Raw genomic sequence first — 102,105 nt, 5'->3', positions numbered from 1 at the left:
TTGGAAATAATTTTTGCAGCAATTTTGGATTTAGGCACATAGTGCAATGTTTACAAAAGGAAGGAACTATAACAATTCTATCGGTCAAATCATTTGTTTGGCAGTTGACAACAACATTTGTACTTGGTCTCCAACTTTAGTACTAAACAATTTAGCCAATTCGGACAATGGAAAAGGCATTGGCGAACAGATTATCATTACAGAAATTCATAAAATTAAAACAAAATGTATATTATATGCTATCATCTCCCCCCATGAAACGATATCATAGTAGTTTAGCTAGATCCTGAGTAGAGTTTATAAAAAAACAGATTTAGCGGTTAACCCACAATTGCTACATTTTTAGAATTTTTTCATAATAATTTTATCTAATTTAAGGATCTCTCGTGATCTAATTAGGTCCAACAGCATTTTTGGCACAGAATAGCGACCCTATAATTCTGAAAGGGCATGTTGAGTAGAGCATTTTTGTAGAATAAACTTGTAGTCCAGCTGGTCTGAATTTTTTTTTACAGTGGGTCAAAGTTTTCATTTTTTGATCGAAAGGAGCAGTATACTAACTGAAAAAAATGTTATTTATGTTTATTTATTTATTTTTTTTAAATTTGTTCCATCTTTTTTTAGTTTTTTAGATATGTCGGGCATACGGTGGTTCGAAATTGTTTTTTACAATATTACCAATATTTTCGATAAAATTTCGAATACTATAAAAATAACATGTTAACAGTTATGTCGTCCCTATAAAAAGTTACACGCATCCAAAGTTGGAACATGTATAAATGGCCGTATTTTTTACGTTTTTTCAAAAAACACATTTTGCATGGAATATATAAAAAAAACGTTAAAATTTTTCAAAAGGGAGCAAGGTTTGTGGAGCTCCTGATGAACAAATATAAGCTTTTTGTATAAATAGTTGGTATTGTTGAAAACCATAGGACTTGAAGATTAACAGTTTAGTGAAATGAAATAATTTTGTGAATTTTTCGGACTTCATTTACCTTAGAAACTAAAAAATTTAAATATTGGGATTTTCCGTGAACAAAAATATATAATTTTAATTAATGTAAAATTTTAACGGTTAAAGATATTATAACAAAATTTGGAAATAGTGTAGATCCGAATGTCCTTAAAGCAATGGAATTATAATCTTTAACACTTTTTATTTTCAAATACCAAAATTCCTAATACGGGGAAAATGTGTTCCAAAAACTGAGTTTTTTAGAAAATAACCTACGGCGACGTTATTTACTGTATGATAGTAAAATAACTTTGTTCGTGTTTAAATAAGATATAGGGCTATACATGCATGGAGCTTTTTCGAGGATCGGTGCTTTGCCTTTTTAGAATTTTTTGCTCAAACCAAAAATTTTTTTTTTAATTGGAAAAGTTGGATAAGTCCGGAGGGACTAGGTCCACTTAAGTGTGCCAAGTTTTACTTTCTACGCTTTTGCATTAGGTTTTCTTTTCGAATCATGTACAAATTTTAGATAGTCCCGAAGAAAATTTTTTTCTACAAAAGAAAATATATAGGGACTTTTTTGGGAAAAAACGTAAAAAATACGGCCATTTTTACATGTACAAACTTTGGATGCGTGTAACTTTTTATAGGGACGACATGACTGTTAGGAAGTTCCATTTATAGTATTCGAAATTTTATCGCGAATATTGTGATATTTTAAAAAAACAATTTCGAACCACCATAGGCCCGACATATCTAAAAAACTAAAAAAAGATCGAACAAAATTAAAAAAAAGTAAATAAATAAACGTAAAAAACTCTTGACCTAATCTACATAAGTATATATTAGGGTATTCGAATTATTCGATTTTTCTCTTGTTCGAATAAAACGAATAATTCGAATAAGAGATTTTAACTTGTTCGAATAATTCGATCACACGTTTCAAATTAATCGAATTATTCGAATAATTTAAATTTTTTTAAAAAAGTAAAGAATGAAGTTTTGATGTCGGTTTTTTAATATTTTATTGTTAAAGAAAAACAAAAAACGTTAAAGTTAACAATTCAAGTATTGATAATGTTAAAAATCATTCGAAAACAAAGTCCATCATTAAATTTTCATCAGAAATATTCTGATCAGATTAACTCCTTTAGTTTCCGTTTTGGAGCTATGCTTTATACAATATAAACGTATTAAGAACTTTGTTATGTCATTCATTAATTCGGGTTTTAAATTGAGTAGCTAATTCTTTAGTAAATTAATTATTCACTATTTCTAAATTATTTATAACAAATTGTATTATATATGAAGCTCTATCAACGTTGCCGAATCTTTGCTTAATAAAGTGGTCTTGGGGAATTACACAATAAAGGGAATTTGTCCAAAGTTTGAAGTTTGATATCTTGTCAGTGAACGTGGCTAATTTGAAGTCAGACAGTGCATGATGACGCATTTACAAATACGCAAAATGTTTATTACCATGTTAGACAAAAATGTTCAACGATGTTCAAAATCATGTATAAGACGAACTCCATGCTTTTCTTGCAACAAAACGTTAGTTTGCAATATTTGTGTTTATCATTCGATTTATTAAATATTTTGCAACTCTTACGTACGCGGTTAATAACATCACTTATATACATATATTTTAAGATCATGGACTTCATCTATTTCAATGTAATCATTATAAATGTCATCCTCAATATCACTTTCGACGACCGTTTCAAAATCACATTCTCCATCACATTCAACTCCACTTTAATCTAACTTAAAATTTTGATTATTAATTGCGATTCTTCTAATATTTCGCCAGCTAAATAACAAATATTTTATTCCGTACCTTTTATTATCATTGGTTCAAGTCCTAAGTTAAAAATTTTTAAAGATTTGTTTTTAGAATTGTAACATTTTGCAGTAATATTTATATATTTATAGAAGGCGCTATCGGAACACTCATCTACAGTGATCGAAAATCCCTTTGTCTTTAGTTATTTGTCGAATTTCAGAAACAATACAATTTTTGTGAGTCATTATTACTTATTTAAATTTGAAATTATGAAAAATGTTAAGCAATTTAATAAATTTAAATATATATGAACATTTATTCGTTTTATTCGATTATTCTACATAAAATTGTTCGAATTATTCGTTATTCGAAAATAGCCATTTTTAAATTGTTCGAATAATTATTCGTAAGAAATTATTCGATTAATCGAACGATCATTAGTCGAATGAATTCCCTAGTATATATATTTTTATAGATCTTTTCCAGGACTATTTATATTTTACATATCAGTTCATTCGGATTATAAATAGATTTTAGGCGATTCGGATTATAAATAGATTTTTGGCGATTTTTTTAAAAAATGTGAGACCCAAGGTGTCGTGAAATTTTGATAATTAAGCTTAAGGTGCTTTATCTACATCTTTGGTATCTTTGGTGACCCCCACTAAAATTTTCCGGCAAAAATTTTCGTCGAATATTTTAATCCTTAAATATCCTTTTTGAAAGGACTTTTTTCATAAGGAGAGGAGCTAGAGGGTTAAGATCTTCTACAAAAATGATCCCCATAAAATTCCACAATATAACTCTGACAATAAGAATTCTCTTAGACATTAACTTACAACATTTTTCTCAGTTAGTATACTGCTCCCTTCGATCAAAAAATGAAAACTTTGAACCACTGTAAAAAAAAATTCCGACCAGGTGGACTATATGTTTATTCTACAAAAATTATCTACTCAACATGCTCAAAAAGTCTCAATTTGTTGGACAGTGTTATTAATGGAATTTGAAATGAAGAAGTTATTTAACAACCCGGATCAATAATGCATCTAATACGGTAGTTGAATTCACTCCGATGATTCGCGTAGTCTGGAATATATCTGAAAAATAGGTGTACACGGAATCCATATTTTCCATGTACTTCTCGAATTTTTTTTTAGGGGAGAAAAATTCCTCACAATTTATATCACACACTTTTTTAGTTTGAAGTGTATAGCTTGACAGCTTATTTTAAGATAAGGTCCTTGCAGCCTCATAGTATCAGAAAGCATCCACTTGGAGGATTCTTCAATTAAAGGATTATATGATCACATCCTTTTTCAGATCTTCAACAGACTACTTTAAATACAGCAATAAACATTTATTGTATTGGCGGTATCTTAAATCCGTCAGACAGAATCATATTCATCATATAAATAAATACGGTTGTGATTTAATGTGCACAGTGGGAAAATTTTTGTAATCAAAACTGGTTTTGTTTGAGGAACCTAACCTTTTTTTATGAGTAATTTTCGAAAGTGGACTATGACCAAGTGTGGACCGATCACCACCAAATTAGATGGAGTGGTTTATTTATATATGAAACTTATTTCTGCTGAACTTTATGTCGACACCATAATTTTTAATGATTGTCCAATTGAGCCTACTATACTCAAGATATAGAGAATATGATTCGCTTGAGTGGATACGATCGTTTATAAAACCCAAGCAGAAGGATTCTGATCACTCCTAAACAAATTTGTTAAAAGTGGATATGTATAGAAGAAGAAAGAATGGATCATAAGATATTTATGGTCATTAAAGTGATTTTCGGAGGTGGGCCGTATGTGGGAGTTATGGTTCCTATAAAACTTATTTGTGGAGGAATTTGTGTGGACACCAGACATTTATGACAAAACCATCCTATATCGGGAGGACATTTGTATGGGAGCTGGTTGTAATTTTCGGTTTTGGGGAGGGGGGTTCATATTCCCCCCTTCTCTGGATCCGCGCCTGCCCCTGCCACTCATGGTGAAGGATATAAAAATAGGTTTACTACAATATAAATAAGTCTATTCGCTAATTGTTAGAGGAAACTTAAGTTATCGGTAATTAAAACTAATTCCTCTCTACAGAAAGAATGACTCAAATACCATTTACTTTTATATTTAATACAAAATCCTACAAACTTAAACACACCATGGGTCCACTAACCGCCTAAAAACCACTAAATATGCAACATTTTTGTCACCATAACTTAAAATCATTTCTCAAAAGTTTTTCTTTCATCTTTTTCTAAGCATCTTTCATTTGCGTCACTGTGTTGTTTTAACCTTAAACATTTTGTAGAAAATGTTGCAAAGGCAACACTTCATCTTCGGCTTCTTCAACAATTTAAATTGTTGTTGTAAGTTTTTTGTACGCTATACAACTACTAGTAGACAACTTAGATGCACGCAAGTTGTTGTTGCTGCTGCTGTTACCTCAACATAAATTCTCTATACAGAAATATTAGAGAATGTTGGCAAAATAAAAAAAGCAAAGGAAAGAAAAGAAAAAAAACATTACAAAATGCAACAGAAGTAAAAAAAAACGTAAGCAACATGTTGGAATGTTGTTGCAACAACTAAAGAAATGTTTAAATGATTTTTTCGTAATGACAAACATAAACGTTTTTTTTTTTATTTGGTCCATTTGTACAATTATTGCATGTAGCTAAACAACAAATTATGATTATGTTTATATTTAATAGATGTTATAAATTAAAAAACTTATGTCATTTACTACCTCAATTTAGTTTTCAAAAAAATAAAATAAAAAATTAAAACTAAATATAGTTCAACGTGTGTAAATATGTATGTTTAAGACTAAATGAATGATATGATTTGTTATCAGTTTCCACATAAGCTTTAAATAGCACAGCAGGCTTTAGTTGAGGAGAAACTCTTTTTTTAGTTTTTTTTTTGCTGTTTTTGGAATAAAAGACAATGACAATCATATTTTTTAAAAAAAACTGTCAGTTAAATAATTGTAATATTTTACATACGGTTTCAAGGTGCGTGAATGTCACTAGTAAGGCAAATATTGATAAAGTTTGGTTTAAATAAAATATTTGTGCATTAAAAGAAATAAATGAAAAACTCTCTTTATAAAAATCGTTTAAGTAAAAAAATTAAGGGGAGATGATAAATGGACAAAGTTGGGCAAAAGGTACTTTTTGGGAAATACAAGACTGGATGGAGTCTTTAATAAAGCGAACGAAGCGTAAAATTTTGATAACAAAATATGAATTCTTGACATTATATTTTCAGAATTCAATTATATTTGTTAGATTTCGAAGTTCGCATTAGTTTGGTTTTTATATAGGTTTACAGTTAATATTTATACCCTACACCACCATAGTGGGGAGGAGATATTTGGGTTAGTACTGATGTTTTTAACGTGCAAAAATATTGTCCTAACACCTTAAAGTATATCAATCTGCTCAGGATCACTTTCTGAGTGAAAATTTGGCACAAACTTTTATATTGCCCCAGAGACTAAGCCTATTGAATTTGGTTGGAATCGGTTCACTATTTCTCCTAGACCCCATACAGCTGCCATATCTGAAAATAGTTAAGCTTTCATAAATATCTTAATTATAAAACTATCCAAACCAAATTCTTCACAAATAAATGTTATATAAGCTGAACTCGTACTACCAAATTTTGTATCAATCGGTCCACTATGTTCCATAGCTCCCATGTAAGCACCATTAATGTGCATAAATATCTTAAATATGCCAGTATCCAAATAAAATTAAACACAAATATGTTTCATATATATGCAAATCATCCAACGACGATCGGCCCATATTTAGTCATAGCTCCCATATAAAGCCAACTTTCATATCAAAAGAAAACTGTTTGTAATCATATACTCGGTGTAGGGTATTGCCCGACTATACTTTCTTAAGCTATGTTTCCGCATACACCGTAATGGGCACCTAAAACGAAATTCCATACATTTGCATCGTTTAAGAAATCGGAAACGAAAATTGGGAATGAAACGGCACCGATCAGTAACAAAAAACCTGTCATTTGGGGCCGGAACGAAAACAACTTCAAGTAGGTTGTTTTCGGTGCTGTAGGAACGAAATTATTTTTTTTATTTAAAATTTAAAGAAAATCAAAATGAATAAAAAAAATAAATTTTCTTTATTGGAAGAGGAAAAAATAACAGATTTTGTCAAAAAATAAGGAAATTCTATTTAATGTGCGACATCCAAAATTAAAAAATAATTTCGTTTCTGTTTTATGCCGCAACACACCCAACTGAAACGAAAACAATTCAGAAACGAGACGGTGACGAACACCCACGTTATTTAGTTTAAGTTTTCGTTATCGGCGCCGATTACGGTGTATGCGCAATCCCAGCTTTACTTGTTCTACCCTTCACCTTCGTGAGAAGGGTATATATAAGTTTATCATTCCGTTTATAATATCCACAATATAATTTTCCGACCCTATAAAGTATATTTATTCTGGATCCTTATAGATAGCGGAGTAAGCTATGTCCGTCTGTCTGTCTGTTGAAATTAACTTTCCGAAGCCTCCAAATAACTTACATACACGATTCATACATCAATATCTCCGGAATTCTTCCGCCTCGGTTTTTATTTAAAATCGAAAAAACCAAGATAACCTCGATTTTTGACCTTTTTTTGACCTATATTTGGATTACTAATGCCCGTAATTTCAACAAATAGATATCTACCAGTGCTTACTTACCTATGGAGTACAAATATTTGGTAATTTTTACCCGTAGATATTGATTTGAAATTAATATTATGGTACCTTTTAGGTAAATTTATCTGCTGGGTATTTTACACCGTAGATATCTATTTCTTGAAATTACGGGTATAAGTCATTAATATAGACAATATGGATATCTAATGATTGATATTTCAAAGACCTTTGCAACGACCATAGTAAGTTGGGCCTACAATGGGTCAAAATCGGAAAAAATATTTTTAACCCGATTTTTTTTTTTTACCAAAAGTTTTTTTTCGCTAAATATTCAAAACAAAATTGAAAAAACAAAAAAAAAGTTTTAAAAATTTAAAAAACAAAATTAAAATTTTTTACAAAAAATTTAAAAAAACAACTTTGAAAAAAATTTTGTTTACCTAAAATAATTAAAAAAATTTATTTTGAAGTATAATTTGGTGAAGGGAATATAAGATTCGGCACAGCCGACTTGTTTTTTAATAGATTCGTGTAAAATACCAAAGTAAATCTGTTAATATCTTCAGAACTGTTTGTCAGATTTTATAATTTTTTATGTCATTATAAAGCTCTCATTTAAAGGTTTTTTTCCGTTTATCATAAAAACTGCATATGGCTTAAAAAATAGTATTTAGTTGAAGGATATCTCATAAAAGTTATCTTACATTTTCCAAAGATATTCCTTAAATATGAGACATTGCTCGATGAAAAACATATATAAAATTTAGAATGGGACCATGGGGGGGTTCTCGAGATAATTGAAAGTTAGGAATATGTGTGTGAAGATTTTTATAACTAATCGTCAAATTTTTATACACTGAGTCTTACATTAATCGCAAACGTTTTGAATTTGCTGCTTGAGTAGCTCCCAACGATTTTGCAATCTCTTGTTTAGTTTGACAACAATCTTAATGGAGTAATGCCTCCAATTCTTGCTCTTCAAAATTGTTTGGCTGACCCGGGCGATCTTTGTTTTTCGTGTCAAAATCATCCCTTCTAAACCGTAAAAACCATATCTCGCACTTTGAAAGCGATGGAACATAAGATTTGCTGAGCAATCGGTGTGCTTCAGCGGCACTTTTTGTCAAATTAAAGAAGTAAGGCAAAACTTCCCGCATATGGCGCTTTGTTGGTATAAAATTCGACATTTTCGAAGCAAAAACAACTTTGTTATTTACCCTAAAATGTTTAATAACTAGTGAGAATATATGACAGATATGTACCCTTCAAAATTGCATATAAGTTATTAAAAACAAAAACTGTTATTGCAAATCCTCCATTTTTAAGACGTACAGTATTCCTGGGGGACATTTGTATGGGGGCTAGATGAAATCATGGATCGTTTCGTGTTTTCAATACATAGCAAGATCGCCTTAGAATCTTATTAGAACCCAGAATATATATACTTTTTGGTTCTACTACCAGTATTTCTACCTTTTTGAATTGTGCGTATGGCAGAGAAACATTGCTTTTAATTTTAAGTAAAAATCACCATGGATGGATAAAGTGTTCAACAACACCAGCAAATGATGAAATTGTATGGGCCCTAGAGCAGTTGGAAACTTACCATCATTTTCATTTAAAAATCTTCTGCAGAGATGTGTCCCAATTATGGATGAATGGGTATGATCGTGCGATTTGACCTCGTTATACTTTTTCTTGTGAGGTTTCCTTAAGGTCTATGCGAATAAGGCACAAACTACAGCGGCCATCAAAGCAATCAAGATAATACGATATTTTAACTAAATCTCGATCACAGTTCCAATCTGATTCTCGTGTGTGTTATTAACCACACAATGACTTATAATTTAGAAAATGATACCATCTTTTAGATTCTTTTTTTCAAGGACAATTTTTGGTTTCATTATTATGTGTTTAAAAGAAGGAAAATATATTGAAACTAGAATACATAAGATGTAAGGCTAAGGAGGGTTATATTCAGGCCACCACCTCAAATTTAACATTTCTACAAAGAATAGTTTGAAAATATCCCAAAAGTACCAATTTAAGTGCCATTTTTAACAACCCCTCTTCGTATAACTGGAAATTGTTTCCGATATTTTCTCAACAGAAATAAACCAAAAAAAAAATTGCGTGCCACAAATTTATATAGTGTATGTATTTTGAAAGAAAGAAGAAACAGAGAACTTACAAAAAACGTGCTACATACTCATGCTGTTGCATTAAGTATCTTTACGTTTTTTTCTGGGTTTTGTTGGTTTATGGAGTTTTTCTTAAAACCGTGGCAAATACAGCAACAAACACACAGTTGCACACTCATCTAGCGAACGTGCAGTTTTGGTTACTTTTAGTTGCCAGCTTTTTGCATTTTTTGTTTGCTGTTACTGTTGTTGTTTTTATTGTTAATATAGAGTGTATTTAGTTGTTGTTATTGGCCTGGTCGTCAGTTTAGTGCAGTTTGTGTGCTGGCTTGGCTGGCTGTGTGCAACAAAAAGGCCTGTGGAATGTGGTAAGAGTAGTTGTTGTTGTTGGTTTTGTTGCAGTTGTCTGCATTTTAGTTTTACGTTTACAACAAAAGAGCTTTTGTCGTAAAGATTTTTTCTTCGTTTTTTATTCCATTTTTTTGTTGTTGTTGTTGTGTTGTTGTTGTATTTTTGTTTACAAAAGCATGCCAAAGAGTTGCAAGAAGAAAAAAAAAGCAGCAACATTTTAAATAAATACAAACCAGTTAATAAAATAAATGCAAAGACAACAATAACTACAACAATCGCTCTTGTTATAGTTGTTTAAATAAGCCAAAACAACTAAAACAACAACAATAATAATAAAAAAACCAAAAATAAAAAACAAAAACTACAACATTAATAACAATATCGCAACTCAGTTTAAGTCAATGCAATTTCATGCCTGCAAACGAAGGTGCAAAGAAAATACCAAAAAATTAATTTTTATGTAAGAGTTATTATTGCAATAATTTATAGCTTTAACTATATTTAGGGTTTTATTGCATTGTCTTTTATTTTTCCTTTATTATTATTGTTTTTATTGTTTATTAAAGTGTAATTAATAACTTTTGTTTTTTTCTTCTTTTCTTTATAGATTTAAAGTGAAAATCAACTTCAAAATAATTTAGTGAAACAAATATTTGTTCATCAACAAAATAAGTTATAATTTTTGGTAACAAAACATACGTGGCTAACTATTGTTTAAAAGTTAAACGTTTTTTTTTCAAAGGGATTACATGGATTTTCTTTATTTGCTGTAGCTGCTGCATTATGTAAATGTAAGTAAGAATTTAAAATTTTAAACTAATATAATTTAAAAAATATGGTTGCACAATTTCATAATTTTTACAAGATTTTTAAAAATATTATAGTCACAGTAATTATTTATATGATTGTGGTAACCATAATATGGTAAAGTTAAGAAAAAATATAGTTGTACATGGTTACTGTAACTATTCAACAGTTTTTTAACAATATTATAGTCACAGTAATTATTTATTCACCAATATGTTAATAAAGTATTATTATTTTGCAACGCTTAAGTTTTAGTAATATAGTTGTGTCAAAGGTACGAATTTTCTTAAATAAAGTAGAAACAGATTTATCCATTTATTGTAAAATTCTCAATTTTAACTCTCTTTAAATCTTCTCGGTAAGCAAACTGATTTCACAATTTACTAAAACTAAGAATTGATGTCAGCTTTGAATTAGATTAATTTACGAATGACCAATATTGCACTAATCCCAACACGAACTGGTTAAATGATTTCTGAATATGATATGATCTAAAATGCTATTATTTTTGTATTCTGATCGAAATATAGATAAAGCGAAGTTTAAGATTCTCAACTTTATTCCAAAAAATATCGTCAAAATAGAATGAAAACTAGCTAGAAAATAGACAAATTTAAAAAAGTAATACCCACCATCAATATGTAGGTATTTTTTATTTATTTACAATAAAAACAAGTAAGAAAGTATAGTCGGTCAAGCCCGACCATCTAATACCCTACACTAAGTTAAAGAGCAAACACATTTTTCTTTCAAAATTTCAATAATTTATATTTTTGAGTGATTTTCGGAAGTGGGCTTTATATGAGGGCTATGACTAATTATGGACCGAGCACCAATTAGGTAGTGTGATTTATGTCTATATAAAAGTTAACTATGTTGAATTTTGTGAGTATACCATCATTTTTAAGCGATTTATGCACGTTAAAGTGATTTTCGGAAGCTGGTCTATATGGGAGCTATGACTAATTATGGACCGATCATAACAAAATTTTGTGACATGAATTCTGTATACATAAAACTTATTTGGAGCGCAATTTGTGGAGATACATTTATAAATTCAACATTTATGACCGATAAAGTCCAATTTCGGAAGGACATTTGTATGGGGGCTAGGTGAAATAATGGACAGATTTCAGCCAGTTTCAATAGACTTCATCCTTGGGACGAAAAAATAATATGTACCAAATTTTATCGAAATATCTTCAAAATTGCGACCTGTACTCTGAGCACAAGGTTTACATAGCCGACCAGCCAGCCTGCCAGACAGACGGACGGACATTGTTTAATCGACTCAGAAAGCGATTCTAAGTCGATCGGTATACTGTAAGGTGGGTGTTACAAACATCTGCACAAACGCATTATACCCTCCCCACTATGGTGGTGTAGGGTATAAAAATTTTAGTTATAGGTTTAGAGCCAATTATGAACCGATATTCACAAATGTTAGTAGAAAGAGGGGCCTTGTATGAGGACTAGGGACAAATGTTGCTTGATTTTCGACATACTTTACAGTTTAATTTCAGTTTACTTATGACAGTTCAAACAGTATTCCGGGGTGATATTTGTATGGGGGCTAGGTTAAATCATGGTCCGATATTGCCCATTTTCAATACCAAACAAACCTTGCAAAGATACAGTATTTGTCGAATTTCAGCCTAAAGAATTTCTTTTCGTTAGGGCACTATAGTGTTTTCGATAGACAGACGGACGGACATAGCTAGATCATCTTAGAATCTTATTAGGTCTGCAATAAATATTGCGATGTGTTGCAAAGGGATTGAAAAATTGAGCGATAAATATAAAAAGGAAAATGATTTTAATCTGCTGAATTTACCAAACAACTGCTAAATTTGTATGACTTTTCTCATTATGTCAAAAGTCTGTGATTTAACGTTAAATTGTATAAAATTATGAATTTATTTTTTTTTAAATTTTTGTTAAGCAAATTTTAAACATTTTATAAAATATGTATATCGAGCCCTTAGCGCCAAATATATCGTAAGCGACAAAACACAAATTTACAGGAGAAGGTTTTTTTGATTATTTTGTAATTTATACATACATAAAATTACAAAATTTCGTTCAACCTATTTGTCTATTTCTCCAAAAAAATTTATAACTTTTGACAATTAAAAATTCATAGAATACATTATTGAAAAATATGACAATAAATGTTTTTTATTAAATTTATGTATAGTTACAATTTTTTCGAATTGAAATTAAATTTTTATTTGTGAATAGTTTTTAATGGAATTTCACAGTTATGTAGATTTTTCTATTTAAAATGGAAAAGTAAAAAGGAATTTTGAAATTTATTATCAACTATCCCGCAATTGCCAAAAAAGTGTTGAAAAATTTAAAAAATTGGAATTTTTAGTTTTTTTTTTGGCTATAATATCCATATCCTATAAAAAATAGGCGTTTTTTTAATGGACCTGGTCCCCTCGGTAACAACCATTTTTAATTTTTTTTCATTTAAAATATTTTATGAAAACTTAGCTTTTAAAAGGTATAAATTCCTATACATTATATAGTACATTAGACATTTTTTGCAATAACTTAAAAAGAAAAAAAGTTATTTTTTCTAAAAATCGCCTTTTTAAATTTTTTTTAATTCAAATGCATATAAATTTGGAATTAGTCATTATTTTTAAATAATTCTTTTTCTATTTGATACAAACTTATGTTGTTAGTTCAATATAGGAAAACTGGAGAAAATCGGGAAATATTTAGATCCGCTGTTATCAAAGAACTGGAGTAGGGCTGGCAAAAATGTTGAAAACTTAATTATCAAATGCGAATATCTCCTAAGCTATAAGAGATAATTGCTATGGAGGTGTTGGAGGTGTTTTTTAGTGCTCGACGAGTAGATTCTACTTGTCCTCTAGTGGGTCCATGAGGTCCAAATTCAAAACTTAAACTCAACAGCTCTTCTTCTTTGTGCATGTGAAATTTCACATAAATCGGACTAAACGTTTAGAAGTTACTGATTTATTTCCCTCTGTCTTTTTTTATACCACTGTGCAACGTTAATCCTTAAACCGTGAAAAACAAATTTTTCAATATTTTAGATTTTTAAGGGAAACCTTATAAATATTATAGTTAACCCGGTGCACATCGGGCTCAGTCGTAGTAAAACAAAAATAAACTGAAACATAAACCTATAGGCGGTTCGACAAATGGTGGTCCAAATGGAAAATGAATGGAATCTTTATTCAAACCATCACTTTATTAATTAATTGAATCATAAACGTGTCTATAAGTCGGTATTTAGTGGACCAAATGGAAAAAGAACGATTTTGTTATTATACAGAATTAAAAAAGTACCAATAGAACAAAGAAAAATTACTATTAAGTCTCCTTTGGTGAATTCTGATTCACTCATGATAACATATTCCCAATTTCATGTTTATTGGTTCATTGTAGTAGAAAAATCGATTAGGTCCTCCTCTCAAGTCTGTATTAATTTTCCCAAAGAAACCATTTGTTTTAAAAAAGTACCAAACTGTTTTCCCAGGATTTGGCCTAATCTAGCAATTCGAGTTCCAAATAAGAACACGTTAGTTAATTTTTGTATGACTGCAGGAACCAATCTTTAAAATTGTATTAAAATTCTATTCATAATTTCGGATAAAATGTATTTTCATCGGTTTTACTCCTTTTTGGTACTTTTTTGAACAAATTGATATGATACAAATGTTATTCAAATAAATTTTAGTAACATAGTGGCAGCTCTTAACATGTCTATGACAATTTATTGAAAAACTTATTTTATAAAAAAGTACCAAAAATAAGTACATTTTTTACCCCTTCGAATTTTTAAAAAAGTACCAAATTCATATTTGGTATTTTTTGATACTGCGATTTTAAATTTATATTTTTATTGGTGTAAGGGTGCAAAAAAAAGTACCAAATCATAGTTTTTACCCATTTTCTGCCCTAAAGGGTTCGATTCGTTAAAAAGTTTTGAATCAAAATATATGCAAAACTTGGTTTGGACTTATCACTATACATATTTTGAGTCAATAACATTTAAATGCATATATCCAGCAATATACAGAAACCAAAAATGCAAAAAATCCGTAACCGTATAATATTGGTGATGGGTACATAAGATCTGGCGCAGCATTCTTGTTGGATTTTTTCAAATTAGCGAAGTTATGATTAGTAAAAGTTTGGTAAAAATCCTAAACCAGATTTGATAGGCAAGTTGTCAGCCTATTTTGTGTATATGTATGTATAATTATAATAAATATCTTTGCATAATATTATATCAATACTGATTTAGCAGACATCTATCCCTTGATAAGCCTTCATAATCCGTAAAATTAATTATATGATCAACGTTACCTCACATATGTCACATATAACATTCAATTAGCATTTTCTATATAAAAAAAATACCTTATATGTCAATTTACTTCAATGAAATTCCTTCAATTTGTCACTTTCAATTACCAGATCAGTCAAGGTTTTAAATTCCTGTTGAAACTTCTATTATTTTGCTAAAAAAAAAAGAGTGCAATTAACAGTGATCGATTAATTGTTATTCAATTACAAATCATGTCTGTGTTAAAAGTCTTAAGTTTTCAGTTTTAATTTAATACTGCTGCTTAATTAAGCATTACTCAAGACTGAGTACCTTTTGCAGTAAAATAAAATAAATTTTACAGTAGAAGTATGTATAATTAATTTAAAATTTATTTAACCTAGAGTATTGTGTGGTTAATTTTAATCTGGCACCCATCATTTTAATGGTGATGCATTAAAATATACATATTTGAACACTTCTTTAAATTTGAATTGTTGTATTTTATCAGAGCTGTAAATGAATCATTCTTTTTATATCCTTCACCGTTTGCAATTTCTACATTTTTCATTTGCGACCCCACAAAGTATATATATTCTGGATCGTTATAGATAGCAAAGTCGATATAGCCATGTCCATCTGCATATTTAAATCAACTTTCCGTAGCCCGCAAATAACTTACATACATGATTAATACATCAATATATCGAGAATTCTACCGGCTCGTTGGGATAAAATCGGCCCACAAATGGCTGAGATATAAAGAAGAAATCGGGACAACCACGATTTTTGGCCTATTATTTATGTATATCTGGATTACTAAGTCATAAATATAGACAATATTGATATGTAATGACAGATATTTCAAAGTCCACTGCAACGATGTATATAAGGCTATAGTAAGTAGGTCCTACAATGGTTCATAATCGGGAAAAAATATTTTTTAACCCGGATTTTTTTTCATCGAACAAATTTTTTAATTTAAATTATTTTCCAAAAAAAAAAAAATTAAATTTAAATTTAAAGAAAATTTGGAAAAAAAACTATTTAAAAAAATTTAAAAAATAGTTTCGAAAGAAAAAAATTTACCTAAAAATATTTAGAAAAAATTATTTTAAATTATAATTTGGTGAAGGGTATATAAGATTCGGCACAGCCGAATATAGCTCTCTTACTAGTTTGATTTTAAATCGTTACGAATTAGCAAAATTTTGAATTAATCCTTTTCACAACAGAAAAGATGAATTCAAATGAATTTGTAGAAATGAGTTGCAATTCGTTTCCAATTGAAATGAATTGCAATTCGTTTCCAATTCAAATGAATTTGTTAAAGTGTATTGCAATTCATTTCCAATTCGTTTGAATTGAAATGATTTTGAATTCATGCAAATGAATTAGAACAATGATGTTGCAATCAATCAAATTCAAGAGCAGATCTAGGGGGAATGAAAATGGAAATTTCTTCTACCAAACAAGAACAAACAGCAAAAATTTTATGGCAAAGTTGCTAGAATCTTTAAAATTCGATTGAAAAATTTAAAAAAAAAAATTTCCACAATACACAAATATGAGATTATTTAAACAAAAAATATAGCAAATAAACAAAATTTTCCTATTTTGATGGGATTTTCGCCGATTCCTAATAATTTAATTCCTATTCTGCCGCTACCTGACAATTCCAGTACAAAGTGGGGCAGAATCAAAATTTCTAAACGGCTGGTCCGATCGGGATAAAATTTAACGTGGGCGTAGCCAAAATGGGCCATACAAATGATACAGGGGCGGCGCTATGGTGGCTCAAAGTAGGATACCTTCGACATGTAAAATTTTTAAACACGTGAAATTTTTTTGTTTCCTATCCAATTTCAAAGATTTTTATAGTTTTGGAAAGCGCTCGGCTATGTCTTGAAAAAACATGCATGCGTGTGCTATTTATCTCTTATACTTTTCGAGTGATAGGCATTTCAAAATTTAAATTTTAAAATTTTGCCATACCTTGGTCCGCTTTTTTAAAAATGTGGGTTGCACTTTTGTACCGAATGCACACGAATTTTTTTATTAGTTAGGCAACTAAATTACGAATAACATACAAACGATTTCAGAGCAATATCGATTATAGGTCCAAAAATAATCGATTTTCAATTTAAATATTCAAAAAAATAGTTGATTTTTGCTGTTTTTTGGGCGAAAAAGTGACTTAACTCTTTTTTAATTAAAATAAAACTTTCTTTAAGAATATATAACAATTTTACGTTTTTCTGAAAGATATTTACGGAGAACGTTTTAATATAAATAATATGTCCTATTCTTAGAATATGTCGCCCCCACGCACTTCGAAATTTGACCTATTTTTATCAAAAATTCAACTTTGGGCCACATGTTCTAAAATCCCAAAACCGGTAACAGAAAACAAAAAACAGCTTTGGAAACCTTGATATGTTCCCTGTTTATCGCCAAAGTATTTTCCCAGCCCCAAAAAAAATGTAGGCAAAATTTTAAAAAATACCATTTTTGAGATTTTCGCTCCAATTTTTAGGAATTTCGGGATTGCCTTTCACCTTTTGACAAGTTTTTGTAAACCTTGTTATTTAGAATCACAAACATAAAAAACGTTACAAATTTCATTGAGTTTCGTTAATAAAAAAAAGATTTTATTACATACTAGCTGATCCGGTGCGCTTCGCCACACCAATTAGATGAAAGAAATAGTACTATTAAGTCTCCCATTGTGAATCTAATTGTAAATGTCTAATTTCATATTTATGGGTCCATTATTATAGAAAATGGGTCCATTATTATAGAAAGCCCCTTGTGGATTCCCACCCACTCGAGCTCATGTAAGCTATTTTTCATGTTTCTAGGTTCATTGGTGATGAAATTACAAATAGTACCATTCGAATAAAGAAAAAGTACCAAAAAGTCTCCCACTGGAATTCTCACTCATTTAGGACCATATATGCTTAATTTCATATTTCTAAGTCCATTGTTATAGAAATTTCAAAAACGTACCATTAGAAGAATAAAAAAGTACCTATAGTTCAGTTCTCACATTTTGGTACCTAAATATTATCCCCTATTCCTAACACTAACTTCACTCAGGTACATATCAGCTAACTTTAATGTCGATAAGTGAAATAATTTAAAATATTAAAAATGTACCATTAGGAGAAAAGTGCCAATTTCCCTTTTCCTCCTTGAACATCCCACAAGTTTGAAATTTAAAAATATTCCATTTTGCAAAAATTGTTTATGCTACAGACATGTCTCCAACGATTAAAATCTGTGTTAATGTGTCCAAGAATAAATATGTTTTTAAAAAAGTACCAAACTGTTTACCCGGATTTTTCTCAATATACACCACGGCACTCGAGTTCCAAATAACAACCTGTTAGTTAATGTTTCTATGAATCCAGGAACCAATGTTACAAAAATTATCAAAATTGTCTTAATAATTTGCAATAAAATGTATTTTCCCGATTTTATCCCCTTTTTGGTACCTTTTTTTATCTCCATTGCGGTGGTAAAATTTTATTAAAAAAAATTTCTGTATCGTGGTGGGAGGTTATAGTAAAATATTAGTATGTCTATGTCAAATTATAGAAAAACATATTTTATGAAAAAGTACCAAAAATAAACACAATTTTTATCCCTTAAGGGTTCGAATTTCCAAAAAGTACCAAACTTGTATTTTTTATTTTTTGATAAGTAAAGAATACGATTTAAATTTTGTTTCTATGTTTATTGGTTTAAAAGATACATAGGGTGCCAAAAAAGTACCAAAATACAGTTTTACTCGTTTTCTCCCCTAAAAGGTTCGAATTTCGAAAAAGTACGAAACACCTGTCAGCTTATTTTTTAAATGGAGTAACATGCAATTTTAAGTTTTTTTGTATCTTTATTAGTTTTGAAGATATAAGGTTACCGAATTTACCTTTTTTTACCCACTAAACGTTCGAATTTCCAAAAATCCCTTCTTAGTGGATCGTTTTGGGTAGGGAGGAACCCACAGATAAAATTTCATGATTCTAGCTTCAGTCAGTCAGTCAGTCAGTAACGTTACTCTTTTATATACATATATAGATTACATATTCATTGAGTTTCTAAAACTAAAATTTATATCAAAATTAGATTCAAAAATATGCCACACAAAACGACAGTGTTGCTTACTGTAGATTTTCTTACAAAATCAATTCAATCCAGGTGTATTGGAAATGAATTGCAATTCACTTTGACAAATTCATTTGAATTGGAAACGAATTTAAATTCATCTGAATTGACTAAAATTTTAATTTATTTGAATTTACTCAAATTTCATTCAATTAATTTTTTTTTTTTTTGTGAAATGAATTAATTAAAAATTTTGCTAATTCAGTAAATGAATGATTCGCGAATTAATTCAAAAATGAATGATACATTTACAGCTCTGACTTTTATAAACAAAAATTCTGCTGAGTCTTTTTTCCAATTTCAAAATAATAAAGTCTTTGACCTTTTCTACTAAAGTTCCATCAAAATCAGCAAATCAATCACTCTGTAAAGGTGATCATAAACAAATAATATTGGCGAGTCATGAAAAATATTAATTAAACTTCAAATTTTTGAAAGTATAATTTTTGATTACCATGAGTAGAGTTTATGACAAAAATGATTTCACTCTCAGTTTTAAAAACTGCACTCCAGTATGTACTACGTATGTGTTTTAAATCTTTCGTTTTGCATATTTTTGCAATAAAGGTTTTGCATGTAGTAAACATGATAATAAATAAAATCGAACAAAAAAAATAAAATAATAATGGAAAAAATATTTGATCTATACATCATGGCATTAAGATTGATGTTAAAATTAACTTTGAAATATGAGCTAAAACTAAGGTTAGCAACTTATGATTTATGGCAATAAAAATGCAACAAAAACCAAAAAAACAAAAACATTTATAACAATAATAAAAATGTAGAACAAAACAGTAGCCAACCCACACAAAATGCTTACAAAAAACAAAATCATATAAGATTATCTCTAACAAAGATCTTATAAGAAAATTGAGATACACGAAAAGAAAAACAATAAAAACTTTGTATACATTTTGTTTGATCATGCAAAAACAAAACTCTAATAAAAATTGAAAGTTTGTTGGTGTATTTAAACAGTTTTATACATTTATATAGATAGATATTGTTTAAACTTCAACTTTTGTACTTGATTGAATTGTTGACGGTGGTGTGGTTGCTGTCCTGCTTCTTATACAAATTTTGAGGTTTTATTTTATTTTCATTTCATTGAAATCATGTTTGTTCAAAATCAAAAGCACGTCATACACGCCCACTGAGTTAATTTTGCAATTAGCTAACGCCAGATGACGCCAATGTTAGAAACCTTAAATGAATTTATTTTGTATTTTTTTTTCTTTCATTATTTAGAAAAGCTTTACATTAAAACTCATATTTATTTTATTTCTTTATGCAGTTTCTTTATTTTTATTTTTTGTAACTGCTGCTTGAATAACAGACAACTGCAAAAATAAAGCAACAACTATGAGAGAGAGCGAAAAAAAATATTTCAAACGGGCGCTAAATGAAATTGACACTTCGTTTTACAAAGTTAAACCATAAAATGCCGCGCAACTTTACATTGCATTCACACATAGACAGATATTTTCACATATACATTAAATTGTTAGCAGCAGATTTGAAAAGGAATTGATTCATTGAACGCTAAATGATTTCATTAGAAAAATAGTGTTTTTTTGATAGAAAATAAAATATTATAAACAAAATTTCACACCCTTCACAGTTTTATTCCGTTTTCAGTTTTTGCACATTTCTAAAAAAACTGAAAATCTAAAATTATATCCAAAATCATTTAAGGTGCTCCAATACGAAATTGAGCTGGTTTGCGGGTTCACTTCCCGCCAGACAAGTGAAAAGCAGCTTGTGCTTTTTTTAAAGAAAAATAATTTAATGATTTTATAATGAAAAAAGTGCCCTAAAATTCCCGCTAGATTTGAATTTGCAACCTTTCGTGCCAAAAAAAAAAACAGTTTGACAGCTGACAGTTTCAGGTTAGTATAAATGGAACATTGCACGAGAGAACAAGAAGTTTTCATTGCTGAGCAATATTTAAATATTAATATTAAATATTAAGAGATGAAGCGCATTTTTTCTGTTAATCATCAAAATTATCGCTATTTTCTTTTAATTTTTCTTATTCTTTTAAAATAAAAATATTGTTTCAAAAAAACGCACCTTTAACAAATCCCTAATTTTTGAAGAAAATTTCTAGTTTTTAATCAAAAATATTAATTTCACCAAAAAAAAAATCATATTTTACAAAAAATCCCTAATCTACTTATATATAAAAATGAAATGAAAAAAATAATCAGCCAAATCGCTCCAGCCGTTCTCACATCATGCCATTACATACATGGACAATGGCATGATGTGAGAACGGCTGGAGCGATTTGGCTGATTATTTTTTTATTCGATTCGAAATTTTCAGGAGATGGTTTGTAAAAGAAAAAAAAATTAACAAATTACGGCTACAACCGGCTTTTTGAGTCCAGTCAACTGTAATAAAAAAGCCCCTAAAGTATGCAGTACAAATTTAGATATTTTATTTGCAAATAAATAAGAACAGCCAGGATTGGAGAAACTTGACGAACTAACATTTACCTACCGGGCGAAGCCGTTGCGGTCAACTAGTTTAATATAAAATAGCCAATTAAAATTCGCTATTTAAAAAAAAATCAAATTTTGACAAAAAAATACAATTTCATAATAAATCGCTTACTTCACAAAAGCGCCAATTTAAAAATATCTAATTTTACATTAAAAATACAAATTTTAAAATTTCGCCAAAAACATTCACTAAATTGTTCCTGGGTTATTTCCCAAAAAAAATGTTGTTTCACAAAAAAAAACGAATTTTACAAAAATCATCAATTTAATAAAAAATTACCAAATTAAAAATATAAAAAAGCAATTTTGCATAAAAATGCAATTTAATAATAAATCGGTTATTCGAAGAAAAATAAATAGGTTATTTTACAAAAAAATCAACGATTTTACAAAGATTTCAATTTATCAGCTAATTGCTAACTACTAATTTTGAAACACAAAAAATTATTGCTTATTTTACAGAAAAAAAATTATTTAAGGCTCAAATTTTGCAAAAAAAAATATAAGAAATCGTTAATTTAAATAGCTAATTTAACAAAAAACAAATCGCTAGTTTACAAAAACCATTAATTTAAAAATTTTCCAAAAAAAATTTAAAAAAAAATCGCTAATTACACAAAAAATTTACAAAAAAGTCTGATATTGCAATAAATAAGATGTATATGTCAAGGGCAGGCGCCAATCCATGTGAAATAGGAATTCCCCACCTTAAAACCGAAAAGTTTTCATATAAAAAAGGAGAAAAAAGTAAAATGTAAAACAAATTTTAATTTCCCCACCCCCACAAATGTTGACCTTGATATATAAGTTTGTTATTCAGTTTGTAATTTTTACATTTTTTATTTTCAACCATTCATAGTATATATGTATATTCTGGATCGTTATAGAGAGTAGAGTCCACATGTCCCCCAAATAACTTTCACTCATGATGGATACATCAATATATCCGCTATAGACCCGGTTCGGTCGAGAAAATCGGCCAACAAATGTCTGAGATATAAGGAAAAAACAGGACAACCTGGATTTTTGATCTATATCTTTATTACTAAGTCATTAATATAGACAATATGGATATCTTTGCAACGACGTATATAATGCCACAGTAATTCAGACCAACAATGGAAAGACCAAAATCGGGAAAAATATGTTTTAACCCGAAATTTTTTTTTATCAAAACAAATTTTGAAAAAGAAATTAAAAAATATGTTTTTGTCATAAAATTTTTTTCCCTAATTTAAAAAAATAAATTTTTTTAAAATTAAAAAAAAAAATTTTTAAGTTTTACAAAATATTTCAAATTTTTATTTCAAAGTATAATTTGATGTAGGGTATTTATGATTCGTCACAGCCATGTTTTCTTTTTTCAAAAAAACATTAATTTCCCAAAAAACGCTCATTCATAAAATCGAATTACACTGTGCGACAAAAATAAAAAATACGGTGAGAAATTAAAAATCAGTTGATATTCAAATAATTTACTGTCATGTAAGAGCATAATGGTATTCTTATTTCACTCTTTTTTTATATCACTGTATTATTAATATCTAATGAGAAAATTCTGAAATCTCATTATTTCATGAGACATTTCTTGATAGTGCGATTTAACAGCATTGGAATTCTTATTATAAAGTTATTTGAAGCCAAAGCCTACAATCATACGTACATTGATGGACGCAAAGTTGTTATGGAATATTTCCAAAAAAAAGTACCTATGAGCCAGTACAGTGAGACCTCGATTTTTCGTAATGGTCGGGACCGGGAGCATTCTGGATAATCAATATTAACGGTTAATTGAGTACCAATTTTGAGTAGTTTTTTATACATATAGTTTGTGAATACTATGTCGCTTTTTTCTTTATTTTTGAGTGGAATATTTTAGCCTTACATTCACTGTTAATCCAGAAAATGGAGTTCCTTTAAATCGTTCCTTCCGGAACCATTCATATACTACAAAATCTACTTTTAGTTCTTCAGCAGTCTTTAAAGTTGTTCGGTTTCGTAGGCCAATAACATAATCACTTTGTTTTTTATAATGTCTAACACTAACAATCCGCACTTCTCAAATTTCTAAATTAAACACGTGTAAATATGTATAATGCCGGATAATAGAGGTAATTAAGGTAAATCGATTCAAAAATATTTTCTTTTTCTTTCACGAATAATTGATTTTGCCGGTTAATCGAATCACGGATAATCGAGGCCTCACTGTATCTTATGTGTTTTTTTATTAAATTCAAATAACCATTCATTAATAAGAAACTATCTCACAATAACTACATCTTTCAAACCTTGGATTTTCGCAACCCCAAAAACGGCTAAAATATCAGAACTTTCGTGAAAATTCTATATTTTAGCAAAAACAAGTAAATTTTTACCAAAAAATCCTAGTTTCTACAAAAAAGGAATTTAAAAATAATTGTTTAAAAAAAAAGAATATTTTACCAAAAACACGCTAATTTAATTAATCTAAATTTTAAGTACAATTGTTGGAAAATTTGTCATATTCGACATTTTAGGCTTCCGGTGAAATTTGTACATGAGATCGTTTATAAAATATCCAAATGATGATAGGACGAAGGAAACTGATTGTCATTAGTATTGAAAAGCCCTGTACATTTTCGTATTATATAATACATACTATTAATATGATAATTGTAATGAAAAAAGTTCCATAATGCCATCAGTTGAATAATACACCTTTGAATGTGTAAAATTTCCAACTGTTTAAATATTTTCTCTAACACATCCGTTCTAATGTCTCAAATATTATTTAAATTCCCCAACAAAAAAAAAAGTGTTAAGAGACAACAACATTTTTAAACTTTTAAAGGAATTCACTCTTTAAAGGTTTCACAACAATTCACATTGTTGCTGGTGCTGCCACTGTTAAAAAAAATGTTTTTGTAGTTGGTGGTATTGTTGTTGTTGTTGTTATTTTCATATGCCATTCTTTGGTTATAGACATGCAAACATTTATTTATTTATTTTTTTTTTTGCTGCAAAAATATGCAGACAACAGTCACCAACAACAACCCACATATGTCAGGTTAAGAGTTGAAATTAAGTATTTGTTAACTTGTTTGTTGTATTTGTTGTATTTCAGTTTCGTTTTAAGGCTGCTGCTGTTGCTGCTTCAAACAGTAGCAGTTTATACATTCAATACAAATACAGACAGACATTTTTTTCTATACCCAGCTGTTCTAGGAGACTATAGAGAACTTAGTGACAACTAGTTACATAACTAGCTACGTAACTAGTTATTTTAACACCAGCATTTTCCAAGCAAAGGTCAATTGACGCTTTGGGATTGAAAAAGAGACTGTCAGATTGCTGGTCCAAGTAGTCAACGCATTGTTTTCACATACCGGTTACATATAGTAAGCTACCTTACTAACTCCCTAACTGGTTACTTGATCAGTTATATAACTAATTACTTTAATATGCACTGGTGCTAATTGAACTGAAATAGTCAGTTGAAAAGACATCTCATAGACAGTACAATAACCTGTTGCTTGAAAACAAACCTTAATCTGACAACTCTCCAATAGATTGAATAACTATTTTCTAAAGTGCAGTACAAAATTAATGTTAAAATGGCTACACTTTAGATTACTTAGAGACATTTAAGTGACAATTGACTTCACGATTGGTTACCTGGGATGTACAAAGTAATCAATTGACTTATCTCTGCACTACAAAGAGCACATACGTGACAAATGACCCAAACTATATAAATTTGAGTCTGCCAAGAGGTCAGACATTAGTCATAATTACTTTCTATAAGGGATACATTGACTACTTCCATAACTGCTGGGTACATACACTCACACACATAAGTAAACTCTCACATAGCTTAACATTTACTCGTGTTTGAAATGACAGTAACGTTTTATTTTTTTTTTTTGAGTTTTTTCTTATAAATATGCATAGAAATTGTTTAAGTATTGTAGTTTTACTTAATTATTATTATTATTTAATACAAAAAAAATGCAACAAAAATAAAAACTAACCTTTATTTAGCACTTGAGTGCAAGCAAGTATCTTGTTTATATTCTACTCCATGTGATTTTGCCATAAATATATATTTTTTTTTGCAAAAGTGTTTAATAGAATGTGGCGCCAGAAGGTAAATGTTTTACCTCAAACTCTCTTAATGTATCAAGTTGGCATACAAATGTATTTAGTTGGAATAAAATAATTTTTTGTTAAATAAGTTTCTTCTTTTCAAAATACTTTGATTGAAAGCGTTTTAAGGATAACAAAGGGAACAATGGCGAAATGTTAATTTTATTACGAAAATTCTTAAAACAAAGTTATGGAATGTTTAAAAATGCGGCACAAAGAAAACAGCTTAAGCTACGTTACCGTAATCGGCACCGAAAACGAAATTCCATACATTTGCACCGAAAAAAAGTTCGTTTCAGAAATCGGCAACAAAAATTGGGAACGAAAACAAGTAAAAGAGCTATATTCGGCTGTGCCGAATCTTATATACCCATCACCAAATTATACTTTAAAATTAATTTTTTTAAATATTTTTTGTTTTTAATTTTTTTAAAAAAAAGTTTTTTCTAAATTTTTTTTAAATTTTTTTTTTTGGAAAAAAAATTTATGACCGATTTTGCTGATTTTAAATAGCAAACTTCTCGAAAGCATGTCTGACAGAATTATGGAAGATTTGGATCCCGAAGATATCTGGGGTCTTCAGAAAATTGATTTCAACAGACAGACAGACGGACATGGCTTAATCGACTCCGCTATCTTTAAGGATCCAGAATATATATACGGTCGGAAATGAAAAATGTAGAAATTACAAACGGAATGACAAACTTATATGTATATACCCTTCTCACGAAGGTGAAGGGTATAAAAATAAATTTTCTTTATTGGAAGTGGAAAAGATAATAGATTTTGGCACTTAATGTGCGACATCCAAAATTAAAAAATAATTTCGTTTCTGTTTTATGCCGCAACGCACCCAACTGAAACGAAAACAATTCAGAAACGAGACGGTGACGAACACCAACGTTTTTCAGTTTTCGTTATCGGCGCCGATTAGCTTTAGTAATAGCAAACGAATTTGTTTCCAATCAAATGAATCAGTTGCACACATAGAATTTTTCGGTTCTAGCAACAGAAAATTAGTGGATAAAAAAAGAATTTCGGTTGAAGCAACTAAACTTTTGTTACCACTTCTAAAATTATGTTGTCACAACTGTAAAATTTGGTCATTAGATTGGCAACAAATTCGATTGCTACTACGAATCTCTGTGTAGACTTAACTTTGAATGGGGACACATTAGGGGAAGAGGATCATGTAAAGAGATAAGCTATAATATTATCATGTAAAGAGATAAGCTATAATATTAAAGATTCGGCGATTATTGAAGCCTAAATGATTGTGAGCTTATTGGTATAATCATTTTACTTCAAATAATCACATAAATGAAATCCAGTAGTGTTAAATGTCATGATCTAAGGGGCTAATTCTGATTACTTAAACGAGAGAGTACACAACCAGGAAATGACTTATGCAGTAAATAAATTGTCTTACTAAACTGTCATTCAATGAAGTTAGAATTGACTCTGTTATCATTTCACAATATTGAAAACCAGTTACATTCACTGATGGATACTTTTCCGATGCATTAGTTTTTTGACAATCCCTTTGTAACTGGACGTTACAAAAGATTGTACAAATTAGCTAGTCATAGCCAATAAGTTATAGTTAGCCGATGACAGCTGAAGAGTTTATCTCCGACGCATTTTTTGGTTTTTTTCGTGGAGAATTGCGGAAAAAAGTTTTATCAAATTCAGAAATCAATTACCGGAAAAATTAACAATTTATTATGATAATCAAACGTGAAATTATCTTTGATACTAATGAAACCTTTCAGGATTTTAGAATTTATTTTATGTAAGTTTGTCAAGCAAATGAAAAAAATATTTCTATGATTTTGGTGTTCTCACGAAATCATCGCCAAAGATTTGCACATCGACCATTCGACATCTGTTTCAGAATATTTTTGGTAACCATGAAACTCTGTTCTTGACAAAGTGCATTCTGGTTGTCCAATTTTGGGACATATTCTTGAGCATTGCTGGCTGTATGTCTAACTAATAACATGAACAATGTTGGCCACCACGACATCAATTGTTGCTGGTTTAACAGCATAAACCAGTGATTTTATGCGGCCTCAAAAGAAATAATTGAGAGGTGTCAAATTTGCACGACCTTGACAGGTCAATTTCTCGAAATCAAGATATCGCAAAATTTGGATTTAAATAAATCGATAACTCGGCGCCATCCTGTTGAAACCACATCTGGCTTGGATCAATGTCATCCATATTTTCAAGCAATAACTCATTGATCATGGTGCGTTAACGATCTCCATTGACCGTAACGTCAGCTCCAGCTCCATTTTTGATGAAATAAGGGTCTTTTGTAAAAAAGGTTTTAAAAATAATTAACTTATTTACTGAAAAACATTAATATTGTCTTATATTCTACTTAAATCACGATAAAAATAGTGCAATTTTAACAGTAGTACAGAGTTTAAAAACATTCATTAATTATTTTTATTTCCAAACCATTATTCTAAAGTGGCTGATGGTACAAAATACAAGAATCACGCTCTATTTATTATAAAAAATGCACCCAGTTGGAAAATTATGTAGTCATTATTCCATGTGAAACATTTTTATGCGTTGAAATGACATAACATGACAATGAATTTGAGTTGTCATAGGAACTATGGAAAACAGTTCGTTTTAGTCATTACAAAACAAAAGCGGTGCATAAAATATTTCAGTATAGAGAGGATCAATATCAAAGCTTCTAGTAATTGGACCGACCTTTCAAAACTCTTAAAAAAATACGAAATGATAAAGAATGTCTCGTACACTCTTCTGCAATATTTCAAATTGGACACTCATTTATTGGTTGCTCATCTTTTGAGGCCAAGAACGTATACCAGAGAGAACGTTATGCATCGATCGAAACAAATAGTAGTCGGACGGGGCACGGTCTGAACTATAAAGCGGGTGATGCAAATCATCCCAACCACTTCATTCTAAATACTTTTGAATAGGTATTGCAACATGTGCCCAAGCGCTGTCATGATGGAATGGTTTCATGCTCGCTTCAAACAAATCAGCTGCATTCGGTATAGGTTTCCTGTGATGGTCGGGTTAAATTTCTGCAGCTCATAATAGATATAACTCATTTGCTCCCACCAAATACTGTGAATTACTTTAGCTCCATGGATAATGTCGATTCGGCTAATTGGCAGAATCCAGTTTTCATTGAAAGTAATGATTTTGTGCAAAAATTATTTTCTTTTATAGAGTTCAAGCATCATTTCTGACTTTTAAAATCCTCTTTCAAGCTCTCTAGGCTTCAATTCGTATGGTACCAAATTTGTTCTATAGTCTCCATGTTGAACCAAACAGATTGGCTGATGAAGATTCGTCTAAGATTTATCCTTGATAGATCATCCAAGCATAATGGGAATGGGATTCCGAGAATGCGTTCCCTCAGTTTTGTCAGAGCTGGCTATTGGCCTAAAGGTGAAACAGAGTCTCCTCCTCTTCTTCATTATGACAGTTTCTATAGTAGTCGTTGTACCGTAGAACCAGTCTTCTAGCATGTGTCCCAATTATACAGTGTTCTGTAATAAAGGAGATAATTTGCTTACGACGAAATACCATAAGTAGATTCGCCCTGCAGGCATTATGTACGGTCAAGTTGACCTAGTTGCAGCACAGGAATGTTCATTGGTCCACCTGTTTTGTGCAGTCTCATATAGTTTCTGCTGTACAGTCATCTTGCATTTAACAAGGGAAACACCGGAAAACTGGGGTCGATCGAAGTGCCCAAGTTCCTTACCAGTCCACGAACATCCAGCATTCAGTCTCACAGTAGAGTTGAAAGTCATTTGTATCACCATCAAATCAACTGATAACCAGTTTAAAATAGTAAAAAGTGCCTTAGAGGAGGTAGACTTTATAGAGCCTTTAATCAGTATCGGGATAGTCCTTAGAACTGGCTCAATGGCCTTCCGGTGAGTACCATTATCCAAGGCTTGTCACCACACCAGTACTCCATAAAACAAGATGGGTGTAACAACTGTTTTGAAGATCTATTTGTTACCCTTCGGGCCTTATTAGTCCTGTTCTGAATGTTTAGATTCCAGGATAATCTTTTATCTAGAATGATGCCAGGGTACTTCTCATTATCTCTGATCTCAAGACTGATTCCATTCAGTCTAGGTGGTATGAAGTTATCGATCTTGTACCTTCTAGTGATGAGAAACAATTCCGTCCACTCGAATCACTCCATTCACTCAGTGTACATAATTCCGATTCCATATAACTAAATATTGTATCCAGAAATTAACCAGATATTAATACCTAAACATCATCAGCATACGAGACTGTTTAGATCCTTCTGCTATCCAGCTTGAGTCACAGAGTATTCATAGCCATATTCCACAAAAGTGGTGATATTACACTCCCTACGGTGTTCCACGATTGTCCACTTTTGAAACACTATTGCCTAAGGTAACATATATGACTCTATATCCGAACATCTTTCCGGCGTAGACATAGATCAATTCCAAGTTTGTCCATCGTAGATAGGATGACATCGAGCCTGACAATAATTAACTTAGAATAAATGACAGATAAGTTATTAAAAACAAACAAGTAAGAAAGTATGGTCGGTCAAGCCCGACCATATAATACCCTACACCAAGTAAATGAGTAAAAATATTTTTCTTTTAAAATATCAATAATTTATATTCGTGAGTGATTTTCGGAATTGTGCCTTATATGGGAGCTATGATCAGTTATGGGCCGATCACCATGAAATTAGGTGGTGTGATTTATGTCTATATTAAAGTCAACTATGTTCTATTTTGTGTGTATACCAAAATTTTTAAGCGATTTACGCACGTTAAAGTTATTTTCGGAAGCGGATCTATATGGGAGCTATGACTAATTATGGACCGATCGTAACAAAATTTGCTGACATGAATTTTGTATATATAAAACTTATTTGGAGCGAAATTTTTTTGTGTAGATACATATATAAATTAAACATTTATGACCGATAAAGTCCAATTTGGAGAGGACATTTGTATGGGGGCTAGGTGAAATAATGGACGGATTTCAGCCAGTTTCAATAGGCTTCGTCCTTGGGCCGAAAAAATTATATGTACCAAATTTTATCGAAATATCTTCAAAATTGCGATCTGTACTCTGCGCACAAGGTTTACATGGACAGCCAACCAGCCAGACGGACGGACGGACATCGTTTAATCGATTCAGAAAGTGATTCTAAGTCGATCAGTATACTTTAAGGTGGGTGTTAGACCAATATTTTTGGGCGTTACAAACATCTGCACAAACGCATTATACCCTCCCCACTATGATGGTGTAGGGTATTAAAATGTAATACATGGAATAACTTGTTAAATTAATTTTAAAGTACAATTTCCTGCTGGGTACTAGGGGCCTGAAACAAAAGACTTGATACACCAACTTTATTATATATTCATACACTGACTTCCATTATTAATTAACAGAAAACCAGAAATCCATTACAAACTTAAATTCTAGATTTATTTAATAAGATTTTGTCATTCACAATCAAGAAAGTCATTATAACGACCATGACCAACAATTATTCATTTAATTGTTGTAATATTGTCTACCACTACTATTTCTATTTATTTCCATTGTGTTAATTGAAAATCTAACCATTTGATTACACATCTTAAGTACTTGTCAACAGTTAGAAACAATTAATGCCAAATGTTTTAAACCAATTCTAAAACCCCTCTCATTGGAATTATTGTATAAAAACAATTATACCTACTCATGCATTTAAATATTTATATTCGAACATGTTGTTTAAATCTGTTTATTTAACATGTGAACTCCAACTTCAAAAATAAAAAATCTTGTTCAATTCTAGTGTTTATTATACTTTATTTAGCTGTTTTTTTAATGTTTTATAGCTGGTTTTAGAATCTATTTACGTTTTTTTAAAGCCAATTAAATTCAGTTTTTTTTCTGTCTTAATGTTTAAGGCATTTTATTTTATTTGTTAAATACTAAAAATCAACCATTAGACAAGTTTAAGTATTCTTTTTTATTTATTATACCATAGTTATAATGTAAACAGTACTTGTACATTTAAAAAGTTAATTTAAACATATAATTAGTTATTTTAAACAAAATAAAAAAAAACCAAGATTATGACATTTTTTCTTAGGTTTTTGAAAGATGTTGTAGGTGGTATTAAGTATATTATTTATTTATTTATTTAAACACAACTGGGAGTGTCATGTTAAATGTTAAATGAGCTATGGTATTAATGGATGAATTGTTAAGCTCATAAGAAAATAAAATAATTTGAATAATATTTATGTATGTTTAAAAAAAAGAACTACAACTTTTTGTATAATTTAAATTTTTATTTAAATTTAACATCAGTTTTGGTTCGAGAAAGTATACTAAGTGGTGAATAATTTATTTTAGATTGATATTATGACACATGATTTTGAATTAATTATAAATACACATCGTTAATTCACACGATAATGATTTGAATATGATATTGATACCTAAAACTGTTTCATATTTTTACCACACAACGAGCATATTTTAAATAAAATCAAAAACAATAGAATAAAATCTTAGGCTACAACTGGATGAGAAAGTTCGTGTGAGTAATCTTAGACAGCTCCGCAGTTAAGCAAATAGTCAATGTATTGGCAGTAATTGTCAGACTTAGTTGTTTCCAATGTATATATATTTTGTAGTGCAGAGAGAAGACAATTAGTTATTTTTTACCTCCCATGTAATCTAGCGAGAAGACGATTGTTACTTAAGTGTCTCTAAGTAATCTAGAGAATAGTCACTTTAAACGTTTATTTTGTACTGCACTTTAGAATGTAGTTATTTTATACACCAGAAGTAATCTATTGGAGAGTTTTGGGAGATTTGTTTACAACCTATCGGTTATTGGACTGTTTATGATATCACTTTTTAACCATTTGAAGTCAATTAATACCCGCACGTGTTAAAATAATTAGCTATGTAGCTGGTAAAGCAACCAGTTAGGAAGCTAGTAACTTAATTGACTCTATGTAGCTGGTCTGTGAATCAAATGTGTTGAATAACTAGTCACGAAGCTAGTTATGTAACTATTTTCACCTAAATGACAGGTAAAATCGGGACACTCTCCTAGAACTGCTGGGAGCTGTCAAACAAAACTGAAGTCATGAGAATGTATTTGTTAAAGACCATATATTTTATTATTGCATTGCCAGTATAAATATGTGTATATCAGATTTATTCAATTAGTGATAAAAAAAAACATACATATGTAGGGGCCTTACTCTGAACCATGTTTGGAGTTTTGAAGTTAGTTTCAGATTTATATATTCAAATTTGATATGTGTGATTTGTTACCAAAATCCTTTTTTTTTCATTTAATAGAGCCTAGTACTGTCATGTGATATTTTAATAATTACTGTATTAAGTATTTCCCTGAGATCTCCCTTCTTCAGCTTTTAGCGACTTCTTGCAACTGTTTATAAACTTCAAAGACCTTCAACTAACATAGATCTAGTTGTATTGCACTGAAAGAAATTTTAGAACAAATTCCATTCCTGAGAATCAACATATTTAGAATCTTCTAGCATCTTCCCGGAGAAACAATTAAGTAAACTGTTTATAGTATTGATATCTACTCCTTCTGAGCTTTATTGTTATGAGCTTTTCAACAAACAATTATTTTTAACAAAGAAAGCTTCTTCCAAAAAAAGTGTTTTTCCCTTAATTTTCTGCAGACAAAAGCTTTTCTTATAACATAAAGCTTTTTAAGCCTTACTTTTTGACAATAGTAGTGAAAATAGTTTCATAACAAAGTTTTTTTTAATAATATTTTTTAAACAAAATTATTAAAACATTTCAATTACTCTATTTTTAATATTTTTTACAAAAATCTTTTTTGCAAAAAAAAATGATTTTCAAATATATAGATCTCTCACATAAAAGTTTTTTTTATCAAAAATATATTAACTGGAAAAAAGGGAATTCATAATAAAAAAAATGTATTTTTCTCAAAGAAAGCTTTTTCTCTTTATTTTAAAAATTGGTTTATAAAAATCTTTTTTGCTAAAAAAAATTTTATTTTCAATAATAAAGCTCACATTTTTTTATCAAAAATATATTTTCTTTAAAAAAAGAATTCTTTACGTATTTCAATTAAAAGTCTATTTTGACCAAAGAAATCTTCTCAAAAAATCTTTCTTTCCGATAATTTTCTTCAGACAAATGATATTTTTAAAGTTTTTTAAAATTTTGATTATAATTTTTTTTTCCTTTTTTCACCAAAAAAGGTTCAAAACACGTATCTTTATAAAAACGATTTGTTACAAAGAGATTTTTCTGAAAATCGGGTTTTGAATTAAAAAAGCTTTTTTCATTAAAAATTTGTTTCTTTTTAAAATATTTATGATAAAACCTTGTTTAGCATTTTTAATAAAAAAAAGCTTTTTTACAACTGCTTTTTAAGTATATAAATTGATATTTTTCTAGAAGTTTTTTTTTGAAAATTCTATTTTTTTTAATAAAAATTGTTTTCACATAAAAGCTTTTCACATCCAAAAAGTGGTTCTTATTAATAAAGCTTTCGTTACAAAAACACCAATCATTTATTTAAATTAAAAGTTTATTTTTCGTTTTGCTCATAATTTACTGTTGACAAAAGCTTTTTTGATAAAATATTAGTTTTTATTGTAAGATCTGTTTTACCATTTTCAGTAAAAAAGTTTATTTTAACGCTTTTAACAAACAAAAATTGTTAAAAGCGTTCTTCAATAAAACATATTTTGATTAACGAATTATGCTTAAAATTAATCATGGGTGGTTCTTAAGTAAGACAACACAGTCTATCACATTTCAACCCCACCTCGTTATCATTGCAGTTTTCCAAACTTAAGAAGCCACTTCAAACATTTTACTTTTCTTACACAATTTTTGGCATGATAAAACTATCCAAAGGAAACTGAAAGTGTTACCATGTGTTTTCTATTAATTTTTTTTTTCCATTGTACAAAATTTTTACCTGGTTACTTGTGTTGTTTTGCATCCAACTGTCACAACTGCTTTACATATGGCCTGCATATGTTTTTATGACTAATTTTTTCGGTTTATCTACCAGAAAAAAATAAATTTTTTGAAACACAAGATGAAAATTATTATGAGTAATAATAAAAATATGTTTAACTGCGAATTTATTGGTTTTTTAATGTTTTTTTCTTTGTTCGCTTTTAACAGCCACTTACAATTAAGTAGCGCGTTTTTTTGCATTTGGAGGAAATTATGTCTTTAAAAATGTTTAAGTGTTTATGATTTTATTAAGACAATTATAATTTTAAATTGTTGCCATATGTTTTTGTTATATTTTTTTGTAGTGCCCTGCAGAGAAATGATTGATATAATGGGTTAAGTCATAGAAAATGTTACATATGGTGGATAAATATATGAAGAGAAAGAGTTCATGTTGTGCTTATTTTGTGCTGAGTTTTATACATTAATTATCTTATTAAATCAAAAATTCATTTTACCCAAGAAAATTTATAGAACTTGTTCAAAATAAACTGAATAAATGACAGCCAATTCGACAGATGTAGCTATCAACTGTCAAAGTTCGGAAGTCCCCTTAAAAAAACTTCTAAAGTTTCTATAAAATGCAAATAGTGTAAATTTTACCTTTATATGTATTTAAAATTCTAAGAACCCGCAGAATTTCATTTTCTGTCATGAATTCCAAATTTGATCAGATTTCCCATACCTTTGCTTTTAAAGCCAAAACAAATTCGAAATTTAGCCAAAAAATATTAACGGTTGCTAGTAATATTTACAGTTACTTGCTATTAATACCCAAAGTTAAAACAAGAAACAAAAATTAACTTTATATTTAGGTCAATTCATAAACAAGTCTTACAAAACAAAAGATTTTAAAGATGTTTACATATCTGTGTTATTTGATATAAAGCAGGGATTAAAATTCTTAATACAACTGAAAACCTACAATAATAATATTTAACAAAACTATCAGTTAAACCAAGATTTAAAAAATTGAAAAAGATCGACTTTAAATTAAAACTTTAAAAGAAACACCTGACAAGTCTTAAAATTGAAAATAAGATTTAAATATTTAATTTAAACCATCTTAAACCTAAATCCCTCTTAAATCTTATCTTACAAATTCCAAATCTTTAATTAAATCGCTTAAACTTGGAAAGGTTGTATTTCCTAAGCGGATTAAATTCCCCCTCAAAAGTAAATAAATTTCTTAAAGCATTTTAGTAATGATCTAATTATAAACAAATGAATGAAACCACAAATTTAAAACATCAATAAATATTTTTAAATAAGTAATAAAACTAAAATGTTTATAAGTTATTTAGAGCAAAACAAAAGACAAAGACATCAAAATTTATTTATAACCACCTTTGTTTTAAATCGATAAATAACATCTTTTAACCACAAATCCCTTAAGTTTAAGAAACCAATCTCAAATTAACATATTAAATAAAATGTTTAAAATTTTATAAAAAAAACTCTAACTCTGTTTGTTAGAAAATAAGCAAAAGAGTTTAAGTAAAAGATTTCCTTAGATAAAACTGCCTTTTTATCTTTAATGAGTCTTAAATGAGCAGTTTTTAAGAGCAATGTTAAATGTCTCTAAATTAGATCAATAAATAATCTATAGTTTTCATTTTAAATGTTCAATTTAAATTCGTTTAACTAATTTTTATTGTTTATTTTATAAGTTTTATTGGAACTGTAACATGGGTGTAGATTTGAAACATTAAATTCCACTTTAATTACTTATTTAGGCTATTTACTTAAATAAATGAACTGGTTTTAGTTTAAGATACATTTCAAGAGTTTTAAACAGCAACAATTTATTAAATATGTATCTGATTTGAAGATTTGTGTGAATCCAATTGCCTCTACTGGTAGTAAGTTTTTGTTATTTTATATTTCCGCAACATGGAAAGTATTTTCAGAGACTCTTTTATATAGAAAAGAGTCTGTCGGAGACACATTTCTATAAGAAAATGTCTTTCAGAGACGCTTTCCTATAAAAAAGTGTCTTTGAGGGACACATTTTCTATAGAAAAGTGTCTTTGAGGGACACATTTTCTATAGAAAAGTGTCTTTGAGGGACACATTTTCTATAGAAAAGTGTCTTTGAGGGACACATTTTCTATAGAAAAGTGTCTTTGAGGGACACATTTTCTATAGAAAAGTGTCTTTGAGGGACACATTTTCTATAGAAAAGTGTCTTTGAGGGACACATTTTCTATAGAAAAGTGTCTTTGAGGGACACATTTTCTATAGAAAAGTGTCTTTGAGGGACACATTTTCTATAGAAAAGTGTCTTTGAGGGACACATTTTCTATAGAAAAGTGTCTTTGAGGGACACATTTTCTATAGAAAAGTGTCTTTGAGGGACACATTTTCTATAGAAAAGTGTCTTTGAGGGACACATTTTCTATAGAAAAGTGTCTTTGAGGGACACATTTTCTATAGAAAAGTGTCTTTGAGGGACACATTTTCTATAGAAACGTGTCTTTGAGGGACACATTTTCTATAGAAAAGTGTCTTTGAGGGACACATTTTCTATAGAAAAGTGTCTTTGAGGGACACATTTTCTATAGAAAAGTGTCTTTCAGCGACACATTTTCTATAGAAAAGTGTCTTTGAGGGACACATTTTCTATAGAAAAGTGTCTTTGAGAGACACATTTCTATAGAAAAGTGTATTTGAGAGACACATTTCTATAGAAAAGTGTCTTTGAGGGACACATTTCTATAGAAAAGTGTCTTTGAGGGACACATTTCTATAGAAAAGTGTCTTTGAGGGACACATTTCTATAGAAAAGTGTCTTTGAGGGACACATTTCTATAGAAAAGTGTCTTTGAGGGACACATTTCTATAGAAAAGTGTCTTTGAGGGACACATTTCTATAGAAAAGTGTCTTTGAGGGACACATTTCTATAGAAAAGTGTCTTTGAGGGACACATTTCTATAGAAAAGTGTCTTTGAGGGACACAATTCTATAGAAAAGTGTCTTTGAGAGACACATTTCTATAGAAAAGTGTCTTTGAGAGACACATTTCTATAGAAAAGTGTCTTTGAGGGACACATTTCTATAGAAAAGTGTCTTTGAGGGACACATTTCTATAGAAAAGTGTCTTTGAGGGACACATTTCTATAGAAAAGTGTCTTTGAGGGACACATTTCTATAGAAAAGTGTCTTTGAGGGACACATTTCTATAGAAAAGTGTCTTTGAGGGACACATTTCTGTAGAAAAGTGTCTTTGAGGGACACATTTCTGTAGAAAAGTGTCTTTGAGGGACACATTTCTATAGAAAAGTGTCTTTGAGGGACACATTTCTATAGAAAAGTGTCTTTGAGGGACACATTTTCTATAGAAAAGTGTCTTTCAGCGTCACATTTTCTATAGAAAAGTGTCTTTCAGCGACACATTTTCTATAGAAAAGTGTCTTTCAGCGACACATTTTCTATAGAAAAGTGTCTTTCAGCGACACATTTTCTATAGAAAAGTGTCTTTGAGGGACACATTTTCTATAGAAAAGTGTCTTTGAGGGACACATTTTCTATAGAAAAGTGTCTTTCAGCGTCACATTTTCTATAGAAAAGTGTCTTTCAGCGACACATTTTCTATAGAAAAGTGTCTTTCAGCGACACATTTTCTATAGAAAAGTGTCTTTCAGCGACACATTTTCTATAGAAAAGTGTCTTTCAGCGACACATTTTCTATAGAAAAGTGTCTTTGAGGGACACATTTCTATAGAAAAGTGTCTTTGAGGGACACAATTCTATAGAAAAGTGTCTTTGAGAGACACATTTCTATAGAAAAGTGTCTTTGAGAGACACATTTCTATAGAAAAGTGTCTTTGAGGGACACATTTCTATAGAAAAGTGTCTTTGAGGGACACATTTCTATAGAAAAGTGTCTTTGAGGGACACATTTCTATAGAAAAGTGTCTTTGAGGGACACATTTCTATAGAAAAGTGTCTTTGAGGGACACATTTCTATAGAAAAGTGTCTTTGAGGGACACATTTCTGTAGAAAAGTGTCTTTGAGGGACACATTTCTGTAGAAAAGTGTCTTTGAGGGACACATTTCTATAGAAAAGTGTCTTTGAGGGACACATTTCTATAGAAAAGTGTCTTTGAGGGACACATTTCTATAGAAAAGTGTCTTTGAGGGACACATTTCTATAGAAAAGTGTCTTTGAGGGACACATTTCTATAGAAAAGTGTCTTTGAGGGACACATTTCTGTAGAAAAGTGTCTTTGAGGGACACATTTCTGTAGAAAAGTGTCTTTGAGGGACACATTTCTATAGAAAAGTGTCTTTGAGGGACACATTTCTATAGAAAAGTGTCTTTGAGGGACACATTTCTATAGAAAAGTGTCTTTGAGGGACACATTTCTATAGAAAAGTGTCTTTGAGGGACACATTTCTATAGAAAAGTGTCTTTGAGGGACACATTTCTGTAGAAAAGTGTCTTTGAGGGACACATTTCTGTAGAAAAGTGTCTTTGAGGGACACATTTCTATAGAAAAGTGTCTTTGAGGGACACATTTCTATAGAAAAGTGTCTTTGAGGGACACATTTCTATAGAAAAGTGTCTTTGAGGGACACATTTCTATAGAAAAGTGTCTGTGAGGGACACATTTCTATAGAAAAGTGTCTTTGAGGGACACATTTCTATAGAAAAGTGTCTTTGAGGGACACATTTCTATAGAAAAGTGTCTTTGAGGGACACATTTCTATAGAAAAGTGTCTTTGAGGGACACATTTCTGTAGAAAAGTGTCTTTGAGGGACACATTTCTGTAGAAAAGTGTCTTTCACAGACACATTTTCTATAGAAAAGTCTTGTCTTTCACAGACACATTTTCTATAGAAAAGTCTTGTCTTTCACAGACACATTTTCTAAAGAAAAGTCTTGTCTTTCACAGACACATTTTCTATAGAATAGTCTTGTCTTTCACAGACACATTTTCTATAGAAAAGTCTTGTCTTTCACAGACACATTTTCTATAGAAAAGTCTTGTCTTTCACAGACACATTTTCTATAGAAAAGTCTTGTCTTTCACAGACACATTTTCTATAGAAAAGTCTTGTCTTTCACAGACACATTTTCTATAGAATAGTCTTGTCTTTCACAGACTCATTTTCTATAGAAAAGTCTTGTCTTTCACCGACACATTTTCTATAGAAAAGTGTGTCTTTCACCGACACATTTTCTATAGAAAAGTGTGTCTTTCACCGACACATTTTCTATAGAAAAGTGTGTCTTTCACCGACACATTTTCTATAGAAAAGTGTGTCTTTCACCGACACATTTTCTATAGAAAAGTGTGTCTTTCACCGACACATTTTCTACAGAAAAGTGTGTCTTTCACCGACACATTTTCTATAGAAAAGTGTGTCTTTCACCGACACATTTTCTATAGAAAAGTGTGTCTTTCACCGACACATTTTCTATAGAAAAGTGTGTCTTTCACCGACACATTTTCTATAGAAAAGTGTGTCTTTCACCGACACATTTTCTATAGAAAAGTGTGTCTTTCACCGACACATTTTCTATAGAAAAGTCTTGTCTTTCACAGACACATTTTCTATAGAAAAGTCTTGTCTTTCACAGACATATTTTCTATAGAAAAGTCTTGTCTTTCACAGACACATTTTCTATAGAAAAGTCTTGTCTTTCACAGACACATTTTCTATAGAAAAGTCTTGTCTTTCACAGACACATTTTCTATGGAAAAGTCTTGTCTTTCACAGACACATTTTCTATAGAAAAGTCTTGTCTTTCACAGACACATTTTCTATAGAAAAGTCTTGTCTTTCACAGACACATTTTCTATATAGAAAAGTCTTGTCTTTCACAGACACATTTTGTATATAGAAAAGTCTTGTCTTTCACAGACACATTTTCTATATAGAAAAGTCTTGTCTTTCACAGACACATTTTCTATATAGAAAAGTCTTGTCTTTCACAGACACATTTTCTATATAGAAAAGTCTTGTCTTTCACAGACATATTTTCTATATAGAAAAGTCTTGTCTTTCACAGACACATTTTCGATAGAAAAGTTTTGTCTTTCACAGACACATTTTCTATAGAAAACTGTCTTTCAGAGACACATTTCTTTCAGAGATACATTTCTATAGAAAACTGTTTTTCAAAAACACATTTCTAGAGCAAACTGTCTTTTAGAGACACACTTCTATAGAAAATTGTCTTCCATGAACACATTTTTCTATAGAAAAGAGTCTGTCACACGCTAAATTGCCGACTATTATAACCTCAACAAATAGTTCATGTATTATGAGTATTTTTCTCCTAAATTTACCATTGTGCTAGGAGTTTTGAAATCGAATACATTCTAGACATAGATTAACCTGATTCTTTATATTCCTTCTGCCTTTATGTATTTTTTAGCATTATTAAATCATACCGCTAGGACATTAGGATGTCCCTATCTACCCATTTTTTAAAATATTTTTCGTCAAAAAATTTTGTTTGTATTTCTCTTCATTTGGCATCATAAATACCTATAATTCCAACTTCACTTAGTATTTAAATCTATAAATAAACCGAATTTATAAATTATTCTAAACAACATTTTTGACATTCTTTCATTGGTTTTTTAGCATGAATTGAAAATTAACCCTGAACTAAACATAACAAACTCATAAAACTAATAACTCCAGTATAAATAACCTTTTAACAAAAGCAAAAACCCCACTGTTTATTAATAATTTTTAATAAAAGAAAATAAATTTTGTGTTTAAATAACAAACTTCATTCTTTTAGTCTATAAATTATTTATAAAATGAGTGAAATGTTGATATAAAAAACACCCGCGAAGAGACAAACACTTCAATCGTAAATTAACAATTTTAACCAACAAAAAAAATTGTTTTTTTTTGGTTTAAATTTAATTATATAAGTCAGCATTTTATCAGAAACAAATTAAATTAGTTCAAATTTGAATACACGAAATTTTACACCGCTTTAAATAAAACATTTAGCGTGGGTTGGTGTTAATGATTTTCTATGTTTTTTTTTCTCTTCTCTAACATTTTCTGTTTTTGGGAGGGATTTAGTGGGCAGGTTGTGTGTGAGTGTGTTTTTATCAAGATTAAATGATAAAATTTTAGTTTCTTTGAATTATTCAATAAAAATTTTTTGTGGAACATTCTCATACAAATAATTTAAATCTGATATTACTCCACTGAATAAAATAATAGCAGTTAATCAAGACAGTAATTATCACTAATGTCTGATCACATGGCTAACTCCAATTGTTAGATTTTGAGCTATTTGACAGGTATGCGTTCTTTGTAGTGCAGAAAGAAGTCAATTGGTTACTTTATACATCCCAGGTAACCTAACGTGAAGTCAATTGTCACTTTAGTGTCTCTAAGTAACCAAGAGTGTAGTTAGTTTAAACGTTTAATTTGGTCTACACTTCAGAAATTAGTTATTTTACCCACCAGAAGTAATCTATTGGAGGGGTTTCGAAGGATGTTTTGTAGTGCAGAATGATGTCAACTGGTTACTTTATACATCCCAGGTAACCTAGCCTGAAGTCAATTGTTACTTTACTGTCTCTTAGTAACCTAGAGTGTAGTCACTTTAAACGTTGATTTTGTTAGGTACTTTAGATAGAAACCGGTTATTGTAGAGTCTATTAGATGTATTTTTAAGTGACAATTGAGGCAAATTATCACCCGTATTTATTAAAATAACTAGTTACGTAGCCAGTTAAGTAGCTAGTAAGGCAATTGACTTTATTTAACCGGTATATGAATCCAATACGCTTACTACTTCAGACCATCTATTAGATAGTCTATTTGTAATTTATATACGGTCCTAAGCATGGAGTCATGCTTAGCACACACACTTGTTAAAATAACTACACACTTAGCTATTTATGTAACTAGTGGTCACCCTAAATTATAGATAAAATCGCTGGTTCCGGATGGACAACCAGAACTACTGGATAGCTAATCAATAGTTGCGAGTATTGTTAAGGATGCTGTGAAGTGGTTTGGATACATGTGATTAAAATTAGATTATAATTGAGTTCCATACAAAATAATAGCTTTCCATCGCTCCACGAAATCCTGGTGCTGCATTATCACAATCGTAATCAAATCAGCGTTTGTATCGAATTTAAGATATTTTTTATTTAAGATATTAATAATGTCACATTATTTCTGGTGGTTTTGGAATTTTTTAGTTACAGTATTGAAGTAGAGGAGAATATTAAGAGTAATAAAATTATAGAAGTAGAAATGCAGAGTCAAGGTACTAGTTTGCTAACAATTTTATTAAATAACTTTTTAAAGTACTGAATATTTTCTTAATTTTAAACAATATCATTTCCAATATTATACATTTTGTAAATACATACGCCAATTAGTCTCTTAACACTGTATTGTTAACTCTTTTATTATTTTCTATATATTTATTCTGTCATTTTCAAATAAAATTTTGATTTAAATAGTCACATTGTGCTTCATATGTTGCCTAAAAAGCCACATTTACATTACAATAGACTCAACAATTTTATACAAAGTCTTAAACCTGTAGATTTCAAATAGAAACAATCACTGAAATAAAAACGAACAAAAAAAAACTGTCTAAAAGCAATATTTATTTTACCTTATTAAGTTAAGCTTACGCCATACAAATTGGCATTTCGTTATGAAAAAAACAAAGAAAAAAATTTAAAAAACAATAAATATAAATTGGAGGTGGTAAGATGACACTTTATAATGAGCTACATTTTGGTGGAAAAGTGTTATTCTCTTCTAAAGAAAAGGTAAATTGTTGACATCAAAATAAGTTCCTTTTAGTTCCTTCATGGGCATACAGCTTTCTAATATGTAAATCTCAACATTATTTTAACCTTAACTTCCAGAAGTCATATTTTTACGGCGATCACAAATATTGGCTTCATTATATGTTTCTTTGAGTTCCTTCTCGTGCCTTTCTGACAGTTTTCTTAACTGAATTTCAGTACTAACTTCCCGCAATTGAAATTCAACTAACTAAGGTCATCCAAAATATTACAGGTACTTAAATCTAGTATAAGCTATATGCTGACAAGTTTTTTATACAGTAGTTTTCTATTCATTGTTACATTTACTTACTTTTACATTCATTTACATCGCTATAAATATTAACTAACCTTGGCAGAAAAATTTCTGTATCGATATCGGGTTTACTTTGACAGCGGTCATGTTCTGGATCAAGACAGATGGAACCAAGTCTACAGCTGGGGTGGTGGTAGCTTTTACATTCACCATCTGGGGGTCCGCTTGAAACTGCAAGATCAATGCAGCGTTATCCATAATGAGATTTTAAAGACTCGGTACACTGGCTAAGGTACAGCAAGATATGCGGTGAAAATATCTGGATATGTAGCAACAGTAAACCAGCTATTAAATCTGTCTCTGGTATCTAAATGACATCAAGATTGGTTTATTGCAATTTTGGGTGTCTCTGAATAAGATAACATTCTAACCTGGAGCTATTTCGGGTAAAAGGTTATACCAGCCTCGTCAGCAAAACTAGAATATCGAATGTTTGGTTGGTTTTCTGCTTTCATGCTGTAAATTCATAATTGTCCTGCTCAAACCAGATGGTCTACTTTGACAAGACTCTGAATCTTACCCTATGCAACTATCATAAGGTAAGGTTTCCAGACAGCCGCGAAGTGAAGGAAAGAAGAGCTGCTCACTTGGGTCCAAGCAATAGATCCCTTTGTGTTACCTGAAAGTAGAAAGTCAGAAAAAGAGGGACAGATAGAAATGAAAAGAGAGAAGGGGATGATTGAAAAGTTAAGAAAAATATGTCCGAAGAAAGAGAGAGCGATGAGATTTTTAAATTCGTACCAGTGAGTTGGCGGTTATTAGGCCACTCTAAGGAGATCCTCATGTCTGGTCTTTTAAACCAATTATAAAGGCATTAGTGCTCTCTAGTCTGATATTCGGGAGCTCAGAAAGACTATCCCAGAAACCTTAAGTGTAGATCTAATGCCGGACAGTGACAAAGAAGATGAAAAATGGTATCATCCTCCTCCTCGTTTGGCAACTTCTGCACAAGTTGTTGTAGGGTACACCAAGTCTCCTCGCTTGGTTGCCAAAAGTGCAGTGTCCGGTAATGGGCGCCACTACACCACTCAATTGTCAACGTGTCAAGCCAAGAAGATATGTTATTCGACCACGATTCAGTCGGGGCAATATCGTTCAGGTTATAGTGCATGTGGGTTCACAACCCCATATTGTCTGAGCGAGCTCATAGTAGAAGTAACTAATGTGAAGCTTGCATTTGAATAAAGGAATCCCACATAGGAAATCTATGTCTCCGCCAATGCGCCTTTTGTCCGTCATTGCGCCTTTGTTCGCCAAATCAGCAACGCAGTTGCCCTTATTATCTCCGTGGCCCAGTACCCACTTGAGTTCGACTGTCTCGCCATCCTGTTTAAGGATGTCCGGCATTCCTGGAACAAATTAGATGTTGTGTTATAGATTTTATTGCGGCCTGACTGTCAGTATATCCCAGTACGAATATCCCTGCCTGATATCTTGTTATAACTGAGCCAGTTAGCCGCCCTTTTGATGGCTGACATTTCAGCCTGTATAATATTACATTCATTCAGCCTGTATCACATTACAATTCGATGGTACAGATTTTTTATTTCAGCTAGACTTAATATATGCCCTTGAATGATCATGATTGCCTAACCAATGTGGAGTTAAAGCCAAAAATAAAAATTGAGTTTCATTTGAAAACCAGTTTTAAGGAACTTTACGGAACCAATACCGCTTTGACAGAATGGTTCTAAATCAATTTTTAATTCAATGATTTGGCTTCTACTTAAGTCTTCTTCAATTGAACAAGTTTCGAGAAGCATTTGAAGAAGTTTTGTAATTTAATTGAGGTGATACTCACTTATCGATTCTTGTATTCGATTTTAATCATCATGAATTTATATTGGAAAGGATCCGAAATGAAATCGATTGACTAAAACTTATTTATTAATATAATGCATTACAAAAACGTAACAACTAAAATACCAAAATCTAATGTTTGATAGATGATGATGAATAACTTAAGAAATAATGAAAAAAAGCTAAAATTAACATATTTTTCATAACTTATCGCAAAACCTCTGCTGTAATGGCCATGATTTCCTTTCGAATGTTTGTTTTTAGTTGGAGAATGGATCTTGCTGTGTTAACATACACTCGTTCTTTCAAATATAACCAAAGAAAGCCGTCAGGAGCTGGGAAATCCAGTGAACGTGGAGGCCAGTTAAAATCGCTTGTGCGCGAAATAATGCGTTCGCCGTATATGTCCCTTACCAAAGCTATTGAGACACCTGCAGTATGTGCTATGACTTCATCTTGTTGAAACCACAAGTTTATATGGTTATCCACAGTTTGCCTAACACAATTTTCCAACATCGTCCGATATGCACCTTTGACAGAGACTGAAACATCAATATAATTTTCAACAAAATATGGGCCAATTATGCTTTCGGATGATACACCGCACTAAACAATATACTTAAGTGGGAGTAATTGTCACTGATGAACTGCTATTGGATTCTCCGTATCCTAAATCCTGCAGTTTTGCTTGTTGACATAGCCATTTAATAGGAAAAAAGCTTCATCCCTCATTATAAAATAGTGAATAAATTCTGGATTTTCCTCTGTTTTTTCACGGAAACGAATGACATAGTCAGTATGTCGTCCTCAATTCTTTAACAAGTTGAATTTTATGTGGGAACAAGTTTAATGTACTAAAAATTCTCTGTAGCGACTACCATGATAGACCAAGTTGTGTCGAACGTCTCCTTGATGATAAACCCACCCAGTACTTGAAACTATCTGAAAAAAATACTTTTTTTTTAAATTTTCGCCAATAAAAGTTTACATAAATGTATGTAAATTGGCTGATTTAAGTGAACAGAGCTCCATTCAGCCTTATCCAATCATCACGTCAAAAAAATCAAGAGAAAGCCAGATTTGTGGAACCTTCTTATATTTTATTTTAAACTAGATGACCGCCCGGTAGCTACACACAGTTACTAAAGTATACATACGATCGACTTTTTGCGCCTTTTTTAAAAGTCTATATATATATTTAAAAATACAAGGCCTGACTCATTCGTTCACTCACTCATTCACTGCTTCATCAGTCATGAGTGAGTGAGTCAGGCCTTGTATTTTTAAATATATAGATTTTTTAAAAAAGGCCCAAAAAGTAAATCCTACGTATATTTTAGTAACTGTGTGTTTTTACTAATGTTAGTTCTACAAGTTTCTCTTATTAAGGAAAGTGAGAAGTGAAAAGAAGGCAATATATTAAAAATTAAAATTTTCGAATTTTATTATTTAGTGAATAACCAATTATTTGGTCTAATTTTTTGATTTTTGTTTGCTCATAATTGGGTAAGATTTAGACCGAGTTTGCTGATTTCCAATATATTGATAGGTATTATATGGCTTTGAAACGCTAATTTCATCAGACAAGTGCATATAAAAGATCTCAATAAGGCTCCAGAATATACTTTTAAGAGATACAAATGCATAGTTTGGAAATTACAAATGGACAAACGAAATGACAACCCTGTATATACTCCTACTCATGGTGCAGGGTATAAAAATCTAGCAAATCTAGCTGTGAAATACATGTTTCATTTCATTATTTAGTTGTTTCTTTTTTCTTCATTTCCTTACATACTTAAGATCTAATAAATTAATAAAAAACTAAAACATTTGCACATTCATATTTTTATTTACATATGAGTTTAATAATAAGTGTACATAAGTGTAGGTAAATATTTTAAATCAAATATTCAAATACACATATACAATCTTATAAAAAAAATGTTACCATACCAAGTATTGAAAAAACAAATCATTTGCTTTAAAATGATTTATGATTGTTAGGTTTTTTCTCTCTTTCCTTTTCCAACTCAGATAATATTTAAAAATGTTAATAGTTTTTTCTAAGCCTCTTTCTATTTATGGCTCTACATGTTTTCAAAACTTCATCAACAAGTCTTTAAATTCAACAAAAAAAAAAAAAAACACCAGCAACCAAACAAATTCAAAAACCAACATTAATAAGTGTGAGAGTTATTTAATTTTAATGTAAACTATTTTTTATGTGTGTATTTATCGTGTCTAGTTTTGGTTTAATTTTAATTAATTTTAATTAATTTTTTTTTTATTTTCCTAATTTGTTGGTTTTTTGTAGTATTGTTTTATTTAAATCACATTAATTTATTAGCATTATTAAGAGCTGCAAAGGCTTGAAAAAGAAAAATGTTATTTAAATTGAAACCAATAAAATTTTGAAATTTATTAATCAATTGTGGATTATGTCCGTAAATGAAAACCTATTAATTTATTAAAAAGTAATTAGTTTTAGATTTGTGGTTGGCCTTAATATGGAAAAAGAAGATAAAAAAGTAAATCAATCAATAACAGATTTGTTTAAAATAAATTATATATAAGGAAAGTATAAAAAACAAGTAAGAAAGTATGGTCGGTCAAGCCCGACCATATAATACCCTACACCAAGTAAATGAGTAAACATATTTTTCTTTTAAAATATCAATAATTTATATTCATGAGTGATTTTCGGAAGTGGGCCTTATATGGGAGCTATGACCAATTATGGACCGATCACCTTGAAATTAGGTCGTGTGATTTATGTCTATATTAAATTTAACTATGTTGAATTTTGTGTGTATACCAACATTTTTAAGCGATTTATGCACGTTAAAGTGATTTTCGGAAGCGGGTCTATATGGGAGCTATGACTAATTATGGACCGATCGTAACACAATTTGGTGACATGAATTTTGTATATATAAAACTTATTTGGAGCGAAATTTGTGTAGATACATAGATAAATTAAACATTTATGACCGATAAAGTCCAATTTCGAGGGGACTTTGTATGGGGGCTAGGTGAAATAATGGACCGATTTCAGCCAATTTCAATAGGCTTGGTCCTTGGGTCGAAAAAGTAATATGTACCAAATTTGATCGAAATATCTTCAAAATTGCGACCTGTACTCTGCGCACAAGGTTTACATGGACAGCCAGCCAGCCAGCCAGCCAGCCAGCCAGCCAACCAGACGGACGGACGGACGGACGGACGGACATCGTTTAATCGACTCAGAAAGTGATTCTAAGTCGATCGGTATACTTTAAGGTGGGTGTTAGACTAATATTTTTGGGCGTTACAAACATCTGCACAAACGCATAATACCCTCCCCACTATGGTGGTGTAGGGTATAAAAACATAAAAAATTATATAAACATATAGAGAATATTATTTATTACAATTTTCAACTTTGTTGCCATTTTTATAAAATTCTTTCACAAAAAACTTTAACATTTATAAGTTTATTGCTATGATGTATTTCAAATTTTATTTTCAAAACCTTTAACTATGCATAGTTTTATTAGTAAACATTTTATGATAAATAAAAACCGTTACAAATGTGTTTGATATCAACGATAGTGGGAGTCTGCATGAATAATGAACTGCCAAAACGAAAGAGTTAAGCGCTAAACTTGATATTTATTATTGGCAAATCATAAAGTGTGTCTCTTAACTCTTTTGTTTTGTTTAAGCTCTGCCACGTTTTTTAAGTAAATCTGTTACATAAATAAGCAAGTAAGATCAAGCCCGACCTTATAATACCCTACACTGAGTATATGAGCAAAAACAGTTTTATTTTAAAATTTCCATAATTTATTTTCGGAAGTGGTCCTTATAAATAATGGACCGATATCAGTGAGTTTCAATAGGCTTTGTTCTTGGGTCAAATTTTATTGAAATATAAATATTTCCTTCGGTGGTATAACACTAAAACGGCACCGAAGTAAAATAATTAAATAAAGGTTGTTGGCTTGACTAAGGCGCCATCTCACCACCAGAGGCGCTGCAACCTGCACTAATAACAAACATACCGCTCAATTGCAGAGTTGTCAATTAAAAGCTTTTCTCCTCCTTTCAACACCTTTTCCTCTACACTCTATCCCCTTTCCAAAGAAAGTAACAAATTTAATATAGGCATATTAATTGCCTGAGTGTTACTTCTCTTTTTTTAAAAAAAAAAAATAAATAAACCTATATTAAGGTAACGATATGTCTTTCGAAACTTATTTTTGAATAGAATCAATGAAATATCAGAAGTACCTCAACTGCTTCTCGAAATATGCTCCAAACATCTGGGTATAAAACACCAACGAAAGCTCAATAGAAGAAGACTTAAGTAGAAGTGGTTTCGTAAGTAAAATTCTACTGAAAAATCATTGAATAAGACACAAAATCGCTCTGTCTTAGGGTAATTGTAACCGTAACGCTTCCTAAAAATGGTTGTGAAATTATATTTTTTATCTTTTATATCAATAGATATCTAGGTCATCCCAGATTGTGATTTTCTTCGCTAAGGTCTTCGAAAGCCTTTTGCTCTGCAGTGTCTACATTTTTCGATTTCAAAATTTGTATGTCGGAATAAATATCTTGCTTCTTCCGGTATCGCTACACTACAGATGCAGTGTCGCTTACAGCCCTTCGTTCTTAGCTCCAGTTGCAATTCAGAGACCCAATTTTGGTCTTCTTCATGGAGCTTAACCTGTGATTCCATAGAACACTACTGTCTTAGGGATAGGAATAGATTTTGGTATCACGCGGAAAAGCTTGGTGGAGTAGTCAATTTCTATTGGTATCGTGTGCAGCTCCATATGCATTTTGCTGTGCTCATTCTTTACAGAACACAAGTTTGTACGTACGAAGCTGCAACTAGGTAATGGTCCTCCGAAGCAAGTATACATCTAACATAATGGAAGCATGTCATCACAGTATGATCGATTAGGTTCGTTGTTGTTCTATCAGGTGAGAGACACATTGACATGTTTAAATCTGACAACGAAGTCGATTAGTCTCATTCCATTATCATAAGTGTTGTCATAGAGGCTAAATTCACCGACCGCCTACCAGAGACCTGCGCCAAACGGCTGTAAGCCGGCTGAGCCGCCGATAAATTTTCAAAGCCGCCGAATTTTTGTTCGGCTTAAGTCGGCTTGAACATAGCCGCCATTTATGATTAAAGTTCCTTAGCAATTTCATACAATTTTCAGAATTTCATTTTTTAAATTTTTAATTATTTAAAATTTGAGTTGTTACTCTTTAGTCGGATGACAGCCGGCTAGCCGCCGCCGTGAAATTTATTCGGCGCAGGTCTCTGCGTTTTTTTTCTTTTTTCTTATTCTTGTTGTTTGCCTTAATTATGTGATCAAATGTTCTTGGTATTAAAAAAGTTACCAAAAGAAAAATATTATCAATTTTAGTTTTTTTTTCAACCAAAGGTACGTTTCTAATAGTTACATCTCAATTTACTGCAACTTTTTCTATTTGTATCAATAAATTTCATCAGTTTTAAAGATGCCCAAGGGAACTTGTTTGTCCGATCAAGAAAAGATTAAAATTAAATTTTTTCATGACCAAGGATGCTCCAATAGAGAAATTGGACGTAAAATCGATCGTTCGGAAAGTGTGGTGCGAAATTTCTTGAAGAAAGATCAAAATTATGGAGTTCGCAAACCTACAAATGGAAATACAAAACTAACAAGAAGACAACTTAATCTAATAAAACAAGAAGCAACCCGCAACAAATTGAATTCCACACAAATAAAGAATAAATTGAATCTTCCAGTGACTTCCAAACACGTTGCACATATTTTACGAAACGATGAAAACATAAAATGGAAAAAGACGAAATGTAAACCAATGCTAAAAAAGCACCATAAAGAAAATCGTCTAAAATTCGAAAGAAAATATATGAAATGGACAGATGAGTGGAAAAAAGTAATTTTCTCTGACGAAAAAGAATTAATTTAGAGCGTCCTGACACATACTCATGCTAATGGTACGATTTGAGATCAAACGATGTTCGGATGTCTGCAGTTGGCAAGTTGAAAATATGTTTTGTTCCGACAAAAATGAATAGTGCGATTTATAACGAACTGTTGGAAGATGCTCTTCTCTCATTTATGGATGAAAAAATGGATGAAGATTTCATATTCCAACAAGATAATGCTGCAATCCATGTTTCTAAGCAATCGAAATCTTGGTTTAATGAACATAGCATTTCTCTGTTGGACTGGCCGGCTTGTAGTCCGGACTTAAACCCAATGGAGAACTTGTGGGGATACATGGCGCGTAAAGTTTATGCAAATAATGCCCAGACTGTGACAGAGCTGAAACTAAAAATTAAATAAGTCTGGGAGGAAATTGATTCTAATCTGCTTAAAAAATTAGTGGAATCAATGCCAGACCGTATTTTTGAAACAATCCATAACAAAGGATCATCCACACATTATTAATAATGCTACAGTGGCCCATAAATTAAAGTGCGTTTATAGGAAAATACCCTTAAAAATGGCTGTTAATCGCGAAAATTAAGTAAAAAGAAATAAATAAAGTACAAATGAATTTTTTTTGTAAACAATATTTTAAGTGAGGTCTTAACTAATTTAATAGACAAATTTGTAGCCCCCTAAATATGTTCTTGTTTAATTTTTAAAATTTTTTTAAAAAAAAGTAGTGTGCGTTTATAGGAATATGTACCAGTGTATAAGTATAGTGACATACAATTGACCATGTGAAAAACATGACAGTAACAGTCCGGCAGGTTCCAATGAATTAAAAAATTCAGTAGGAAAATTAACGGCTTGTTTTTCGTTCATTACTGTGTCAATCGGGTTCAACTAGTTGTACAATGTTGCACCTTTTTAACCGCCAGCTACTTGGTTTTTTGAACGATATAAAAATTAGGTATGTACCAGACATATTGCTGGAATGTATTCCAAATCATTTGCTTCAGAGTTCACCACTGTGAATTAAAATTTTTAGAATGTTGTTATCATAGAGAAACATAGAGCGGAAACTAGAAAAAAACTCAAACAAAAAAATTACTCAAAATATTGTTTTTGTTTTCACATAGTTTTTTCTACTAATACATTCTCACCACTTAGGTTTTTGACAACTGAGATAGGTCTTTGACAGGAGAGTTTCCGCTCTATGTCTATTCTCTATGGTTGTTAAGCAAAGAAATAAAAATTGTCATTGTTTGAAAGTTGGGAATGAAAGAAAATCATTTTTGTTGTCATTAGGCATAGTGTAAAAATTTGAATTTGCCACGCCCCTCCGCCCACAGACTGAAAATCAAAAATCTGACTTTACAGTTACAGTACTCACATTTTTCCTGAGCAAAATGTATTTCAAAAAAATATCTCATTTCATGCATCTACACGCAGATAAAAAATATAATTGGACATTTAAATAGTGTTACAAGATTTTTAACAATATTATAGTCACAGTAACCATTTACATAATTGTGGTAACCATAATATGGTTAATTTACGATTCACATGATTGTATCAACCATATATATGGTTACAGTAAACAAATATATGTTTGTGGCAACCATATTTATGATGAATAATTTTATCATAATATGTTGTTCTCAGATTATGATAAGCCTTAAGAGCAACATAATATGATAAGTTCTTCATCATATGAATGGTTGTCACAAACATATATTTGTTTACTGTAATCATATATATGATTGATACAATCATGTTAATCGTAAGTTAACCATATTATGGTTACCACAATCATGTAAATGGTTACTGTAACTATAATATAGTTAAAAAAAACTTGTAACAATATTGAAATGGTTACAGTAACCATGGCCAACTATATTTTTTCTCTGCGTGTACAAAGCTTGTAAAATTAGTAGCTTTGTTCCTTCACTAGGAAGAGAAAATGATAAGAAAGTAAGCGTTTAGGAAGGAAGTAGAACTGTATATGAATGTGAGGAATTAGACTTAAATATTTCGAATTTCCTTTTAACATTTTCAAGTTTAACAAGTAGATTACTTAAGTACGAGTAAAGTTATTGTTTGTTTAAATATTTCAAAATAATTATGTACTTTAAAGTAAACTTTTGTAACTTAATACAATGTTTATAATTACTTTTATTAGTTTGTTCAAATAATCAAGAGGCAATTAAACTTCTGAAGCATTTTAAATCGGCCAACAATTATTTTTTTAAAGAGTTTTAATTACTTTAGCCAAAAAAAACGCCAACTTCTATATAAATAATTTTAGATAAAAACCTTAGCAATGTTTAAAACAAGATGATTTATATTGTTTTCACCCTTACACTATTCAGACATTTCTATAAAATGTTTAAAGCTTTTAAAGTGCTCGACATTCTTTGAGACAAAAGGAAATAAAACAAAAATAAATTTAAGTATACAAAATATATAGAATTTATGTGATGTTAAAACGTTTTATGGTTTTAACTTTATCTGTTTAACTTTTGTTTTTTTTTATTTTTGTTTTTACTTTAGCATTGGTATGCTTTTTATAAAATTCACTTTTTTTTGCCGGTTGTTTCTTGTGTCTTTAACACACAGTTGCGCAAAAACATTTGTCATTTTGACCACTTTGCATTCCTTTAGGACTTTTCGGCGTTAAAGCTGCTTGTATTGACATTTTATAGGAGGTTTAGTTGTCTTACTTGTCTTCATTTTTTAGCCACCATGAAGTATTTTTATTGATTTTTATGCATTTTTATATGTTTTATATAAAAAAATAATGGAAAACTGCTTATTTAAAATTGAAATAAAAATGGTTTGAAGTATTTCGTAAATGTTGTTCTTAAATAGTTTAACTAAAAGCTAAATTTCTTTTGAGATATAACAGTTAATGGTTTTTGAATTGAATTTAAATGAGTGGAAAAGCATACATATGTCATTTCCATATAAGAAAACAAAAGACTTAAATAACAAACTAACATTTTTAAATATTCTATATTTTATTGATCTAGAACTAACTATAATTTTCATACACATCTCATAATTTATCACCTTAAGAAATAAACAAAATAATGAACTAGTAATGCAACAAAGTAACCAATGCCTTAACTCATAATTTATTAAACCACAGACTCATGTATACATTTCTAAATAAACAATTGAAATTGATCTGGTTTTACTATTACCCACAGGTAATCTGATCTGATCTCAGCTTTAAGTTTATTTTTATTGTACTAACATTAATATGCACTGTTTTAGGTAGTTTTGTTGATTTAATTAATTAAAAACAACAGAAACTGTAACAATTTCAACAGCTCTTAAAATACTTAGGTTTTGTATACAAATTATTAACATTAAATAAAAAAAGTGTTACTGTAGCTCTTTATAAGTATAATCTCTAATGAAAAAACAAAAAAAAAGTTTACTTTAATTTGTAAAATAAACATTTGAATATAAAAATGTACAAGTACTAGTACTCTTTGGTGTTATAATGAACAATTGATTACCGCATTCTTTCAGGAAGTCCCAGACAACAGCAGTAACATCAATAACAAAACTATTCAATTAGGGTGGTTCATGGAAATAATATCTATTTTTTTAAGAGCAACTTGAAAATAAAGTTTTTTATTACCAACTGTGACTTTAAACTAAAGAATCTGCTGTCTTTAAATTGAAGATACTGGTCAGAGAATTGCGCCGACTAAATTTCATGGCGGCGGCAGCTGACTCCGATCTCCAATAGAGATCGGTGTCGGCAGGTAGCCGGCTGTAAGCCGACTAAAGAATATCTACTCAAATTCTGAAAATTTTATGAAATTACTAACGCACTTTTATCATAAACGGGGGCTATTTTAAGCCGACTTAAGCCAAAAAAAAATTCAGAGCCGGCGACTTTGGAAATTTATCGGCAGCCCAGCTCAGCCAGCTTACAGCCGTTCGGCACAGGTCTCTGATACTGGAGTCTTTATATTGGGTGTATGACTTCACTACAGATTGTATATCCTTTCAACACGGTTTTTGTCTTATAGATATGTAATTTTGAAGGCTACATATCTGTCGTACATTCCCATTTAGTTTAGTTTGGAAAGGCTGTGTACTTCCTCACGGAGAACATAAAGTCCATTGTGATTCCCTTCAAGAGTCAGATTAAAAGAAAAAGTATGCCATTCCTGAAAAAGGAAAGGAGAAAGAAAAAGAAAAATTCAAATCGGCATAAAGAGGGATAAGTGGTTACAGATTTGAATACAGATTTGATAAAACCTAGTATGTTATTCAATTTACAGCCAACAACATTCCCAAGTTCATACAGAAATCTATTACCCAGCCATTTAAATCTATGACTCTGTAGTCTGGGGCAGTTGCACATAATAATGTAATCAACTTTCTACAACTCCTCTACATCCCCACACACCCTACAAAAATGCTGTGTTGTATTATCCCATCTACATATAAGGGCCCCATTTGAGCAGTGATCGGTTATCACTCCTACTAGAATTCTGAGACTACAGCTATCCAACTCAATTTGAGTTTTGGTAGCCTTTGCATTAAGTTTTGGCCAAAAGGCCTTGAACCATAGACAACAACTAGATAGGTAACTGAGAGCAAACAACCTAAGTCTGCTGTCAAAAACCTAATTCATGAGAATGTATTGCATGTATTTTGTTATTGTATCACCTGTATGTGTGAAAAGAGAGTAAGTTTTGCATATATATGACTCCCTCCTTCCGTTCTATGTGTTTATTCTATGCCTTGGACACTTGACAGTGCCCTGGTATGAAAACTACATTAACCTCTCTCCACCCCATTGACGGATATCTCCTACATAGACACCAGTTTTGGTTGACTTTGCATCCAGTTTTTGTCCAAAAGGGCTTGGACACTTGACAATCCGTCGTAGTATTCCAGGATTGGTTGGTGGAGTCATGGAATCTTTCAAATATTAGCCTTTAGTAGTGAGGTCTCAAAGGTCTTACTCCCAGTTCCCTAGTACCAAGGTCCAGATCTGAGCCATGTCTGGCCATTTCCCGGTATGTTACAGTGCCCTGGTATGAAAACTACCTTATACTCTCCCCACCTCCTAGACGGATATCTTCTACTTAGACAACTCTTAAAGATATCAGCCAAAAGAAATAGTACCAGTTTTGGTTGCCTTTGCATCTAGTTTTGGCCAAAAGGCTTTGGACACTTGACAATCCGTCCTACTATTCCAGCATTGGTTGGTGGAGTCATGGAATCTTTCAAATAAAAGCCAGTAGTAGTGACAAATACTTACTCTCCGTTCCCTAGTACCATGGTCCAGATCTGTTATACTGCCCTGGTATAAAAACATCCTTATCCTCTCTCAACCCCCTAGGTGGATATCTTCTACTGCGACAACTCTTAAAGATATTTCGCCAAAAGAAATAGTACAATCTCCGGGATAGTATACAGCATAGCTGGAAATACATCGTCCAGATCCGGTGATTTATATGAATCAAAAATGTTAACCTAGTTGCTCTCTAGTAACTATTTCCCCAATTTGTTTAAAGTTATGATTAATACACTCAGGCATAATGTCTATCTGGTCGTCGTCCCTATACAACCAGGAAAGTTTGCTTCTCTAAGAAAAGAGCGTGTATCCAAGCTGGATTCCTTCCATGAGTAGACCTTTGAATACAATCTATGACTTCAGTTCACCGAAACCTGGTCAACTCATTGACGTTACAACGGATTCATAGTACAACTTCCATGAATTCCGTTTCGCTCTCTTAAAATCTGTCCCAATCAGCTTGCAATCTTGTGAGCCCTGTTAAAAAATTTTCTAACCATCAACCTTTGAACGAGAAGTTCCTTGGTCTACCATTTATGCTGCTTACGCCTGTCTGTAAATTTCATTGGGCAGGATAGCTCGTAGCTCTCCCTGAGTAAGTGCACGTAAATGGTAACAGTTCACTTAGTTATTGAGCATTATAGAGTAAACAACAATGTTTTTTTTCCTTCGAAAATGTAGTTTAAAAAAGTTCCGCTGAACAAACCGATTACCCACCGAAGCTTATGGAAAATGTGTACCATCGGTCAGCTAAAAAAACTTTGAAGACCAAGAATTGGAATCATTACTCCATGAAGATTGTTGTCAAACTCAACAAGAGCTTGCAAAATCATTGGGAGCTACTCAAGCAGCATTTTCAAAAAGTTTGCGAGCAGCTCGATGCATCCAAAAGAAGGCAAATTGGGTACCATACGAATTTATGCCGTGAGACCTTGAAAGACGATGTTGTATGTCCGAATTGATGTTTGAATGCTATAAAAGAATGTAATTTTTGCAGCGAATCATCACTTGCGATTAGGGTTTTTATCCTGGGAATTCCCGGTACAAATTTCCCGGGAATTTTGGCAATTTTTCACTACTCAATTGCCGGGATTTTTAGTCGGGAATCCCGGGAATTAAAAACTGACCAAAAAATAGTGAAAAGTTTTTGCTTATATCTTGGCAATAATAGACCGCTTATTATTATTATTTATATGGGGTTTTTCGTATGAAAAAGATAATTAATTATTTATAGAATTTATTTCTTATTGAATCATTCTAATTTCTTTAAATTTCTTCTTCAAATCCATAACAAAAAAACTTAAAAAATTTATAAAATGATTAAATTATTCCTCAATTAAAATCTAGCACAAAAATGTTTAAGAAAATTTTTTCAATTAATTTTGGAAATGATTTGATTTAACAAAAATTTAATCATTCAAAGTTTGAACAAATTCTGTTATTAATTAACTTTAAAATTAATTCAGTTTAAACAAAGGGTTTGGAATGAATCTAAAAAAAATAATAATAGAAAGAGATTTATGGAATGAAAGGCTGGCATTTTTTAATTACGGATTAAGATTTTAGTTAATTAAGCTCAAATTTTATTAATTAATTCGAAGATCTGATATTTAATAATTATAACACTAAGTTTTTATATGAAATTTGGCTATAATATTCCTAATTTACAGTATCATTATATATTTCGGGAATAGCTGGTTACCCGGGAATATAGAAAAACATTTCCCGATTCCCGGGAATCAAAAAAGGTAGGGAAATTAAAAACCCTACTTGCGATGAAAAATGGATCCATTACGATAACCTGAAGTGTAAGAGATCGCCAAATATTCATGGAGCTAAGGTAACACTCTGTATTTGGTGGGAGCAAAGGGTCTTATTTATACTGAGCTGCTTTCTGGCCAGACCGTCACATGTAACCTTTACCGAACGCAACTGATTCGTTTGAAGCGATAATTGGCCGAAAGGCTCCAAGAATATGCGACGTTCAGCCACATTATGCAATACCTGTTAAAAAAATTTAGAATGAAGTGGTTGGGAAGTTATAATCCAGACTTTGCGCCGTCCGACTACTATTTGGTTCCATCGCTGCAGAAAACTCTCTCTGGGATACTCTTGACTTTGAAACAGAGTATTCGATACTGGCTATATTCGTTCCTGGCCTCAAAAAGTGAGCAGTTCTGTTGGTTTGGAAAAAGTACGAAATGTGCCTTCATATTTAAAAATACGATTTCCAATGATATCCAATTTGTATATTGAATCTTCGAAATTAATATAAATATGTTCAAGGTGGCCACTTACACAAGTGTCTTTTATGAACTTCCCTACTATTTCACACAATTTAAGTAAAGCGTAAAGCTAAAATATGTATCTTTTTTTAAGTTCGTTGTATACAATTTTTTTCTTCTTTAGCTTAACACGTACCGGCCAGCTCAATCTTTTAGTTTATGTGTGTTTGTGTGGTTAGTTAAACAAAATATTTATTCTTTTGTCGATACAATATGAATGACACTTGATTTTTTTCCCTGATTTCTTTAAGATACACAAATACTTGAAGCTAAAAAAAAATATCAAAACACAAATACACAAGCAAAGTATTAAATAAAACTAAGGTGCGATTGTTTAGCCTCGCCCATTAATAAGATACAAAATATGAATAAAAAAAAAACAGTGTTCGAGTACATGCTATAAATACATATATTTATGATGACTACTTAGCAGATATTTAAAGAATGACTTGGTTAAATGGCAATAATTATAAGTTGTTATAGACTTAAATATACATTTCATAGCTACTCCTTTGTAATTTTCAGTTACCCTTTACTGTATGCAAAGATATTTTAGGTAAGCTAGGCATATAAAATTGAAATTTTTCCAAAATCCTTTAAAGAAAACATTAATTAACAGCTCTGCTGTTAACTCAACACACATGCACTTGGAAATATTTTAAAAATATTTTGCATACCTTACTGTTGGTTAGCAGCCCCCAATCAAACAACCTTCCATACAGGTATGTGGAACATGTGAGTGAGTACTCCCGTACATAAACATTTCATTAGAGAGATGAAAATAATGATTTTCAAGTTTATTTTTTAATAATCCAGCTCAAAACAGTGAAGATACAGCAACAAAAACGAAATGTCAAGTCTTTTTTTTATGAATTGACTGATAAAACTGAAAATTAATTTTCAAAACTCAATATGAACCTGTATTTACATATAGCACATACTTCAAAGAATTGGGTTACTTTCAAATTAACCATGGATCTTGTATTACACAAACACACATTTAAATTTTATAAAAAACATGCATACATATGTATATGTTTAAAAATTTTTATGTATATCAATGTGGCAAGACCAACAAAACCAAAGATTATCAATAAATTCTAAGAAAACATTGAACCACAAAAAAAAAAAATATTACACAAAAAACAAAGAGCGCAGCAACCAAACACCATCAACCAAACCATTCAATTCCGAAAGAAGCTACTCAAGTGTGGGAGCGTCAAATATGTTGTACAACATTTATGTGTACTATTATTATGTGTAGAAACTAACAACTTAATCTGGAGACAATATCAAAATGTCTTTATGAAAAATCTTCATCAGAAACAAGGTGAAAAAAGAAATAACCAAAAAAAATACCCCACACCCACTTAAAAATGAGATTTAATGAAAAATTACTTATAAAGTAATAAAAATTAATAATATTAACGGTTTTGAATGTTATGGAATTAGCTTATTTTTGATAAAGAAAAAAAGAAAACTTAAATACAAGGGAGGTCACATTTGATGTAGCAGATTTAGATCAGGCCATGGAAATAATCTCAATTTCAGCCATTTGGACTATAATAACACAAGAGATTAAAAATATTTTGGAAATAAATCTTTCAATTCGAATTGACACGAAATTAGCAGAGAAGTAAACAAGTTTAAGGTTTTACCATGGAGACCACAGACTCCCTACTAGTGGCACTGTTGGGGTCTCAAAGTAGGGCTACTCAAATATGAGTTTTTAGTGATTTGCCCAAAACCAAAAATTTAAATATAAATCCTTGATTAGGCATATAAAAAAACGTAGTTGCAAGTGATATTCATATGATATAGCTCTCGAGTTATACGAAAAATAATACAAAAATAAATGAATATAATTAATACCGGAATTTCTTGTCTGTCTTTGAATGTACATGTATATGTACAAATCTTGATAATTTTCTTAAAACATTCGCTCAGATATTCAAAATTGACTAAGTACTTTGTATCCATACCCACTGTTCCTATCCCAGCCATATTTAACTAAACTCCTTACAGTGATGAGAAATGAATTCGCACAAAGTTTAAATACTTTCACTTTCAAATGGTCGAATTCCGTCCATTTTCAGACAATTTATGACAATGTTTGAAGTATATCGTAATTATAATTCTCAAAATATTTAGAAATAACTATTTACTTTTTATGGAAGGTGATTCACCCCCAATTCCGATCCATACTAATTTTCGTTGAACTTCATGCAGTGATCAGAAATTGATTCGTATGAAATTTGAAGACTTTCACAATTATAGTACTTAAGGAAAGCCGTGCACAATGGTATCAAAGTCTATTGGTCGTTTCAAATATATAGAAATAAAGAGTAAAAATTTCAAGAGGGTTGGACGAGTGGTTTAGCCTCCTATAAGGTACAAACAAACAAATAAATATACATAAATATGGATAAACAAAAAATTCCTAATTTTACCCGTTTTTAACCCCCTGCAGGTAGACTTTTGAAAAGGTACTTTCTAAATACATATTTTTGTAACAATAGTGAGCTAAATTAAACATGTTTTCCTTTTAAACAATTATTCAATATTTAAAAATTAAAGGTACCTATTTTTCGCGTTTTTCCTCTTTTTATCCCTTTATGGTCCAAGTTATGAAAAAGGGTATGGCCTATTGATGCTCCAAGTAATAATCTATCTATGTTCGAAACTTCAATAAAATCGGTTTAGCCGTTTAGTATTTATTGTTTAAGAACTAAAGGTACCAATTTTACCGGTTTTCTTTTATTGCAAAGAAAAATATCATATTGACGCTTCTAAGTAACGATCTATCTACGTTCCAAATTTCAATAAAATCGGTTCAGCCATTTAGGCGTGATGCTCAAACAAACCAACAAACAAACTTACAAAGACATTTATATGGAATGGATTGTGGACTTTTGACAAAACAACTTAAGTGGAATTTCCAATTTTTCAGGAGAGCGTAAAAAGTATTGAATTGTTCGATAATTATTTAAGTTTTTGTCCTTAAAGAATTTCGAAAGCTTTGTATAATTCTTTGAGACAAATAATAAAGTTCTTCAAGGACAAATAATAAAATAATTATCGATCAATTGAACAGTTTTTATGCTCGCCTGAAAAATTGGAAAATTACACTTAAGTTGTTTTGTCAAAAGTCCCATATAAATTAAACATTGGAAGCCAGGTAATATAATGGACCGATTGCAGACAGTTTCAATAGGCTTTGTCCATGAGCCCAATTTCATAGAAATATCTTCAAATTTGCGACCTGTACTTTGCGCACAAAGTTTAAATAGCCAGACGGACGAACGGATACACAGTGGAATAAAATCAAAATTTTTTGGAAACAAATCTGGCATTACTAAACGGCTAGTCCGATCGTTATAAAATTTTACGTGAGCGTAGCCAAGGAATTTTGCTTATTTATCATGTGCTATTAAACTCTTACTATTTCCGATTTATAGGCATTTGAAAATTTAAATTTTAAAATTTTGCCATTCCATAGTCAGCTTTTTTGAAAATATAGGTCATACTTTTGGACTGAATGGACTCGATTAGTTAGTTGTTAGTTAGACAACTAAATTACGAATAACACACAAAAGATTTCAGAGCAATAACAAATATGGATCCAAAACTAAATGATTTTCCATTTAAAAATTCAAATAATAGTTGATTTTTGTTGTTTTTTGGGCGAAAAGGTGACTTAAATCTTTTTAATTAAAAAAAAAAACTTTCTTTAAGAATATATAACAATTTTATGTTTTTCTGTAAGTTATCTTTATGGAGAAGATTTTGGTATAAAAAACAGGTCCTATTTTTTCGAATATGTCGTCCCACAACTCTTCAAAATTTGACCTATTTTTTTTTATCAAAATTTCAAATTTGGTCTACAAGCCTTGGAAACCTTGATGAGTTGCCTATTTATCCTCAAAAGTATTTTCGAAGCCCCGAAGGTAATGTGAACCGTATGGGCAAAATTGTAAAAAAATAAAATTTTTGGGATTTTCGCTCCAATTTTTAGGAATTGCGGGATTCCCCTTAACCTTTATCAAAAACGGAGTCCCTTCAACTCTACTTGATTGTTCGCACGTAGTGAACTACCATGTAAACCAGCATATTTATTTAGTTTCTAAAACTAAAATTTGTATCAAAATTTTAATATGATTGCAATAAATTTAAATTTTGGGGTCATTTTTAAAATTTCATTTCGTATCATCGGAAAGGTTAACAAAACTTTGAAGCATCAAATTGTGAGGAAATTTTGATGGTACATAGTTTATTTAGATAAGTTAATATTTGGTCTTCCAAAAAAATTTCAAGTCAATATCACATTTAGATTCAAAAATATGTCACTTTTAAAACTCAGTCTTTCAAAAATATTGCACATTTTCAGTTTTTTTTTTTATAAATTTTCTTAATATTTTATTCAGAACCAAGTCTGACTTAGTTACATTTTATAAAAATATGAAAATTTTTTTTTTTTTTGGGTTTTAAAAGTGGCATATTTTTGAATCTAATTGAGATATTGACATGAAATTTTTTTTGGAAGACCAAACATTTACTTACTAAATAAAATACAATCAAAATTCACTCACAGTTTGATACTGCAATTATAGAGACAAACAGCCTAACCACAAAAGCCTTAAAGTCCATTTTAAGTCCATAAAGTTGACTATTATTTTAAATTTCGAACCATAAAACAAATTTCAAATATAATTTAAAATGTTGTTTTATTATTTCAAAAAAAAGCTTTTTGTTTTTTTTTAACAAAAATTTACATTTTAAAGCTGAATTCACCCATGAGATTCTGAAACATTTTCTGTTCGGAACATTTTTTTTTATATGTAGTTTGAAATTGTTCCGAACAAAAAATGTTTCAGAAGCTCATGGGTGAATTCAGCTTAAAATTTCATTCATAGTTAGGGTGAAATTGTTTTGCACACTTAGCGAATGCTAATATTTCTTAAAAACCTTAAAGTTTTTAAACTTAATTTTAATATAAAAAATTTCACTTTTAAATTCAAACTGCAAATCGCACTCTATTTAATTTAATAAAGAAAAAACTTTATCACTTCACACCCCATTTGCCCCCAACTCAGCCATTGCTATACAAAAACCAACGGTTTTAAATTATATCAAAAAGAAAGCCATTTCCAATACGGAAACAATGTGTTTAGAAAAAACATCTTCTATTGTTTTATATTTAAAACAAATCATCTCAAAACACTAACAAATTCCTCTAAACAGAATTCATAAACATCACTCCATTCAGAAAATAACTGCGTTGGTAGAGCTGAAATAAAATTCTTTTGTCACCTAAAATTTTATTGTTTAAAATACATTTATTATTTATGACAACAATAGATTTGAAAAATTTTATATAATTATTTCTAAAACCACACAAGGTGTCGTCAGTCAGTCAGTTCTCAATTTTAAAAGCATCGAAATACCAAAAATAATTAACATAAATTTCAAATAAATTCTACTACTAATTTAATAAAATGAAATGAATGAAAATAGTAGTATAAAAAGAAATTGAAAAAATGGTTGGAGTAAATATAAGAGATATTCTATCTATGTATATAATTGGTGTGAAGAAAAGCGATAAAAATTAAGGTTTATTGAGAAAACATCTAGATTTTAAAAATTCTTCCGTTCTGATTTTGAGGTTTGTGTAGGCAGGCATATGCCCATCATGCGGTGAAAAATAAAAGCCTAATTTTTCTTCTGATTCATTTTATTTGTTTGAAAATTAATCATCATCTATTGTTTGGATTTTAGCTTGTAATAGAAGATTATCTTCTTAAATTAATATTGATAATAATACTTTTTTACAAGAAATTGTTTAATACAAGGGATTATGGGAAAATGAAAGTTGATTTTCATTCAGTAGGTTAGATCGTAAAAGTATTGTAGTCAATATTTATCTTCTTAACTATTGGTTTGATTAAGAAAATGTATATGTAGCTTTAATAAAATGAAACTAATCTTTATGTTTGAACATAATCTTTATGATTGGAAAAAAATTAGATTTTAGTTAAAAGCTATTTAAAATTCGGAAAATTGGTTCACAAATGGCTTTTCTATAAGCCAAAAACCACGACTAACTCGTTTTTAATTTATTTTTATCTATATCTGGACTCAAAGTCGGGTATCTTTGACATGTAAAATTTCCCATCCGATTTAAAAATTATTTTTGGAAAGCTTGCATGTGTTATTTATCTCTTATAATTTCCGAGTTAAAGGCATTTCAAAATTAAAATTTGGCTTTTTTAAAAATATAGGCCGTACTTTTGGACCGAATTAACTCGAGTTTTTTTGTTAGTTCGAAAACTAAATTACCAATAATATACAAAAGATTTCAGAACAATATCAATTATGGATCCAAAAATAAACGATTTTCAATTTAAAAATTCTAAAACTAGTAGATTTTTGACTTAACTCTTTTTTTATTATTATTTATTCTTTAAGAACATATAACAATTTTATGTTTTGTTGTAAGTTGTCTTTACGGAGAACATTTTGGTTTAAAAAACATGTCTTTTTTTTGACTATGTCGCCCCTACGCTCTTCTGAATATGACCTATTTTTTTAACAAAATTTAAATTTTTGGGCCACATGTTCCAAAATCCCAAAGCTGGGATCAGAAAACGGAAAGCAGCTTTAGAAACATTGATATATTCCTTATGAATCACATTTTTAGGATTTGCAGGATTCCCTTTGCCCTTTTAACAAGTTTGTTATCTTGAATTGAAAATTTCATTGAGCTTTGTTAATAAATAAAGATTTTATTACATATTAGATATTTATTGAGTTTCTAAAACTAAAATTTGTATCAAAATTTTAATAAAATTGTAAATATTAGGAAATTGTTCCTAATATTTACAATTTTTTTTCCACATTTCTTCCGAACTATTTTTTTTAAACCCTTCACCATCGTGAGAAGGGTATACATAAGTTTGTCATTCCGTTAGCAAATTCCGCAATATAATTTTCCGACCCTAAAAAGTATATATATTAAGCCATGTCCATCTGTCTGTCTGTCTGTCTGTTGAAATCAACTTTCCGAAGCCCCCAAATAACTTACACAAACGATTCATACATCCATATCTCCGGAATTCATTCGGCTCGGTTGCTATTTAAAATCGAGAAAATCGGTCCACAAATGGCTGAGATATAAGGAAAAAACCAGGACAACCTCGATTTTTGAATTATTTCTGACCTATATCTGGATTACTAAGTCATTAATATAGATAATATGGATATCTAATGATAGATACTTCATACTAAGTTGGACCGACAATGGGTCGAAATCCGAAAAATATTTTTTAACCCAATTTTTTTTTTTCACCAAAAGTTTTTTTTCGCTAAATATTAAAAAAATTGAAAAAACCCAAAAAAAAATTTTAAAAAAATCAAAAAAACAATTCGATAAAATATTTTTCCAAAAATTTAAAAAAAACAACTTTGGAAAAAAATAAATTTTGTTTACCTAAAATATTTAAAATTTTTATTTTTAAATATAATTTGGTGAAGGGTATATAAGATTCGGTACAGCCGAATATAGCTCTCTTACTTGTTTTAGTTAATTTAATAAGTTAATTTTTGGTCATCCAAAGAAAATTTCAAGTCCAGATCTCAATTAGATTCAAAAATATGCCACTTTAAAACTCCGTCCTTCCATAATCTTTATTAAGAATATTTTTTCGTTACATTTTTAATAAAGATTAGTTCAATTAATTTCATCAAACGTTATTTTACTGCAAATCCCAATATTAGATTGTAGGTATAAGGCTCAAACTCTGTAGCATAAACATATTTGGAGAAATATTAAAATAAGAGCTTATTTTTACTTAAAATATATACATATTTACTTGTATATGAGTTTTTGTCTTCGTAGGATACCGTTAACCTATTCGCAGGTATGACCAAAAAAAAAATATTTTTTTTAACGGCAGTTTCAAAACTCCAATTTCAAATTTTTAAACATTTTGTTAAACAAATTTCAGAATTTTTTGATCATCACATGGGGATTTATTTACAAGATAATAGGGAATAAAAATGTGAAAAACGTATGTCAATACCTGCTATAGTTTTTCCATACCTGCGATTTAAATTTTGCGATTTTCGAGAAAAACTAATTTTTTGGCCATATTTTGGCGAATGAGCCCAATTTCCTTACTGTTATTAATTTGAAGTAAAATCTGTTCAGAATATTATACTCCAGATAATTTTAAATATAGTCTGAAAGTTTTCCTAAAGTCGGAAAACGTTAACCCTTAAATCGTGAAGGTCAAAGGTAGGGTTTTTTATTTCCCGACCTTTTTTGATTCCCGGGTACACTTCTATTCCCGAAATATTTAATGATACTGTAAATTATTAATATTATAGCCAAAATTCATATACAAACTTAGTGTTATAATTATTAAATATCAGAGCTTGGAATTAATTAATAAAATTTGAGCTTAATTCACTAAAATCTTAATCCGCAATTAAATATTATCAACCTTTCATTCCATAAATCCATTCCTAATATTTAATTTTTTACATTCCAAAGCCTATGTTTAAACAGAATTAAAAAGTTAATTAATAACAGAATTTATTCAAACTTTGAATGATTAAGTTTTTGTTAAATCAAATCATTTACAAAATTAATTGAAAAAATTGTCTTAAATCTTTTTGTACTTGATTTTAATTGAAGAAAAATTTAATCATTTAATAAATTTTTGAAGCTATTTTGTTATGGATTTGAAGAAGAAATTTAAAGAAATTAGAATGATTCAATAAGAAATAAATTCTATAAATAATTAATTATCAAAAAACTGTAAAAAAAATTTCACTGTTTTTTGGTGAAAAAAATAGAGTTCTAACTTGAATTCTATGTATTTCCGTCAGTTTTTAATTCCCGGGTGAAAAATTAACAAAATTCCCGGGAAATTTGTACTGGGAATTCCCGGGATAAAAACCCTAGTCAAAGGTAAAATTTTTCAACATTTGGAATTTCTAATGGAAAGATAGCGAAATGTTATATATTTTTTGGCCGATTTTTATGAAACTTAAGAAAAATATAACGTGAAGTCTAGTATTTACAATTACAGTACAAAAATGGAAATTAACCCTTAATAGCACTTGGGGTTCAAATGACCCTGAACTTTTAAAATCACGAAAAACACAGTCATTTTGATCCCAAGTGCTATTAAGGGTTAATTTCCATTTTTTCTCCTTGTAAATGCACCTCAAAACTAAATCGAAAGTCGGCACGGGTTGCCCTTCTTAGCTAAGCTAAAAAATTTTTGGTATTTTAGGTCATTACTAAAGATAACAGTGGGTACCATTTCAACATTTCAAAAAAATTAATTCTAAGGGACACTCTAATGTGTATCTTTCAAAAAAATAAACCATTATTCTCTAAATTAAATATAACAAATCTATTTATTAACAAAGACAACAAAAAAACATCACTTCTTCTTTGGCACTAAAGGACAACATGGTCCTCCTGGTTGCATATTTGTCATGCCACAACAACTGCAAATAATCTTTACTTCTTCCTTCTCTCCCATCTCCGATTTCCTACATCTATCCAAAGTTGTTGTTTGTTCTCTCTCATCCTGTTTCTTTTTAGATTTCCTTATTCGTTTGGGTTTCTTCACTATATCCTTTTGCTGTTCTGCTTGTTTGGCAAGGATAGACTTAATTAAATCATCCACATTTACTTCAGAGCCCAATTCATCATTAGATTCATTAATGAGCAAATCCTCAGGTACGATCTTTTGTTGCTGTTGCTCTGATTTTGTTTTATTTGCAATATTTTCTGAACTTTTTTTAGTTTTCAAAGTTGCCGTTGAAGTGGTTGGCTGTGGCAAATGAACTGGTGAGACTTTTAGATCAGATGACCAGTCTGTTTGATCTGCTGTTGCCAGTATATCTTTGATAGTTATTCTATGACTTTTATGAACATTTTGCAACATGTCATCATCAATGATAGCTACATTTTCTGGTATCACTTCCGCAAGATTATAATTGCTTTTCATAGCCAATTTTACTAGATTATCCATCTTAATACTATCCGATAGACTAGTATTACGTCTTCTTAATATATTAGCTCGAGACTTTCTGTAGTATTCCTTGGCTTCCTCTTCGGCTTTTTCAGCTATTTCCTTTTCCAACTCCAGATGCTTTTTCCTTTCTAATTGCAGTTTCTCTGTAATGGGAATCTTTTGAGTTTTAAACAATTTTTGAAAATATTTCTCATCATATATGGTGGAGGCTTTTCTAGCTTTAGGGAGAGGAGGAAGGGGAGTAAAAATCTTGGGAGGTGTTTGTAGAATAGGCACAACTTCATTCTGTTTAATATTATACAAAGAAATGCCAGTTTTAAGTTTTGATGGCTGGTCCTCGTTTGCCGGTGGGGCTACATGTTTATCCAGACTCTCATCACTGATTAGAAGGTTTGGTTCATTTCTAAGGGAATCTTTTACAACAAATTTTTGGAAAAATTTCTCATCATATATGGAAGAGGATCTTTTATCCTCAATTTGATCCTCTTTGACTTTAGCAGTTGGCTGCTGGAGTTTATAATCCCCAGCCGCTTCTTTCTGTTCAAGCTCTTCTTTACTTGTTACTAATGTTACCATTTTTCTTTGAACAGTTTTGGGTTTTTCACTTTTCATTAATTTGTTGGTTACTTTTTCATCATCTGCAGAGGATAGTTTTCTAGAAATGCTTCTTGTGTGTGTAGGAAAAATAGGCACAATTTCTTTCTCTTTAATTTTATATAAAGAAATAGAAGTTTTAAGTTGTAGATCTTCTTTGGATTCCTCCTGGAGTTCAGGGTCCTCAGCATCAACATCTTTCCGTTCCTGATTCTCATTAGTTGAGGTTTTACTATGAATATTTCGGGAATGAAATTCTAATCCTTTTAATTCGTTAGCAATTAATATGGATTGCAAAGTTCTATCATCTATGGGTTTTCGATATAAATGCCACTTTAATTTTTTCCTGGACTTTGGTTTGCTGTATTTGTGACGCAGTTCATCTAAATGTAAAGATGAACGTTTAACTCTTATCACATTCCCTTTGGAAGTCCCTTCACTGTTAATTTCTGGCTCTAAACTTTCTCGAATATTTTCAGTTTCAGTAGAGCTATCTTTTGATAATCTGCCTAAACTTTTTGTCTTCAAAATTCTCTTTTGCTTGGCCTTATTTTTAGTTTTATTTAAAGATTTTTTGTTATCCAAACCAGCAGCTTCACTTTCTGCACTGGTGGTGGGTGTTTTGTAATCTCCTTGTGATGAGCGACTACGTTTAAGTTGGCTCTTACGCTTTAAAGATCGTTTAGAGAAACGTTTTGAAAATTTATTTTTATCTTCACTATCCTCCACTTTATCTCCTATAGGCAGAGGTTCTATAATTTTGTTAGTTGATCTTTTAGGTTTCTTAAAACTTTTTGTAGATTTTTTTCTTGTAATTGAGTCTTTATAATCATCATTTGCTCTCTTCTCAATTTCGTTTGGAGATAGTTCAGAGGTACCCAAAGTTTTCTTTTTGATTACCTTTTCCCTTGTAAAATCACTAGTAGACTCTTTCATTCCACTAGACAACAGGGATGTGGAAGTAGTTAATTCAGATATTTTCAAAGAATCTAAACCACTTTCTTTTGTTTGTGTTTGAAATCCCATTATTTTAGTTGCAGAAGATTCTTGATAAACCATATTTCCAGTTGCCAATGCAAGATCTCTAAATTGCTGCTGTGATTTTAAAGTTCCCTTTAAAATCCTTAATTTTCTTTTTGTGGCTTTTATAGGCTTTTTCAAAGCCAAAGGATCCATAGCCCGACTTCTTTCTCTAAAATATTTAATTTTTCTTTTTGCACCAACTACATTTTCATCTAACTCATCCAATTTCGCCTGCATTATCTCTATTCCTCTTTTTATTCTCTTTATATTCAAATGTTCTTTTTTCGTTAGCTTTTTAGCTCTTTTCATCTTCGCTTTGTGGGTCTTTAGTTCTCTTAAATATATTTTGCGCACCGATTTTCTTACTACTGACATTTCTTTTAAATGTCTTAAATGTGTTCTCAACTTTAAGCATTTCGCATGTCTTTTTTCTCTAAATGTTTCACGCAATTCTTGCAAAATTGTTTTCAATTTAATTATTTTCTTTTCTAATTTGTGCTGCAATTTGAAATACACTTTTAATTTTCTTTTAAATCGAAATGTTTTCTGTTTCGAAAGTTTTTGCCACTTTAGCTGGATTTTGAAAGATTCCTGGAGATGTTTTAGCATAGTTTTCAATTTGGAGAGCTCATTTTCGGTATATAATTGTTCGCTCATAGAGTTTAGCTTTTGTATATTTGCCATGTTATTCTAAAGTTCAGTTTTATTATTCTTATGACACTAGTAATTTGTTTATTAGCAATTTTTCTGGCTTTAATTTGTAAACATTTGCACAAAATATAAATTGATTTATAAATTTTATATCTCAACCACCTGTTTACAATATTTTTGAAGTATGAAAAGAAAATTTGTAAAATTATGTTTGAAATGAAATAATTTCAAAACCACCTGCTTACAATGGAAATGTACGAGTATTAAAATCCAGGTTTTGAATTGAAATTTAAATCATATTCTCTTCGTTTACCTTATAGTTTTACCATATTCCAATATTTTGTCTGTATTACATTTTGTATTGAAAATTTCAAAAACTAGTAAAAGTATTAAACGAACAGACTGAAAATTACAATACAAAAGCACTTAATGAGTCGAAAAGACTTTGTCAGTCGACCGACCATGCGTCTGCTTTAGTTGTAAACCTTCCAACTATAGCAGATTTCACCGATAAATCTCTTTTCGGAATTGAGTTTAATCGCTCTTAAATATATTGTTACGAAATTGCACTTTCAATTTAAATTTAACGATTATAACTGAGTTTCCACATCCAACAGCTTTTGTATACATTGTTATAAGTGGATACTTGGCAGCACAGTGCTGCCAATATTAACTGTCAAAGCTGCTAACATGAATATTAAGGATGCCGAAACCTTCAAGTTTTGTCCGTTAGATAATTCATGTAGTTTCTAGAATATGGCACTATGTGTATAAATAGGTACAGCAAGTTGCAGTCAGTGAGTTTACATCAGTGATGTTCATCCCATACAACAATTGTTTAAAAAATTTAAACACATTTGTTACGCTCTTTTAAAGAGCGTAATAAATGTCTCATTTTTTCAGAAATTCAATAAGCATTGTTGTTGGTTGGTTTTTGGATGAAGCATAGCAAACACACGCGTTTCAATTACAATTGAACACAAAAAAACAAAGTTAAAAATAAATAAAAAATTTTAGCGTATTTCGGCCGTATAATGTATATTCTTTCATTTCCTTAAAATTTAAATTATATTCATTTAATAAATTGGTTTTATTTGACAAAAATTCTAAATTTAAACTTTCTTCATTTTGTTGTTATTTTAAGTGTTTGACATTATGTTTGCTGGGTAGCTCTCTCACCAAATATCTTCATTTTTATTTTTGAACATCACTGGTTTACATAGACGCTTTTAAAGTTAACATCAACTGCATTCCTGTACAGTGTGTAATTTAAATGTTAATATTTCTTTGAATTACAAAAACACTGAGCGACTATTTAAACTGTTGTTGTGTAAATTTGAATAAATAAATAGTTCTTACAATTTAAAACTACTAAACTACTTTTATTTGCAATCAAAAGTATTTAAAAGGTGAAAACGTAACAAAATGTTAAATCTGCTCCTAAATAAATTCTTCATAAGTCAGTTTTAAATAATAAAAAAATAAATTACAACATTTTTTGCAAATTGGTTCACAATTGACCCTTGCTTCCATATAAAGGCTACTCTCCAATTTTAATGATAAAAATAAACAAAATCGGGTGGGGATACAGCATTTGGTGGAGGAGGTAATTATTGATATGGGTTATATTGATTTTCTCATTCCATTTATAACTCGTCAAAATATTTGTAGCCGACCCACATTAGTACATATAAGAGGGTGGGTCAAAAAGTCCGTGCAGTTTTTGGGATAAAAAATTTTTCGAGGTCATCCAAATATGTATTTTTTGTGAGATGATTTTATCGTTAGAGTCAAATATCTTTCTGCCGAGACGAAGAAATCTTCAGGTTTTGGAAACATGAAATAGTGACTCGGTACTAAATCTGGAGAATAGGGTGGAAGAGGAAGCCTAATTCATATGATTTTTTAATGGAAAATGTACAACCGATTGTGCATCCGATTTTGAGCAATTGCGGCAGCCATCTTGCATAAAGCTTTCTCATACCCAAGCGATCATTCAATATCGAAACCACTCAGTAATGTGAGATGCCTATGTCTTCAACAATCTGTCGCATTTTCAATCTCCAATCGGCCAATACCATATTGTTCAATTGTTTCGGTCGTCCTGGCTTGTAATGCCACACTTTTTTACCATTGAAATTAATGGTGCAGAGTTCCCATAGTATTTATCAAGCTTAGCCTTTATTTGAGTGATGTTTTTTTCCGCAAAAACTAATGCTTAATGAGCAGGCTAAATTCTCTTTTTCCAATTTCTCCTCAAGTCACGACGTAGTCTGCTATCAACGGCTGTCAAACACAAACTCAGGAGATGCCTGGTGACAGCAGCAGCGTAGACCCTTCAGTTAAGAGCCAGACAATTCAAATTGAGTCCTCCTAAGATTCTAAGACGAACTAGCTATGTCCGTCCGTCAGTCTGTCTCTTGAAAACACAATTGGACCCAAACGAAAGGAGCTAGCTGGCTGAAATTCCTTGTTTATATCCAATTTCATCACAATATTAATTATAATGATAAAATTATAAATCCAGTCATTTTCTGAGGGGGGCCTTGTATGGTGACTATGGCCAAATGTTGCCCGATTTATGTCATACTTTACAGTATAATTTAAGAGGAGGCCTATAGGAGTGCATTCAGACTACCGATGATATCCCGTGCAATGCAGATCTGGTTGGGCACATGCGCATCTTTGAAAATGATCCTAGTATTGCAATATCGGACTATATGTCACCAACTCTGGTGTTAAATAGGAAGTTTAGGGTCCTTATACCTGAAAGGGCTGAGTGGTTAAATCAAACATGGTGGCAAAATAATGCCGATTAAATATGGTTTACTGATGGTTCCAAACAGGCTAATGGTGACACTGGGGCTGGTATCTATGGTGCCAATTTTCAGGGGTATCCCAATGGGTACATTCCCATCAATATTTCAGGCGAAAATTTACGCCATCCTTATATGCTCCAACGAGTGCTTAAGAAGGAGACTAAGGAATAATAGTATATTTGTTATGTCTGATAGTCAGGCTGCTCTTAGAGCCTTATCATTATGTGTAGTGAGGTCTGGTGTTGTTATGGACTGCTGAACATCCTTGAATGAACTCGGCGCACACAATGAACTTACATTGTGCTGGGTACGTGGCCATGAAGGTCACGCTGGCAATGAACGCGCTGATTGTCTCGCCAACAGGAGCGCTCGACGCTCGTTTATAGGTCCTGAACCGTTCTTTGGCATCCCACGTGGATACACTATAGAACGTATTCGTTCTTGGGTTGAATCGGAATTTGCCCGTTTTTGGGGTAAGACAGTCCAAACGTTTCATCACTGTATCCAGACGTAGATCCCAATCGTTTCTTTCGATCGGAAAGGGTGACTTGAGGATAATTACTGGATTATTCACCGGACACTGTGGTTTACAGTATCACCAATTTATGTTAGGTAACGTTGAGAATGAACAGGGCAGGTTTTGTGGACTTTATGCCGAAACCTCTGAACATGTTCTATGTGACTGCCCAATGCTGGCAAATTGCAGAACTAAATTGGTCGGAAGAGGGGCGTAATTGATCTCTCACCAAATAGAATACTTGGCTTTATACGTAGCCTAAATCTGTTATGATGAAAAAAATCTATGGTTGCACAAAAGATCCTTTGGGTCGCAGTGCGTAGAGCCTCACTAATAATAATAATAACTTCAGGGTACTTAGAACTAGTTTGCGCAACATTTGATCACGACTGCCGCATAATCAACATACTCCCGTTTTCCTACTTTATCCCATTTTCAATACCAGAGAGTATTCGTGGAACATTTTAGTTAGCGAGCTCCAGATCGTTTTAGAATCTTATAAGGATCCAGAATATAATACGACAAATATTTTGATGTGTTGAATTTGTTTCAAGAAAAGTTTGAGATGGAGCCTCGGAAATCTGTTTATAATAGAAAAATTATGTTTAACAAAACTAGAAAAAATCAAAAGAACAGCTATACTTACAGTATTTTAAAAAAAACATTTTCTTTCTTCCAAGTATACTTTTCAAACCTATTTATTTCCTTGAACTATTTGGCATAGAGCATAGTTATGCAAAATTTATTTAATATTGTTGTTATGGATGTTCTCCTCCTCTTATAGTTTATAGTATAACACGCTTATTAAATTGTGCTGCATATTTATATAAATATTTTTTTTTATTTTATTTTGTTTTTCTTTTAAGTTTTATTTTCTTTTTCGACTTGTTCGTTTTATTTTATTTTATTAAATTTTTGTTGTTTTGCTCTCCATCATCATGGTCATCATCTTCATAGCAATCGCCATCGCCACCACCATCGTCTTCTGTTTAGTAGTATTAAACTCCAGAGGCATTAAATGCCACAAATAGGCGTCTTTACTGCATTGGCAACGGCTTTCCGGCATTGCTTACACATGTCCATACATTTAAACATTTAAGCATAAATGATGCATGGTTGCATTCTCACAGCCCCAATCGGGTTGGTTGGATGGTTGGTTGTTTAGTTTAGTTTAGCTGGCTGAATTGTTTGTTGGCTGGTGGTTTGGCTTCATTTGTTTGGGTTGGCAGCATTTTGTTGTTGGCGATGCTGATAAGCTCAGCAGCAACAACCAAAACAACAATATTAACAACAACAACATACTTTATGACTGTGATTATGATGAGCAACTTACAGCTAAAATAAAATACTTACTCCAAAACGTCCCCATACGGCCAGCCAGTATGTAAATTTCTACGCTGATACGCAAATGAGCTCCATATACAACCACCACCATCATCTTTGAATACATCCATACATTCATATTGTTTGTTGCTGCTGGTGCTGCAACATCACTAAAATCCACTAACAAAATGTTTAAACAGTAATGTGTCGTTGTCGTGGTTGTCGTTGGCCAACAACAAAATATAGAGAAACCATATAAAAAGTGTACATCGATGATGACGAAGATGTTGTTTGGTGCATTGTCGATGGTCTTTCCGATCGATAGAGGAGTCATAGTGGATGTGCCATCTCATATACAAACACACTCACTCACTTACTCGCTCACTATGGCCTTTTACGAAAAATTTCCCCAAAGCTATGGAAATTCTTGCAAAGTTTGTAGTTTTTTTTTAATTTTGTTATCATTGATATTATAAATACATATGTAAGCATATGTATGCATATTTCAAAGTACAGTGTGACACACAATATGTTTTACAGAGGCTTCTAGCTATTTAGATTATTAATAACATCATGCAAAGGATAATCTTTTGGATCCAACTTCTTTCGAATGGGATCGATTGTATTCTTTCATTGTTTTCATTATATTGGTTGCTAGGGAACCTTTTTTGATTAGGACAAGCAACAGTATATATGGCTTTCACCTTCCCTATCTCTCTGATCTTATGTATATTTCCTTCTTTTATGTTTCTTATTCCGATCACATGGTTATTCTTTAATTAGAGAATCAGAAAAAATCAACCAGATTTTGGAAAACTCATCAAGAGTTTGCAAAATCATTGGGAGCTACTCAAGCAGCAATTTTAAAACGTTTGAGAGCTGCAGGATTCATCCAAAAGTAAGGAAATTGGCGATCGTACGAATTGAAACCAAGAGACCTTGAAAGACGATTTTGCAGGTCTGAAATGATGCTTGAACACTAAAAAAGAAAATAATTTTTGCACCGAATCATTACTTGCGAAGAAAAATGGATTCATTACAATAACCCGAAGCGTAATAGATCGTATTGTGAATCCCGGCCCACCAGCCGAATCGACACCAATGCCAAATATCCAAGGCGCTAAGTTAATTCGCTGTATTTGGTGGGAGCAAAAGAGTCCTATTTATTATGAGCTGCTGAAATCTGATCAGTCAATTACAGGGAATCTGTACCTAACGCAACTGAAACCGTAATATTCTATCGTGACAACGCTCATCCCGATGTTGCAATACCTGTTGAAAACTATTTAGGAAGAAGTGATTGGGAAGTTTTGCCTCACCCACTTTATAGAACCGACCGTGACCCGTCCGACTACTAGTTGTTTCGATTGATGCAGAACGCTCTCTCTGCACAGAGAAAACAGATTCGTGATAGCAACCGAATTTGTTGCCAATCGAATGATTCGGTTGCACACATAGTATTTTTCAGTTCTAACAACAGAAAGTCAGTTGATAAAGAAGAAGTTCAGTTGAGGCAACTAAACTTTAGTTACCCCTTACAAAATATTGTAGTCACAACTGTAAAATTCGGTCACTAAGATCATTCGATTGACAACAAATTCGTTTGCTATCACGAATCTCCGTCACTATTTCCTCTTTACTCTTCTGGTTACCCTCTTGAAAGTAACGAAGCTGTGACAATAGTCATCTGCTATTGGCTTGAATCGATCTTTGCCTCAAAAGATAAGCAGTTAATTTGGCTCGGAAAACATATGTTGCAGAACGAGGTGAGGATGTTTTCATAATTTCATCAATAATCCTGGTGTAATGAAATCTGTGGATAATACTTTTCTTAGACGTGATACCTCCGAGGTACTTTAACCCTTTAATGCATATTGTTGCCAATTGTCTACATTCCAGTTCCAATTAATTTTAGACGAATATAACCTGGATACTTATTCAGATTCTAATTCAGAAAAATCAAATGGAGTACGAAAAGTTTCAGTTAAAAAAATTCTAAATCAAACTAAAAGTAAAAAAAGCATTTAAGGGTTAAAAATCTCCGTCACGATTTCCTCTTTACTCTTCTGGTTACCCTCTTGAAAGTAACGAAGCTGTGGCAATAGTCATCAGCATAAAGTTTCTTGGACCTTAGCCATATTAAAAAGTTTTCTATATTCCTTCCATCGTTTTTCGAGGTCCCTCCCCAGCTTAACGGGTCTTGGACCTTCTTCGCCTTATTAAAACGTAATTCCTACATTCCTGTCTTAGCTTCATTAGTCTAGACTTCGAACATGATTACCGGAATTCTCTGTGATCCTGGCGCTCCCTACATGAAGCATGGGCTTTAATGACCCAGCTCATGGGGTCTCCAGCTTATTCAAGAGGTTCCTACATTCCTTTCATATCTGCATTAGTCAAGGTTTTCACCGTTGTTGCCGGAATTTCAAAGGTCCCGCCGCTTATAAACAAGAAACCGTACTGAGTCGTCCAGATCTGGTGTATCATCTATCAATTTCTGGAGTTGGTATATATTACCTATAACATTATTGAATTTTGACCAGATTCTTCTTCTCGAATTTTTAAATGACTTTTTCCCATCCAGGGTAAGCTGTATTGTACAGAGCTGTTCATGATACTATTAAAAAACGTTGGTCTATATATTGTGTCATTGCATTAACGACATTTTGTCAATAAATAGGTGTCAATTAATCATTCCTCTGATGTTAGTGCGTCATTGAATTGATGACTTTTTTTCATTAAATTGAATTCAATGTACCATTGCATTGATGACAGTTTGTCATCAAATTGAGCCCAAAAAGTCCTTCCTTCGATGTTACTGTGTCATCGCACAGATGAAATTTTTTTATTAAACTGACTGTGATTAGTCATTTCTGTGATGACGATATGTCATCACATTGATGACATTTTCACCCTGATGACAATTTTGTCAATTGATGTAAAAGCTGGCATCACAATGATGAAAAGTGTCATGGGGTCAAAAACGAAGACACTTGACATTGAACTGATGTCAAAATACATCAGCGTTATGACTGTTTTTCTATCAGTGTATTAATCATATTACATACACAAATGATAGTGAATATACAGCAATCTTGCCACTCTTGGGCATTTATCTCCAAAGATGGGGATTTTGAAAGGCTTTTGGAGAGAGAAAATTCTGTGTAGGGACTGGGGATATTTTAAAATATTTTGCGGATTTAATGGAGATAAAATAATTAGGACAAGGTTGCTTTTATATCGATAATAGCTATAAATTACCAGTAATCGAACATTATATCATGTTCTTTGGATACAAAATAGAGATGTTTAATACCAAAGTATAACATGTAGTCCGACTCTCTGTTTTTCAATATTACTCTCTCTTTATAAACGGATACTGTGTGAATTCAAAATCCTTGTGAGAGATGTAAACAAAAGAAGAGACATAAGGTTTTAACATAAAATTTTCGATTTATTAAATACTTTGTAACACTTTCATTTCGAAACCACTGTTCATTTTGCACAAATCCAGATATTTTTGAACAATTGAACAGAGTTTAAATAATTTTTATTGAAAATCGAATACAATTCAAACAAAAATTACTATTAATTCTAAAAATTACATTCAATGATAATATGATTACTTTGGAGAATAATATGATTAGTTTGTGTCATATTATAATTGTTTTGAAACATAATATTACAATGTGGTTGATCATTACATGATATTTAATAATGCTAATAATGATCATAATATGTTTGGACTATATTCATAAATAAGTTGCTCTTTGATTATATTTACCACAACCATGATTTTTCTCTAAGTGTGGTCATTAGCATCACATCATATGATGAGATCACGACATTATATAATTCTACACGGAGAGAAAAAATATAGTTGTGCATGTTTACAGTAACCATTTAAATAGTGCTACAAGTTTTTTAACAATATTATAGTCACAGTAACTAATTACATGATTGTGGTAACCATAATATGGTTAATTTACGATTCACATGATTGTATCAACCATATATATGGTTACAGTAAACAATTTGTGTTTGTGACAACCATATTTATGATGAATAATTTTATCATAATATGTTGTTCTTAGATTATGATACCCATAAACCGAGAGCAACATATGGTAAGTCCTTCATCATATAAATGGTTGTCACAAACATATACATTTTTACTGTAACCATATACATATATGGTTGATACAATGATGTGAATCGTGAATTAACCATATTATGGTTACCACAATCATGTAATTAGTTACTGTGACTATAAAATTGTTAAAAAGCTTGTAACAATATATAAATGGTTACAGTAAACATGCACAACTATATTTTTTCTCTGCGTGTAGTTAACCAGTGTACTTACGGCCCGTGATAATCAGATAATTTCTGTTTGCAATTTCTCTTAAAAATGGAATTTTTTCGTTACCAAATTTCCTTGTCACTCTGTGCCATTACATCTACATACAACATCTCTTGCTGACCACATTGATGATGATGATACTTTGATGCTGTTACTGATGTTGGTAGCTCTAAATTTTTATTTAATTTTTTTTTTGTCTCCTTTCCCGATTTTTCGATAGGTTTAGTTTTCAGCCAACAAATACAAGTTTATTTTCCATCACTAAAAAAATAAGCGACAAAAAAAGAGCAGCGCAAAAAAGAAGCTTTAAATCTTTTGAAGAGGGTTTGTTGTGTCATAAGGCTCTTGTTTCATTTTGTAACTTTAATGTTTAAGGTGGTTTTGTAGTTATTAAGATAAAGTTTTGTGTATGAATGAAAACTTAGCACAAACAAACAACCACACATACTTACTTGCAACATCTAAGCAGTGCAACAAATATCGATCTTTTAGGAAGTATTTATATACAAACATATGTATGTACATGTAAAGGGGATGCAATTTCATTTGATTCATAATAACAGATTAACAGCCAAGATAGAATATAAGATTCATGGAAGTGATTAAAAATCAGATAATTGTCAAATCATTGACAATCTTTATTGCTGCGTACAGCAAAAAGGAGAGAGAGCCACAGTAATAAAATATGTTAGTGGAAAATGTGGGCAGAGGGAATTTTTGCTATCGGCTAAAAGTCCTTTTTTTAAAAAAACAAAAAGAATGGAAAACAAGGTTAACAGTTGTTTGATAATATCGAATCGATTAAGGTGAATGTTCTTAAATTGTTGTTTTATTTTGGGTTATATTTTAAAACAACTTTAAACTTTTCCATATTTGATTTTTATCGGAAACTTTTCAAAATAAAATTTTATTAAAATTTACAAAATGCGAATGTTAAGGCAAAGCTGATGAACCACAACAATTTGATCTACGATCCAAGAATGATCCCAGTCTCAGCAGTTGATACAAAATTGTTATCTTTGAGACAGAAAATAATATTTTATATGTTCATCTGTATAGTTTTTTGCGTAAAATATAGAGCAAACAATAAATTAACTGCCACAAATTATTAAGCATTTTTCTTTCAAAGAGGAATATCCTTACAAATAATAAATCCAATTTGGAAACATCAATGTTGACACCGTTGAACATTAAGGTGTAATCATGCAAACGAGAAACCTGGTGAAAAATGTTTCGATACCACATTACATATTAAGAAACTTATTTAATATTTGGTGCTTGACTTACAAATGCGGGATTTATAATAGATGGCGTATCTTTTGAACGAGGTTTTTGGTTTTAATAACTTATGTCGTTTTGAAGTCTATATATCTGTAATTTTTCTCACTTACCCCCATTAACACGAATTCTGGTTATGCCTTAACTAATAGTTATACAGTCGGTATAAATATGAAAACTTTCAGTATAACTACTAGTTAAAACCTCACCAGACTTCGTGTTAATGGGGGTTAGTTATTAAACGTAAGTTTATTTTACTTTCAAAATTCCAAATTTTGTGCCAACAAAGCGTCTTATGCGGGAAGTTTTGCTTTACTTCTTTAATTTGAATAAAAATGTTTCGCTAAAGCACACCGATTGCTCCCCAAAGCTTATGGTGAATATGTTCCATCTGCGTGAGATGGTTTGTTCGGTTCAGAAGTGGTGATTTTGACACGGAAGACAAAGATCGCCCAGGCCATCCAAAAGAAGTTTGAAGACCTAGAATTGGAGGCATTACTCCTTGAAGATTGTTGTCAAACTCAACAAGAGTTTGCAACATTTAAGGAGTTACTCAATCAGCAATTTCAAAACGTTTGAAAGTAGCAGGATTCATCCAAAAGCAGGAAAATTAGGTAATATGCGAATTAAAGCTGAGAGACCTTGAAAGAAGATTTTGTATGTCTGAAATGCTGCTTGAAAGCTATAAATTAAAATAATTTTTGCGCCGAATCATTACTTGCGATGAAAAATGGATCCATTACAATAATGGCGCTAAGGTAATGCTCTGTATTTTATAGGAGCAAAAATATCCTATATATTATGAGCTGCTGAAAGCTGGCCAGTACCGAACACAACTGATTCGTTTGAAGCGAGCATTGGCCGAAAAAGGCCAGAATATGCGACCAGACATGAAACCGTAATATTCCATCATGACAACGTTAGACCACATGTTGCAATACCTGTTAAAAACTATTTAGAAAAAAGCAGTTAGGAAGTTTTGCCTCATCCGCCTTATAGTCCAGACCTTGTCCCGACCGAATACTCTTTGTTTCGATCAATGCAGAACGCTCTATCTGGGATACGCTTCACTTCAGAACAGAGTATCCGGAATTGACTTGATTCGTCCTTGACTTCAAAAGATGACTTCAAAAGATGGATCGGAATCCATATTTTGCCAGAAAGATGGTAAAATGTCATAGCTAACAATGGCCAATACTTTGAATAAATTTGGCCAATACTTTGAATAAATTTATATTGTACAAATGTTTCAAAATAAAAGCTAAAAAATTCCGCATTTTTAATTAATACACCCAATATGATTCTGTATAAATGGCCATCCACAATGGGGGTGTTTAGGAATCAAACCCATTTTTATACCCTTCACCATGAGTGGCAAGGGTCTATATAAGTTTGGCATTCCGTTTGTAATTCCTGCATTTAACATTGAAAGGTCCTAACTGGTGTTTTTTTAAGATTAGATTTTTATGCTAAATATGATAATGACCGGACCATTTATCGAAATAAACGAAAATCTGGGCTTTAAAAAAAAACAATAGTCAGGTAATGATATAATCTGGATCGTTATTGAAATCAACTTTCCGTAGCCCCCAAATAACTAACAAACATGATTGATAAATCAATATATCGGGAATATGTAGGTTCGCTTGCTATTTAAAATCGAGAAAATCTGCCCTCAAATGGCTGAGATGTATAAAAACCGGTACAACCTCGATTCTTTGCCTATTTTATATCTATATTTAGATTACTAAGTCATTAATATAGACAACGACGTATATAATGTATGTTGTACAATGGGTCAAAACTTATTTTTTAACCAGAATTTTTTCCACAAAAAATTTTCACAATAAATTTGAAAAAAAAAATAAAAAAAAAATCAATTTTGTTTACCTAAAAATATTTAAAAATTTTATTTTAAAGTATAATTTGGTGAAGGGTATATAAGATTCGGCACAGCCGAATATAACTCTCTTACTTGTTAATAAACAATTTACTTTATTTATCACTTTTAACGCATTCTTGGAAGTGCTGCTCTGTTTGGTTACGAATAGTGGAATTCCAAAAAATAAGTATGATTCTCATTTAGTTATTAAGTTCTTCCCATAAGGGAAGGTCGAGTAATTTATGTGCCCACAATTGTGCTGGGCATGCTGACCATGCTGGAAATGAAAAATCCGATTGTTTGCCTAAGCCTCTATTAGGCAACAATCACCCCATCACACTTTCAGGACCGTAAGGAATACACTCTACACATTATTGTGTTGAATCAGAATTTGCCTGACATTTTGGTTATTAATATAGGCTCAGGCAGGCCAAACGATTCACTACTCTGTTCAGACGAAGATCCAAAATGATGTTATCTCTCGAAAACAGGAATTTTGGAATACTTATAGAACTATTTATCCGACATTGTGGTCTTGGATATCACTAATTTACTTTAGGTAATATTGGCACAATGATTGTGGCTATCTAATAATGGAGTCTTGAAGAGCGAAGTGGGTTGAAAAGACCTTAATGGCCCCTGAAGATGTTCTCTCATCCAACTGGATTTTCTTTCATATGAATTCTGAACCCGTTAGTACAAAATATTCTATGGATTTCATTCACAGATTTAAATCAGCTCACTTGGGTCCATTCAAATCTGATCCCATTGTGATACCCAAGGGGTAGACATCAGGGTATTTACAATACTTCCGTTGCCTCCAAATTAAACCAGCCAGATTCCCGGATGAAGGAGTAGATTCGTCTAAGATTCAACCTCGATAGCTCGTCCAAGCATGATAGGAATGGAAATCCGAGGATGCGTACCCTCAGGTTTGTAAGAGCCGGACATTGGAAGAATAGGTGATACACAGTCTCTTCCTCTTCTTCATTATGACAGCTTCTACAGTAATCATTGTACCGTAGGCCTAATCTTCTAGCATGTGTCCCGATTAAACAGTGCCCTGTAATAAAGGAGACAATTAGCCTTATTTGCTCACGACGGTATTCTACAAGTAGATTCGTCCTGTTGGCATCATATACGGGCCAAGTCGACCTCGCTGTAGCACAGGAAGGTTCATTAGTCCACCTGTTTTGTGCAGTCTCATACAGTTTCTGCTAAACAGCCATCTTGCATTTAACAAGGGAAATACCAGAAAAGGGGTCGATCGCCTCCTCACTCATCATCGCACCCCTTTCGGCCAGATCTTCTGCTATACAATTACCCTGATTTTCATCGTGTCCAGGGACCCATATAAGCATTATCCTAGAATGTCTCGCTATCTCATTTATGGATACCCGGCATTACTCGGTTAACCTAGATGTCGTAAAGACACCCGCTATTCCGTTAACGGCAGCCTTGCTGTCAGTAAATATGTATACATATATCACCAGATATTCGATAATACCTCAGCCAGTTGGATGCGCGTTTAATGGCAGTAATTTCCGCCTGAAGAGCAGTACAGAAGCTAGGTAGCCTAAAGTAGGAGTTTATCCCAAAGTTCTCAATATAGAAACCTCCACCGACCCTGTTACCCCTATTAGAGCCATCCGTATATATCCGTATGGCATCAGCAGGAGGGAAGATTCCACGCTGCCATAAATCCCTATTCGGGATCATAATATGGAAATGCTTATCGACATTACCATGTATGAACCCATAGTAATTCAGTATCCTAGAGTATCCAAGGTCCTTACCAGACCACGTACAACTCGCATTTAGTCTCACAGCAGAGTTTAGAGCCATTTGTATCACCATCAAGTCCACTGGTAACCAGTTTAGAATGGTAAAAAGTGCCTTAGAGGAAGTAGACCTTATAGCACCTGTAATCAGTATCGTAATAGTCCTTAGAACTCGTTCAACGGCCTTCCGATGAGTAGCATTGTCCAAGGCCTGCCACCACACCAATACTCCATAGAACAAGATGGGTTTGACGACTGCCTTGAAGATCCAATTGATACCTTTCGGCATAATGCCCCAGTTTGTACCAATTGCCTTTTTGTAGGAGTAGATGGCCACGTAGGCCTTGTTAATCCTGTTCTGAATATTCATATTCCAGGACAATCTCTTATCTAGAATGATGCCAAGATACTTTGCATTATCCCTAATCTCAAGACTGATTCCATTTAGTCTAGGTGGTCTAAGTCATCGACCTTATACCTCCTAGTGAAGAGAATCAATTCCGTTTTTTGGGGGTTCACACGAAGTCCACTCGATATACTCCACTCACTCAGTGTACTTAATGACGATTCCATACAACTAGATATTGTATCCAGAAATTTACCAGATATAAAAACTGCAACATCGTCTGCGTACGCGACTGTTTTAATCCTTCTGTTGTCCATCCTGACCAACAGGGTATTCATAGCCAGGTTCCACAGAAGTGGAGAAAATACAACACCCTGTGGGGTTCCACGATTGGCCACTTTTGAAACACTTGTACCACCTAGGGTAGCACATATGACTCTATAGCCGAGTATCTTTCCGACTAACCGGCGTACAAAAATATCAATCCCAAGTTCTTCCATCGCAGATAGGATGGCGTCTGGTCTGACATTATTAAAAGCTCCTTCAATATCAAGGAAGGCAACAAGTGAATACTCCTTATGTGATAGCGACTCTTCAATATGTGATTATTAAAGTTACCATTATTCTCAGCCCATTACTAAGTAATGCAAGTTTTTGATAAGTAAAATCTTAACAGATTTCACAAAATATAAAATGTGATTCTATTTTTGTTTTTCCTATTGCCAACTTCGAATGTTAGATGTTTATATATATAAAGGTGGGTCCAATAGTGTTAACATCATAAACTTACATATAAAGAAAAATCAAAGCAAAATATAAAAAAAGTAGAAAAAAAAGAATAAAATCGAAATCAATTTTAGTTTCAAAACATTTAACCATAAATTTTAAACCTATACGCTTTTAGCTTAAGTACATTCTTAATGTCTTTTCTCGAACTGTTTACAGACCACTGCACACGTTAATCTTACAATCTTAAGTCATTTGTTGTATGGACACCAGATTTTTTATTCTATATACAACATATACACAACACTCTTCACATATGAGTAAACAAAGCTCAACTAAAAAAAAAATAAAAATAAATAACAAACATGGTTCCAGCAACTCTTAGCAATCATCCATAGTTTGATGATGTTATATATATTTTTTTTTTTTGCTCTCAACCAGTACCACCGCCACAAACACCTACGCCTACGCATCCAGCATATACATACTTTCTTAATGTACGTCTATATAGAGTTTGTGTGACAATTTAAGAAATATTCTTAAGAACCTTGGCTGGTTATAAGAAATATACATACTTGAGTGTAGTTATAACACGTTTATAAACAAACAAAGAATTTCACACTAGATCTATAAAACTAATGGCATATAAATTCTCATTTAAAGTGTAGCATTCACAATAGGAATGTCAACACACTGCAGCAGCAACATCAGTAAAAACTGCTAAGAGATCCAGCCAACCAGCCAAATAGTCATACAGCTTTCGTTCAGTCATATAATATAAACTTTTAAGTCTTGCAAATGCAAAAAATTGTTATAATAGCAATGTAGAGGGAAACGGAAATGCGTTCATTTTTCAAAACTTTACAAGTCCACCAGTACTACTCACTAAGAACAGCTTAAAACTCCAAAGTTAATAAAGCAATTTCTAAAGCCTAGCCCAAACATCTAGCCACAAATGGTATGCATTTTAAAAAGGCTTAACGTTTTAGTTTTTTTTCTTTCTTTCTTTTAATTTTAGTCTTTTTTTGTGTATATTGCTTATAGCCATATAGTTTTGTGAATGCACTATGGGTACAAGTAATGATATTTAAGAAGATATTTTAATACTTAGAATTACTCATACATATTCCACTATTATCATACGAAATATATTTAGAGTAATAATTTGTCCACAATCGGGTTACTTACAACATTTCACTGTTAATCTATAGAATTTAAATTAACTGCTTAATAAAATCTGATGGAAATATACCTCAATCAGCTTTTTCCACTCAGTTAATTTTCAATTCTTAATTAAGTTTGACATTGCGTTTCTAATTTCCACTTGTTTCAATTGCGATTCCATAAAGTATATATGTATATATATGGTCGATCGTTATAGATGGTGTGGTCGATATATCCATGTCCGAATCAACTTTCTAAATAACTTACATAATGGATACAGTTGCTGTTTAAACTCGGGATAATCGGCCCACAAGTGGCTGAGATATAAGCAAGAAACCACTATTACGTCGTTTTTTACCTTCACCATGAGTATGTTGAAATCAACTTTCCGAAGCCCCCAAATAACTTACAAACATGATTGTTACATCAATGTATCGGGAATTCTCCCGGCTCGGTTGCTATTTAAAATCGAGAAAATCGGACCACAAATGGCTGAGATATAAGAAAAAAAACCGGGACAATCTCGATTTTTGGCCTATTTTTTATCTATGTATATCTGGATTACTAAGTCATTAATACAGACTATATGGATATCTAATGATAGATATTTCAAAGTCCATTGCAACGACGTATACAAGGCTATAGTAAGTTGGACCTACAATGGGTCAAAATCCGGAAAAATATTTATTTAACTCAAATTTTTCTTTTACCAAAAAATATTTTTGTCATAAATTTTGTTTCACTAATTAATTAAAAATTTTTTTTTTTTTAAAAATTAAAAAAAAACAATTTGGAAAAAAAATTTAAAATTTTTTTTTTAAATTTTCAAAAACAATTTTGGAAAAAAAATTTTTTATAATTTGTATTTTAAAGTATATGAGGAGCCGCAGACCAAAAAGTACTTGTTTGCTCATTTCAAGTTTTTGGGAAATTGAGTTTTATTTATTTCGTTCCACATTAAATGTTAAGGATGTTTGATATAAAACCATTTTAATATCGGAAAAAGAACATTTTGTTAAAAAATAAAGAAAAAAAAGTACGTTTTGTTAAAAACAAAATTAAAAAGTTTGTTTTTTATGCTTTTTTTAAAGATAATACTTTAAATGAATCTTTTTAATTCATATCTAATATATAAACAAATTACACATTGAAATTTTTATTAAGCACAATTTTTTTAGAACCCATTTACTTAAGAAAAAAAATGTTCTATCTTGATTGTTTCTATAAGATTTCAACCCAAATATAATCGTGAACTATCTCGTTTCGCTGATCACCAACAAGCCAACTCCTTGCTCACAGCCACCTGCCCAAATTCAGCAACATTTATTCAAAATGTTCAAGAACATTTTCTGAGGTACTTGAGTATATCATTCGACACTTGAAAAATGAGCTTAGTTCACCGGACATCGCACTCTTCGCCATTTATAGATAATGACAAGATATAAATGAAGCGTATCATTCATATTTTTTCTTATTACCCCAATCTTCAATAGGCTTGGCCTAAAGTTGAATGGATTCAAATGGGAAATGAATAGAAATGTACAAAAATGTTTTTGTTGGAAGTTTGACGAAGAAGAGGGAGAAATAATGGAGTCTTGCGGTACCCATGATTAAATCTTGAACTTGTATAATGATATCATATCTATAACAACTCGTATAATGCGAGCTTGGATATAAATTGCTAAATATAAATCAAGTGAAGTCACCAGAACCAATAAGATTCGATAAAAGTAAACCATGCCAGAGGCACTACTTTACTTTCGCTAAAATGTAAAATTAAACGACACCATATTTCCATCGTTTCCACAATAAATGGAGCTACGCTCCGGAACGAACCGAGTCTCACTGACTCAGCTAAAACTGGATTAGCTAAAAGTTTTTATACCCTACACCACCATAGTAGCCCAAAAATATTCGCCTAACACTTTAAAGTATTAACTAAGACTTTAAAATATTATAAAGTATACCGATCTACTCAGAATCACTTTCTCATTAAACGATGCCCGTCCCGTCTGGCTGACGCAAAGTACAAGTCGCAATTTTGAATATATTTCGATCAAATTTCGTACATACAGATTCTTTGGGCCAAGGACGAAGCCTATTGAAACTGGCTGAAATCTTACCATTATTTCACTTAGCCCCCATACAAACGGCCTCCCGAAATGCGACTTTATCGGTCATTAATGTTTAATTTATATAGGTATCGACAAAAAAATGTCGCTCCAAATATGTTTTGTATATACCGAAGTCAAGTGGCCAAATTTTATGATATTCGGTCCATAATTAGTCATAGGTTCCATATAAGACTCACTTCTGGAAATAACTTTTAAGTGCATATTTCTCTTAAAAAAGTTGTTATCTACAGTTAATTCAACAGAAATAAGTTTCATATAGATATAAATGTGGAGGCATGGTGTAGTGGTTAAAGTGCTTGCCTACAAAACCAAGCACCCCAGGTTCGATCACTGGAAGAGGAAAAAAATTTGAATCATGGTTTTCCAGTTTTTAAAATTAACCTCCCTCTAAACAATTCATCCAAGAAGCCCCCTGACCACTCCTCCACCTGGAAAAGATAATAACATTATGGAAAAGGTCAGGCAACCCGCCACCCCCTGGGAGAAAAGATCAGCAAGGTTCCCCACCTCTACACCAAATACACAGAGGGCGTTGTTTCTAGGTAACGACAGATGGCAGCACCATTATCCTAGACCAGCTACAGCAGACCAATCATCTACTTATCTGGAACAACAACCGATTAACGAAACTGACACAATGCAATAATAGCAATCGATTGAATCCTTATGGCAACATCATACATGTATCCGAGTACCCGCGACAGCAGACCAATCATCTACTTAGCTGGAACAACAACCGTTTAAAACTGATACAAACAATAACAATGGATCTAATGGCAACATCGTACATGGAGACGCACAATACTCCAATAATTAGGACTGTGCAATCTACATGGGAAATACGCGAAAAAACAACTGCAACAATTCGTATAAGATGGAGATGCTTTGTGGAAGCCAAATGCCCCCAAGTGGGGTAATGGAGAAAAAAAAATAAATGTCACGACATAATTTCACGGTGATCGGTCCATAATTGGTCATAGCTCCCATATAAGGCCCACTTCCTAATATTACTTTAACGAGCATAAAACTCTTAACAATTTTAGAATCCCAATATAGTTTAACAGAAATAAGTTTCATATAGAAATAAATCAAAAGGCCTAAGGGCCTTTTCTAAAAATCCCTAACGAAAATAAATTATTTACTCAGTGTAGGGTCTGGTCTAAGTTTTGTTTTCCCTATGAACAGTTGAACTGTTGCAACAACACCATCTTTCCAACAAGTATGCTAGCATGTCTCCCTATGAAAGCCATTCTTGGTCTCCAAATATTCCGATGGTAATTTACGATACTTCTATAATTTTAGAAAGTTCACAAAAAATGCTTATTTGGTGATAATTTTCAGGATTTTTAGCTTCTCCATTACATTAGCTAACTTCCAACCTATAGGGAAATCATGGTCATAATGTAAAATGCTGGAAATATTAGCTAATGTACCTATATTAGCTAATGGTCCAGGAGACTTATTATTATGTTATCGACATTTTGCCCATGACATTAACATAACTGTATAAGAAACTGAGTTTCCAATTGAAATATCGAAGGAAATCGTTGAGATTGACCAAACGAACCTTTTTGTAGATAAACGTTGAAAGTTTCGTAGCAGTTAGAGAATCGTTACGAAGTTAGGTGATCGAAAAGGAAATATAAATGGTACTGTTATCAGAATTACTGAGATATGCTAAAAACATTCACGAGGGTTTTGTGTTGATGCCCTGCAATGCATGAAATATTCTTATTTGTTCATTCAGGAGTTTCGAAAGGTGATCATGCTCCGCGAATAATACCACAATATTTTCACTTCTGTAGTTATATTTTCATATGAGAAAACAGCAAATTGTTTCTAATTCTCTTGAGCATTTTATTTTTTTTTATCGAAAAAAGAGAAGATTTACCGTTATATATTGTTACGTTTCAAGGCACTTTAAGGCACTCAGTTGATGTTTATTCGAATAGTGTCTCTGATAAACTACACAGAAAAAACTATTTCTTAAACCGTTTCAATTCAAATATTTTTTGTCACATTTGCTCAAAAACAAAATTTCTTGATATTTTCCAGGATGCACTAAGTAAGGTGAAATCAACAACACAGTTGATTTTTATTTATCTATTTTGAAAGTGCTTGTGTTTTGTCAAACTGAATTTGTTTTGAAAAATAATAAATTTTATTTTCAAAGAAAAAAAATTAAATCAAAATACATGAATGAAGATGTGAATAAAAAGATTTCATATAATGAAATTTGGATAAAGCACTATTAAACCGTTGTTCTTTTTATTTAAATTATTTAAATTTAACGGCCGTTTTTTAGTTAAATGCAAAAATAAAATTTGTTTATTTTTTATTTGACAAATTCAATTTTGACAAAATTTTCAGCAAGAAATATTGTGTTTGTTGTGTATGTTGTCGAAACGCTCTCACCTTAATTATTACATCATGATATTTTCTATTGAATTTTGAGTTTTGAATTTGATTATTTTGACAATTGAACATACAATTTTCGTTATTGGTTGAATTTCAATTACAATATACAATTGGTTGAATAGATAAAATAATCAAATTCAATAGAAAATATCAAGAAATTTTGTTTTTGAGCAAATAAATACTTGATTTAATTAAGAAATAATTGAAACCAGTTCAATATGGGATAAATGTTTGAATTGAAATATAATTTTTTCTGTGTAACTAACTACTGCAACCTGTGCGACTATTTATAACACTGCCATCTGACTCTAGATTGCTCTTTAACTGTCTAGAGCTTTCTAATACATACGCCATCTGTGGTGTACTTTCTACAATTTTCTTTAACTGAATATTCGAATTCGAATATACGGTCGCAGCAAACAGCGTTGCCATACTTACGATCAATGGTCAACTGAAAGCTTTTATTCAATGTTAATAATGCCCACAGATATGTATGTTACAGTTTGCTATTACAGCTCTGCTATTTGAAAGCATTATGCTACTTTTAAATCAGCCGTTAAAAACGTTATATTTGAATTCAAGTACAATTTCGTAACAATATCATGCTTATTAAATAAATATATTCATAATTAACTAACATCATCAACCCATAGTGCTGGGTATAAAAAATCCGCCAACCGCCATATTTTTAAGCAGCAGCAATAAGAATCATCGTCGTCATCATCATCAACTGCAACTGCAGCAGCAATTTGGTTACACTATGTAAGAAAGAGCACTCACACACACACACACACGGGTACAAATATATGAAGAACGTTTTGGATCTTGTTTTTAGTAAGCTGTCGTTGGAAAGTGTCAAAAGTGATATCGATACAATATATTGTTTCCTTATTGCCTGATGCATTACTAGGAAGTGTGGTGTGCATATGCATAGAGTTTAATATTTATGAGTTGGCATCTTAAGAAGACATTTCTGAAAAGCAACAACAACAACAACAGAAACACAAAAACAGATTTAAATGATTTTCTTCTTCAACTTCGTCTAAAACTACCACAATTGCTTGCACATGCAAGTTTTTTTTTAGTTTTATTTTTTAGCATACACTTACTCCTTGAGGATTTTTACTACTATTGGTAGTTTAGCAGTTTTATTTTTATTTTTTTTTATTATTATTCCTCTTACTGTTGGTAATGACTTTTTAATTTAGTAAATTCCTTTAAAAAAAATAAAGAGCTTAACATATGTAATACAATTTGTTTAACAAATTATTGAAAACATTGCCGTCGCATTTTATAACACTTTTTTGCATTCTTTTTTTATTACTTTATTTGCAGATTTAATGGAGTAATCTTGTAAAGCAACTATTAGAATGTCTCATCAAACAGCTAGACGCGCTACAGCGCCTACAAGTTTAGAATGTCCGTTGGCCTCGTTGGGACGTACTAGCAATGCGGTTATGGACTCTTTGAATGGCCTACATCAGCCCACCTTTCATCATCCCTTAAGCTCAAGTCCTCTAGATCCTCAAGTTTATCAAATGTCTCGAAAATCTCCCGATCTTAGCATAGATACTGATACGGATATTATTTATCATACCACGTCGGTATCGCAACAGGGAGATACAGTCGATGGCCTGAGAGGAGATTTGGAGGATACACAACAAAGTGCCAAAAATACCACACAAGACAGGCAGCAGGTCACTGCTCAACTGTATGATCTCTCCCGATCATCGTCACAAAGTTCTCTAGATCAGCCCCAGCCCATACAACATAAAGCCGCCACCTTTGAGTTGAGAGGACGACAGCATCCCCTAAATGGTTCCACCGTATTGCCTACATCTGCCTCGGTAGGCCGTACTGCTCAGCAGCAACAGAGATCGAATTTGTGCGTGGGCGTGAATGCCAATCAACAGCGTAATTTTTTAGCCTTGGAACATTTAATACAATACGGTCGTCACGAACGGGGGCCCAGTGCCTATGTACTGCACAGTAACAGTGCCGACACTGAGGACTCAAGTGATGCTGCTCCCGGCACCACGACCACTAGCCGTTTGACACGCCATCAAAATGGTCGCGGCACAGTGCCGGCGGCCGCTACAAATGGTAATGGTCGTAATGCTCAATATTATTTGGAGAAGAAAATGGATGCTTTATATTTGGGTAGTGCCATACGAGGTTTGCCGTTGGGTTCCGAAGCTAGTAATTATCAAAGTGAACGTTATTATCTGGAGGATGGTCTGCGCAGTATGTGCGAGTTTAGTGATGGCAATGAGAGGTTACAAGGTAAGTGTAAAGTATTTGTTTTATATTTAAAATCATGTTAATCTTGTAAGATAATTCGATGAACTTTGTCATAAAAGATTCATTTGGTGAAATCATATTGAAATTGTTGAGAACAGAATTGTGCGAAAGAATTAATTCTTAATTGAATTTTCAAAATTAAATTAAATATATCCTCTTAACAATTCCATTAAACCATGCAGCACGAATTAATCCATTGTCTTAAATTCCTTACTATTCCGAATGTATTGAATTCGTATCTTTAAGAATTTATTCATTATAGATCTAATTCCTTATTGGATCATTAAATTTTTCTTTAATTCAAACCCACGACAAAATAGCTCAATAAAATTTCTTGAATGATTAAATTTTTCAAAAACTTATTCCATTATAAATTTTTATTTCAACGGCGAATGAATTATATTTTAATAAATTCCTTTGAATATGGAATGAATTGCTACAATTTCATAATTCCGAATTAAGATTTTAGTAAATTAAGCTCAAACTTAATTAATTCAAAGCCCTGGTTGAGAATCAATTAATATTTTTATACAAATTTGTCTACGTTAACGCCCATAACTGGAAAAAGCCTCCTGATTTGCTAATAACCAAAAATGTCTACCAATTTATCGAAGAATCGTTTGGCGGGTCAATAAGTCCGTGACTTTTTGAATTTCCCGCCTCTTAACTGAAAGGCCAACACTGCTCCTGTCAACAGGCATATATCAGCTGACTCCTGTCAAAATTTGAACAAGCTATTGATTTATTTTGTTTAATTTTGGTATGGCGGGCCAAGGGAGGGCCGCGTGACCTGAGGAGAAACATTAAGAAAGTGAATTTCGTGTGTTCATTAAACATTATTTTTTGCGGAAAAAAACCATCCCTCAAATCAAGGCTAAGCTTGATAAATACTATGGAATCTCTGCACCATCAATTTCAATGGTGAAAAAGTGTTTTCTGTATTTCGTTATGGCCGTACAAGCACGAAAGATGCCGAACGTTCTAGAAGCCCAGTTGTGTTCTCTACACCCATGATTTCATATGGCTCATTAGTTTTAATTTTAAATGATCACTTGGTATAAGAAAGCTTTATCCAAGATGGGTGCCGCGTTCTCTCACAATCGAACACAAACGCAAGGGAGCCCACATGTGCATTTTCCATGACAAAAATCCATGAAATTGCCTAGGAGTTGCTCCCTCTATTGCCCCTTATTGACACGCCTTCATGTTTTTCAGTTTCCTAGACATCCTCGCACATCATACAAAAATACGGATTGTCATTTAATTCAAACCCTTATCGAATAGTGATCCGTTATCACGGTCCTCAAACTGCACATGTTTAACCTTAACAGCAATCTGATTCCTGCCATTTCCAGCTTGGTAAATATTATTTTACGTTTCGTTCCAGTGCAAAGAGTGGTTGATGCAACCATTAGCCCACGTAGAGCTATCTTACGGTCCCCACTACCATGTATAACAGGAGAGTAGAAAAAAATGTAAATTTCAAAACATTATCTTTGAAGATTAACACAAGTTTTCATTTCTTGATTAACTTTAAAAAAAACAAGGCATTGGACTCGAGATCTAGATCCATCAATTCTATGTTTTACTGCTCAAAAATGCAATTGTTTTAGTCGAACTGTAAGAGGTACCTCTGCTGTGATAGGATATGACTCGAGTTTGATAGTTTATTACCCATTTTATCCAAATGTTTCCTCGACATGTCCGATTTTCGAAAAATTATTTATTCGCGATCTACTCTTGTTAGACTATCTCAATCGATTTTTATTTTGGATCGCTCTCTTTGGATTTTCGAAGCAACGTATGTCAAATAAAGGCTGTATATCTGGCGATCCACCCATCTTTCCGAAAGTTTCTCACCACAGCCCAATACAGTTTAAAAATAAATCACCATGAATAAAGTTCTTATCCGAATGTTACGAAATTTTATATATTTATTTGAAAATATCTACAAAAAATACTCCTGCATCTCTTTTAAAATTAAAAGAACTTGTTTATGTTGAGATCCGCTAAAACATTTTTATCTTCCCCAGCGCGAAACAGTATATTTATTTGGCATAGTAACTGATACTCTTTGGTTAATGCTTTTGAATTATTTGCAAATAATTCAGCTTTGACTGCCCCGGGGAGCAGTGAAAACTTTCGCTCGGAGACGCTGCTTGTGTATACATTTTTGACGCCTCATTACTTTGGCACACGAAGATCTCGCCTTTTTGCGGATCAGTTTCGGCATTTTTGTTATCACTCCAGATTCTGAATGCTTCTTCTCTGGATCTGATTGCAATGTTTCACTTCCTATTAAACCAGGATTTTTCCATAGTTTTAAACGAAATTTTCATTGTTGGAATGAACGTTTTCATCCCCATCATAATTATTTTTTCCACCATTTTCGCCATGTCATTGACACTATTATCTAAGAAGCAGAGTTTCCAATTAAAATACCGAAAATAAATCTCGATCCAGGCAGCCGCGAAGTAAAGAAAAGAAGAGCACTTCACGTGAGTCCAAGCTATAGGTCCCTTTGTGTTACCTGAAAGTAGACAGTCAGAAAAAGAGGGACAGATAGAAGTGAAAAAGAAAGAAAGAAAGAAGGAAGAAAGGGGAAGATTGAAAAAAGTTAAAAGGAAGATGTCCGAAGAAAGAGGCAGAGGAGATAGTTTTTTTTTTAAATTGCGTACCGAAGAGTTGGCGGTTATTAGGTCACTCTAAACCACTTTAACCAATTACTGCTCCTTATAAAGGCATTAATGCTCTCTAGCCTCATATTCGAGAGCTCTGAAAGACTATGTAGGGAACGATGTCCCAGAAACCTTAAGCGTAGATCTCCTAATGACTGACAGTGACAAAGAAGATGAAATATGGTCTCATCCTCCTCTTCGTTTTTACAACTTCTACAGAAGTCGTTATAGGGTAAGCCAAGTCTCTTCGCATGGTTGCCAAAAGTGCAATGTCCGGTTATGACCGCCACTACACCACTCAATTGTGAGCGTGTCAAGAAGATATGACGATTCAATCGGGGCCATATCATTCTGGTAATATTGCATGTGGGTTCACAACCCCATCTTGTTTGAGCGAGCTTATAGTAGAAGTTACTAATTTGTACCTTACATTTGAATAACGGAATCCCATATAGGAAATCAATGTCTCCGTCAGGTAGCATGGCGCCTTTTTTCGCCAAATCATCAGCAACACAGTTGCCCGTAGTATCTCCGTGTCCCCACTTAAGTACGACTGTTGAATGTCCTGTCATCCTGTTTAATTCCTGGAGCAAATTAAATGTTATGTATACACCTGTTAGAGACTTTATTGCGCCCTGACTGTCAGTATATATACGAATATCCCTGTCTGATATCTTGTTATAACTGAGCCAGTTAGCCGCCCTTTTGATGGCTGATATTTCAGCCTGAATAATGCTACATTCATTTGGAAGTCTAAAAGATAACCTAATGTCGAATTCCTGAATGTAGACTCCTGCGCCAACTCGATTTCCCTTTATAGAACCATCTGTATAGACTGATAGACCCGTTGTGTCATAGAAAGGACCGTCCATTGCTTCCGTATTATACGGAATTGAGAAACCGAAATTCCTCGACATGAAGGGCCTAGAAATGCAGTAATCTATATTATACGGAAGAGTCCGAATACTGACAATCTCGATCGAATATTGAATTGAATTTATAAAGATTACAATTGTTTAAGCCAAGATAAGTTCTCTATCACCAAAAGATCGGCAAACTGTTGTTGAGTTAATCCATGTTCAAAATCCTACCACGAAGATATTCACGATTTAATTAATTATTTTCTTAATGAGAAATTTCCATGTTATTGTAAGAAACTCAAATATCGGTTAAAAATTGTGATTTGCTTAAATACTATTTTATTTTATTTAACAAATAATTTAATATCTCCCTGTTTTACAGATCCTCATCTGCTACATCATCGCGCCTCGAGTCCTAGCGAAACTAGTGGTTCCGATCGTTATCTCTTGAATCGCACTAACTCACCCGCCAATGCGTTTAGTTCATCGAACCACATAGACAACTTTTCCAGTTCAAATAACAACACCTCCTCATCGTCGAATTTGGCCTTGGACCAGCGCTATCATCACAGCAAAGTGAAAAGTTTATCCGATGGTTTGTGTAATTTAGGCAGATTTTCACCTAGTCTAGATCAGGGTTATGCCACCTTGGTGTCACCCTCACCCACTGGCCATCATCCGAACACCATAACAACACACAGTATAGTACATCATCCACCGCCGGCTGCCATGTCGGCAGCGGCGGCCATAGCCCGGAGACACGTGGAAACCGGACCACCCCCATGGTCTAAGAAAGGACCATTCAGATCGGGTCCTCTATTTGACCGCCTGCCAGATGAGGCAATTTTGAAAGTCTTCCAATGGTTCGATAGTTGTGAATTGTGCAGTTTGGCGCGGGTTTGTCGGAGATTTGAACAGTTGGCCTGGCGTCCGGTATTGTGGAAAGTTATTACCTTGAAAGGGGAACACTTGAACGGTGACAAAGCTTTGAAAATGATTTTTCGCCAGTTGTGTGGTCAGACACGTAATGGCTCGTGTCCGGATGTGGAGAGAGTTATGCTGGCCGATGGCTGTCGTATATCGGATAAGGGACTACAGCTACTGACCCGACGATGTCCGGAATTGACACACTTACAGCTGCAAACATGTGTTAATGTCTCAAATCAGGCTCTAGTAGATGTTTTGACAAAATGCACTAATGTTCAACATTTGGATGTAACGGGTAAGTTTACGATTAAGGAACAAAAATTAATACGATTTTAATTGTTTGAGTTTTTTAGGTTGCACGCAAATTAATACCATAACACCGAATCCAAATTTGGAACCACCCAGAAGACTTTTATTACAATATTTAGATTTAACCGATTGTACAGCTTTAGATGATGTGGGTCTAAAAATTGTGGTTAAAAATTGTCCTCAATTGGTGTATCTTTATTTAAGGCGCTGCATACAAATCACTGGTAAGTATTACTATCCAATAATTTCGGATTTTGAGAAAATAAACTCTAAATCATTTTTGCTTTCCTCCACTTACAGATGCAGGCTTAAAATTTGTGCCAAGTTTTTGCATAGCTCTTAAAGAGCTTAGCGTTTCCGATTGCCTCAACATTACCGATTTCGGCCTCTACGAATTGGCCAAACTAGGCGCAGCATTACGCTATCTCTCTGTAGCCAAATGTGACAGGGTATCTGATGCGGGTCTAAAAGTAATTGCAAGACGTTGCTATAAATTACGCTACCTAAATGCTCGGGGTTGTGAAGCGGTTAGTGATGATTCCATAACAGTACTGGCACGTTCATGTCCTCGCTTGAGAGCTCTCGATATTGGCAAGTGTGATGTGAGTGATGCTGGCCTAAGGGCTTTGGCCGAAAGTTGTCCGAATTTAAAGAAATTAAGTTTACGAAATTGTGATATGATTACCGATCGTGGCGTCCAATGTATTGCGTACTATTGTCGCGGTCTGCAGCAATTGAATATACAAGATTGTCAGATATCCATTGAAGGCTATAGAGCTGTTAAGAAATATTGTAAAAGATGTATTATCGAGCATACAAATCCAGGATTTTGTTAAAGGAATTTAACACCCAACATTGTTGCTCCTCCTACTCCACCTCCTCATCATCATTATTTCCTAACTGCCCCTAATTGTACATATGTACTTATTTTATATATAAAGTATACAAATAAAAATTAAAGAAATTATTGTTTTAAGTGTTTTAAGCAAAATTATTTAAATATTTCTTTGTTTGTAAAAGTATTAAATACTTTTTTAAACCCTATTTTTAGCAATGAAACTTCTCTTAGTTAAAAATTGTTTGTAAATTATTTAAAATCTAAAAAAAAAATTAAACAAATTTAAATCAATTGTAATTAAATATTTTTAATGAACCAGAATTTTTAGTTTTATTAATTACTTTTATTTAACACAAACAAAAATCAAGTATTGAATATTTATAATCAAAAATATTTAAAAGAATTTTTATTTTTTTTAGTTTAATGTATTAGTAATTTTGTATGTATTAGGCCTGGCATTTGTTTTGTTTTCTTTATAAATAAATTATTATATTTTCAATAAAAATCAAATTAATGCGCTTTTTAAGGCATTTTTATAAACAATATATTTTAAATGTGGGTTGTTATGGACTGATTTTAAAATTATTCTTAAAATTCGTTCTGTGATCACTTATATTTTGTGCTGTGATCACTTATATTTCTGACCAAAAATCGGTTTTTTATATAAAAACTCAAAATATCTAAATTCACTAATACCTTGGCCAATAAGCGTTTAGTCAAGAAAAGCAGCTCGATCTGCGATCACTCATATTTCTGACAAAAATTCGATTTTTTATATAAAAACTCAAAATATCTAAAATCGCTAATAACTTGGCCAATAAGCGTTTAATCAAGAAAAAGAGCTCGATCTGTGATCACTCATATGTCTTAACAAAAATCGATTTTTTATTAAAAAATCAAAATATTTAAATTCGCTAATAACTTGGCCAATAAGCGTTTAATCAAGAAAAGCAGCTCGATCTGTGATCACTCATATTTCTCACCAAAATTCGACTTTTTATATAAAAACTCAAAATATCTAAATCACTCATATTTCTGACCAAAATTCGATTTTTTATATAAAAACTCAAAATATCTAAATTCGCTAATAACTTGGCCAATAAGCGTTTAATCGATCTGTGATCACTCATATTTCTGACCAAAATTCGATTTTTTATATAAAAACTCAAAATATCTAAATTCGCTAATAACTTGGCCAATAAGCGTTTAATCAAGAAAAGCAGCTCGATCTGTGATCACTCATATTTCTGACCAAAATTCGATTTTTTATATAAAAATTCAAAATATCTAAATTCGCTAATAACTTGGCCAATAAGCGTTTAATCAAGAAAAGCAGCTCGATCTGTGATCACTCATATTTCTGACCGAAATTCAATTTTTTATATAAAAACTCAAAATATCTAAATTCGCTAATAACTTGGCCAGTGCGTTTAATCAAGAAAATCAGCTCGATCTGTGATCACTCATATTTCTGACCAAAATTCGATTTTTTATATAAAAACTCAAAATAGCTAAATTCGCTAATAACTTGGCCTATAAGCGTTTAATCAAGAAAAGGTGCTCGGTCTGTGATCACTCATATTTCTGACCGAAATTCAATTTTTTATATAAAAACTCAAAATATCTTAATTCGCTAATAACTTGGCCAATAAGCGTTTAATCAAGAAAAGCAGCTCGATCTGTGATCACTCATATTTCTGACCAAAATTCGATTTTTTATATAAAA

At 31.6% G+C, this 102,105-nt stretch overlaps 1 protein-coding gene across 1 annotated transcript; it reads left to right on the top strand.

Moving 5' to 3' along the window:
• The first annotated feature begins 10,568 nt into the window (after positions 1-10,568).
• Positions 10,569-100,377, top strand: Fbxl7 (F-box and leucine-rich repeat protein 7). The gene is made up of 5 exons (XM_065506373.1): positions 10,569-10,733; positions 93,802-94,749; positions 98,688-99,527; positions 99,586-99,765; positions 99,842-100,377. Exons 2-5 carry the CDS (start codon positions 93,837-93,839, stop codon positions 100,375-100,377), a joined length of 2,469 nt encoding a protein of 822 aa, XP_065362445.1. The 5' UTR covers positions 10,569-10,733; positions 93,802-93,836.
• Positions 100,378-102,105: the final 1,728 nt, after the last annotated feature.

Source organism: Calliphora vicina, chromosome 1 (genome assembly GCF_958450345.1).
Source record: "Calliphora vicina chromosome 1, idCalVici1.1, whole genome shotgun sequence".
NCBI lineage: Eukaryota > Metazoa > Arthropoda > Insecta > Diptera > Calliphoridae > Calliphora > Calliphora vicina.
The sequence above is the reverse complement of the archived record's forward strand: the minus strand, read 5'-3'. Positions and strand labels throughout refer to the sequence as shown.

Excerpts from the sequence above, each read along its gene's own strand:
- Fbxl7 (XM_065506373.1), top strand. The coding sequence starts at position 93,837 with ATGTCTCATCAAACAGCTAGACGCGCTACAGCGCCTACAAGTTTAGAA. Across the intron at positions 99,528-99,585 it reads TCAACATTTGGATGTAACGG|GTTGCACGCAAATTAATACC; the intron begins GTAAGTTTACGA and ends TGAGTTTTTTAG. Across the intron at positions 99,766-99,841 it reads GCGCTGCATACAAATCACTG|ATGCAGGCTTAAAATTTGTG; the intron begins GTAAGTATTACT and ends CTCCACTTACAG.